The sequence below is a fragment of the Stegodyphus dumicola genome, chromosome 3 (assembly GCF_044657685.1).
Source record: "Stegodyphus dumicola isolate Sdum_Otavi_A_Nest chromosome 3, ASM4465768v1".
Lineage (NCBI taxonomy): Eukaryota > Metazoa > Arthropoda > Arachnida > Araneae > Eresidae > Stegodyphus > Stegodyphus dumicola.
The window spans coordinates 32,693,942-32,825,669 of record NC_140770.1 but is presented as its reverse complement, the minus strand read 5'-3'; the positions used below and the strand labels follow the sequence as shown (position 1 = coordinate 32,825,669).

The window sequence follows — 131,728 nt, the reverse complement described above, 5'->3', positions numbered from 1 at the left end:
CGTACTTCGGAATACAAAGACCCACTACTCGTGGTCTAAACGTAAGAATATAAAAATATAACTAAACTCTACTTTAACTTTAAAATAATAAACGTGGAAGATTGGCCTTATATTAACAGGAAGCCGTATGTAGTACAGAGAACTGTGAACACTACAATACGTTTAAAATTATCAAGAGGATTAAACCTCTGGCCTGGAAGGCAACCAGCACCTGAGTAAAACTTCTAAGGTAAGCGGCCTGCTTCGACGAACTGCTTCCTCTCTCTCGCTTGGCAAAAAGCCACAACTTAAGTACTTGGCGCTCGCCAGACAAACTTTGCATAAATACGTTAACGCTTATAATTCTGGCCGGAAGTAGAAAATAAGAAGTGATAGTAAAGATTTAAAATAAAATAAACGTTAGTAAAACTTAAGATCCTTACATGTTTACGTTTTAACACGTTTAATTTACGTTTTAAACATCACAAGTGTTCAATAAATAAACGTGCACATAAAATGTATGTCTAATTTATATCTTGAGTCGTCTATCTGGAAGTTAAAAAATATAAGTTAAATTTTCGTGCGATAGACGAAGAGAAGTAAGAAACTATTCCATTCCTATTCCTCTTTTTGTTTTCTCGCACTGTACACAATTTTTTTCTGACGTTTATAAATACAGTAGAATCCCGCAAACTCGACATTCCGTATAACTCGATAACTTTTTAGGAACGTTTTTAAGTTATCTCTAGGACAAACAGAGCAAATATTACATCAGTACATATAATTATTATTTATGCGTATATCTTTCCTGTTCTGTGCAAAGATTTGAGTATTCTTTTTCTGTACTTTTTGCCGTTTTTGCATTGTGCTATTAATTTTTGGAACTGCCTAAAAGATATTAATATATGTTGTAATATTTGGCAACGCTGTTTGCTTCTTCCGAGGATACGAAGAAAGTCAGGTGGTAGTTGGCTAGTTTTCCTTTCTAATTGTTGGCAAACGTTAGGTGCCTCGTCTGAAGTTTTGTGACTGCATCTTATTGCAAACTAAGCTCCCACCAGTTCATTACGGGTATCGTTCCTCAGTTCACATCCAGGCGTATAAGTGTTAACATATTTTTGGGAACTCTTGATACTCTGTGAAATGAAAATATCGTTTGAAAAGAAAACAAACTAACGTGACAGTGGAAATGAAACTAGATGCCTTAAAGAGACTGGACAAAGGGGAAAGTGTAAACAAAATTACCATGGATTTAGGTGTTGGACGAACTACTTTAATTAATTGGAAAAAGAATAGTTCCGAAATCGAGTCTTGATGTGTGAAAACAGCATCTACGGATAGTTTAAAGGGAAAAACGTATGTAATGTGGTGGAAAAAAAAAAGCATTTTACTTGTGGTTTAGGCAGGAAAGGGAATAGGGAATATCCATTTCAAGACCAATTTTACAAGAGAAAGTCCCTAACATTTTATGATGAATTTCAAGAAGGTATATCCTGGATTTACTTCTAGTGCTCACTGGATCGACAAATGGAAAAAGCGGTACATCCTTAGGCAGTTAAATGTTTGTGGGAGAAAGCTATTTGCTAACTTGGAATATGCTGCAATATTCAAGAATATTTTTCACAGACTAATTGAAAAGGAGGGTATATCTGGATATCAAATTTATGCAATTGTGATGAGACCGGTCTGAATTTCCGAATGCTACCTTGGAAACCGCTGGCATCCAGGGAAGAAAAATTGGCGCCTGGCTACAAAAGAAGCAAGAAGAGGATCAGAATCTTGCATGCAGCAATGCAACAGGCAGCCATAAGCACAAACTAGCGTTTATAGGAAAATAAAAAAATCCCCGTGCGTTTAAAAACGTAAAAACGTACACTAACGGGACCGAAATCAACTATGATCTTCCTATTTGGTACCGGAATCAGTCAAATGCATGAATGAATGGAGCAATATTTAATGACTGGTTTCATCAGCAGTTCGTTCCATCGGTAAAAAAGTTTTTAAAATCAAAAATCCTTCCAAGGAAGGCGATTCTCATTCCAGACAATGCCTCATCTCATCCTGGTGCAGAACAGTTACGGAGACGAAGATATAAGAATTTTGTTTATTCATCCTAACGTAACTTCAGTGAGTCATCCGAGGGATCAGGGCGTTTTAGAGGCACTGAAGAAAACATACAAACATAAACTTCATTCATCTCTTGTCCTAGCCATGGAGGAAGGTTGTGATATGATCGAGAAACTGAAGAAAATAGATATGTTGGATGTCGTTGAATGGATAGGTCATTCTTGGAGTGAAATCGAGCAGATAAACTTCGTTCGTTCCTGGAGAAAGTTGCTGGACCATTCAGGAAAAGAATTTCAGGAAAGCAGAGAAGAGACATAAAATTATGAAACAGTTGATTGAAGAAAATTCCAGGCTTAAGAAGTTACTGATAGTTGTAAGGGTTATGTTAATTTATCTAACAGTTCAATTTTGATTTAAAGTTACTTTCCTATCCTTTCTTAATTTCAAGCTTACAACTTCCGGCCAGAACGTATTTTTAGAATCACGTTTGAATGCAAATGAGGAGAAGTATTTAACTCTGAAGTTCTACTGACTTCGTTAGAGAGGACCAGTGATTCTGACTAGCGCGCATCCGCCATTTTAAGCTACGCTCTCTTAAGCTATTATTACGCTCGGCCATACTTTAGGCTTTTGATAGCCGTTGTTTAGCGTTAAGGGGCTAACTCTGTTAGAATCTTGATAGCTTCTGCTACATCTTTTTAGTTACGATTCGTTAAGTTTAATTTCTTAGTTCCTGAGTTAAAGCCCGAAATGGGGGCGTTATTGTAAAATTCCAAGAAGGAGTCCTGTGAATTTAATTTGGAATAATAAAGGGTATTTAACACTTCCCAAGTTCTATTTCCGGTCTCACGAACTCAAGCGATTATTCGCTTACCAGTTCTTATTCTTCAACTTTAACTGTAACTTAAAAGTACACAGGCTAGAATCTTACATAAGAATGGATGGGACAAGATGAAAATTGTGAAGTTTAAGGACATGCAGGAATAGTTGCACTGGTGAAAGGCAATTTGGATAAAAATGAAGTTGAAACAGAAAACGAAGAGACTGAAGACAACGGAAGAGCTAGAATGGCTACCTATGGGGAAGGACTGCGCCGTTACATGAAGGAGCAAGGTATATCTGGTATAAACATTTTGTTCCTCCGTCGCCTATGAGATGAAGCTACACTACGACAGAATAAGTGTGAGAGATAATCTACCATCAACACGATATTTTTCTACCCAGAACTAATAATAATTTTCTTTATTTTTGTATGTAAGTTTTTTTTTACTCAATTATATTAGGGTATTTATTTGCTCTTTTTACACGACTCTTGTTGTGCTAGAAGCTGATATAAAAAATCAACATTAATTTAATTGCATGCTGTACTTTTCCGAGTCCAATATTGTCCTACAAATGTCTAGAGTAATTTAAATATTAAGAGTTCTGAAAAACCAACCCCTTATTCCGTAAAACTCGACAGTCTCTCAGTCCACGTTATGTCGAGTTGGCGGGTCTTACTGTAATGAATTTGGTCAATGAGTGAAGCTTTCGCTTCCTGAATAATGCAAGCGTATTTTTAAAGAGAGTTTTAAAATGGTTCCAACCTTCACATTAAAACGATGAAACACCATGCAAAATTTTTTGCTGAACTATTTTATTTACGCAGAATTATTATGCATTATATTTTCAATATAAATAAATGTTCAATAACTGAGATGTGTACGGCTGAATACAAATTTTTCTATTCCAAAACGTATCACATTTAAAAACTGAGAAAATATATTATTATTATTATTATTAGCGTGTTTTCGATTGGTGAATTGATTGTTAACATATAGGAATACTGACGAGAACAATATTTAAAAGTAACGGAGTCCTGGTTGTCTCCGAATGCAGAGGAAAGACAGGGGAAAAGTGATATTCGATTAATATAAAAAATGTTTAAAAGATGTTGAAGAATATTTTAAAAGAAAGAGTTTAATGTTTAAAGAGTTTGAAGGAATAATGATATGATATATGTCACCTCATTATCATATTCTAATATAATAATAAATAATTGTGTCATTGCTATGGCTTCTTCCAAAATTCTATAAATTTTTTTGACGAAAATGATTTTTTAGCGTTGGAATTAGCTATGAGCAATTGCTTTAAAAACTAATGGTTTAGAATGAATTTCATGAAAAGGAGATAAGGTTAGTTAAATTAGTTAAACAATTTGCACAAAATGGAAAATGTGACCAAGTTTTAAAAGCAACCGAGTTATAAATTTTGGAAAATGGTAATATATAGTAAATTAGGGTTCCTATAATGTTCTACAAAAAAGCTTGCATATTCCGAATTTTTATATTAAAAAAATTTACTTTGTAAAGAATGAAAAATTTATGATAAAATTTATGAGAATAAAAAACATACCCATTTTACTCGTATATTTTATGTGACGTTTTCAATAAGGTTACTGTTATAAAACATAAATTAACTTAAATTCCATTGAAATAGTAATAAATCATGAAATGTACTTAATAAGATAAACGGCGCCTCTAAAACTGCCCAGTAATCAAATTTATATTCTAACTTCACCAGAATATTCATCCAATTCATGAATCTGCTCATAATCATAAATTTGCTTTTTTTGTACCCCGAAGTCAGCAAAAGAGACATTTTTTGAAATGTTTCCTTTTACAATTATTAAATTTTTACTATCTCAGTTTTAATTTTTGCTTTTTTCTTCTGTTTATAGCGTATTTATCAACGAAGAAAATGTGCAATATCTACGTTTCATACTGGTACCTCGACTAGGCACTACGTTCCCAACAGTTCACTGATTCTTTGATCCATCAGTTCACTCAACACTTTAGATTTGCTTTACAACATTTTTCTTTTGCACAGATACAGACTCACCAAAGAATAGTTACGTTTAAAAATACAACAAAATCCTTAAGCCCTTTTTTTTTCTCAGGCAGGACGCTTAAAAATTGTAACAAATGGAGTATGGATTTATGAACTGGGTAGAATGTTTCTGGAAATTATCTGGTTGATAGTACACGCCTAATCTTAATACTTGGAGGGCGTTCCTTTATAGAGAAACTTGTAAGGATCTTAAGTTTTACTAACGTTTATTTTATTTTAAATCTTTACTATCACTTCTTATTTTCTACTTCCGGCCAGAATTATAAGCGTGAAGGTTTTTATGCAAGGTTTGTCTGGCGAACGCCAAGTATTTAAGTGTGGCCTTTTTGCCAAGCGAGAGAGAGGAAGCAGTAAGTCAACGCAGGCCGCTTACCTTAGAAGTTACGCAGTTGCTGTTTGCCTTCCAGGCCAGAGGTTTTAATCCTCTTGATAAATTAAACGTATTGTAGTGTTCACAGTCTCTGTGCTACATACGCTTCCTGTTATTATAAGGCCAATCATCCACGTGTATTATTCTAAAGTTAAATTAGAGTTTGGTTTTATTGTTATACTTTTTTACGTTAGACCCCGAGTGGAGGGTCATTGTATTCCGAAGTACGGAAGTTATTGTATATAGAGAAAAACAAAGGGTTTTGTATACCCTTCGTCTGTATCCTGTCTACTTACTACAATTAGTGAACATAGCTTTAGTAAGCTCTCTGTTCCTAGTCAGGTCCTTGTATGTTCCCGAAGAAGGTTAGAAGGAACATTGAACCTGATAGTGGCGCCCAACGAAGAAGAATAACCATGGCCGAGTTTCAAGAAGAACCTGTGCTGCCTGCAGAAACGGCTCAGAATCCAGAAATGCCAGCTGCCACCCTCGAAGGATTCGGTTACATCGTCCAGACCATGCGCGCTTCGATGAAACCAGAAGCAACGTTTAATGGAAACTCACCGGTAACCAGTTTTTTGAAAAAATTGGATGACCACTTCATGCTCTACCCCGTGCACGAGTTTCAAAAAGTTACCTTAGCTACCAGCGCTTTGAGGGGCCAAGCGCTTAACTGGTTCAAATGTATCGGCAGAAGTCTCTTGGGTCAAGCAGGAAGTCCCACCTATACTTACGAAAATTTCAAGACTGCCCTACTAAAAGCCTTCCCTGTTGTAAGGGATCGTGCGAAATTAGAAACGGAACTTTTTAGTATATATCAACAAAGAATCGAAAACCTCTCGAGCTTTATTTTAAGAAAAATTCACGTTTTCAAGCTCTTGTATGGAAACCGTCCGGATACTGAAATAATTCAAGTGATTTTGCCGAGGTTACTACCCCAAGTGCAAGACTTTATTGAATTAAGAAATCCGACTACACTGGAAAAGTTATTTTAGCTAGCAATCCAGTTTGAAAGTAGAAGAACGGCGGACGTCGAAAGAAGACGCCAATATCAACAGCGAAACCAATTTGGTACGCCAAGACTACAGCAAACTCAAGCATACGGCTACGGAGAAAAAGCGAATCAGTGGGCAAGGAAACCCGAGCATTCAAAAACAGCCGGCGAACGTCGACAGTTCAATAGCAACCCAGGAAAAAAGTCTCAAGGCCAGGGGAAAAAGAAGGAAAGCACGGAAAGGAAAAATAATTTAAACTAAAACGGATTTCTGCTCACGAGAGGGTGCGGAAATCCGAAGGCCACGAAAACCCCTCTTCCTACAAGTTAAATACAGTAATGGTGTAAATTTGACTCTTCCGAAGATTGAAGTCTTGGTGAATAATATCCCGGCCACCGCACTCCTGGATACCGGCGCGCAGTGCTCCTGTGTGGCAGAAGTCTTTTTTAGAAAGTATTTTCGCAAATACCGCATATATAATGCGGATAATACGACAGTATTAGCGGCGCAAGGAGAACAATGTAAGTGCGTAGGTAAAGTACCTTTGTATATCCGTATCAAGGACGAACAAGTAAAGGTGATGTTTTTTATAGTAAAGAATCTGCAAGCACATTTGATCTTAGGAATAGACTTTCTTTCAGGCGCACAAGCTACACTGGATTTTAATGAAGCGTCCCTTAAGCTGACAATGAAACCAGTGCGTGTAGAAAAGGTTGAACCGCCAAGGTTAAATCTTGACCACCTGCCTAATGACGAGTAAGATAGAATCCGACAAGTGGTAAGTGAATTTGCTTCGTTATTTAGTGATATTCCAGGATTTACTCAGGTTACTAACCATAGTATTGACACCGGAGATGCATTGCCAGTTCGTCAAAAACCATACCGGTATGATAAGAATAAGGAAAAAATTATAGAATGGCATATTACCGATATGCTACGTAAAAAGATCATAACGCCCATCTCAAGTAGTTATGCTAGCCCGGTGGTTTTATGTAAGAAAAATAATGATTATCCTTTGGAGCATCCAAAAAGGTGGAGATTCGCTATTGATTACCGTAAATTAAATTCCATAACGAAATATCCGGTATATCCGTTGCCGATCATAGAAGAAATTTTAAGGAACATAAAATCAACCAAATTTATGACGACTTTAGACTTAACGACTGGTTATTTTCAAATAGGGGTGAGGCCTGAGGACGTGCCTAAGACTGCTTTTATAACCAAGTCTGGCACTTATGCATTTTTGCGTATGCCGTTTGGCCTTTCAGGGGCCCCAGCAACATTTCTGCGATGCATGGACATTGTGTTAAGACCTGTTCTTGGAAAGTCCACATTTATCTATTTAGACGATATCATTATTACTAGTGATAATCTAGACCAACATGTACAGGATTTAAGACAGGTGTTTTCTTTATTAAATGAGGCCGGTCTAAAAGTTAATGTCGAAAAGTGCAAATTTGCAGCCCCTGAATTAAAATATTTAGGTTACAAAATATCGCAAAAAGGGATCGAGACAGATGAATCAAAAATAATCGCTGTACAAAAGTATCCGACTCCAAACACGGCAAAGAAGCTCTCTTCTTTTCTAGGACTTTGTTCATATTATAGGTCCTTTATAAAAGATTTTGCGGCTATCGCTGAGCCATTGTTAAAATTAAAAAGGAAAAAGGCAAGATTCTCGTGGACGGCCGAAGCCAATAGTGCTTTCGAAAAATTAAAACAAGCATTAACGCAAACCCCTGTGTTAAAATTTCCTGAAAAGGATGAAAATTTAGAAATTTCAGCGGATGCTTCGGATTATGCGGTAGGAGCGGTACTTTCGCAAAATCAGCAGCCCGTGGCATTTTTTAGCCGAACTTTAAATCAAACACAAAGAAACTATTCCGCCACCGAGAGAGAGGCACTTGCAGTTCTGTTAGCAGTGCAAAAGTTCCGAGTCTATTTTGGAAAGGCGCCGATAACAGTATACTCTGATCATGCGGCGGTAACTAGATTGTACTCAGGGAAAAATTTATCCCCAAGGTTAATAAGATGGGCACTCAAGCTGCAAGAATACAATCTGGTAATCAAGCATACCCCCGGAAAGGAAAATATCGTAGCAGATGCCCTATCACGAATTAAATTAGACGAACAGGGTAATACCGTAAAAGTTGCAATGCTTACAGCGTGTACAATAAATTCCCGAGAAACTGTAATAACAGAACTGGGTAAGGATCCTGAGTTTGGAAGTATTTATGAGTATTTGAAGGATCCTGAAAATTTTAGCCACCAAGATATTGTGGCGATAAGAAATAGGGCGGCCCATTACGAACTAATAGATGGTCTATTATTCTACACAAAAACTACGAATTCCAACAACGAATTTCGACCTGTTATCCCAGCTAGTCTTAGATTAAATATCCTGCATGAGCTCCATGACAGCCCTTTAGCTTCTCATGCTGGTATTCGAAAAACTATCCAACGCGTACGCGAGGCAGTCTACTTTCCTGAACTGCAAAAGTTAACAAGGGCGTATGTCCAGTCCTGCCCAACATGTCAAGCAGTTAATTATATTAATTTCCGCCCGGCCGGGTTTCTAAATAGTATTAAATCCGAATTTCCAAATGAAATAATTGGCATCGATTTATTGGGCCCTTTCCCAAAAAGTCAGTTAAATAAAAGTCGCTATCTCCTTGTTATAGTTGATCATTTTAGTAAATGGACCGAAATTGTTCCCTTAAAACGAGCCTCCGCGAAATTAGTTACCGATTCTATTTTAAATAAATATATTTTAAAATACGGGGCGCCCCTAAAAGTTATATCGGATAATGGTCCTCAATTTGTAAGTAATATATTTGAAGACATGTGCCAAAAACTGGGCATACGTCATTTAAAAATGGTCCCGTATCGGCCGCAATCAAATATAGCGGAACGGGTCAACAGAAATATAGTGAAAATTATCCGTAGTTATGTTAAAAATTTTCATAAAAGCTGGGATAACTATGTCAATGAATTTGCTTTCGCCCTTAGGACCGCAAAACATGATACAACGGGCAAAACTCCTGCTGAGTTATTTCTAGGCAGAAAGATTATAACACCGTTAGATAAACTATTTTATGTGCAACAAAGAGCCCCAGAATTTAAAATGGGTGATATAGAAAAACTAATAAAAGAAGCAAAAAAAGAATACGGAAGTAGCACAAAGAAAACAGAAATTATATTATGATTTGAAACGACGGGGAGTAACTTATAAAGTAGGGGATGAAGTTTTAAAAATTAAGCATTCACTTTCTTCAGCACCAGAAGATAAAACTGCCAAATTTTTTCCACGATTTGAAGGACCATATGTTATAGAAAAAATAACTCACGCTGTTGTAGTGTTAAAAGCCAGAAATGGTGAAACCTCTTCCGCAAACATTGATCAAATCAAGCCCTACTTCGATCGTAATAAAATGCAAATCTTTTCAGATCTTTTGCAGGATCCGGCACGGCAGACACCGCAGGTACAAGTTCCAGAGGTGGGAAAACGACAAGTACAAGGGCAAGCCAATGAGAGACAGAAGCATGTGAAAAGAAAATTGCCCCGCGGAAAAATGGAAGGTAACAAGAAAAAGAAGCCGTTCCACCGTCCAGAAAACAGAGTTCACGAACACCCCCAGAATGAAGAAGGGAGAAGGACGACGTATGTGAAGAGGACCAGGAGAAATGACGGCAACTATAACCCGGCTTTAAAACGGAAGATCTACTCATCCGACAGAACTCTCCGCAGCAAAAGTCGCCGAACTGCGGAAGGGCCATCAGCGGCGGAGGAAAAAGTACAAGAAAAATTTGAACGGCCAACAACGAGGTCCAAGCAGGATCACGACAGAAGTTTCCCGGTTCCGCCAAGACCAGCTGCCATCAAACGGCAAAGACCACAAGCAGAGGAGAAAAGGAAAGTATTCAAGGGTGGCCGTACTGGTGAAAAAAGGAAGCTTCCAGAGGAAAGCACTGAAGGGCGAGCCCGTACAAGAAGGAGGATAAACCAAGCTACTATCTGCAGTACCTTTAAAGACTGGGCCCAGAAAAAGGATGTCCGAATATTACAAAGATAAGTAAAATTTTATGTTACTTTGCAAACTTAAGTTAATCTTTCATTCTTACTGCAAGTGGCAGATTTCAAGAAGTTTTACCTCATGCGAGGTCTACCTTTATCGCCAAAAGGGCGAGAAATGAGTTGTGACCAATTTTCTTATTATGTTTTTCAAATACTCGCGCGTAAAACTAAAGTTGATGTATAATAGCGTTGTGTAAAAACTTAAATATTGTAAAAAAAGTTATTGTATAAATTTTATTTAAAACATTCTAGCAAGAGAGAAGTTTTAGTCTGAAAGACTTTTTGAAATGTATTATTTCAATGTAGAAAGAATTGGCACTTGCTTTGAAAAGAATAGAAGTTAACAATGTACTACTAATGTATGTTTTCAAATCTGTAAAATTAACGGCATGTTGATATGTTCTGTTATTTTAAATGTTAAGAAATACCGTGATATGGTAAAAGTGAAAGTAATGTTAAAAATTTGTTATTCGTGTGACTGTAAAGATTAAATCATGGCGAATATGTGGTAAAGGTTGAATGATGTAGTTAGGCTCTCTGACGCTAGACTTTAGAGTTAGCCACTTTTAAATAGTACCTCAGGGTTTAGAGTTGAATTTAGGGTGTGTTAAGAGGTCTCGTTATGTTGAATTTTAACACGTTAGTGTTTTGATTGTAGGAGGAAGTGTGGCACACGTAGACAGAAACACATTCGTGTTTGGTGTTCTTTTACAACACATGTCAGAGAGCACGGGGAGAGATAATTAAAATAGTCATGAATGAAATAAGAATGTTAAGAGCAGTATAATTCTATATGATACTTGCCATGTCATTGTGTAACATTTCATTAAACTAGTTTTCCTTCCAGATCTCTGGAAGGAACCAGAATTGAATAAAAGCTCCTGGTTAGATGCAATACAGATGAAAAAAAGATTGTTGTATATCCTGGGAGCTGCTATTGTAACAAATTTCTTTCTTTTAAATTTTCTAGTTTCTAACGAAGTTATGGTTTTAAATGGTTGGCCTCGCGTTAGATTCTAGAGCTAAAAGTTTTCAACAAGGTCGTTTTAGACCTCAGTTTCAAACTGATTAACTCTGGCGGGAAGTATGTAAGGATCTTAAGTTTTACTAACGTTTATTTTATTTTAAATCTTTACTATCACTTCTTATTTTCTACTTCCGGCCAGAATTATAAGCGTGAAGGTTTTTATGCAAAGTTTGTCTGGCGAACGCCAAGTATTTAAGTGTGGCCTTTTTGCCAAGCGAGAGAGAGGAAGCAGTAAGTCAACGCAGGCCGCTTACCTTAGAAGTTACGCAGTTGCTGTTCGCCTTCCAGGCCAGAGGTTTTAATCCTCTTGATAAATTAAACGTATTGTAGTGTTCACAGTCTCTGTGCTACATACGCTTCCTGTTATTATAAGGCCAATCTTCCACGTGTATTATTCTAAAGTTAAATTAGAGTTTAGTTTTATTTTTATACTTTTTTACGTTAGACCCCGAGTGGAGGGTCACTGTATTCCGAAGTACGGAAGTTATTGTATATAGAGAAAAATAAAGGGTTTTGTATACCCTTCGTCTGTATCCTGTCTACTTACTACAATTAGTGAACATAGCTTTAGTAAGCTCTCTGTTCCTAGTCAGGTCCTTGTATGTTCCCGAAGAAGGTTAGAAGGAACATTGAACCTGATAAACTCACCTATTTCATCTGCACGTTCTTCAGAAAGTTTTTAACACGATGTTCGTGGATTTCTTTCAGAAAGTCCCTGGTAGATATTTTCTGCCAGGGTATCTTCTGTCAGATACATTCTGTCATCTTTTATCTGATGTAGAGAGACCTGTTTATTATAACTTCGAAATTAACACAGTTATTAAAATTCTGCGCCATACTAAACAAAAAGTTGCTTTTTTGCATAACTTTAAATGGTAGATTAAATTAAAAATCAAGCAGTTTGTTGACCTAATTCTTTAATTATTGACAATTTTCAGTCGTTTGGCAACTTTTTAATTTTATTTCGTTCTTATATGGAGAATTTTCTTCAGTCTGAAAAAATTCATTCTATAAAATTTTGATGACTTTGATAACTGAGTTGTTGATTACAATAAGCAATGCATTTTCTATGTGTTAGTATACAAATGGGTGGGACTTCGGCAATTCCATAGCAATATCCGAATTATAACATTAACCGCGATCACATTAAACGGCATCTACTGTGTAACTAACTATATATGGATCGAGAGAATGTCTAAAATGTTATATTTCGAAATCTAAATAAAACTAATTTTTTAAATTTAAAACACCATATTATGAGTATTTGTTGTATTTAAAATATTTTTGCAAGTAGACGTACAGGTCTACGACCAAAGGTTTCAAAAATAAAGGCCGCGTATTTTATAGCCAGATTGATTATTTTACTTTCAAATTATAATTTCTATTGCTTCTAGAATCTGTTGATGTCATAATGAAAATTCCTCCCGAGATTTTATTTTTAATTACATATGATAGATACATACATTACATTACATATTTTAAATTAAGTATTATGATAGCTAAAATTACATTTTGCGTTTTAATGCAAGTAGTTAAAACTGCGTAATTTTAAAAATTATGCAGTGAAAGCTTATTCATAGAGTAATCGATGATGCAAAAAAAGCAGAGTTATCGAGAAGTAACATAGATACATGAAATAAAATATGAAAATAATTATATTGATAGTAAAACTAAGAAAATAGCTAATCCCAATAAATAAATTAATAAGTAAAAGCCAGCATTCTATTTGCAAATAAAAATGAAATCGTTTCATGGAAATCGCATGAGCAGCTCTTATAGCCACCGAAAATTTTGAAAATATTATTAAGAAGGATGCATTATTTTTGAATGGTCCATGCTCTGTAATTTGGAAGAAAGAAATGAAAGATTTTATGCTATTTGGATTGGGAAAGTATATTTTACTAGTGCACATTATTTTTCCCAGACAGAAAAACAACACCATTTACGCCATTCTAAGTTACTATAATTTTCTTGCGACAAGTTTATACTTGAATAATTAATGACTTCTTGCTCAGCACGGAGACGAACAGCAGAAGGATGTAGCTTCCCTTTAGAAGTCATTGAACCTCTTTATTAAGGTATGGAGATATCCAAGATTTAAGACATGTATTTTCATTTACATAGCCATTTTATTTCATTTAGGTGAGAGCAGTGGTGGTGAGGGACGGAAATGCAAAATCTCTTACTTCAAGTTTAAATGTTGTATGAGAACTGTACGAAACTAATGCAGACTTTATTATTATAAAGGATATATTAGAAATAATAATAATAATAATAATAATAATAATAATAATAACTGAAAGCTTTTAGATTTTATATTACGACCAAATAGACGCTTTTTTAAAGTTTTGCGTGTTACCTTTATTTATTAAATATCATCTTTTTCACACTTAAACCATAAAATTCAATTTTGTGATAATCATCAGCAGTATCACAAAATATTTAAAAGAGCATATCTTTAGAATTTCCGATAGACAGTCTCTCGCGCTGGAGATAATTCCTCCCCTCCGAATAGTGTTGCCATTGCTCGCTTTAAAACTCTGAGCCTGTTAATCAAAAATTCGTTAAGGTTTTACAAAATGTGAAGTAGACAATAAAACAAATTTCAAATTTGGGTTTCCAGATGCCCATTTTGGAGGAGAAGACCACGTTATTCATAAATTAATGTCTCTAGTACCGTCGTTTTTTCACAAAGCGATAAACATACTGTTACGAATTTTGTATTTAGATAGCTAATTTTCGTAGAACTATAATTAAAATTGTTTTAATTCCCCGTGCATTGCAGCTCGTGATAAATTTTAAGAGAAAGCTACTCTGAAAAAGTAAAAATATAAGAGTACTTGCATTTAGCATTGAATAATTGAATATCTTTTTTATTTGTATTGAAATTGAATAAAGGTAATTATTACTGTGTTAGCTGTAAACGCAATTCCATCCTCTTGTTGGTTTTCAGAAATCTTGAGAAGCTAAGAAATTACTAGAACTCTCTCGCGACTGATTGAAAGCTTTAAAAAGCCGGAGAGAGACATCTCTGCTCAGTTGTTTAGTTAGCTGCTGTTGCTGTTGTTGATCGGATTAGCTTTCTCTGTGCTTTGGGTTCTATTTAACATTTTTAGTAGTTTAAAGTATAACTACTGATTATTACCGAGTGATATTATGAACACCTGAAGAAATATTTCTGAGAAAAATTCCAGCGTTCTGTTATACTTCTTTTGATAAGAATAAAATTTTATTAACCTTTTATCGGACTTATGCATTCAATCAGTTACGAACCCGTACGCATGCAACAATACATACATTCATGCAGATTCTTAATTATTTAATTTCTTTAAATATAACGCAGGGCTCTAATATTTGGTGGCAACACTGAAAAGTGAAACGTCGTTTATAGTGAACCAAAGCAAAATGGCAAAACGAAACTAATAGCCCTTCTGGGCAAATTGCCCCTTTGGGCTATTAAATTTTTAATGAGACAACGTTTATTTTATTCTTTAATTGTTAATGAGTTAAATACTCAGCATTGACTGACAATAATCTCTTTTTAATATACTGTGAGAATATGTTATAGCTAATCAATAGTTTGTGAAACAAATTACTATAAAAATGACATTCGATTTTAAATAAATTATTATAACAGAATTTTTAATTATCATATTTAAGCTAAAGAACATTATTCTCTTAATGTATAAGAATATAAATCGGAATAGCGTAGAATTTTTCCTTCTGCTTAAATGCAATTGAACTTTACGAAGCTATCTTACTTAGCTATCATTTTTGGTCAGTAAGTGTCAAAGAATGATGACTTCCGAGTTGTACGCGTGTTGTAAGGAAAGCCGGCCTTAAAGAGAGGGGAAGGCGTGTAATAAGATGTAGTGAACAAAAGCGTTTTTTCACAGCACGTGAAGAATTTCTTGGCCTTGGTCCAGGCGCGCTGTGGCGACGTTTAAATATAGCAGTCCCGCCGCGTGTAAAGATGCTAAAATCTCTTCCTACGCGACGGAGGATCAACAACCAAAAGCCCGCTTCCACACCTTCGCCCTTCTGTGGCCACTGACCGTCGGAGAGGTACGTGCAAAAAGATATTACTTCATAATTGCTAAATGCCAGACGATATTCTTTCCGTTTCATGCAGCTTCTATTGCCTCAGCTTAACCACATTAACTGTTCCAGATGTTTTCTACTTTTCTTTGTTACCTCTTGTTAAATGAAAACAGTTGCCCTAAATTACAAAGAAAGTGCAAAATTTCAGCAAAAATTATATTCAAGTTTTATAACATGCATGTGAGGTTTTATTTTGCTTTTCAATGAACTGCTCAAAGGTATAATTTTAAACCCTTGTTGGACGGCAATAAAATAAAGGAAATAAAACTTTTGGTTTCCAAGGATCTCTTGTAATAATTTCAATGCCACGAAAAAATTCATTGAAGTAATTTGTTTGTCTCCAAGGGACCTCTGTATAAAAATACCATAATTTATGTTATGCGTGATCTTTAAGTTTTAGTTCTGATGATCTAATAACATGTACAGTTATCTATGCTGTTTCTGTTTAATACAGATATATTTATTTTATGCGATGTATTAGCTTTTTTTTATTAGCAGGTGCAAATGGCTTTTTTTAATCTTATGGAAAAATATTGTGTTCTAGCAAAATAGATAACAGATCTTCAATTATATATATAGCATGAGAGCTTTCATTTTTCTTCGAAATCATGGAGTATGAACCATTTAAAAACAATGCATCTGTCCTAATAATATTTTTAAGATTTTCGGTAGCAAAAAGGTTTTTAATAAGGTGCTCATGCGATTTCCATAAGATGATTTCATTTTTATTTACGAGTATTAGGCGTATTTCTTTCTTTCTTTTTTTAAAAAAAAAAAAAAAAAAAGATTTTTTCTATTTTTAATTTTACTTTTATTGATATAATTAACTTCATATTTTATTTACTATATCTGTATTATTTATCGGTTACCCTGCTATTCGTTCATTATCCATTACTTTATAAATAAACTTAATAACTCTACTATTTATGCATTAAACGATTATTAGATAAATAAACTATAATAATAACGATAAAGTCGTGTATAAGAGTTGTCTTTTTTGGGGAGGAGGCGGTATAGACCAAATTTTTTGGCCATATAAGACTTCTTTCAAATTTTTATTTAAATGATAAAATCTTCATCATACATAACAATATTTTATAGCATTTTCATTCAAAAGAGAGTAGCGAAGTAGTATTTGCAGTTTTCTGTTTATTTGTATTTCAACTTGGAGCGTTTAGAATTTACAAATTTAACAGCTGGTCTTTCGTTTACATATATTTATTTATATTCGATAATATATATATTAAATTATATATATATATATATATATATATATATATATATATATATTAAATTATTAAATATTCATATATTAAATATTTTTCTAAACTGTAAGGTAAATGGGGGGTTGGTGCACTGAAAAAAGAAGTGAAAATAGGAGCCTGGATTGACTAGGGATAGGGGATTTATTTTAAACGTATTAATTCTCAAAATTTATTTTGCATTATTACCGCTATTTTTGTTGCTGCTATCAGCCAAAAATTGATTTTACTTTGCATTCCGGCTCTTCTAGCGGCAAGGCTACTACAAGGGCCGGAATGGATATTAAATAAAGCGTTCGATCATTAAAAAAAATTTAGCTGTCCTATCAGTGGTCGATTGGTTAAGACACTAAATATGGAGACTGAACCGGGTTCGATTCCAAGCGAACAATTTGGCTGCATGGTCTGTTTTAGTGGTCTTCCTCTCTGTATGTGAATGCGAGCCAGTTTCCCGTAGAAAGTCCTCCATTATCCATTAAGGTATACCTCCTCTTTGTCAGATAGCCTACTTGTGCTTTTACATATTCAAATAACCAACCGAGCATTCCTTATAAAATCGTTTGTTTTGTTTAAAGTAAATATGGTGTATCAACATTTTAATACCCATTTTTCCTCAGCTTATTGGAGTGCATTTTTCTATTCTCGTTGATACCCCCCGCCAAAAAAAACCCCGAAGTTTTTATTGTCTAAAGCCAGTGATTCTCAACCACTGCGCCACGGCATTTTTGTGTGCCGCCAAATTTTAGAAATGTATATAGTATATACTAGGTTTAATCCTAGTATAGAGTACACAGAATTGTCGAAATTCGGTTTTTATGACATAAGAAGCGCGCCAATTTTGGTATCCTAACCGATTTGGGTGCCGAATGCATCTGTATTTGAATTAACTTGAATTGACTGAATGAAATACATCTGTATTTGAACGAAGAGGAAGAACTAATTTTGCTTTCTAGTAATAGAGATTTAATTTAAAAATATTCGGAAGAATCAATTCATTCATTTTGGATTAACATTATATGCGATTATCCCATGATGGCCAAAAATGCTTTAAAATATTATTACAGTTTTCTACATTTGATTTGTGTGAATTCGCATTTTCAGTGTTAACCAACATAAAAACAAAAGAAAAAAAAAAAAAAAAAAAAAAGATCGAGACTGTTAAATGTAGAAGACAGTAGCATTATCATTTTCATGACCAAATATAAATGGAATTATCAAAAACATCAAGCTCAAATTTCTCATTAAAAGTATTCTTCTTATTAACTTGTAATTAATCCCTTAATAAACGTACTGCTGTTTTTGTATTTTATTTTATTTTATATTAAAATTATTATCATATACAATTTTACACGATGGGTTATGGGTTATTCAATTATGGCAAAGCGCACGAGGGCTATCTGCCTAAAAGGTGGGATGCCTTCGTGGAGGTCTTTCTAAGGGAAACTGGCTCGTATACACGTTACACATGGGGAAAACCACGAAAACGCCCATGCAGCCAGCCCGTTCGCGGGATTCGAATCTCGGACCGAACTACCAGTGTTCAACGTCTTTACCGCTCGGCCGCTGGTAGGCAATTTTACACGATGTATTATATATAAGTAAACAACTTTTAAATTTATCTTTTTCTTTGTGTGTGTGCCGCCAAGTTTTGAAATCGTTAAAAGTGTGCCTCGACAAAAAAAAAAGTTGAGAATCACTGGTCTAAAGTAAGTTTATCTGAAAAATTAAATTTTAAATAAAAATATATAAAAATTTACATGTACCGTGAATACGTAAATATTGAATACTTCTATACATCGAAATGAGAGATAAGGCTTTGGTTCTGTAAATTTAAAACTTTATGCAATAAAGACTTTTTAATGTTGTACAATTCATAATGTTTCTCAATCAGTATCGCTTTCATATAATAAAACTATGACCAGCGCGTTTATAAGCGAATGTCACCTCTTAGCGATTACACAAAGGTCTTTGTCATTTACAACCTTTTCTTCAGTTATATTTGTAATTGTTGAATATCTGATTGCTACTTCTTGAGCTGATTTATGTTTCGTTGTTTGTAGAGGAACTTTCTGAATGTCCACTATATCATTCTGAGAATTATGATCAACTTGCTAACATGAACTAGGTCATTAATCGTTTTTCTGTGAAAGGAGTATTCTTTTCTCGTTGCAGTATTATTAGGTTCGCATTTTTGTTTAAGCATTATTGTTTCAACAGTATAATTTGAAATTACTAAATGTTACAAAAAATATTCTGTCATAAAGTTACAGTGTATACTAATAAGCAATATTTTGCTTAAAAAAAAAAAAAAAAAAAAAAATTCTTATTTTGGGACATAAATTTATTCCTAGCTGTGTAATTAGTAGTGTAATTAATTTTTGAGAATAAAAAATGGGGGAAAAGTATTTTAGTGAAAATATGGAAAAAGTTTAAAGATGAAATATTCGAAGACTGCTTTTCTTGGGAAGGACTACGTCTGTGAAAATATTTCTGAAACAAATATTTTATATTTGTACTGAACGGAGAAAAAATCTTGAAAACAAATATATCCATTTTTACTTCCTTGTACGAAATAAAAAGGAAGTATTGTAATCGCGAAAACTTTCAGGCAGCATATTTGAACGAAAATATCCATTTTGACAGCTATCGAATGCACTTTAACGATGTTTTTGCGTGATATCTGTACGTAAGGACAGAATAAAAGACTCGTTTCCTCCAAAAAAATTATAAAACTGCTTTAAAATTAATTCGGAAGAGAATTTTTCGTGTCGTCTGTACGAACGTATGTACGTACGTATTTCGCATAACTCAAAAACGAGTCGCCTCAGAACATTGAAATTTTGTATATAGGACTGCTATAACATGTAGATGTGCCCCTCGTATTTTGGTTGCAATCGGCCGCACCAAATGTATATAAATATATTTATATATATGTGCACTCTGTTACCCGGCTCAGTGATCTCAGTTTCTTTACTCTTATATGTTTGTAAATTGTACATTTTTTGCTTTAAAAATGATTAAATTATGTTGTTTTTATCTTCCGGTTAAGGTTTTTATGCCTTTAGTAAATCTGTATGCAGTATTTTTAGAATTATCAACAATTTTAAAGTTGTTTAAGTGCCGCTAAGCCTGTTTTTAATGGCGGCCATTGATGTTTACATTTGAAACAGCAGACTAGTGGATTCGTTGCCAATCTAGAGAAACTTAGCTTCGCAACAACAAACATAACGCCTTCATTTATTATTGCCAATTAAGTCATGCTTAATCCTTTCTGGAATTTTTTCGAGGAAATAAGTGTTTAAGATTTACTTCGTAAATTTTAATATAGGTATTTTGAGTTTTTATGTATTTTTGCCTTCTCGCGAAGTGAGAAATGAATTAATTGAATGAGAAATACTCAATCGTCTGTGAAAAACTGTTCCTTTTCTGTTTTATCTGCTTAATTTCTTTTATACATCATTCTAGCTGTATTATAGTATTTGAATAGAACATGTGGCAACGATTAGATAATTCTATTCTTTAAATGATATAAATTTTGTGCATTATGAGTTATAATATGAACGAAATATAATACTGTTAAGATAATCTAGTGCCAAAGTGTCAAACAAATACTAGAGTGAATTTTAAAGAATGCATTTATTCTATTCTGGTTTATGCGCTGTCGGCGAAGTAGATTTAATTCAATCCAATAAGTTTAAATGAAATGCAAGAAAAAATGCGTATAATTTAATATTACGTACAAGGAAGTCATGTGGTGTACACATCAGATTTTTTTCCCTTGGAAATGTATTAAAGCTTTGAAAATTGAATGACATTTCACGTAAAGCTGCTGTGAACCATACTTAAAATTACTCTCAGCATTGCTAGAATGAACTGTCTATATTATGTAACTGTAATAAAAATGAGGGAAATAAGTTGTAGAGACATTAGGTTATTTCGAAGCAGGAGATGTGAAAAAGGAGCAATGCCCTCGCTGGGACTCAAACCAGTGACCTCTCGAATACGCGTCGAGCGTGCTGACCACTATGCACCGAAGGCATGCTAAGAAGGTGGGAGAAATACCCTATAAAGAGAAAAACATTCAAAACTCATGCTGTTGTCAGTTGCCGATGAATAAGATATTTAATTTTTCTGTGATATTATATCAGTGTATTGCTCAGTTTGGGATTAAGGTTAATTAAAAAATCCTTTTATAGGAAAAATTTAATAACAAGTTGAAAAAAATATCTCTGACACTATATGGTAAATCGATTAGAAGATTTCTAATTCTGTTACATGTGTATAGTGCAATTTGCATTAAAATGAAATCTAATATATGCTAAAATTTAGTAGCGATCTATAGATTACAAGCCCTGTTATTTCTTTAATAATGTATATCTAATCAAGAGATGATTAACAAAATTAAAATATTTCCACAGAGGCAAACTTATTTATAGGAGTGGAAAAAATAAATTGTAAAGTTAAAACTGTAATAAAAGCAAACAAATACAACAAAGTTCATACTATATTAAATAATAACTTCCTTTCTTTCCATCGACGGTGGGGCAGCCCATCCAGTGGGCAGTTAACATATTGGCCAGGTGGCTTCGTTGAGGGAATTAACTTTGCATTAGAAGTTCCTGGATTGCAGTCTTCCTAGGCCTATGTTTTTTCCCTAGGCAAGTTTGTTATGTTTCTGTCCTTTTCAAAAGTACACAAAACACTTTGGTGTGTGTTTTGTGCAAAATGAGTGCTGAGGGGTGCAGAAAAGAGTGCTAGACAAGTGTATGGTTGAGGAATGGAAGAAAGGTGCAACGTGGGTTAGGACAACACTTTCACTTTCCATATGTAGTGAGCTAGAAATGGATAGGTATAGCTTAAATACTATTAATGGGCTTCCTCAATTGTCAAAAATTAATGAGGTTTGTAGATGATTCAATACAGGTAAAGGTACGACTGAGTTACATGGATATACTTGATTCATTCAGCTACATACTACATTGAGTGTGACGGTAAACATTTAACAGAGTTACTAATAGAAAAAGATAAAATACTACATTAAGTGAGGCAATATACACAATTATTCACGATTAACATTAAAGTACATGATATCAATTAAAAGACAATTAATATAGTTAAGTATATACATACAAATACATCACATTAAATAATTTAAAACATTTTAAAAAGATAGAAGGGGGGAACCCAGAAAACATTAACATATAAGGGCTGTGCTAGCTACAAGGATGGCAGCAGAAAGTTATTCCAGCCTGTTTGAGATATTAATGTCCGATACTGACGCAATCGCATGCGTTTCAAAGCATGGCGGTTTTTTAGAGTAACTTCAGCCCATGCTCAAGGTTATCTTCTGCAGTCCCTTTGCAAATGAATACATAGTGATCCGGATCTCCTACCATTCCGCATCACCACTGGTCATTTTCACGTCTTCTAAAGCGATATAGATAATTCATGAAGGGCACATGCCCTGTTTGCTTCAAAAATTCTCCTTTGAGATCGGCTTTTAAGAACGAGCCAGGAAGAGGCACATCAAATGTGCGTACCTGACATTTAGTCGCGGCTCTCTTGGCTATTGCATCTGCAGTTTCGTCAGCCAGTATTCCTGTGTGGGTATTTAGAAAGTCCTCCACGGAGGCATCCCTCCCTTTAGGCAGATAGCCCTCGTGTGCTTCGCCATAGTTAAAATAATCCAATCTAATCCAATCCTTTGTGTGGGTAGATACTCCCCGGAGTTGGGCCTACGGTTGTCTGGTGTATTTACTAGGAGTTCCTGTATGGTCCTGACAAGTGAATTTTTACAGCATGTGCCTTGGGTTGGCTGAAGACTAGAGGCAAAGTCTGTATAAATATTGGAAATGCTATTAGCCGGTGTATAGGCAAGTGCAACTTTTAAAGCAACCAACTGAGCCTGAAAAATTGAGTTATGTTTCTAAAGCTTTCTTTCCCAGGTCATTATGATCTAGCTTCCATGCAGTATACAATATCCATTTGGAAACAAGAAACTTGGAAGAATGGAATGAAATAACCTAAGAAGTTGTCGTTGACCTTCTTTAGGTGTCGGATTCAAGTGAGTGCGTCAATTATAACCCTAAGGTATCTCATATTTCTAAATATTTATTTATTTATTTATTTATTTATTTTTTGCCATGAAGGCTGATGCACGGTGTTAGTCGATGGTGCTTACCTGGGCACATAAGCATACCTTGGGTTTTCGAAATGGCAATAATTAGTTTATGATTGACACATTTGGTCATTTTGACCGCTGCTCCTTGCGCTTTGGTCTCATATATTGTACATAACAGCCGAGCCCTTTGGTAAACTAGCAAAATATAAACGGCTTAAGCCAATATTTCAGTTTGAGGATATGCATTGAAGAGATTGAGTGCTGTGTCAGCTACTAGATTCCATAGCAGCTGACTCAGACAAGATCCTTGAGGAGAACCTGTATTGATAGGATATGAGTGATACCTGCATGCGTCGCGGCTTGTATGCGAGGATCATTAAGGTAACTATAAGTTAGGTCAAAAGGGATCTTTGGGTACCCCATGTCCTGTAATTTCTTCAGTACGTTGTGCCACCACAAGAAATCAAAGGCGCTCTGTATGTTCATTGACATAATGAGATTGTGCTGATTATATTTACTGTTATTTATTATCGTTTTTAATGAGTGTTGCAGCGCGTGATACACCGATCTGCCAGGAAGGAAACCGTATTGCTTTTCACTTATATTTTGCTCAGACAGGATGTACTGTTTCAGTCTTTGTAAGCCATTTGTAGGCCAATTCATTCTAGTACTTTTCTCAAGGCTAGCAGGAGGCAAACGAGCCGATAAGATGCCGCAACATTAGAGTCTTTTTTCGTTTTTAGGAAGAGCGCCCCTCCCGCCAGTTTCGTGCCGGCCGGGGAATGCTTGTTGCGCCGACACGCTGTTAAGTAGACAAACAATACCACCGGATATGTGCTGTTTATAGTTTGCAGAATGCCAATGTCTACTCCATCAGGCCCTGAAGATTTATCGGGGTTTAATACTTTTACTGTATCGCCCACTTCTTTGGCAGCTATTTTATTGGTTTTGTAATATTAGCGGTATATTTGTAATATTTAGCGGTTCTAAAGCTATTTTATTGGTTTTGTAATATTGCTCAACATTAGCTCTGTTATTTCTTCTGTATAAATATTAGTCGATAGTGCTTACCCGGGCAGATAAGCATACCTTGGATTTTCGAATTGGCAATAATTAGTTTATGATTGACACATTTGGCCATTTTATCCGCTGTTCCTTGCGCTTTGGTCTCATTGGGCACGATTATCTTTGTTTATGTTATCAGGTCTAAAGAATATTGTCCAGAATATGCGTGACTACTTCTGCGTTAGTTGCTACTCCATGGTTTATTGTGTCCGGAAGCCTAGAACGTGTGAACATCTTATCCTGTGCGATACGGAAGCAGTTCCAAATTTGTTTGCAATGATCGTGCAATACTCTTTTCAGGAAGAAAGCTTGGCTTTTCCAATCTGTCTTTTGTAAGAAGGTCTGTGCTTTAGAAATATTAGCGAGAGTGTCGGTTTTTCTGTGGATTCCTTGCAAAGTTGCCTTAGGGCACGGACCTTGCTGCGTTCTGCCGTTGTTTAGTTCCATCATGAGGGCAGCATAATTTTTCCTATTCAAAATTGTTTCACGCATTGTAAGTAGTGTTTGCATAAAATCTTCGTGCATCGAGTCGATATCTTCTCAACTATTACAACTGTTACATAGTACGACGATATCTTCAACATGGGAGATAGTGTGTCTTTAAATTTTCAAATGTATTTGGTTTCCCAGCTGTTATTTGTTACCGCATCATTATTATTGATGTTCTGAACCCATAGTGGACTTGATATAGCGATTGTCACAGAACGATGGATTTTCGCTAACTTTCCATTTACGAATTTTGTTAACTATACCGGTGATGGCTAATGTGATATTAGGTCACCCCTGCGCTTTACTTGTCCAGTATGTAGGACGTCGATGGAGATATGTCTATGGAGTTGACAACTGTGAGGCTGCGAAGAGTGATGAGCATATTAGGCTGTCACTCTGTAAGGCCGTAGAGTCAAGAAAAGCACCTCTATGTTCCTCGGGGACACTCCCACAGAGCGTTAAAACCAGCGTAAAAGTCTCCCGCGAATATTTTATTACTAGTCGGAACGGTGTGCTGCAACGATAGTACTATCTTTTTTTCGTGACATCTGTACATATGGATAGAATAGAGAAATATTTATTCCAAAACAGAATGTAAAAGCAATTCAAAATAGTTTTTTCCCTTGATGTCTGTACGTATGTATCTCGCATAACTCAAAAACTATTAGCCATAGAATTTTGAAATTTTGTATATGGAACTGCTAAAACATGTAGATGTGCACCTCCCTTTTTTATTGCAATAGACAGTACGTATATATATATATATATACACCCACTTCCCTTCTACGGCTTAAAAGTCCTTTTATTTTTTCAAGCGTTGGTTCTAGACATGTACTTTTAATTACAGAAGTGTTTTAAATGACGAATGTATTCGTGTTTGGCAATTTCAAATTTAAAAAAAAAATAATTTTGAACAAGTAACCGTATTTAACTTTTAATGCGGTCTCCCAGTTCCGATACTTACATTTGGGAAGGCTTTGTAATCGTTCTGAAAAAAATAAAAATACAAGAAGTTTGACTCCCATGGGGCAAAAATCGATAGGAATATTTATTTTCAAAATTTGAAATTTTTTATCTAATTTTACAACTTGCCTTAAATTAGAAAAATTGGAAAAAATAAGTTTAACTGAAGTACAGCAGAAAATGTGTATAATTTAATAGGCGTACATGGAAGTAATGTGGTGTCCACATTTTTTTTTTCTTTTAGTGTGTTTACTCTTATTATCAACTCTAATAGTCAATCATCATCTTTTATCAGAAAGTCTTCATCACTGTATCTTTATCGGTCGCAACCTCAATTCAGTCGTTTCCCAACCCGAAAGACACTGCGTGAATTGTGAGGGGGAAAAAACAGCGTTTTTGTTAGTCTTCGCAATTAAGGAATAAGGATTAGAGTGAATCGTAGACCACTTGCCGAGAGAATACGTATTATCAAGAATGACGCAAGTCAGAGAGAAGGGGAACAAAAAGGCTCATTGTATGACACTTTTCGGTTGTCAGAGCAGTTTCCTCAATGCAATCAATAATTGCATTTTACATAACCCTGAAACATGTTCGCTTCAAAAATTTCAAAATTTTGCCATTGCAGTTAATAGAAAGAGCTTTAGGAAGAACAGGGTTTTTTAGAAGCTAATTTATTAAATCTTTCTGTCGGGTTTAGAGAAATTCTTGCATTTCCGACGGATATTATTGAAATTTTTAATTTTTTCAAACCAGTAGTCTCAAGTTTCTTCCTTAAAAACGACGCTTAAAATCTATAAGAAACATCGATAACAAGCACGAGTAGTGTAAGATAAGAAAAGTCAGACTTCTTTGGAATTCATTAGAGCCTCTTAAGGGGACTCATACACCTTAAACCTCTCATGATCTTCGAATATGTGACTGCTGCAAGAATTGGGATATTTTATTTATTTTAAAAGAAATTACTTTCAACTTTTTACAGCTGACTACATAATATAGCTGCTTTGGAAACTAGTAACCAGAAAGTTTGTGTTGCCACAAATATTTTTGTAATTTAATCCTCTTTGTGACAAAATATTTCGCCATGTTTCCACCTTGCGCGCATGATATTTTAAAAATGGCTAATGGTACATACTTGAAATTCGATGGAATTCTTTATGTGGGCACTATTTTCTAACTGAATTAACAATCTGATGAATATTTTAATATTGAAACATTTTATGGACAAAAACATTACAAATTTTTTTAATAAAATACATTCTATAAACTCAACTCAAAATAAAATTAAAATTTAACATGGAATTTTTAGAATTTTAGGTTTACAGTTGTTTCCAAATGTTACAAAAGCTATATATTAAATATGGAATTAAATTATGAAACAGAATGTTTTAAAATGTGCGCGCAAGTTGGAAACAGGACGAAAAATGTTGTCGCAAAGCGGATTAAATTATAAAAATATTTGTGGCAACACAAACTTTCTGATTACTATTTCAGGAAGCAGCTATATTATGTAGTCAACTGCAAAACGTTAGCAGTAATTGCTTTTAAAATAAATAAGTTATCCCAATTCTTGCAACAGTCACCTATTCGAACATCGTATCGTTTGCCGTTGACGTGAGTGATATTCTTACCAGTTGGTAAGTTTCCTCTTTGTTTTGGATTTTTAGCAGGTAGTGCGTGAAATTAGTCAAGTCCGTGCTAGATGTTACTTGTGAAACTTGCGAAATGTAAATAATTGGATTCCGTGTCGTCTGTTTTACTTGCGAAAAGCGGAAGTTAACTGTGTTCGTTAATTTAATTCTGTACTTCGAAATGAAAGCACAGTAAATTTTTAGTTAGTATTTCTTTCTTCTGTATTGTTCTGAAATTGTTAATTAAAGCCGGGACGAAGATTCGTTTGGCAAATTAGAAAGTTCAACTAGTATTCAATTAGTAGAGTTAAGCCAACGTAAGTTTAATCTTATAACAAGACTGGCCACTTTCTCTAAAATGGGCCCATTTCTCCAAAAAATTTTTTTAAAAATGTATTATTTGACCAGTTGAACATTTGTGAAAATTTAAGAATGAATTAATTTTTTCTTTGATTTTGCAAATGAATATACAGTTATGAGGGGAAGAAAAGTTGTTTTCGTTAAATGTACATTTTATAACGAATCTTATGAAGGCAAGATATAAGGAAGTTCACTGAGTTAAGGATAATTAAAAGTTTATTATTGATAATAGTTATAATATATATTCATTATCCAGGCTTATTTACAAAATTTTTTAAAGAGAACATTGGCATACCGTTTTCCCATTGTTTTCTCTCTTTTATAACAATGTCACATATTAATAAATATCGAGTTTTGAATCATTTTATTTTGCAACATTATATACTTTAATCTGAAGTATGCTCATATCCATACACAGAGTAATTTATAAGCAAATACAGCATTTGATATTAGTACCAATATTCTTCAGTTCGAGTGGATAAAAAATAACCCAAAAGTATGCAATATTTCAAATGAACTCTACAACCCGTAGTTTTTGAGAAAATCATTAATAAAAAACCATTATGTATCACAGTCACTGAAATAAAATAAACTACATACAATAATATACTGATCAGTTTACGGTAATGATGTAGTTTGCGATGTACTTATTCTTTTAAATGGCACCACTAAAATTCGTTTTCTGTCATTTTATCGAACGCGAAAATTATCGTATTTTTTTATTTTATGGAATTATTGTTATTGAATTATGAAGGTACTGATATTTGGAAAAATAATTTTGCGTTATAACATCAACTATGATGAGGATGTAATAAAAGTGTTTACTATATTTTCGACATACTGCATGACATTCGTAATGTATATGGCTGCACGGCTCGTAAAAGCGATCATTTTAAAGGCCATTCCTGATGTGTTTTATAAAACTGAAAGAAATTTAAATTTATTAGAATAAAAAATTAGGTAGGTTATTATATTAATTCATGTAATGATATTCATTTATGTGTTCTTAGTTATTTGCATTTATTTTGATATTAAAAAATAACGTTTTAATGGGACCATCTAAAAAATAGATAACTTACTAAAAGCGGTAGATCGCATATTGCACTCGTGTACAAAATTAAAAGAATTTATACATTATGTCGAATTTAGTAAAAGCTAACGGATAATTTAACGAAATTGGGTATGAATATACATTTATAACAGAGAAAGAGATGTACCTTTTAAAATCCATTTTATGTACGCATGATTATCAGTAAAGTTCATTGAGCAGGTTCGAAATCTATGTTGTGATATAAAGAATTTATTCTTAAACTATAGCATTCAATACTTTTGTTCATTTAGCACTATACGAAGAAATGTTTTGAAGTATTGGAGAATAATATAATAGAAAGAAAACGTAAACGCATATTGTTGAAAAATGCAGTGTTTGATTTTAGTATGCATTTGGAATGATAAGCCTTTAAAAAATTTCGAGATTTAACATCTAAGAATTTCTGCTTTTATTGAATTTTTTTCCCCCCTGATGCATTCTTGCTTCTCTTTCGGGCTTCGAATTCTGTAGTCTGGTGGCGACGCTTCTTCGAATAAAAATTCAGCGTCATGGGCTCGTCAAAACTCTCGCAGGAGATACTACGAGCACTAGCACTTCTAAGGCCTTCGCGCGATGACTGGGCACGTTTTTTGTTTTTACTGTGTGTGAGTTACGACGAGATTCCTGTACTCTATCGGCAAATATCACACCATTGGCATTTTACGCGCGACTGAGGAGACGGTAAGTTGTAGTCTGATTCTTTTTTTATGCTTCGTGTTAGTTTTATCCATCTTAATAACAGTTGTGTGCTCTTGTCACTGATAAGAGATGATCCACAAGAATTTTACATTTAACTTTATGGGTAACATAATAAAATGGAAATCTTCTAAATGAAACGCCTTATATATTCGAATTTCGATGCCATAAAATAAAAATTCTTCAGTCTTATTACGTAGGAAATTATTACTATTTCCTTTTCCTCTTTAGTTTTGTAACTCTTCAGATTATTTTTACAGTAATAATAAAAGACAATATTATTCAATCATCAAACTTATTAAAATCATCAAATGTAAGACGTCATATATAATAAAGAGTGTAACGAAATCTTTCATTAATTGACAAAACGTTAGAGTTTATTTTGTTGCCAAAAACTTTTATTTAATTTCATGAAACAAATGCATGCACTTCATTTTATAGAATTAAAATAATAATAATAATAATGCGACTAGATGAAACACACTTCATTTAAAAACCAATTCTGCTATGTCAACTGCGTTTTTAATTATTTGATTTATTTATTTGTTAAAATTGTAAAAATAAAAAAATATTTGTTTATAAAAATGCGCCACTCTCATACGAAAAAGGATCCTTTCTCGTTCTTCATTTGACATTTGAAGCTCTATTTCGTTCATATAAATAGAAAAAAATTGCTTTGCCCGAAGTGTGATATACTAATTCATCAAATATTGCCTAAATATCCTAAATTTAACAAATGTGAAAGAATTCTCTTTTTTTTTTTTTTTTTTTTTTTTAATGTCTAGATGAGTCTGAAAATAAACTTACATCCGAAATTCGTAATTATTTTCTAAATATAAAAAAATTAATGCTTTGAACTTGGTGTATTATTTGGAGTCCAACTACGCTATTTGTTTATATCCCTACAACAATTAATATCTTCAGGAAAGTGCTTTTATCAGGTAGTTTTAGCTAATTAACTGAAATATAATTGATTAATAGCCATGAAGAATAGAAGTAAATGTGTACTGTAGATATGTCTAGACCGTATGTGAAAAATTTTATTCCTGTTAAAATTATTAATGTAAAGAAATATAACTGTAGTTTTTTATAAGGTTATTACAATTTGATACGACATAACCAGAAACTGTTTGAGTTCCTTTTTATTAAAGTAAAAAACAATTTTTTTTTTACAAAAATGTAATTTTAATCAGTAACATGGTGGCAATTTGTTTAACAACTATTTACCGCCTTCCTTCGTAAGTTTCATAATATTACTTTCAAAAATTTTTTTATCTTCCGCAAAATAATTTTTAAGTGAAACTTGATACTTATCTGAAATGAAGATTTTACTTGACGATAAGATCTTGAGAACACGAAACAAATGGTGTATGATTTTGCAATGCCGGGGCTGTATATGGTGGATGTGGTAACACATTCGGACCAAACTGCATTAGATATTGACGAACGATTAAAAATGTACGTGTTCTAATATTTTCATGTTGAAAAATGATATCATTAGGATTCCTTAATTCTTGATGTTTGTCTCGCAAAACATCTTTAAGTTTTGTTAGTTTCTGAAATTAAGTATTGGAGTTCAGCACTGCATTTCTTGGTAAAAGCACAAAATAAAGAATTCTCTTGCAGTTTCCCAAAACTGATAACATTCTTCTTTGATGTATATCAGCTCTGTATATTTTTTGAGTTGATTCACCAGACTTGGAATATGATTTTGGAGCAACTGAGTGTTACAATAAGCAATCCATTTTTCACCACCAGTTATCACCAATTACCAATTATTTCAAAAATGGAACATTTAGAAACGACTGATAACTGGTGAGGAAATATAGATTGTTTATCGCTACATTAAACGCTACGTTTCGAAAGCAATTCACAAATGCTGATAGGTTTTGTACGCGGAATTTAAGTTCACGAGATATCCTTTGATAAAGTATTTCTTCACGAACAAGCTTATAATAACTCTTACCAGTTACGTTACATCAGAGTTTCAGTACCAGGATTTATATACATGAAAGAAGAAAGCCAACATCTGCACATCCGATTGTTGAATCTAGGCTTGTCGAAGCATAAAACATGAAAATTTTCAATGCCCTTGCCGGGATTCGAATTCCAAAACTCCTGCTTTCTAGCTGGACGTTCTACCAATTACCACGAAGGCAAGCAGAAAGGAGAGAGAAAATAACTTACAAGGTATTAAATCACAAACAAAAAGCCGTTATTATAAAGGGTTCTCTCCATATTTTATGAACAAATTTAATACAGCAAAAATATAAATTAAAATATAATTATTTCTTTTAAAAACTCAGTTTTCTCTGAACTACCAATCCGCATCTTCAGAACATTGTTATGATAGTAAGCCTGTTATTATATTTCTTTCGATGGTTTTTAATTTTAATTTTCTTTTGTTTGAAAAACCAGTTATTATCATAAAACTTTTACTGAAACTTCCTTCAGTTTCTTGCAACCAGGTTTTTAAATCCATCAATAAAATCTTTTATAATAGCATATTATTTGATAGTAAATTTTATAATAGTAAGCAATTAAAAGGTTACCATATTATATTTACTATAAATTTTCATTTCTCCAATGATTTTCATCAAGAATTTTACATCAGGTCTTAGGTTATACTAATGTCTCGGAAAATCGCTTTTTAATGTCTTTTTAAATTTAAATATTTGATTAATAATTTTGGCTGTTGTACCTTTATGTATTCTGATTGTAAGATTCTTACATCAGCTTTATATTGGATAATAAGACAAGTTTTTCTTGTGAAAAATGGAGATGCAAAAACGTAATTTTCCATTTAAGATATATTTACATGAACCATTTTAAGATTATAAAAATTTTGACGACAGTAGACAGTAATTTATTTCTCAAAATAAAAGTGTTGCCAATTGATTTTTGCATGCTTTGTCAATTTCAATCACTCGCTTAATGAAAATTGTTCAAATTCTGCAAACAGTCTCATTGCATCCATTTTCAAAAGAACAATATCACATGTGCACTCGAATAAAAATTTACCATTAGTCGGGAAAAATAGTACCATTAATGGATTGCAATTTTGAACAATTAAGCAATTACTTAAAAAGGGTCAAAAGGAGCGGGGATGAAAAATGTATAAATACTCGTATTTTTAATAACGCAAAGAGATAAAAAGAACTGCGTGTTTATTCAAGCATATGGGGGGATTCTCGGAAAACTATTTCTTTGTATTCTATACCTGTTATAAAAAACTGTCAGAACTAAAACAGCTTTTCCTTAAAATTTGTAAAATGGCTTTAATTAAAACAAAATGCAAAAATAAGAAATCGCTTAAAGTAAAAACATTCCTTTCTCCCACTATTTAGTAATAATTCCTATGTTTAACATAATTTCAGCACCATTAAGTGATAACAAACAGAAAACACCTAGTTTTAAAGAATTAATATAAATATTATTATCTAAAATATTAAATTTGTACGACATTAGAAGAAAATAAAGCAAAATTTACTTCAAATGCAGCTGCTAAAAGTAGATAACAACTTCCGTTTAGACCGAGTTCTGTTGGAGTATGATAAATGTAATTAAATTCATTAAAGATCTAAATTTATACTTTGCATTTTCTGCGGACTTGACCGATTTGTGCTTTAAAGAATCAATTTTTTTTTCAGATTTTTCTGTAATTTACAAATAAATCATTTTCTGGCTAATAATGTGATAAAAAAAGTCTGACCACATGACTTCCCTGTGCAGCCTATGAAATTATAAAAATTTTTTGCTGCAATTCATTTAAACTTCCGCTGAGGACTTTTGGCTCGTATTCGCATATGAGAAAAACCGCGAAAACCAAACAAGCAGCAAGCCCGTTCGCTTGCAATCGAACTTCAGTACTCAGCAGCCTTAACTACTCGACCACTGGTGAGATGGTTATTAATAAGTATGTGCATCTTTGAAATAGTTTTCTACGTTATACTGTTGATATTCAATGTATTATCATAATTTCGAAAATAAATAAATGATCTTAGGCTGCCAAAACTGACAATTCGCTGAGATGCCATATGTATTCGGGAAATGTAAAAGCTTATATATTCCATTAACTCCCACTCCTATCAAAATAACATTGTGTACCTTTTTTATGCTTCTTTTAAAGCACTTTAAAGCTATTCACTTTCTTTTTAATTCTTAAATTTAGTTTTCGGCTAAATGTATGTGTATTCGATTTATGTTTACAAGGTTTTCTCCGTTTTTAATCAATCGTGAAAATATTACCATTGATGGATTGCCAATAAATTTAATCCGATAAAAGAAGTCGTGGATGAAAAATGTTTGTGAAATTATGTCGCAAACGATAGCTTGCTCGAAAAAGTACCAGTCAGCCATCCACATTTTCGATCAAAAATTCAAATGCAAGTTATTCTCAGGCATTATACGCTGATTAACTGATGAGTATAAAAGGATATTGTTTATTGAAGTAGAATAATGCAAGATAATTCCTTAGCAGCTCCATAAACTGAATTTTAATGTACCAGAGGCAATAGCGGAGATTAATTAGTTAAACATTTACAAAAGACAATTAGATATGCACTGGAAGATTAACCCATATTGTCGATCATAGACACAGTAAGTTAGGCTTAAAGAGTGCTACTTCCAAATGAAACAGAAGTATTTTGTTAAACTAATAAAAAATTAATTATTTATAATCTAAAACAGTGATACCTGATGGGAGACCCTGAGTTAAATGCGCCTAGCAAAGTTCTTTTCTGCAGCCGCGACTAGATTAAAAATAATTATTGGTAACATTATTGAACGCAGATTTCGAAATACTTGTATATCTTCATACCTTCAGTCACCTTATGATATTTATCATGTTTACTAAAAATACCAATACTATTATGATCAAAAGGCAAATAATTTTGTGCGGTAATTGTAATAGTATATGTTAATTGTATAATTTTGATAGTAAAATGAAAAACTACAATGTAAAATTACCGCAACTAAACATAAAATTTTGCTGATTGCAATTTCGTTGGAATTCAGTCCAACTTATTTGTACTGAACATCTTGGAATACAGTCCAAGTGTTATTGGTACTAGCATGTAAAGCTGAAGCTACGCCATTCATGGTGTTGTTAATCGGTTCCAAATAGGAAGTGTGGAAATATTATTCTTAGTTCTGTCTCTATTTTTCTAACCAACTGCAACTTTTGCGCTTAGCATTACATTTTGTACTACACGTGTTAATAACAAGAGTAGCATATTTGTAAAGGTAGAGCGAATTCTAAAAGCTATTGTAATCAGCCAAAGTTTATATTTACTAAGCAAGTTTTTGGATGAGTTTCTTTGACTATCAACAACATCAAAGAAAATTGGTTCTACTAAATTAGAAGTAGCTAAAACTGTATTGGTAGTTCACCCTCTGTTGTATTCCTAGTGGTTGAATAAGTTGACTGGATGTTTCCTGGTTATCCACATGTTGCATGGTTAACTGCAGACTATTAAAAAATCCTTCATGTTATCTTTAATTCGTATAAAAGCTCTTTCTAAAAGGCTTTCTTGTCCTTACGCAAACAAGTATAATGTCTTTGGTCCAGTTAAAATTATTCGATTCTATGTCTAAAATTGATTTTGGTGCACTTTCTCTTCCTATGAATACACGCAGCTTCTAGTTGATTTATTATAAATTATTTACATTATTATTGATTAGTATTATTGTAAACTTTAAATGCATAATTAGTTTACTGAAATACGTATCGAAAATAGCATTTTGATTGCATTTCATGAGAAATTACATCGAGACTCCATATTGTTCGCTCTGCAAATTTTTACAAACGATTTTTGAAATAAATGTTATTAGATTCAAATAACATACTGCATTTATTATTCCAAATTATATTCCTAAATGTTATCTAAAATAGCGTAAAATATGACATATTGTGCGTTTTGTAGCACAAACAAGCACTTATAGTTAATTGTCCTATGTAAAAAATATTGTCTATAACTAATTTAAGGAAGAAATAAAATCTATCTAAAATTTATAATAATTAAAAGGGTAAAAGATTGAATGTTACTGTTTAATTAAAAATGCAAATCTTCGAGAATTAATGTTACTGTTCAATCACTTGACAAGAGCATAATTTTTTTGTAAAATTCATGGTTATTTTTTAAATTAGAGACGAAAAGTAATAAAATAATTCAAAATGAGGAAAAAATGTAAAGAATTTCATACTGATAGTTTTGACAAGACTGATTGTAGTATAGTTGGCCTTGGTTTGGATACATCTGTGCGTCATTTAATGTCAATGTTAGAAGGTCGATACGAAATAGAAGTAAGAGATCAATCAAATTGTCAGTTTCAAATTGAAGATGAACTCTTAACTTAATTTTATCTGTTTCGTCAAACCTAAAAACTGTCTAAATCGTTTAAGGAATAAAGGAATCGGTTAAGCATCTTAGTACACCACATGTCCAAGAAGAAGAATTAACTTCCTGTTTCCGCTTTGAACATTGAGATGGATAATAAACCATTGTATTATTAATGGGCTAAAAATGCTCTGACAGGAAATGCTTCGCATTGTGTACATGGTAAATGTAAATAAAGAAACAATAAATAAAAGATTGTCAAATAGCAATCGCATTAGTAAGCAATTAAAAAAAATGCTCGGATATATATTTAACTTTTGAACACGAATTTAAATTAATAAGCGTAAGTATATTTCATTGCATTAATCCCAAACTTAAATTTACAGGTGTATGCAGTTTCGTAAGAAAGATTTTCGTAGGTAAATAAATAAGATTTCTATTTGTTTATTTTTAGCCCAAAGTGAGGTATCCCAGAAGGGCTATTAATTTCGTTTTGGCATTTGCGCTGATTCACTATAAACGGCGAATCACTTTTAAATTGTTACCATTAAATATTAGAACTCTGTATTATATTTAAAGAAATTAAATACTGAAAAATCTGCATAAATGTATGTATATTTCTCTCATTGTGATAAAACAACGGTACCTTGAGCCATCAAATTTTGAATAATGTATATCTGCACCCAAATATGGGCATCTGGAAGCCCAAATTTGGAATTTGTTTTATTATCTATTTCATATTTTGTAAAGTATTTATGAGATTTTGGTTAAGAAACTCAACGATTTCAAAGCGAGCAATGGCAACACCAACACCATACGGGAAAAAAGACATTTTTATCTCCAGCGCGGGAGACAATGTATCGGGAATTCTAAAGCTATGCTCTAGTAAATATTTTGCGATATTGTTGTTGAATTTAATTTTATGGTTTAACTGCGAAGAAAATGGTATTTAATAAATAAAGGTAACACACAAAACGTTAAAAAACCGTCGTCTTGGGCGTAATATAAAATCTGAAAGCTTTCAGATTTATTTATTTATTTTTTTAGCTTGTTTGGTCCCATTCGGTAGTTTTTCGTATGTGTTAGTTTGTATGCTAAATTCACACACCTTGTACAAAAGATACTGCAGAATAATTATACAGTTTTATCTGTCAATATACGTGATGTATTTATATAGCTGTAAATGTATTTATAGAGGAATGTATGTGTATTCAATTAAAATTCTGTTTAAATATTTATGGAATTAGTGCATTTGTGAAATCCCGAGAATTTCCTGTGAAATTAGCCTTAAATTTAACATATATGTTTCCCTATCACATATCCTCGACTCGTGTCTCCCTGTAACATCTTCTTTTTGTATATTTCTAGTTTACTGTGTGTTCCTTTAATTTCTAATTTATTTCATGCCTTCGTGGAAGATTTCTTATAAGAAATGGCTTGAAAAGACTGGTTCATATTTACGTGACATATGAGGGAAATCACGAAACTCCCATGCTCCCAGTCTGTTCAATCGTGACTTATTCCTCATTTTATTATAGAATAACAACTACAATAAAACTGATATACGCATAAAATTTTTGTAATATAATAAAAACTACATCGCCTTAAAATGGAAACATTTGATTACATTTTTTAAACTAATGGAAGAAAGATTTGGATTAAAGATGAAACTCAAAGAAGATCGGTATGCATAATTTTATTCAAGGTTTTTCAGTGAACATATCAGGTTCAGTGTTCCTCCTTACTTGCTTGGGGAACATTAAATGACCTGACTCGGAACAGGGAGCTTACTAAAACTATGTTCAATAAATGTGGGAAGTAGACAAGATACACGGGAAGGGTATACGAAACCCTTTATTTTTTTCTCTTTACAATGATTTCCGGACTTCGGAATACAGAGACCAACCACTTGTGGTCTGAACGCAAGAATATAAAAATATTAACTAAATTCTAACTAAACTAACTTTGGATCAATAAACAAGTGTCTACTTGAAGATTGGCCGTATATTAACAGAAAGGCCGTATGTAGTACAGAGAACTACGATACGTTTAAAATTATCAAGAGGATTAAACCTCTGGCCTTGAAGGCAACCAGCAACGGAGTAAAACTGCTATGGCAAGCGGCCTGCTCCTAATCACTCCTTCCTCTCTCTTGCTTGGCAAAAAGCCACAACTTAAGTACTTGGCGTTCGCCAGACAAATTTGCATAAATAAGTTAGAGCTTTTAATTCTGGCCAGAAGTAGAAAATAAGAAGTGATAGTAAAGATTTAAAATAAAATAAACGTTAGTAAAACTTAAGATCCTTACAAACAAACTTCAAAATCTCCGATAATTCATGAATACGTTTGAAAAAAATAACTCACTCTTAACAGACTCGTCAAACTTTTAACAGACTTTCTCACTCATACAGTAAACTATGGATAATCTGCGCAGCCTTCTAATATTGGTACTGGAAAAGAAGACAGTTCTTGTGAGTTTTCAGGGAAAACTTACTACTTTCGATACAGTATTCTTTTCTAATGCTTGGAATGAAGTTAAAAAATTAATCGTAGCCTGATTGTTATATCTAGGAAGAATAAGACGTGCCGAAGAAGAAATAACATGATAGCGTTTAATGAATTATGTTCTGGTGCTCAGGATTTTGGAAATGTATAAGACATAGAAAAGTGGCTGCAGAAAGAGAAGAGCAATGAAATGATGATATAAGATTAACACATTTTTGATTATGATGTTTCAGGAAGAGCCAGGCAAGAGCGGTGACAGAAAAAGAGAGGTTTAAGTAAAAGAATACTGATGAGCCCGTGTAATATGCAGAGAAGTTATTATAATGCTGTGCATCATTATAAATAATGGACGAAAGCATTTCGTTTTTTAAATTTTTAAATTGAAAATCATGTAATGCTAAGGCACACTCTCGAGAACCATAAACAAAACTGCAAATTAACGATAAATTAATGAATAATAAAACTAATTGGTAAAAAATACAACCAGATCAAATTCTTTTTCAAATGCCGATATTTGGCTTAGTTTAGTATGTCTTGGATATTTCGTGCAAACATAGACTCCAAGCGAATATCTGAAGTTAAATCTTTGGTGATAAGAGAAAATCCGTAGTCAATTACAAAGTCTTTAACTACATCTGTAGCAACAATAAATAAAATAATAAACCAGATTTACGACTTTAAAAATCATGTTCACCGGCTTTTACCGAGGCATGTGACTCAACGCAAAACGATTTGTATTATAGTAGTGAACAATATTAGTATGTGTGATGTTAAAAAAAAAATCTTCATATTGCTATCTTGGCTTACTGTGCGATTGCACACAATACAGGACTTATTTACAGGAGAAATTACACTTTTTGTTATCCTAATGTCTTTCGAAAAGTGAAACTTCATCAAGACTATATCATCTTATTTAGAACGACTATCATCAAAACTATATCGTCTTATCTTATTTAAACTTCATCGTCTTATTTAGACTGCTTGCTTCAAGTCAAAACAAATCATTCATCAAAACGTGTCACCGCATTCCTTGAAAAAACGAAGCTTGATACTGGTGTTGCATGCATACTTCTTTTTCAAAATATTCTTACGAAGTCCCATGGACTAATTTCCATTCGGTCTCTTGGAAAGAGCTTCTTCTAAGCGCAAAACCCAGTACGGTTGATGGACTCTGGAAAATAGTGGAAGAGGATCCAATATCCCGTGAAATTTCACGAAAAGCGTTCTATCTTGTAAATCACGATGTAGACTTATAGTCCAGAAAAAAAAGGCATCAGATCGAACATTTAAAAAAAATACTCTTTGCATTTTAAAACTCCAAAATCGTTTTAAAAATGTGTAAACACCACTCTGTAGATAAATAAAAAAACTTTACAAAGCAAGGTATTATTTTCATATAAAAGTGCTTTAAATTCAGTAACTAAGAATGATATAAAGGGAAAAAACTTTAAAAAATTCAAAAAAAAAAAAAAAAATAACATTACAATCGAATAAACCATTTTGATTTTTGATAATACTTTTCAGGTAGTTTTTTTTTATAAGTGCATAAACAAAGGTGGCAAATATTAAATAAATATTATTCTTAATTTTCCAGCTTCTTCGAAATCATGGCTCATGTGTTGCTTCCTTGCGACTTACCGACATGGTCTGATGTCCAGCGCCACTTAGCACAGCTGAAAACATGCAAGAACGGTGAACAGGTCACTCAAATCATGCTCAAGATTTATGAAACATGCTGGTAACATATAGAAAGATTTCTCATTTTATAAAGTGTATACTCGGTAAAATCCTAGCATACGGTACGGTCTTGTCGCAATTTTAAAAACAGTCTTCAACACCAAAATGACGCGGTTATTGCTTATCATAAATGTCGCGGTTACTGCTGATCATAATGTCGCCAAAATTCGCCAAATCCGTTGTGTACCGTATACTATGATTACTCTATACTCTTCTCTGTATAGGTTAGGTTATCAGGTTCAATGTTCCTTCTAACCTTCTTCGGGAACATGCAAGGACCTGACTCGGAACAGAGAGCTTACTAAAGCTATGTTCAAAACCGTGGGAAGTAAACAGGATACACAAGAAGGGTATACAAAACCCTTTATTTTTCTCTATTTACAATGACTTCCGTACTTCGGAATACACCGACCCGCTACTTGGGGTCAAAACGTAAAAGTATAAAAATAAAACTAAACTCTAATTTAACTTTAGAATAATAAACGTGGAAGATTGGCCTTATATTAACAGGAGGCGTATGTAGTACAGAGAACTGTGAACACTACAATACGTTTAAATTTATCAAGAAGATTAAAACCTCTGGCCTGGAAGGCAAACAGCAACTGCGTAACTTCTAAGGTAAGCGGTCTGCTTCGACTCACTGCTTCCTCTCTCTCTCTTGGCAAAAAGCCACAACTTAAATACTTGGCGTTCGCCAGACAAACTTTGCATAAAAACCTTAACGCTTATAATTCTGGCCGGAAGTAGAAAATAAGAAGTGATAGTAAAGATTTAAAATAAAATAAACGTTAGTAAAACTTAAGATCCTTACAAGGTTAGGTATAATTGCAGGGGCTACCTATTATTTACCCTGAGTAAATAGGTATAGGGCTCTTTGCTCTAACTATCCTTCTAGTAGCAATGCCTTACTGGGGCCCACGGTACCATTCTGGTGCCGAGGTGCTGCTGTCGTCTGGTGCAACAGACATCGCAAGCTCTGCCATCGCTGGTGGTGTCACCGGTTATCTATTCATAAGCCTAGATTTATTTTGGCTGGTGGAGTATTTAACTGCATGTTCATCATACCTAGCCATTCATCGCTTATAGGTACAATTCATGTACTTAGTCCTTTTACATACTTTGGTTATTATTCAGCACTTTCGTTTTTTATACCATTTGTGATTTATTCATATTCATTTGTTGACTAGCTGGTGTGTTTAGGTGCTTCATACCATTTATATGGAGATTAGGCGTGATTTTAAATGCTTTCATAATTTGCTGTGACCGCGTTCAGCTAGAAATTCAAACAATCATTGGGAGATTTTCTTTGCATTGCATAATGATTTGGGTGGGATCACTCTGTGTTGAAGAATTCTGAACGTCTTGATGTCAGAATATGACAGTGACTGAAAGTCAGTACATTATTTGACATAAGATCCTGAATCGTTTAATTTTTTTTTAACCACAGAAGTGGTGATAATCTCATAATTTTCTTCTGCTTATTTTCAGACGGTAAAATTAGTAAAAGGAAAGGGTAGGGAAGAATTAAATAAGTAAATACTGTTATAAAAGAAAAATTTTGCTCTCCTTATTCACACTCTTCCTTTAATTTTTAGCATATCATTGGATCCGGATGACAATCAGCCAAAGAGCGAACACAGCGGATTTCAAGAATTGCGATTTTTCATAGACGATATAATGACTGAACAAGAAAGGTCAAAATTTCTCACTGAAACTCTGCCTACGATGGTATCTCAGGCTCTGAATCTTCGCATTGTCAAACCTCCTAGTGGATTTTTATACAGCTTGAAAAAAGAAGGTATCTGTACTATTTTCATTTAGCTGCTGTAAGATTTTGCAATCGATAAAGCAGATCCTATAAAGTAAAATTTTAATAATTTTTAATTTTGTTATTTTCATACTTAATGAAAACAAAAAGATATATTTTCTTTATTCTTAATCATCATAATTATTGCACGATATATTTTGTTAATTACAGTTTTCTGAATTTTCACGAGTAGAAAGGACAGTTTTAAAGTCTGAAAACTTATTATAATTTAATTTAGGTTTAAATTATTCTTTTTCATTGTCGTTTATTATTTATTTACTTATAATTTTCATTTACTTTCAGACAGTACGTTTGCATTGGAGCGTCCTTTCGTCGCCTCATTGCTCGCTAATGCATTTTTTTCGACTTTCCCAAAGCGCAATTCAAAAACTCATCCAACTTTACAAGACTTCAGTTTTGCAGATTTTTTCACATACCTCACGAAGTAAGTGGGAAAATATTAATACGAGCAATTTTGAACCTATTTAAATGTTTCGGAAAAAAGGAAATGTTTTAGTATTAGTTCTTTTTTTTAGAAATGATTTAAAATCGGTATTTAAAGCGTATAAATCAAAGGTTGTATCTCCATATAGTAGTTTATATTTTTGTTTTGAAACTCTCCAGAATATATATTCATATACCAGCAGATATTAATGAAGGAAAGGTAGAAGATTTAAGTCTATTTATCAACAGAAATACGTATAGTAAAATCTTTCATAAACGACACTCCATTAACCAGCAATACAACGAGACTTTCGAAGGTCTAAATTTATATCCGAAATTTAGACCTGAGAGAAACAGTTTCTACAGATGTCATTCCATAGCATGCACAAGTAAAGTCTAGAAATAAATGTTCAGTTATCCGGAAAAATATCTTATCCGGAATCGGCAAGGTCCCGTTGCTGCCAGTTGAAAGAAATTCTACAACTTTAGATAAAGTGTTATTTTTTTAAAAGAATAAGGCAAAAACTAATCAGAAAAATTATATTTTCGTAAACCCTTATAGTTTATCTAGCTAATTTAATACTATAACATTCTGTAAAAGTAATCCGTTATATTCTACTTGTAGCTGGGTATATATACCGCGGATAATTCATAGCAATAAAAGCCCTATAAACGGTAATAAACATCATCTGTATTTAAATGATGGCCATTCATTTAGCATTCATACAAGTAACCTTATGTAACAATGTTAGAAAACGCCGTATAGGGCGAAGTCATCTCGTGTACCGTCATGGTGCCCTGAATGCAAACTAGAGGTGACCTGGAATCGTACGAAATCGCTCTCCATACCACAGTTCCACAGTCGTTGCTGCCGGATTGGACCTGTCTCCCGTATATGGCGAAGTCATCTCGTGTACCGTCATGGAGCCCTGAATGCGAACTAGAGGTGACCTGGAATCGTACGAAATTGCTCTCCATACCACAGTTCCACAGTCGCTGCTGCCGGGTCGTTCCACAGTTGCTGCCGGATTGGACCTGTCTCCACATCGAAGCAACACTTGTACGCGGCGACTATTATTAAAGAAAACGAAGCGTGACTCATCTGAGAACATAAACCTGTGCCGTTTCGTCGTCCGCATCGCTCGAGCCCAGTACCATTGCAGATGTTGGCGTCTATAAACAAATGATGTGTCTATAAACAAATGAATATAAAAATGATGTGGGGTCGATGGCAGTCTTCTTAACAGACGCTAAGAGTGCAGGCCACTAGCCACCAATCGACAGCAAATGGTTCTGGTCGATATAGGAACATCCAGGGTGTTCTTGAACATGTTGCAGAATGGAGGCAGAAATGGATTGCGGGTGAGCCACCGTTTGTCGGCGGATGCGTCGATCAACGTGTGGCGTTACTCTAGCTGCATCGGCACCCCTCGAACTTGCCACATTTCCTTGTTCCAACCATCGTTGCCACAGACGACAGACGGTGCACTGTGGACGCATGCACTGCTTCAACTTGCGCTGGAGAGCTGCACATTTCACATCATTCGCACAACTCGGTAACGTGCGTCTGAGCCACTCCTTCTTGGTGGTGCATTTTCAATGTCGAGTAATGTATTTGTAGTATTAGTTCCAGGCAGACGAGAAGTAAGCCGAGTATGAGTTGAAGACTGAATTGCAGATATGATTATGTGCTATTTAAATTAAATAGTCTATGTTAATTCAAACACTACAAATAAAAATAATTATTTTTAAAATTTTGATTTTTAATTTGTAAGGTTCACGGGTAAGGCAATAAATATCCAGTTCTAACTTTTTTCTTTGCTTGGTATCTGAAATTCCACTACAGATATTGGTTTGTGACGGCAATAATTAATTAAAAACAAGATAAAGTATATTTGTGCTCTATACATTTAAGCTGGCTTTTGCTATTTAGGTTTCTTCTAAGAACGCTTAAATTGGTTTGTGCTAATGTCCGTACAAGCTAAGTTAGGCGAACTTTATAAGACTTGCAAATATAAATTTAAAACATTTTGCTCGGATTAAATTAGTGATAGTTTAGAATTAAATATTTCTTGACAATATTACAAGAATAAAAAAACAGTTGGTCGCCTTTGGTATTGCCTACTGACCAGCCACATCTTTTGATGCCAATACTCAGCTACAACGTACTGGCAACAGTCTGTTTTACTTTCGCATACTCTTAGCGGTATGTGAAATCATAGTTTGTAAAGAACCTGCTTTATCTGAAAACAAATTTATGTGTTTAGTACTCTTAGTTTTTCTTGCTGTATAACATGACTCTGTGAAGTTTGTTTTCTAAAAAAGAATGATGGTAGTTTATAACATATGGCGTCCGCGACAGGGCATTATTTGTAAACATGAAAAAGATAATCAAATCGAGAAAAGTGGCAAGGCGGATTCATAAACGTGGATGAGTTATATGAAGACACCAAAAAAGAGGAACCCGATGATATTATCGAATCAGAATCCAAATGCCATAATTTAGAGAAGAAATTTGAAGAATTACAAAACTTGGATAGTCCAGTAATGGATGGGGCTAACAAAACAGAAAAGTCCCTCAAAAACGAAAGTAAGTCCGAAACGAAAGTAGTTCGTGTTGCTGTTGTTATTACTAATCTCATTTGTCTGAATCAGAACAAGTACAGGATTTACTTCTGTGACAAGGATTATTAGATAGCGTCGTCGTTGGCCTGAGCTTTGAGTATCTTGCAAGTGACAGTCTAGTTTTGCTCAGTTCAGCCCCAATTTTAACCCCTTAACTGCCGCGGGCGTATATATACGCCTTGCTCAGCCGATGCGTTAACTGCCCCGGGCTATATACGTCCTTCCAAACTGCTATCATTTGCTTTGCGCTGCTATACCTAAAATTATTCGCAAAGCTTTGGAATGCAACACCACAATGACCTTGACAAAATATGCGAAGGAAAATACTATTTCAGAGAAGTGTGGGGAGAAATTGGAGAGAGAGGTGTGTCTAAAGCGGTGAAAGTAATGACTGCGCGGTATTGGCTAGTGTTGTTTGAGTAAAACTCTTTTTTTTTTTTTTTTTTTTTTTTGTCCTGTGTCCTCCATTTTTGTTTACTTTTTGTAGTAGGTTCCAGGAATAAAGAAAGATATAACGGATGTTTCAAACCCATTTATCTTTTTTGAATTATTTTTTTAACTGCTCGTGCTTCATATTGTTACTGAAACTAACCGTTTTGTAGACGAGTATATGAACTAACACCTTGCAAACAAAAAATCAAGAACAAAATCGTGGCATTCAACCAGTTCAGAAGAAATATGTTTTTTTAGGCATACTTGATTTCCCAAGGTATAACACTGAAACCTGATATTAGACTTTACTGGTCTAAAAATGAATTGATCGAAACTCCATTTAGGGACTTTTTTTATTATAAAACCCTCATTTTTATTATACTTACATCTTTTTATTATACTTTTACTCAAATTTTGTGCATTCATTTTTTTCTTTTATTCTTTATTTTGTGAAAGTAAACAGTTTTTAGAAAGTAAAACTTGCACTTATTTTCCCCCTAATACAACGCATAACTGCTCGCGCCTGTGTGAAAAACCGTGGCACTGGGAAATGAATCTTGTACGTTTTCCGCGGCAGTTAAGGGGTTAAAGGAGAGCACTCCGTAACGTGACTGAGGAAGCTTCCGAACTTAAGGCGAAAACCAAACGGAATAATGAATGCTTGGTGGAAAATGTATTAGCCAAGGGGCCTGCGCCTCCACCGCCAAGGGGTTAGAGCAACACCTCCTAGAACTTAACATTTTGTATCTAGGGGGTGCTGAGCAGAGTTCGACAGAGGAATGTACTTAATCAGTGGTCATTTGTTTCGCAGTCAGAGAGAGAAATTGAAACATATTGATACAATGCATTGACTAAAATGAATTAGTCGATGCATTGTAGACTAAAATTTTTAATCGATGCATTGTAGACTAAAATGAATTAATCGACGTATTGTAGACTAAAATGAATTAGCCTATGCACTGTATGCAAGATATCTTAGTTTCTCTCTTTAACTGCGCAACAAATGACCACATTCATATGTCGATTCTGTCCCACTTGGTGGTGAAGGCTGTTGGTTAGTAGATTTAGGAACAAGTACAGCACCCCTAAGGATAGGTTCGACGGTCTCCCACTACTCTTCCCCTACCGCAACCTCTCGAAAGAACTTTCTCAGATGCTATACATTTACAAACATCAATGCCTTTTCTGTGGGCCCGGGTTCGAATCAAAGAATCTCAGTCAGCGTCCCTAACCACTTTACCGTCTGTGCGGCAGTATTTAAGTAATTGTTTTACGTTAACGTATATTAGATAAAAAATAAAGAAACTTATTATGATAGTGCAGCAAATTCTTCTAATAGTGTAAATATTTCGCAAAGATGGAAATTTTCTTTTGATGCCAATACTTAGCTGCAGCAGATTAGCAACAGCGTGTTCTACTTTCGCAAGATAGAGAGGTATGTGAAACCGTAACTTGTAACGAATTTGCATTTTATGAAAATAAGTTTCTTTTTCTTTTCTTTTTTTTTTTCAGTCTTATAGAAGACATTTTTCCTTGTCACATAACATGACTCGGTAGAGTTTGTTTACTAAAAGTGAATGATCGTAATTTCCAATATTGGGGACACAATCCCTTATATAATTCTTTCATTTCGACAAATATCAAACTGTGCGTTAAGTATTTATTAGCTTTAAACATGACTGAGGTGAAATACTTCAGTTTCTTTGTGTGACTTAAGCCTTTATCATTTCAGCTAAAGTAAAAGCCTTTATCATTTCAGCTGCAAATGGTTTTCAAATTCACTTTCTTGAAAGAAGTTTCCAATTCTGTAATGCTCCTGTTTTCATTTCTCTTCGCTATCTTAGTAATATTTAGTTTCGAAACAGTTGGAACAATTTCCAAAGAAATCTTGAATGCAATATTTAGATACGTTAATATTCTTAACCCAAGAAATGAATTTCTAGAGATTTTTAGATCAATATATTAAAAATATCTTTTATAGTTTAATTTATTGAAACGACAATATTTTAAACGTTTTTTGACTGTTTCTAGGCGTAGTCATCAGAAGAAATTAAAGGTTCTGTTACGGTACTTTGAAAAATTAGAGATGCAGCCTAAAGGAATGGTGACATTCGCTAGAAAGGTAAGATTTATTTCTTGCCGCATTGTTATGGAAAAATAATAAACAAGACTCATTTTGTACTAAGCATCTATAGCCTCTAAATTTCGAAACTGCAGATTTTAACATACTCTCATAAAATACATTTGTTCATTATTAAGAGCGACTTTCATTTTACCTGAATTGAAGTTTCTGAATAAATGTAGTATTCTGCTTTTCTTCTTTTCTTTGCTTGTTTTTTCTTATTAGCCCAAATTAACGTTAGCCCAGAAGGGCTATAAGTCTCAGAACTGCATGTTGCGTTGAATCACTAAAAGCGAAGTATCACTTTCCAAAATTGTTGCCTCCAAATATTATCGTCCTGTATTATATGTAAAGAAATTAAATAATGAAGAATCTGTATGCACGTACGTATGTTTCTCGTACGGTTAAAAAACAACGGTACCTAGGGCCATCGAATTTTGCATAATGTAATCTTTCACCCGAATATGAGCATCTGGAAGTCCGAATTTGGAATTTGTTTTATTGTCTATTTCATATTTTGTAAAACTTTAACGAATTTTTGATTAACAAACTCAAAGATTTAAAAACGAGCAATGGCAACACTGCACGGGGAAAAAAAAGAAATGTTTTTTTTTTTTTTTAAATCTCCAGCGCGAGAGACTGTCTATCGGAAATTCTAAAGATATGCTGTTTTTAAATATTTTAGCCCAAAGGGACATGAGCCCAAATCCTTTCGAAACATGTGTATGTGTGAAAATGAAAAAAATCCCTTCCTTTTGGGAGTAATATCAAATCTGAGAGTTCGCAGATTTTTTTCCCCTTTTCGCTATATATATATATATATATTAAGACAGCGACAGGTAAAAGCGGTTGTTAAAGCCATTTGGTATACTGTGATTAAAAAGCTCGAGTCATATTTATAAAACACACCTAGCTTGGGTTTGGAAAGACTCGATCTTTTGAGAACGCGAAAATCCCAGAAGTTTCTAAGCAATCATTTTCTTTTGCAGTAGATCACTAGGAAAGGTTCATTAATTTATTTAATATCAGATTTATATCATGAAAGAGATGGTGCGGGTAGCATATTTTACAAGTGCACATCAGCGTAGCCACTAAGGGAGGAGTTTCGAAAATGGACCAATGAGCTTCTGCTGCTCTTGTGACGCTAAATCTTCATGCATGTGAGCGTATGTCGTTTACGTTTTAATTGGCATTTGTTTCGCGGTAAAAAATGTATGGCGTAGTAGAAGAAAATCTGGTAGTGCTTTCGTTTCATGAGTTTAATTAATCGCTGACAAGTTTAATTAATTTCTGATATTTCACGTTCGCGATTTTTATCACGCATTAATATTTGGATTGATGTTCACGGCATACTATCGCTCTTTACACTGAGAAAATGACTCAAGCTATAAGTAGCCTCGAATATTATGCATTTATTTAACATCTGTGGATTAAGAAAATTCAAGTGCATAGTTTTTTTTTTAAATATTTTTTCATATAGACTGCAATAAAAAGTGCTGACTTCTATATACATATATAATTGGTGTAAATATTTTTCTCATATACATAGTTTTATGTAAAGATAATATTTGGGCTCAAAAATGCTTATCACATATTTCTTTCTTGATCTTATTTACCACTTATTAAGTAATATTTCCCATGAATATTTTTGAAGTATCCAAAATGTGTTTGTATTTATTTTAAATTCTTTCAATCAGGTAGTGAAATCTTCACATTTGCTTATATTTGATATAACTTCGCAATGAAAATTTTCAGAAGAAATCGACGATGCTTTAATTATTTTGTACAGAAAATTGCGTGGCAAAATATTTTCAAGCATTTTGCTTAAATCTTAAAGCACGCGACGAAAGTTCATGTGACATGACAGAACTATTACTGGATGCCCATTGGTCCATTCTAGAAGCCACACCCTCGGTTGCTACACAGATGTGCACTTGTGAAATATGCGTCCGGGTAGAATAGCAAAACATTTTGCAGCATACCATATGAATATACATTTAGACTAACATGGGAACGTTGTACATCTTCTCTATATTTGAAAAGTGAGAAAATATATAATGTTTTTAATTAGCTATATGAAGAATTAAAAGCAGTTTTATTTAACTACACCAGATTCAAAAGTAAAGAAAATAATACTATTAAAATCGACTTCTATTGCTTTTAAATATCTTAATTTGTTAATCAATCGCAGGCGGATCAAACCTGAAAGGGAACTATCTTACATTTTACCGAATAGCTACAGACTCGAATGAAAAGTGAGCAACGCAAAATTGCGTTTCGAAGAAAAACAAAAAATAAAAGCTTATAAAGAATAAAATAAAAAAATACACTAAGAAAAAGAAAATCTGAAAGGTTTTAGATTTTAAATTGCGTCCAAAGGGGCTTTTTTTTTTTTTTTTTTTTTTTTTAACATTTTGTGTGTTACCTTTATTTATTAAATATCATGTTCTTCGCACTTAAACCATAAAATTCAGTTCAACAGCAATATCGCAAAAAAATTTTAAAATGAGCATATCCTTAGAAATTCCGATACACAGTCTCACGCGCTGGAGATAATTCCCCCCTTCCGAATAGTGTTACCATTGCTCACTTTAAAGCCCTGAGCCTGTTAATCAAAAATTCGTTAAGGTTTTACAAAATATGAATAGACAATAAAACAAATTTCAAATTTGTACGTAAATATTTTTTTTTTTTTTTTTTTTTTGTACAACGTTGCCATTTCTCGCTTTGAAATCCTTGAATTTGTTAATCGAAAATTCGTAAAAGTTTTACAAAATATGAAATCGATAATAAAAAAATTCCAAATTTCAAATCTGGGCTTCCCAGTTGCCCATATTCGCAGTAGGATTACGTCATTCAAAATTTGATGGCTCTAGGTACCATTGTTTTATCACAATACGCGAAACATCCATCCATTTATGCAGATTCTTCATTATTTGATTTCTTCAAATATAATACAGGGCGAAAATATTTGGTGGCAACAGTTTGAAAAGTGAAATGGGTGTTCAGAGTGATTTGACGCAAAATCGCAAAGCGAAACAATAGTCCTCCATAGCCCCTTTGGATTAATAAACTGAAAGGTGTCAGATTTTAACGATTTACCAAAACGATTTGTTAAGATCTACGTTGTTTCTGAACTTGCAGTCTACCAGTTTTAAGTTGCATTCACTCCTGCTAACCCATTTTTGTCATTTTAGCACCATTTTCTTCACGTTTGTGCCATATACAGATCAGCAGCAAAATACCAAAATTTTAAAAGACCATGGCTGCATATGCTTAGAAATTCCGAAGTGTTAAGTATTAGTATATCTTTTTCTATTTTTTTTTCGGTTCATCATATTAATATCCATTTCTCTAAGTAAGACGGCTTGCAAAACTTTTTTTGTCTTTTTATTATTAACATTTTGTGTGTTAACTATATTAATTAAATATCATGTTCTTCGCATTTGCGTTGCATAAAATTCAGTTGAATGGCAAAATCACAAAATATTTAAAAACAGTATATCTTTAGAATTTCGGATAGATAGTCTGAAACGCTGGAGATAAATTTTAATCCGTACAGTGTTGCCACTTCTCGCTTTGAAATCATTGAAATTTGTAAAACTTTATGTAAAACTTTAATGAATCAAAAATTCATTAAAGTTTTACAAAATATGAAATAAATAATAAAAAAATCCGAAATTCAAAATTCTGGCTTGCAGGTGCCTATGTTCAGGACTACATAGGTCAATATTTCCTGTCCTAAAGTACAGTAGTTTTCTCACAGTGCGAGGAACATATATACATGCAGATTCTTCATAATTTAATTTCTTAAAATGGCAGTAACTTTTGGTTGCAAAAATATGAAACGCAATTCGCCGTTTAGCGTGAACCTACCTAAAAATCCCCTTTCGAGACTAATTACCCCTTTTGGGTTAGAAAAAGTAATTTTAATTAAAAATAACTATTTAGTAGGATTCGGATTAAAACGTGTTATTAAATAATATATTCCTTAGAAATTCTGTTACGTCACTTCCAAAAATTGAATGTAATAGCTAGTTCTATGTAAATGAAATGTATGCAAACTAGTTAAATATAACTGAAATGCATTTTGTTTTGTAATTTTATTTGTAATCTTTATGCATCAAAACATTTATGTACTAGGTGATATTAAAGCAAAAGTTGCTGCATCGGGGAATGTTCGTTTGATGTAGGTTTAAGATTTTAATAAAATGTAATGCAGTTTGAATAGATTTTAAGTTTTTTTTAATTGGTACTTACGAATAATATAAATCATTGCTTTAATTGCAATCATTGCAAAAATTAGATCTGGGGGGAAAAAAGGATATTTTGGACTTTCTGTAGTTGTCTTCAGTTTTTATTCCGGTGTCAAGTAATGTATGTTTTCGTAGAGATTCTCATTAAAAATAGTTTGATTAAGTTAATTTACATTTATATTAAAATTCAAATATCTGCAAAATTTTCATTTCCATATTCGTTTGTACAAGCTTTTTACATTTATTAATTCTTGGCCTAACTTACCTGAAATTTTATTTAATTCTTTTCAAAAATAAAGTTAACAGCCAAATACACTGAATAAATTAAACAGCAAACATCACCTTTTTCATTTCTGTTTCAGTGCAATTCATCAATTGAACGATTCGACAGATATAAATTTAGATCACATTTGTTATATACACTGAAGACTGTGCAGAAATTTCGATTCATCGAGTCTGAAGGTCGAGTAATTGATAAAATATATTTTTAGTTTGAGTTTGAGCGTTGCTAATTGTAGAAAAACCTAAAATTCCATTGCAGGAATTTATGAATGGAAATTATATGCTACTTGAGCAAAATTAATATATTTATGCGTAAGTATTTGCCCCCACAATATGCAACTAAGACGAAAGCGATCCGATCATAAAATGAAACATCCTCCGATATCGAACCTTTGTATTTCTCGAATGTAAAGCTGTTAAGCTTTAAGGGTTAAAGTGCTATTGAATGCATCTGAAATATATCACTTTAATAGCTAGAATCAGCAAGTGATAGAGTTGGGTCAAAAGCAACTGAAAGCCGCTGAGGAACTTTATGCTGACAAAGTGTAACTTGATGAATCTACACTGTGTTTTCAAGTGCAGGAACAGTAAGTCGTTTTGGTGGTCAAAGTCATCTCAGGATATCTGCAAAAATTGATTAGAAGACTATGAAAGACTATTATTTGTCATTATTGACACAAAGAAATTACCAACTGCTAGGTATTTCCTTTCAATAGTCATTGATACTTGAATAAGCAAATGAATAATGGTCCCGAGCATTGTTTTCCAGGTTCTTTTTGAAGAGATCCAACTTAAATTTTCATTGCATATCTATGTAAAAATTGGTTTTTAGATTAGCGTTTTACTTGTTTAGGCATAAATCACTGGAAACAGGCACATTGAATTCGTATCTATGATAGAGGTTTTGAAAGACCTTGATCAAGTATCTAACAAGATGCTAAAAAAGATGGGTCTGCATATGTTGCTCAAACTTACCAAAATCCTAAACTACATGCTAAAGCTCGGACACTTCCCATCAAGCTGGAAGGTTGCAGTCATCTCACCTCTTTTGAAGAAAGGTAAGCCTCCAGACGACCCGGTATCATACAGGCCGATCAGCCTCTTGCCATCGCTCAGTCGCTGAGCATATTATACTAGAAAGATTACTCAAGCATGTGGAAGAGAATAATATCCTGATCAATGAGCAGCACGGTTTCCGAAGGAAACATTCCACTGTTCACCAATTGTACCGTGTAACGGAGTTAATTTCCAAGAGCATGCAAGAAAAATCTATCACCGCTGCTCTGTTTCTCGATGTGGCCAAGGCGTTTGATCGTGTCTGGCTTGGGGGTTTACTCCACAAACTCATTAACCTGGGAATACCAGGCTACATCCCCAACATCTTACGTTCTTACCTTACAGGTCGACAATTTGTCGTTCGTGTCAACAACACAATATCCACCCCCAGACCTACCCAGGTTGGGCCCCCAGGGATCCCTTCTCGAGCCCCTTTTATTCAATCTTTACACGAACGACATCTCACAGACCCCATACACCACACTCGCACTCTATGCAGATGACACTGCGATTCTTTCACAAAGTGCATCTTTTAGTTCAGTCATTACGACACTACAAAACCACATTCATGCACTGGAATCCTGGCTGATGGCCCGGAAAATACGAATTAATGTACAGAAATCGGATGCCATCCTGTTCACCAGAAGAAAAAAGGGCATCAACATGAATGTTCAGCTCCAAATGTTTGGAGAATTAATCCCCTGGACTAAGCATACCCACTACCTTGACGTTATTTTAGATGACCAACTCACATAGACCCCACACATTACACATTTTATCTCTTTGTTTCGAGTAGGTAAAATTACACTTTCCCCCTTAACTGCTCGGAACTCGGCGTTATCTCTAAAATGCAAGTTGCTGATCTATAAGACCATTTTGCGGCCCGTGCTTACTTATGCCTGCCCTGTTTGGGGATATGCCTGCCCTACGGCTATTAAAAAGATTCAAGTGTTACAAAATATTGCTCTCCGTGAAGTGGCTAGTTCATATAAAACATTAAAAAAAATTTTAATAAATTTTTTTTTTTTAAAAAAAACCCTAAAATATGCCCAAAAAATTTAAAAAAAAAATTCTTTACTTTTATTTTTTGTATCGTGCAGTATTCTGTGTACCTATATTTAGCAGTACTTTTGTGTCTAGTATATATTACCTGTTGTACTCATATGTCTATGTTTATAATACATGTTAATTATGGGGCCCACCAGCGGCCGAGCGGTAAAGTCGCTGAACACTGGTAGTTCGGTCCGAGGTTCGAACCCCGCGAACGGGCTGGCTGCATGGGTGCTGTCGTGGTTTTCTCCATGTGTAACGTGTATACGAGCCAGTTTCCCTTAGAAAGTCCTCCACGAAAGGCATCCCTCCTCTTAGACAGATAGCCCTAGTGTGCTTTGCCATAATTATATACACCATACACCACCATGTTAATTATGAGGCACTGATTTTGGTGATAAAAGGCATTTCTTTTGCGCACTTACCTTGCACATCTCTTCACTTCCAAGCGTCTGGACCGGCTTAGCTATTGGATTCGTTCGGCTACAAAGACTGTTTCAGATTTTGTTTCACATCTTTACTGAACTCTTGTGTGACTTTTATTGTCGCTCATTTCCAAGTACTTTTGTGGACCGTGTTTAAAAAAATTTCGAACTTTCATGTGTTAGAAAATCGGCTACAATGTTATTCACGGAGTAGTGCTCTGCGCGGGAACCTGCATTGCAAGACGACGCCTTGCCTGAGCCGAGGTTTTGTAATTACAAAACGTACGTAAAGGAGAGATTCTGCCACCCCAAATAGAATCGTTTATGAATTATTCGAGTACTCTTGACTGATAAGAGGCCCCAAAACAGGCTTCGTAACGGTTCTACAGAATGCTTTATTTAAACTGCAGCGGCTATGATCAGCAAGCTCCCATGTTTCTAAAGACGTTTCAGATTTTAAGATAACACTTTCGGAAATGTTCGGTTCTTTGAAGGCGTTCACTAGTGTTTGCCTTTTTTTCAAATCTACCAAACACTCACTAGTCCTGATTTTTATTTTTAATGATATCCTTCAGATATGCTTAAAGATTCTAACCACTTTCAGACTTACAGTTTCACGTTTGACTAAGACTGGTGCGTGACGTTAAACATTTTATTTTTATGATTTACTGGAATTAACTTTATTTGCAAATTTTGGGGGCAACTGGGTTTCGTGTTATAATTACCTTAAAAAGTGAATTGTACTAAATAAAATTTTAAATCTGTCTCTATATCATTAGCATCACATTTGCAGGTATCCTTTAATTTTAAACAAAGTCTTTTTGAGTTCAAGTGATTTCTCTAATTACTCCCATCAAAGAATCAGACATGATTTGCTTTCCCAATCTTGACCGATATGGAAAATATTGGATGAAGAAACATAGCCCTAATAATTCTGCTTACGAGTTTAAGTCTGGCAGTTCTGTGAATGACGTTACATTCTCTTTTAGAAAATATCACCTGACATCCGACTGTAGTACGAATCAGAAAAATGCTACAAATACCTCCAACCAACATCCGCATACAGTAAATATGACACCGCTTTTGCATCTAATGGTTCTGTGAGACTAAAGGTGCATCCAAGAGATAATAAGAGGTTTTGTTAACAATAACAACATTTATTTACAAGAAAATATACGAAAATTTCAATCAATTAGAGATATATTATTAGGCATCTCTGCCTTCCACGTCTTACACCTTTAGTATCCTGCCTGCCACTGACTATTAGGACGAACGCAGCGCCCTCTAGTCAGAATGACGCTGGAAATACGTAATACTCCCCACCTGAACTCACTTGAGTTCACTTACCATTGAATTTCAACTAAATTTACATTCAGGAACCATTTAAAATTACAAGAATAAAAATAAATAGCATATTATATCAAATACAAAGCTTCAAAATTATTCAGTGACTTAACATACAAAAACCAATTACACTTTTAACTTCCAAAGAAAATTGTTCAAATATCAAGCATTAAAATATAAGCACAATTAAACTATAATTAATACACAGATAGAACATCAACAGGTTGCAACTCAATTAAACTAACATAATTAAGGATTAATTTCCAAATTATACACAAGTTGCACTGAGCGTCTTATTTGTCCTTTAGGAGTCTGAATAAGAAGAGAACGAACTTTTCCATCTCTTCCTGGATATAGCTCTAAAATTTTTCCCATCATCCACATATTTCTGGGATAACGCTCATCATTAATCAAAACAATATCATTCACTTTAAATGAAACTATATTACCTGGTTGTGGAGAAATATAAGCTGATCTTAGATTAAGTAAATATTCCTTTCTCCACCTGTTCCAGAAGTGATTCAAAAGTGTTTGCTGATATTTATATTTCTTTACCAAAGAATTCTTATTAACATTTAAATTTTCATTTTTATGTTTTATTACAGGTAAAGACACCAATCTTTTACCAATAAGAAAATGAGATGGGGTGAGTGGAGAGGGTTCTGAGGGTTCGTTGTACAGATACGTGATAGGCCTGGAATTAACCAGAGCTTCAATTTCCGAAAAAACAGTTTCCAATTCCTTCAAAGATAGAGAGGATCGTCCAACAATTTTCTTTAAGCAGGTTTTAACCGTCCGTATCTGTCTCTCCCAGAAACCTCCCCACCATGGACTTTTTTCAACTATAAAATTCCAAACTATACCTTTAGAAGCAAACAAATTTTTAACTTGATCATTATCTATCTGATTCCATCATTTTTTCAATTCGCTATTTGCTTTTTTAAAAGCTTTGGCATTATCAGAATATATAGTGGAACATAATCCTCGACGAGAAACAAATCGTCGGAATCCTAACAAAAAGGAATCAGCACTTATGTTAAGAACTACTTCTAAGTGGATAGCTCTTGTCACTGCACAGCTGAATATAAGTAAATAACACTTTGAATTAAAATCACGAACAAAAAATGGTCCGGCAAAATCCACACCGCATACATCAAATGGTGGATGCTCTTGAATTCTATCAGGCGGTAAAGGGGCAACCACCTCCATTACAGATTTCACTTTGAATCGTCTACAAATCAGACAGTTATTTAACACTTTTTTCACAAATTGACGACCTTTAACAATCCAGAATTGTTCTCGTAAATGTGTTAAAGTTGCATCAACACCTAAATGGCACATTTTAGTATGAGATTCACAGATAAGTAGTTCCACAAATTTATCATTAGATGGAAGAAGCCAAGGATGTTTAGCTCGCATATCGTTACATGAAAACTGTAGACGTCCCTTTAAACAAAGTAAGTTATTATCATCAAGTTCAGGATTCAAATTAAATATGCGTGAACTCTTATCGATAGTTCCTTTAGAAAGAAGTTGGGTAACTTCTGTACTATAATGTTTGAATTGAGTAGCTTTGATCCAAAAACGCAAAGCTTGCTCGAGTTCTGGAGCACATATAGGTCCATTTAATTTTGTAGAATTAGGTTTAGAATTGTGCACAAACCTTTTAATCCAAGCAGTAACACGTAGTAATCTACTTAATTCGCTGAAGTCATTAACGTCCAGTAACGACGACATAGGTAAGTTTCCATTAGCTGAATTGGTTACCATGGAAATAACCAGTGCAGTCCGTCGCTCTTTCACTATAACGCGTTCATCACAGATGTCATTAAAATGTTGTAGCGATTCTTGAAGAGGCCACGAGTAAAGTTGTCTAGACAACCAAACAGAGCCAGACCACCACAGAGAACTTGTAAGAATCCTCCTAGCCGATTCTCCTCTAGTAGTAAGGTCTGCGGGATTGTCGGAGCCACTGCAATGGTTCCAACACTCTGGTAGAGTCAGCGACTGCACTTGAGCTACTCTGTTGGCGACAAATGGTTTCCATTGATTAGAAGATCCTTTCAGCCAATGAAGGACGATTTGAGAGTCGCTCCAAAAGAAAATTTGTTTCGCGAAATTAGGAAATAGACCTTGTAAATAATTTCCTAAACGTGCAGCGAGGAGAGCTGCCATTAACTCTAATCTTGCAAGAGTCAAAGTTTTTAAAGGAGCAACTTTACTTTTTGACATTATAAAGCTCACTTTGATTTGGCCATTGTAATTCACGTACCTTAGGAACGTAACAGCCCCATATGCCTTGGGACTGGCGTCACAAAACACATGAAGAGAAACTTCACTTATTTCTACACTTTCAAAAAACCTTCTTTCAATAGATACTGATTCAAGTTCACAAAGTTCAGAACACCAGGTTCTCCATTTATTTTGTAGGTCACTTGGCAAATCTTCATCCCATTGTAGAACACGTTCCCACATCTCTTGCAGAAGAATTTTCACAGTGATTACAAAGGGACTAATCAGTCCACACAGATCAAATATCTTTGAAATAACTTTCAAAACGTGACGCTTGGTGATTCTAGCATCAATGGAATCCCTAACATCTCTTAAATCTAATTTAATTTTATCCTCAATCGGATCCCACTTCAATCCCAAGAAACCTGTTCCTTGCCCGAAGTCAGTATTTTCCTCATATCCGTTTTCATTCCAAAGTTTATACAATTCCGGACAATTAGTTTTTAATTTCCTCAAATGAAGTCCCGCTGCTTTTAATATCTCTATTGCCGTAGACGTCAAATAATAAGCATCTTGAACAGTATTGGCTCCATAGCAGAGATCATCAACATAAAGAAAAGAATTTAACATGTCATAACATTTTGGATGAAGTTCCTTAAATTTCTTTATGTGAAATTTCAAAACGCAAGCCAAGAAAAATGGCGAAGTAGTTAAACCGAATGGGAGACGATTTAAATGGAGAGTTTCGGTTGAATGACCTACCTCTTCGGAAAACCACAAAAATTTAAGGTATTTTCTATCTTCCTCCGCAATCTCTATCATAAGAAAAGCTTTCTCTAAATCTCCGCAAAATGCAACTTGATATTCTCGAAATTTAAGAATTATGTCCAATAAATTTGCATAAAGATTTACTCCTGATTCTAGAGACTCATTAAGAGATTTATTATTTTCATTAGCCTTACTGCTACAGTCATAAACATGGGGCATATAATATCCTGAATTTTTATCTTCATTAACACATTTTCCCACAATCTGACATTCTAACTGATCCGATATAATTTGTTTATACTGGTCATAAATTTCTTGATTTTTATTTAGTTTGTGCTTTAACGAATCAAAACGCTTTTTCGCAACCTCATAATTAGAATTCAACCCAACTGCAGGTCCCAAGTTTTCTTTCCACATCAATCTACAAACGTACCTTTCCCCATTAAATTCCAGAGAATTTTCAAATTTTTCAATCAACTGATTGTCCCATTCAGAAAAGTTTTGTTTGTCTGACTGAAATTCTTCTACTTCCCAAAATTTTTTTTAAATCGCACAAAATGGAAGAAGAGTCCATGACTAAACATACATTTTCATAATTATTAGTCAATTTATTACTTCCTTCCACTCCCGCTAGTAACCAACCGAAACAAGAATTTATCGCCGTAATGTTTTCATTTAACTTTACTCTCTGGTCATAAACAACATCCCAAAATGAATCACATCCGATAAGTATTTCCGTCTGACAGTCGCCAGAAAATGAATCAGCCAAAGGTAAACCTCTTTCCTTCAACACATTGCGAATAGATACATCAGGAATTTTCAAGGACAAATTACATATATAATCCGTTATGACAGCTTCTAACTCGTACGATTTCGAACTTTGATCCCTATTGCGCAACGTCAATGAAACGATACCGTATTCCTTCTCACGTGCTATTTTGTCTCCGAAAGCGAAAATAGCTATTCTTTCGTAGCGTATTGGCTTTAATTTTAATTCCTTAACTAATCGAGATGAAATAAAACTTCGATGACTACCATTGTCTAAAATAACATTAGTTAAGACTGAATTTTTATCCGAACAGGCTAAAACTGTACATGTTTGTAAAAAGGGCTTATTTTTGGTACATATATTACTATGAGACACAGAAATATTCTCGGCGCTTTTATTAGATTTAGATTGTGAGTCATTCAGAACAGTTTCGCTTTCCACTTGCTTCTCACAACCTTTCAAAGTAACATTAACGGGTTTATTTTTTCTACACACTGACTCATGATGAAAATTGCTTAAACAATTTTTACACGATATTTTTGCCCTGCATACGCGAGACCTGTGATATTTCTGGAAACAACACCAGCATCTAGCTTCAGTCCTAAGCTTATTTATTTTTTGTTCTACATCCAATTTTTTACAACTTACGGAATCGTGATGACCGTCACAGAATAAACAAACATTTTTTATTTGTGCATTTAACGCTGAAGCGGTTGATATATTTTTAGGCTTTGAATAGTTTTTCCGATAAGTTTGACCACTTTGATAATTTTGGGAAAAGGATCGTTTTGTTTCGTAACTTTTTAGGGGGCTCATCACAGTTTCGGCAATTTCCCTAGATTCGACTTCATTCCTCAAAAACGTAATAATTTCCGAAACCTCACAATTCACTTCCTTGTTTCGTTTTCGGTGAAAATCTAACACCAAATCTTGTGGTAGCAACTTCAATAATATTGGATTCAATAAATGCCCATATGAACCCTCCGTTACATTTAATGAACGCAAATTTCTAATATTAACTTCTATTTCATCGTATAATTTACGCAAACCCTTAACATTAGACGAACTTTTCACGGGTTCTAAGCTTAATAATTTAGTCATATAAGAATTTATAATAGAATCAGTTCTACCATATCTTTGTTTTAAAAGCTCAAGACATGAGTCATAGTTTTTCTCATTTAATTCAAAACCCGCAACAACGTTATATGCAGGACCAGAAAGAAGAGATTTTAAATATTGGAATTTTTCAATTTTCGTAAGTGAATTGTTTGAACCGATTGCGCTATCAAAAGTGTTTAAGAATTCCATAAATTTGCCAGAATCACCAGAGAATCGCGAAATTTCTAACTTTGGTAATTTTAAAGCCGTAACAGTGTTTTCCGAAACACTAGATGTGTTAAGAACTGAAGAAGTCCGCTGAACATTTTCTGCTGCTAATTCTTTAATTTTGCTTTTTAGTTTAATCTTAGCTAACAATATTTTGTCCTCGTATTCTTCCGAAGCTTTTAATTCGCTTTTAAATTTTTCCGGATCGTCTATGAGTGCTTCCACCTCTAAATCATGGCTTTTCAAGATCTGCTCTTTCGTTTCTAATAGTTCCAGTAGTTCTGATAATGAACTTACATCTTCGACGGCTTCATCAAGCTTCTGCACTCTTTTAACTAGTTTAGTAACACTAGCGCGAACGTTACTTCTTTTTTCAATTATTTTCGAAAGCTTATCCATATTAACTCCGAATTTGTGAGTTCAAAAGGTCTTACCTCCACAGTCCAGTATGCAATGTTACGTATCCAAAAGCGTACGTAAAGTATCCAAACTTCTCAGAAATATAATCCAGTAATGATGACTAATTACTTCCGATATTCCACATTCGCGGACAAGATGCACCAATTTTGCATCTAATGGTTCTGTGAGACTAAAGGTGCATCCAAGAGATAATAAGAGGTTTTGTTAACAATAACAACATTTATTTACAAGAAAATATACGAAATTTCAATCAATTAGAGATATATTATTAGGCATCTCTGCCTTCCACGTCTTACACCTTTAGTATCCTGCCTGCCACTGACTATTAGGACGAACGCAGCGCCCTCTAGTCAGAATGACGCTGGAAATACGTAATAACCGCTTATTATCAAAGGTCCGTTGTAGCAGACCTTCATCAACATACCAAGCTGTTTTGTTGAAGTTGCTTTCTAAGTCTTCTAAGTAGAGAAACTAATTTTTGTTAACCCAGAATGTCAACTAGTATATAAACAGTTTAGTTAACTCAAGCATCTCCATAGGAAAAAATCAGAAGATTTCATTTTGCTTATTCAGAACACGTTATATATAGTTCAGTTTTGTTGAAGATGTCTTTTTGTCAATTCAGAGTCTACTGTCTATTTCAAAAATTATCCCTTAATGTTTACAAATGCCTCCAGATTCATTACACACCTGAAATTTGCGATGCTCGACTTCGTAAAACACAAGCTCTTAACCATTAGATTCATATCTCTAATTAGGTAAGTAGATGTCCTGATGGGTCATTACCTAACTCTAAATGTCCTTGCATTTCACAGGACTCAAGATATGTGTGTTTTATATCATTCATGTTTTTTAAAGAGATAAATATGAATGTTTTAAAATTAGGTAAAATTAAACGTTACATTCACATTGGATTTGCATGGAAACGAATTTTGAGAATATGAATGTCCCCCAAACTTATACAATTTGCGAAAGCTCTTGAGTTTCTGGTAATACACGTTAGAAGGAAGACTACGTATTTCATAATGTATGAGTCACCGTAATATGAGCATATAGTCTTCGCAGTTTTTTCCTGAAATTTACGCTTTGGCTTAGTGCCCATTTTCTGAATTAAATGAATAAGCTGGTTGTTTCAAAGTCTTACAGTGGATTAGAATCTATGAACACGAACTCGCTTACTTAGATTACTCAACGTACTGTTTTGTCACTGCAATCGCGGCCAGGAGCATAAATATATATTAGCGATACGAGTTAATTGGCCATTGGCCAGTAGTAACATAAATTAATATGCGTTCAGCGAAAACATTTTTTAAAGAAATTTTCCTATTTATTTCATTTAGGTTTCAAGAGATATATAATGAAGGAAGTATTGAAAGGATTTAAATGTTAGTAAAGGAAAAAATATTCTTGGACACAAGCACAATTTTTTATCTGACTACACTATTGGATGGATTAAGTGCGTTGACCAAATGAGGAGGAAGTTTAAGTTGACATTTCATAGTTTTATGTTTTATTTACAAATTTAAAAGTTAAAAGAAATTCTAAATTCTATTACTAGTGCATAACAATAGAATTAAAAATACACTCATGTCCATAAATTAAGGATAATTCGGAGTCACGCGAAATCGAACTCTAAACTAAATATATCGCCTGTAAAATCACTACACACATCTTCAAGAATCATATGCAAATTTCAGGAAGTAACCGGATGACACCGATGGTACGTCACAATAACGAGAGTGTAAGAGAGTGATATATAAGGAATACAGGCAAAGAAGTAAAATTGTTCGCAGGCGCTTTATAAGCATTTCAGTGCAATAACCGAGTAGTTATGACACAAAGGACGCATTTGGATGATTTTTTACGTGGTAGAATTATCGGCCGTCTGGAATGTGGGCGTACCCAACTGGAAGTATCAGACGAACTTGGAATTGCCCAGAGTGTCATCTCCAGGCTCTGGCAACGATTCCAAGATGATGGTAATGTGAGTAGACGTTGCAGCACAGGTCGCCTCAGAGTTACAACGCCGAATGAGGACCGGTATTTGGCAGTTACTGCCAAAAGAAACAGGCGGAGCACAGCCTCAGACCTGTCTCGTCAGCTCTCTTCAGCCACTGGTACGACAATTTCAAGGCAGACCGTGTACAGACGCTTAGGGCAGATTGGTCTATATGCTCGTAGACCTGCCAGATGCGTTCCACTTACTGCAACTCACTGTCGCCTGCGGTTATCCTGGAATAGAGAGTATGCATTGTGGACACCGCAACAGTGGGCTTGTGTGATGTTTTCCGACGAGTCAAGGTTTAGCTTGTAGTCTGATTCTCGCCGGACTTTCATATGGAGAGCTCCAGGTACCCGTTACCACCAAAAAAACATCATTGAACGACACCGTTACAGTGGTGCAGGAGTGTTCGTTTGGGGTGGAATTATTCTGGGTTCCAGAACTGACCTGCATGTTCAAATTGGAACCATGCCAAGCCAAATCTATCGGGACGTCATTCTGGAACAACATGTACGTTTGTTTCGGGGCGCCATGGGCGCACAATTTGTGTTTATGGATGACAACGCCCGTCCTCACCGTGCAAACTTCGTAAGCGAATGCCTTCAATCAGAGGATATCACCCGTATGGACTGGCCAGCATTCTCACCGGACTTGAATCCAGTAGAGCACGTGTAGCACGTTGGCCGGCGAGTTGCAGCCCGTCAACCTCCTCTTACATGTCTACCGGAACTTCGGAGAGCATTGCTTTTTGAGTGGTGTAATATCCTCCAAGATCAGATCGATAATTTGATACTCAGCATGGCTAGGCGTTGTACGGAATGTATTGCATCGTCTGGGAGACATACAATGTATTAACAATCATAGCAACCATGTAATATTGGTTTTTTCTGAATAGTTGTTTTTTGTAATTTGCTCCAGGGAGAAAAAATCGCTAATTTATTTAATAATATCAAACATATAGCATCTTTTTTTGCTCTTTACCTTTTACCTTTTGTTTAATAAAACCTTTTTTACCTTTTGTTTAATAAATAAGCTTTACAAATAGGTCAAATTTGTTTTGCTTCTAACTCTTTCTTTGCCTGATTTTGCATTATCCTTAATTTATGGACATGAGTGTATTTGCTGTATTTAATAACGCTGTATAATATTTGAACTAAATGCAAATACGGCCATTTTTCTATAACAGTTCCAGGCTTGTTCAATAAGTTAGGGTTTATATAATTGTCAAAGAATATAAACTATTGGAATGCGAGCTCTTTCTTTAGCTTGTAAATATGTTTTGTTCGCCGGAAAGGTAAATAAGGCACTGTATGTGTCTTTGAATACGCGAAAATATCCTTCTTATAAAGAGTGTTTAAAAATTATTACATGATTATGTATCCTTGAACATGTGGTCCTATAATACGTGGTTTCATATTAAGAAATATATCAAGCAGACCTTAAGGCTACCATAATTTTGGCCTCGCAACGCATTTTAATAATTTTGCTCGAATGATGATGGACTGTTTTAGTTTTAATTGCTTCGGCTGTGAAAAACCTTTCGCTCGTTAACATTCCTTCCCTAGAAGCCTATTTAACATTTTAAGTTCCACAGATTTTTACTAAATTGTATCCATGATCAAAATTGTCAAACTGCCTATTTTAACTGATAAATAAAACAAAAAAAAACCAAGCCTATTTTAACTGATGCATTCCCGAAATTGCAACCATAGGAGGAAAGCTAAACGTTCAAGAAATATTAGGCAAGAAATTTATTTCAGGAAAAGTTAAAAAAAAAAAAAAAACTTTCCGAAATAACCTGAAAAAGTAAATTGAAATTTATAAAATACTACAGATTTGCTGAAAAGATCATATTAAGTTTTGAATGAATGAGTTTATGTTGCACAGTAAAAGATTTGAAAACATACACAATCAAAAAGCAGATGACGGCTGTAGTCCGAAATTTTATATTTGGTTAATTTTCTGTTTCAACATACAGCATCATTAGCCGAGCCGCTAATATAAATGTGTCTATTTGCTATATGTTTTTTACGTATTTGTTTCATCACAGGTGGTGCACGGGCCTTCTTTACCAGGATGGCTGTGCAGCGATCGTCCGTTGGTGCCTTTAATTGTTCGTCCTGAAGGAACCCTTCACGAAGCAGAACCTCATGTATTTAGAGTGAGTAGAGATTTCAGTGCTTTTATGTCCTTTATTAATACTTGCAACCATGTTTTGAGTATTGTTAAATTCTGACATAAAGATTGATAAAATAAATATGTATTAAAAGTAGTGTTTAAAACAATTGCCATGCTTATTTTTTAAGTTTTAGGGAGGAAAATAGGTTTATCCTGTAGCTAACAAAACTATGACGATTATTCAGCTTGAGAGAAATGAAATAGTTCAAAACCTGTGTTAGTAAACTAATTCTTTCTCATGATTAGTTTCTAGGTTAGCTAATTCAGGCAAAGCACTTGGTTAGACATGCTTTCTTGAAATAGTTAAAGCTTTCTATGCGCAGAATTTCGCATTTAATCTGCAGATGGAATAACTTCAAAAACTTTGTTCAGTTTAAGTTTGTTCAGTTTTAACCGTTTAGTTACACTGAACATACCACTGAAGACAAAGTTCTCGCGTTTTGTCATTCTCGCCGCTTTTTCCCTAATAAGCTGGGTACAGGTATACAAACTCATATTTGTATACAAAGATTAAAGGAACGCGTTACCAATGCCGGTGATATTATTATATATGTATAAAATGCTGAAGCGTACTAACTCCTAGCCTTATTTTGCTATGCAAATATTGTTTTACAGCATTATTAGCCTTCCAAGCTGTTACTTGTTTATGTCTTCATTTTTTATAAATTTCTTTCCTTTTTGTATGTGTTGATGCTGTATCATTTTTTTAATGATAAGGTTTATCACAAATGTTTTTGTCCTCTTTATTATAAAATTTAATTTCTCATTTTTATGATGTCATTGCATTTCCTCTTCCCCTTCCAAAGACAAAGTTTGTCTTATTACTTCTTGTTTAACTGGCTTTTTGTCTTATTTTGGTGCCCAGCAGACTGAATTTTAGTGGGACAGGCCTTAACGTGTTTCTCGTTAGTTTCTTGGCTGTTGTGTTTGACAATTACATTACCCTTAAAGATTATCGACATATCATAAGCCCATGTAATTGTTCCACATTTTTATCTCATAAGACATGCACTTTCTCACGATGCTCATGCACTAAATGTCACAAAAAAGATGTTACACAGCCTTTGAAAATCATGATGTGAAACAGCAAAGTTTCCCCAAAAATCGCTGTAACTACCATTAATAAGACTTGTACTGGACATTTCGAAGGAGAGTCGTTTCAGAATTGGTCTTTATATGAGGGCTTACGCAAAACTAATAGAATTACGCTACTCACAGTTGTTTCAGTTTTAATGTCGAACCCTTGTGTCTATTGTGTTATCAGACTACGCCTCGTAGTAGAGTCTTCTGTTGCAATTTAAGTTTATAAATCCAAGAATTGAGATAAATATTACATGTCGACTGACAGAGTTGAGTTTTGCATTTACTATCACTTTCGTCGACTCTCGCCAGGATACAAATTATATATTATACGCGTAGAGTTCTTGAGCTCGAGAGTGAGTCTTTAGGTAGTGACTGCCGACCGGCTACTAAAATAGATTTTAAATCTTCATCTGAATTTATGAATTATTTTTCTAGGTACGATGGCGCGATAAGTCATCTATCTGTCTTTACGATTCTAGGAGTTAGCATTTAAATTAGTATAGAACCGTACACGTTTTTATAGAATTCAGAATTACGGGTATTGAAATCAGATTCGAAATGTTTAAACTTTAGACCTGCGTTATAGGATTTATCGTACTAGTGGGCAAACATTAGGACAGACGACGCTGGAAAAAATAAATAAGAGAACCATTGGTGAAAAGATGGAAGGAACAAAAAAAACTGCTTTTTTTTTTTAATGGACATGGTCAGATTAAAGTACGGTAGATATTAACTAAAGTTTATTTAAATGATAAAAAATAACTGCTTAGCAGATTGGCTATTTTGAATATAAATTGGCTATTTTGAGGAAAGATGTCACGCCTAGAAAAGTTAACAAGCAGCTTCTTTACAATACAGTTTCTGTTTTCACTGTTTCGCTCTAAGAAGGATTCACCAATGGCCAATGAAACCGTTGCTATAGAGTACGTTTGGCGAAATTATCAATATCTCAACATAAGTGAATATTAAAACATCACATAATTAAGGGAAATCACAGTCAGGCCTAAATTGAAAACAGAGAAGAAATGGTGTTTATGTCGATACAATGCAGTTATGGATACAATTTCATACAATGGAATTCATTGCAAGTGCTTAGTTTGATGAAGTAAAATTTACAGAAATCTTTTTAACTAAGTAAACAAATCGAAAATAACATAATTATTTAAAAAAGAAGAGAGAAGTCTAGATATTACTGAAGAAAATTCAGAAAATAATATTTTGCTTCCCCAAAGAAACGCTATCTGTTATTACTGATTAAAAGTGATGACGAAGAAAAATTACTTAATATTAATATGCAACATATTTAATGATTATAGCACGAGTATTTTGGAGTCTAACTGTTTTTTGCATGAGTTCTTTAGTCCGAATAACATGACATTTCTTAAGAATTTAACAACCGTGTTAAACGGAGTTATTTGTACTTAAAATTGAGTACGTAAGAAATATTCGTAGTGTTTGTTATATTTAATGATATATTATGGAAGCTCATCATATGTACTATAGGTAAGATAAAGCTTTTTTTATTTGCAATAACAACTAAAGTAAAAGGAATACTTGAATTTATTGAGTAGCAAATGCATCTAACATCGGTATTTGGAATGCTTGCTGTGATTGGGGGGGGGGGATGCGTGTGTGTTTATGCTAAGTGTTATGCTTGGGAAAGTTTATTTGAGAAACAGCATCTTCAGATCCTAAGATTTTATTTCATATACGTATATCAATCTTCATTGTAATTATAAATGTAAATAAAATTAAAGCAACTATTTATGATCTATCCATTAAATAGTTTCATTATTTTCCTAATCGAAATGAAGATGACAAATTGAATCAAGGCACAAAAGTTAGTATCTCAAGGAAAGTTATCATGAAGTGAAAGACTGGATGAAAATAATATTACTGAGTACAGAATTAAAACATCTGGGATGAAAATGTTATTACCGTGTACAGAATTAAAAGAAGGAAACGATTAACGATTAATTAAGGATTAGAAACGATTAATTAAAAGAATTAAACGGTGATAACACATTTTGGATCTTCATGTTATGCCTTCAGAAGTCACTTACAGAATCAATAAAACAGAAAAAGTTCTTTAAATAGAATGTAATTTAGGAATCTTGTGAAATATTTTTAAAAAGGGATTTTGTTCTGCTTTACCTTCTAATCGATTAAAACTTCATATATATATATATATATATACAAAGGGTCATTACAAAAAAATTTCGGCGATATATGAAGCTCTAAGAGTCTATCCTCTCAGCAAAACGAAATGGAATTTCAAATATTGTTACCTAAATGTATGCGCTTGAGGATTTAAAATAATAAATAGATCTCTCACGGTTACGCTTAAAATGAAGAAAAAATCGAAATTTTCGAATGGTAACACCCATTTTTTCCTGCGCAAACTGATCAGCGCATTGAAACCGTAAATGGCCCTGAAACGATACACATGTGACGAAAATTACCGGCGTAAAACATTAGCAAAGAACAGCATTGTAAAGGACCAGTGACAACACAAGAGGGAAGAGAGACAAAAACTTTTATTGGAATTATAAGTTTTCAACCTGTCCACCTTCGCAGACGATTACGCATTGCATGCGGGAGATTGTTGACAATAGTAACGAAGATAACATTGCAGGGCGAATCTATATAACTTTCTTTGCGCAGGCTATAATTTCCTGGATCTGCGCTGGAAAAAATGAGTGTTGCCATTCGGAAATTTCGAATTGTTTTCACCGTAATCGTAAACGTGAGAGCTCTATTGTTTTAAATCACCACATTCTCGAGCGCTTACTTTTAAATAACAATATTTGAAATTCTATTTCGATTTGTTAAGCGAATAGGCCGCTAGGGGATGATATACAGGGAAGGATTTTTTTTAATAACCACTCTGTATATCTTTTTTATAACCACTCCACTTTTTATAACCTTTTACGGGTATGACTATTAGTGTTTATAAAAGAAAAAAGAAGGTAGTATGCCTCGTTTAACTTTATGCAATTGTTCTTATGCTGAATACTATATTTTTCTAGAATATAGTCAATTTATTATACGGACTTGCTAAGAATTTATTCGAAAGAACTGCAACTGACTCAGATTTTAAATATATTTTTCTTATTACTGTTTACAGGCATTTCCCTGCACTTCATTAATAGGAGGCGATGTACTCAAGACATCCACATCTCAGGTATAGTACACAAAGCATCAGCTGCTTCATATTCTAAACTTAAAGCTTATTTTGAATTTAAAGCGCGATTTCAGTTTTATGTAAAGCTTTCCAACTGATCGACTGACTGATTTTTTTTATTCATTATATAGGAATTAAGTACAATAAGAACAGTTAAATCTTATATGAGAACACTAAGAGAATGCACATTTCCACTTAAGGCTTAGAATATTAATTATAATAAAATATAATAATTGTATATTATAATTAGTATTCGAATAGTAAATTATAATATAATATTAAGACTTTTAAGTTACTGAAGCGCATTTTGTGTTTGGTACTGATAACTCAAATTTAAAAAATCTGATGTGTACGCCACATGACTTCCTTGTACGGATTATGAAATTTTACGCATTTTTTCCTGCATTTCATTTAAACTTGTTTCCTCGAATTCCTGTAACCAGGATTAGCTGATAAAATATTCCAATGTGTTTTAATTATAATAGTCGAGCCGAAAATTCTAGCCCCTTCCCAAAGCAAAAGGAAAAAAAACAGTAAATTCCTGTAGGATTTTTGAAATTTATTACTCATGAATTTCAATTTCTGGTCTTTGTGTAAAATTGGTTCTAAATTTCTTACTTTATGTCTTTACTAATGATTTTTTAGCAGCTTAATAAGCGAATATATATTTAATTTTGAAAAAACTCCGATCTAGAATTTTTGTACATTGTATATATACTGTATTTTCATCCACACTGTATTCGTATCATCCATTAGTAACGGGTATAAAGTGATGGCCAAACCAAGTGTCAAAAACAGGAGCGGGAGAGGAAAATAAATAATTGCGTTAATTTTGAGTTCGCGTAAGTCGGGTATTTCTGTATATTCATTTGTGATCTGTTATTTGTGTTGAGTATGCTAATAAAGTCCGTATCGATTTCGTATAATTTAAAGTAAAAGCTTAAAATTATCCTAATAATAGATTTTCTTACATTATAAACGCATGTTATAGAGTTATGGCTTAGAATTTCTTGCAGCTTAAACCTATATGTTATAGAGTAATGAATGACTTAGATTATTCTAAACCATTGCTCCATAACATACGGTTATGCTGCAAGAAAATCCGTTATTCTATAAAATACGTTTCTGCTGTAGGAAAATCTGCCAAGCCCCCCTTTTTTTTACTTCATTTCTAAGTGATATTTTCTCGTTTTCTGCAGCCAGCGAATCACAAACTCACATCACTATATCACATTTACCCATTTGTTTTCAGACCGTTTACAAGGAGTACTTTTATCACAAACTTTAGTGAGTCAGACACTTTTAAAAACGATTTAACTTTTATACATCCTTTGTCAGAAAAGTTCCATGACAAAGGTCGTAAAAAATAGAAAATTGCATTTACCAAGTAATGATCCTAGCCGCTATCAAAGTAGTCCCCTTGGCTATCTACACAACTTTCTGGAAGTTTTGAAAGCAAACGGAGAAATCTTCAACTGCGATACTTGCGAGCTGATTTGTCACAGCCTGTTGGATGCCTGCAAAAATCTTGATGAAGCTTTCCTTTCAGTCACCTTTTCACTCAAACAAAAAAAAAATACCAATAATTGACACAAATCTGGGATCACGTCTGGCATAACTGCCTTACACCCACTTTTGCATCGGTGCTATAGACGGGTGACCAGCTCTGAGATCGTCTTGCACTGAATCTCTGCCTTCATAAAACCTTTTGTGCCACTCGAAAACACGACTTCTTGAAAATGCCTCGCCTGCATATGCTTGCTTAATCATGTTCCACGTTTCACTGGGGATGATCTTGAGCTTAACGCAGAACTTAATGTTCACTCTTTACTCACAATCAGCGTCCATTGTATCACCTTAACGAATGCAACAACAATCCGAACAGTGTGTTGCTAAGCACAGCCCTACCACCTCGTAAGTTTGCGTGGAAACATGGCGAAGGTCATGTTCTAGAGACATTAGGATTTTTTTTGAAGCAGACAAGATGAAAAATTAGCAACCGCCTTCACAGGCAATCGAACCATACTCTGGAATACTGGCTCAGCGTGCAGAACCACTACACTACGAAGGCACGCTTGGAAAGTGGGAGAAATACCTTATATACTCCCCTTTTTAAAGGGCGACTGAGGTTTTCAGGGAACCCAACAGCTAAATATCTGGGTGTGGAGATTCCATCACCCTTTTAATTCAGGCGCCACTGTAGAGACATTAGGATTTTTTTTTAAGCAGACAAGATGAAAAATTAGCAACCGCCTTCGCCGGGAATCGAACCACGGACCTCTGGAATACCGGCCTAGCGTGCAGAACCATTACACCACGAAGGCACGCTAGGAAAGTGGGAGAAATACCTTATAATGTGAAGTAAGAATACATAACAGGTAACATAAAAACAACATTTGTTCCTTTTTTACTTCCTTGTACACGAAGTACTTAACGAATGCAACAACAATCCGAACAGTGTGTTGTTAATGACAGCCCTACCACCTAGTAAGTTTGCGGGGAAACATGGCGAAGGTCATGTTAAGTAAGAATACATACCAGGTAACATAAAAACATCTGTTCCTTTTTACTTCCTTGTACACGAAGTAAAGAGGAAGTATTGTAATCGCGAAATGTTTCAGGCATATTTCCACGCAAATATCCATTTTCCTCGCTATCGAATGTACGTAAGGACAGAATAAAGGACTCTTCCCCCCCAAAAAAAAAATTGTAAAACTAATTTAAAATGAACTCTGAAGAGAAATTTTCGTAGCGTCTGTGCGTACATATGTATCTCGCATAACTCAAAAACGAGTAGCCTCAGAACGTTAAAATTTTGTATATAGGACTGCTATAACATGTAGATGTGCACCTCGTATTTTGGTTGCAATCGGCAGCACCAAAGGTATATAAATATATATATATCCACTCTGTTACTCGGCTCAGTGATCTCAGTTTCTTTCTTCTTATATGTTTGTAAATTGTGCATTTTTCGCTTTAAAAATGATTGAATTATGTTGTTCTTATCTTCCGGTTAAGGTTGTTATGGTTTTAGTAAATCCATATGCAATATTTCTAGAATTATCAACAATTTAAAAGTTGTTTAAATGCCGCTAAGCCTAATAATTTTTGCCATGGCTGCCATTGCTTGTTTACATTTGAAACAGCAGAATAGTAGATTTGTTGCCAATCTAGAGAAAGTAAGCTTCGCAATAACAAAGATAACGCCTTCTTTTATTATTGCGAATTAAATCATGCTTAATCCTTTCTGGAATTTTTTCGAGGAAGTAAGTGTTTAAGATTTACTTCGTAATTTTTAATACAGATATTTTGAGTTTTTATGTATTTTTGCTTGCCTTGTCGGGAAGTGAGAACTGAATTAATTGAATGAGAAATACTGAATCGTCTGTGAAAAACTGTTTCTTTTTCTTTTTCTTTTTCTTTTTTTTTTTCTTTCTTGTTCTTCTTCTTTGCTTAATTTCTTTTATACATCGTTTTAGATTTATTATAGTATTTGAATAGAACATGTGGCAACGATTAGATAATTCTTAAGATGATATAAATTTTGTGCATCCTGAGTTAAAAAATTAATGAAAAGTAACGCTTATGCGCTATCGAAGAAGTAGATTTAATTCAATCCAATAAGTTTAAATGAAATGCAAGAAAAAATCCGTGTAATTTAATATTCCGTATAAGGAAGTCACGTGGTGCACACATCAGATTTTTTAGTACTGCAACTCAAGTTTAAAAAAATTGTCCTGGAAATTTTTCTGACAACGAATGTTTACCACTTCATTTTATAATGCAAATTTTGAAAATGGTAGCAAATAGTGAAGATTGATCATAATAACGATACTTTAGCTCTGCATTTAATATAAAAAAGCTATATTTCTCTAATTTTAACCTTTGTTCTAATGATAATTTTAAGCTTGGTCACATTAAAGGGAACTATTTGTAAAGCGGAAAAATAGCAAATGAGTTCTCTTTTATGGTTTTAGATATATATGCAATTTTAAAACCTTCCTTTTTTTTTATCTCGAATTTTTCAATTATGTTTAATGATGGAGATATGTTACGTATTCATAATTCTTAAAAATAGCATCAACTTGCTTTAAAAGCTCTCAAATTCATACTTTAGTTTCCACGCTATAAATTTAGAGCATGCGTGCATTGTGGTAAGGCATCACTGCATTCAAAATGCAGTGATGCTTTACCACAATAACACCATTAAAGTGTAGAGCAGCATTAATGATTGATTAAATCAAACTCTCAGTGCAGTCTCTTGTTTATTATGAAGTATAACACAAACTTCTTCTTTCAGAGTACCATTTTCACACCTCTCATCGTAACAGAATTACTTAGGAATGCACAATGAATTGAATATTTCATTCAGCGGCTTGCATAAACTCACCAAGAGGATAACGCAATTGCTGTGGCGTATGTGGCAATAATTGGCGATTCTCATGCAAAATTCCGTATTTATTTCAAAATTGAAATTCTGAGAATGATTGATTTTAATTCTTGTAATATTATTTAAAGTCCTGTATATTTTTAGAGGGCATGATTAATGGAGAAATACGTTTCTTAGTTTGTGGTTCATGAATGAAATATTATACGAAAAATAATCTCACAATTCAACACTGGAAGTCATTTTATCTGAGAGAAATAAACAGCAAACTATTTCGATTGAGCTATTCAAAACGCCATTAAAATTATTATTACTCAACTTTCGGAATGATTCTGGAATATACTCACCTGCCCTAGTTTTAGAATAAATTCCCTAGTATTTATTTCTAAAATGAATCCAATTTGTTAAGAAAATATTTTTTTTGTATGTAATTTTTCAGGTTATGTAGAAATGGGATACTGACCTAAAAATTACTCGACTCGTTTAGGAAGCCAAATTATTCTTTACTTTTCCGGAGTTGTTGGTGAGCCTGAGTTTCGTAGAAAGTCTTGGTGATGAAGAATCTTTGCTCACGGAAGGAATCTATCCAGCCACATCTGCAAGGAAATCATTCAGGCAGGTAAAACATTAAGTTCTTCAGAATGACTGAGCAAGAATATATACATATTATGATTCTATCAACAAGGAATAAATCATTACTTGCTATAATAAATAGTCTATGTCTAAAGTTATTAATATAGTTTTTTATTGCCTTGTTAAGTGAATGAAATTTTATGATGTACTGATAGTTTATCCAAGTTGGGTGAAATAGTCATACATAGGATAATTCCACATCTTTCCAAGTATACCGGGCATTGACACCAGAAGAAACTCTTTAATGGCCGTCAGCCATTTTTAACATAAATGACATTGAGTTAAAGATCCTGAAGAATTTATTGAAAGAGGAATAGAAAATTAGCTAAAACTGTACTCCACAACGTTTTAAAATAATAATTCTTGCCCCATAGATTTAACGTTTCGATAACAAGTATATAATTTACATTGAATAATAGGTATTAAATATGAGGATATAGGAAAATCCTGGAAATCGAAGTTGAGCAGTGAGGATTCCTGTAGCTATATTCGGATGGTAGTAGCCCGATGGAGCATGTATTTCCCCTCTGAAATAAACTCTTTCCTTTCAAGTAAGGGACGTGAGAATTTCTAAGTGATTAACTAGCTTATTCTAGTATATTAATAGTCGGTATAGGTACAAAAATATATTACCGTCGTATAAGCAAAAAAAGCTATGACTGCCTAGAACAAAATGTATTCAGATTGATGAAATGATGCCATCATATTGGCAAAGTCCTACATTTTTATCCAATCATAAGCCTATTGAAGCAAGAAATAAAATTCATCTGATTACGCAACTCAACTTACTCTATAAAAGTCTATTTTCGATATCCTCGACTCACTGCAACACTTTATTTAAAGTGTTATCTTTCGATGAAGTCAAGTTCATAGTGACACATGAATTCACAGAAAATTGCAGAAAATTAATTAGTGGGTTCTGAGCACGATTCCTGACAAGAAAACATACGTTAAATTAATTTTTATTTGAGAACTTAGGGGGTCTCGGGTAACGAGCATGAATAACGAGGTAGTAAGTTACATATAAATGAAAATATGTTCAAAAATGAAACCTCAGAATGCTAGTCGATTATTGTTTGGACGTTAAATGTGTTGTATCAGAGTTAAACGTATTAAGGGAAATCAGGCAAGTTTTATTATTGTATTTTTATCATTAATATAATGGCTAAGGAAGGTAGAACAAAAGTACTTTTCTCTTAAAAAACAAATTAAACTTCTTCATAGATCTAGCCGATAAGAAAGTTGGCAATTGAACTTGAAATTTAGGAACAAAGAGTTCTAAAATTTAGGATTTAAAGACACTATAACAGCTTTTATCTTTTGTTAGAAACTAATATATAGTTGGTAGAAAACACGCATAGAAATTACCTTTAGCGTAATATAAAAACTGAAAAGTAATGAAAATTACAGAAAAAGAAATGTGCATGAATGCATTGACCAGTTATTTTACAGTTTTTCGAAGTTAATGTTCATGTTAAAAACACAATTGGACAAGAAACCTGACAAACAGAAAGTTATATTATCTATTCTTTAACGTTAGTCATAGCGGGATCATACTTAAAGAATGGACACGGTGGATATATTTTTCGATAATCATTTGTTGGTATCAATTAATCTCTATTTTGGGAATGTATAACAACATGCAATAGTAATTGCAAGCAAGAATGTTTCAACTATTTACAGTTTATAATGATTACCTAAATTAGATTTATTTCTAATTAGAACGAGTTTTTACAAATTGCTGTTTTTATTTCTCAATGATAACTCATTATTCTTTTTTAGGGCTTTCAGGCAGAGGGTCCATTCTGCTTTTTAGATTCACTGGATTTTTCAGGTCAACCCAATCGGCAATTTGAGGACCGCTGTTTGTTGCGTGAGCTGAACAAAGCACTTGCTGCCTTTTCCCACGAACCCCGGGATCTTCCTCCTAGCATACATCAAAGAAGGCAAACACCTGTTGGAGAAAGCTCAAGTTCAGGTCCATCCAGGAGGGGTTCATCTAATGTTGATTCAGAGACGCGATCCTCCAAAAGACTAGTGGCTGAAGATATCAGGAAAAGAACAAGAGAAAAGAAAGATAAATGCCAAGTAAGGTCTCTTTAAAGCTAAGCAAAATATGTTTATGTAACAATAATAAGCGAGAAATCAACAAGTAGAAATTTTGGGATTGCCTGATCTAAATATAAAACTAAAACGTTCATTTAAAAATTAGAATGCTATTAACTCACATTTAAGAACTCCAGTTAAATGTGTATTTAATGAAAGGATAAATAGATTTGGTTTATTAGGAATTCAAAATGTACTTTTAATTTTTGCAATGCCATCAGTAGTAAAAATATTTTTCGTCTTCAATAATGAATTTCAAAGAAGTTTTATGTCGTTAAATTCTGTAAAAATTAACTCCAAAATGAAACATAAGTCAGTTTTGTGAAGTAAATACCGAATTTCCCGATTTACGTTACCTCTATTTACGCGAAATTAAAGTTACGCGATTTCTTATTTTTGCGTTGTTTTTGAAAAGCGAGACGAAAACAATGCCAGGAAGAAGCTGATAAAATCATTCACACAATCGAAGAAAGTGACAGGTTTGATATGCAATTATATTTTGAAGCTAGTATAGTGTTAATCGGAAATCTAGTACAGTAATCACTAGTATAGTAATTTTAGTATAGTGCAGAAGTTAGCGAACTTCTGCAATATCAACTTACAAAGACTATGAAAGAGCTGACTGCTGACTATGACTTACACAGTAAAGAGCTGACTACTGATAACCCATGAGTTTAGACAGATGCGTGAGAAAATTGCTATTAAAGATGCCCACACTTGAAACGCAGATGCATCAGAAAAGTATATGATAACTGCAAGCTTAACTGAAGAGTTCGATTTATATAAAAATCTGATGTGTACACCACATAGCGATATTAAATTATACGCATTTTTTCTTGCATTTCATTTGTACCGAATGTTAAATTATACGCATTTTTTCTTGCATTTCATTTAAACTTATTAGATTGAATTAAACCTACTTCGCCGACACCGCATAAACCACAATAGAATAAATGCATTCTTTAAAATTCACTTTGTTTACCATAGCGACACTCTGGCGCTAGGTTCACTTAACAGTATTATATTTCGTTCATATTATAACTCAGAATGCACAAAATTTATATTATTTAAAGAATTATCTAATCGTTGCCACATGTTCTATTCAAATACTATAATAAAGCTAGAACGATGTATAAAAGAAATTAAGCAAACAAAACAAAAAAGCAACAGTTTTCACAGACGATTGAGTATTTCTCATTCAATTAATTCAGTTTTCACTTCGCGACAAGGAAAAAATACATAAAAACTCAAAATATCTGTATTAAAAATTACGAAGTAAATCTTAAACGCTTATTTCCTCGAAAAAATTCCAGAAAGGATTAAGCATGATTTAAATAATAAATGAAGGCGTTATCTTTGTTGTTGCGAAGCTAAGTTTCTCTCTAGATTAGCAACAAATCCGCTATCCTGCTGTTTCAAATGTAAACAAGAGTAATGGCCGCCATCAAAAACATTATTAGGCTTAGCGGCACTTAAACAATTTTAAAATTGTTGCTAATTCTAAAAATATTGCATACAGATTTACTAAAGGCATAAAAACCTTAACCCAAAGATAAGAACAACATAATCCAATCATTTTTAAAGCAAAAAATGTACAATTTACAGACATATAAGAGTAAAGAAACTGAGATCATTGAGCCGGGTAACAGAGTGGATATATATATAAATATATTTATATACGTTTGGTGCGGCCGATTGCAACCAAAATGTTATAGCAGTCCTATATACAAAATTTCAATGTTCTGAGGCTTATAGTTTTTAAGTTATGCAAGATACGTACGTACATACGTTCGTACAGACGCCACGGAAAATTCTCTTCAGAATTCATTTTAAAGCAGTTTTATAATTTTTTTTCAGGAAAAGAGTGTTTTATTCTGTCCTTACGTACAGATATCACGGAAATACATCGTTAAATTGCATTTGAAAGAGGTGAAAATGGGATATTTTCGTTGAAATATGCTGCCTGAAACTTTTCGCGATTACAATACTTCCTTTTTACTTCGTACAAGGAAGTAAAAAAGGATGCCAAGTTTGGGAGAACATAGAATTCTAACGAAGAAGGTATTCTACCTGCAAGACAAGGAATAATATAATTATTAGCCGGCTCTGAAGAAATTTTACATAATTGAAAAATTCATTGAGTTGTTAGACAATTTAATTTATGTAGCCATCTGCATTGAAATTCCGTTTTACATAGCATATTTATTTTAATACTCTTTAATATTGGTGTGTATAAAGATTATAATCATTATTAGCCCAATGGGCGTTAGCCCAGAAGGGATATTAATTTCAAAACGGCATTTTGCGTCGATTCGCTTTTCAAACTGTTGCCACCAAATATTATCGCCATGTATCATATATAAAGAAACTAAATAAGAAAGAATATGCATGAATGTTTCTCGCATTGTGAAGAAACAAAGATACCAAAGCCATCAAATTTTGAATAACGTAGTCCACCAACCGAAAATGGGCACTCGGAAGCCCGTATTTTGAATTTGTTTTATTATCTATTCACATTTTGTAAAACTTTAACGAATTTTTGATTAACAACTCAACAGTTTCAAAGCGAGCAATGACAACATTGTACGGAAAAAAAAAAAAAAAAACATTTTTTATCTCCAACCCGCGAGACTGTGTATCGTAAATTCTAAAGATATGCTGTTTTGCTGTTTTTAAATATTTTGTGATATCGCTGTTGAATTGAGTTTTATGTGTTTTAAAGTCCGAAGAACATGATATTTAATCAATAAAGGTAACACACAAAATTAAAAAACACCTTTTGGGCGTAATATAAAATCTGAAAGCTTTTAGATTTTTTTAATGTATTTTTCTTCTAAATAATTTTTTAATCCTTGATTTCGTTTAATTAAAATTCATATTTATTTATATGCAAAGTTAGATCCCCGTCTTATGCGAATCCTGTTAACGAATCCTGAATCCTTTGTCCTACTTATCAAACTTCTTTATATTATGGCAATAGTTCTTTCTTCTACGCTTTACTTATATGTATGATAAGACTTATAATTATCCTTTACTTAAATGATGTATTACTTCCTTTACAAACTTTCAGCTTTGACTAAGCGTTTCGAGAAATAGAAATAATATCAAACATACGAAAATCAGGTTGAATGCATCGGTAATTTCTTAAGTAGATGGTATTAAATGATGATATTGCTGTCATCTTTCTCAATATTACTGGAAGTTTCTCAATATTACTGGTAATTTTTGTTCATCAGCCGCTCATACATATGTCTGACAAGCGGAAAGATGTTTGTTTCTCTTGCTTCTAGTCAAGGATATATGTGAGGGTGATTGCAAGGACGTTTTAAAATGCAATGAAGTAAGTAATGCAAGGAAGTTTTAAAATAGGTATTTTCGAGTATAATATTTCTTTGTTTTCCCTTCCATTGACAAGATTTAATGCATCGGTTAACCTTGGCTAAACTTAAATCAACTTTTTTCGACTATATTTTAACGAGTTTCAGATCAGCTTATGACTTGATATATGAGAATTTTTTTAAGTTTTCAAAAAGTTTATAATTGGAAATTAATATTTCTAACGAAAGAAATTTATCTTGCACAAGCGTAAAGTATCTATCACTAGGTGCTTACGAATGATTTTTGTTTAAATTGCGTTGAGCATAAAAGTGAAATAAGAGCACCTTCATAAAATGAAATTTAACATATTCAGACTAATTACACGTTATTAACGAATTCTGTTAATTCAAAAGGGTTGCCCTTTTTAATTGCATTAAATTGATGGAACTCCCTCGAACTCCACATTTCTTTACTCACTCTCAGTAGAATTTTAACTGTTCTGAATAATTTCTGCTCGTTCATTAACTTGTCCATTACGGTCGAGCGGTAAATTGCTGAACACTTTTAGTTTGATCTGGTTTCAAATCCGGCAAACAAACTAGTTTCATGACAGTTTCCGTGACCTTTCTTCGTGTGTAATATAAATTCGAGCAAGTTTTTCTTAAAACATCTTCCATGAAGCCACTCTTCCTTTTAGCCATATGGCCCTCATGTACGCTGTTGTAATCTAAATATTTCGAGCCTTTTATTAATTTTATTCACTTAGTAAATTAGTGTTAGGTTTGAAGTTTTTCTTCGTGGTTAATAATTGTTTGAACAGAATTTTTTGCTGCATTTAATAGTCTGACACCACAAATACATCTCAGGGTATAAGTTGAGGAATAACATAATTTGGGCATTTGTTGTACCATCGGTGTAACGCATACTGAAATATTTTATATATAATCAACACTTCGCCGGAATGAAATGAAAACATTTTCTCGAGTACAGTAAGACCCCGCTTAACGCGGGGGATACGTTCCATCGAAGTAGAGCGTAATGCGAAACAGCGCTAAGCGAGGCTATCTTAACATGTAAATAATGGGGTTAGGGGAAGACGGATAAAAAATGGTTAGGCATTAAATTTAATAATGTTTTTTTTTAATAAAAATAAAATCAAACATTTATTTCTTACAAAAATAAAAACAATATAAACGCATATACTTTTAAAAACAAATAAAATTCTCAGTCAGATCATTCAGTCTATTCTGGGTTTCCAATTTTCTGCCTTTTTGTCAAAAAGGCATTATGATAGATTGGCTTAATGGCATACTGCGTTCAATTTCGTCGTCAATCCATATAGACAGTCGTTTTCCCATTTCCTCTATAATGTTATTTCTAGAACGGGTAATTCTAGTTGCAGAGCTTGACGTAGTTGCAGTTGCCGATGACAGTATTTTTTCTTTATTCTTAAGAATTGTCCTTATTGTTGAAGTTGCCAAAATCAATGCAGCGCTAATTTGAGGTTGACGTTCACCAGAATCTAATCTTCTAATCACTTGCATTTGAGTTTCCAGTGAAATGCTTTTTCTAGTTGCTTTCTTTTCTTGTTTTTTATTATCACCCATGATAAAAACTAAAGATCATAATATTTGTCACTGTATTAATCGTTATAGTATTATACAAATTTAAACTTACAATAATGTCAACAAATGTTTCAAATGATAAAAATGCGTCCACCAATCAAGAAACACAACTACACTGTTTCGGATATGTTATTTGGAAACCTAGCGCTGCGCACAATTTCGGAGAATCCCCGGGTTGAAATAAAAGAGCGCTAAACCGAAACAGCGTTAAGCGGGGTCTTACTGTACTTGTTACATGGTATATTCTCTCCCATTATAATTTCAATACGCTTGTTTCATGTAAAGTAATTTACGCAGTTATGAATTGTTGCATGTTCTTTGCATGCAACACGTTTACCTAACTTTCACATGAAATAAAATCAATCCCATTTCTAAAATAACGGATTAGGAATGGGAAAAGACAAGTTTTAAGGTATGAAAATGCATTTTACTTTAGCTTGTAAAATATTTCTACAACTCAAACACAAGTATTAAAAATCTTCGTAAGCAACTGACAGTTTTTATCAAGCACTTTAATTCCATGTTAATCTAAATTTATCATAACTGTTTAATTAACAATAGAATCAGATTTTAGTCGAAGAGTAAATTTCTCATGATCGATTAAACTGAGTCTTGATTAATTTTTCCAATGAGAATTTTTTAAAGTAAAATATTATACACATGTATAGAATGATATATGTAAACCTAATGCAATATTTTTGAGATCGTGTTACGTGTGACTTTATTTTGTTATGTGCTTGCAAATATTCGCCGAATTACAAATAATGTAATGAGAACTGACAACTTTAGGCAGCTTTTTAAATTTAAAAACGTACCTAGTACTCAGTACTTAAAATTTATCTGTGGTATTTTGAGCAATACCGCTATGATAACAGGAAGGGACTGGTCCTTTGATGTAGGTTTTCCTAACATATGTTTTTAATAAAGTTTAAACATTTGCAAAAATATTCCTATCCTATAACCGGATATTTTTTCGGTTTTCAGGTTTTTTTGGGTTAACCTTAAAATGCAAGTGGTTTAATTCTCCGTTGTCAAATTTATCATCGCATTTTGTTTACATTTTGATCAAGCGCAAACTTTCACTGATAGGTATTTCATATTTTGGACAAGATTTGTATTTCATATTTTGGACAAGATTTGTGTAAAAACAAAATCTTCAAAATAAAAATAAATCACAACATACACAGAACAAAAATTAAGACCATTGAAACTTTATATAAATAAACCAGACTACCACTGTGAAAGCAGGTAAATATACACAAACTTTTATTCTCATTGAAAATACTGTTAGAAATTTTGCATAATGTAACATGAACTTAAGAAAGCAAAGCTGTAGTTTCATTCTTACTGTCCAGAAAAATGGAACTCAATAAAGCGCATTTACCCCAATCTTATTTGAATATACGTTTATTTATTAACTAAAAACTTATTTATAACTAAAAATGGATTCTTAATCATTAATTAGGTTTGTTAAAGGAGGAAAGAGGAAAAATACGCAATACCTTCACTTTTATTCAATTTCCGGACCTTCCGACAGCTAATCGAACGTGCTCCAAAATGCCTGATGAAGGCATGCGTTTAGAAAGGGAAAATATCTAATAGGTTAAATATATTTTCCCCTTCCTTACCGCATGCCTTCCTGATTTGTTTCGGTAACTCGTTAATCTAAGCTTCAATTGAGTTTCGACAGAGAATATCTTAGAAAAAATAAAGCATGTATCTCTTTTCTCTCTTCCCAACCACTAAACTCTCAAAAGATTTTAATCTGGACATATATAAAGTGCCTTTATCCTGCAAAGACACTCAATTACAAAGATTGGCGCCTTACCCGGAGTCCGAATCAGAAGTGAATGGCATAGGAGTTAGTTTCCGATAATCGTTTTAGCGGATTTATGGAAATTGATGTCGTTCAGACTCTGCTAATCAATCGAAATGATTAGCGGAACAGCTTGGCATGGAAGAAGATTCAGCCTTGATTAGCCTCACTTCTTAGACTGTTAACTAAGTAAGAACTGCTTCAGAAACAAAGCCATCGTTTGTAAAATGCAGGGAGAGAATGTCGTATAGTCTGATATTTATGAGAAGTTATTTAAAAGATTAAGAAGCAGCGAAATAATAAATTGCATACAGGAAGCCCAAATAAATTTTTCAGCAATGAAAGGCAAAATCTTAATTTACATACCTCGATAGAAAGGTACAGCAGTTTTTTTTTAATTCAAAATGTGTGCAGCAGATATACTTGCAAAGTATTACTGGCGATTTGCGCTTCATAAAATATCCGAAGATGAGGCTGTTTACGATAAACATGTCTATTGGTTTCGATATGTCTTAAGATTTACTTGAAGAATCAGAAAGCTTTAGTTAAGTTTATACAAACGGAAAGGAAGACAGAGAGGGAAAAAATAATTGTATTGGTTGTTTCCATATCATGAATGTCTTCATTTGAGCCATTCTAAAATGTTCATCTTTCCTTTCACAGGATGAGCTACGGTCAGCAGATGAAACCGCCCATGAAGACAAGAAGTCATCGTATTTCCCCGTGATTGCGACAAAAGCAGCAGAGGAAGTTACCAATTCTCAAACTCGTCGCAGTTCCACATCCTCGGGCCTAGAGAGCAAGGTGAGTGAGTGGCCCAGTCTTCCCATCCAACAGCCGCCATCCAGGGTGTCAATGGCGGCCGTCAAGGCCAGCAGTCAAAGTTCCAGCAAGTATGAGGCTACAAAACTCTTTCATCTTTTTCATTCACTTGTTGTGTATCTTGTATGATGTTTTTCAGCAAATACTGAAGAATGGGGTTGTAGCGACATTAGGTATTTTTTGGAAGAAGGCAAGATGAACAATTAGCAACGCCTTCGCCGGGAATAAAACCGCGGACCTCTGGAATACGCGCCCAGCGTGCAGAACACCACATCACGAAGGCATGCCAAGAAGGTGGGGGAAATACTTATAAGGTTATCAGGACTACTGTTTCTTCTAATTTGTTTGGCGAACACGTGGGTGTCCTGAGTAGAACAGTGAGTTTATTTTAAACTATGTCCTTTAAAATTGTAGAAGAGATGACAAAGAAGGGAAGGGTTTAATTACCCTTTATTCTTCATAGTTTACAGCCGCTCCTGCACTTCGGGATACAGAGACCGGTACTTGTGATCTGAACGTAAAAATAAGAACTACAAACTAATTAAATTTAAGTAAGAGCTAAACTCAAATACTTTACAAAGACTGGTAACACTAAGATTGGCCTTTTAGATCGTTACGGTATGTAGTACGCAGAATGCGAGAAAACTACAACACGTCTTCAATATCAAGGGGACTAAATTTCTGGCCAGCGGACAGCAACTGACTGAAAAGCGCGCGTGAAATAAGGTGGCGAGATTTTCTCTCTCTTTGGCTAAAAGCCACAACTTAAATACTTACAGTTTGCAGGCTCAATTTGCATACACCACGTTTATTCTGGCCGGAAGTGGAAAACATAAGGAGACAAGTTTTAAAATAAAATAGACGTTAGTAAAACTTGAAATTGTTATAAGGTTAGCCTTACAGATTCTCATACAAATAAAGGGCAAATGAGCTTGTGTGTGTGTTTGCATGTATACGTTCTAACTCCAAAACATAATTTTGAAAAAAGATTAGTCTTGTATTCACAGTTCAACACCTGAAAGAAAGCTGACCATTAAAAATTTCAAAAAAATGTTAAAATGATCAAAACATTTGATGTGTACACTACAAGACTTCCCTGTATGGAATATTAAATTATACGCACATTTTCTTGCATTTCATTTAGACTTATGTTCTCGAATTTCATTAGCGATATAGTATTTCTTATTTAATTAATTCATTTCTCACTTCGCGACAAGTCAAACTACATAAAAACTCAAAATTTCTACATTAAAAATTGAAAGATATAGAAAAACATAAAACACCAAATACAGTTAAAACAATTAAAAATAACTTTTACAATTAATATTACAGTTACTGCGCAAAAACAAGCAATTAGGCCAGTGTGCAAGAAGGCAAATTTTTCGGTGCGCAAAACTGAAAGTTTACATTTGGTCTCATTCGGCAAAAACATACTGAAGGCGTAGAAACTGACTTTATTTGTTGTGGACGCTATGCTCAGTGAATATATGGGGTAGTTTAGTAACTTAAATGATAATTCCAGAATGGATTAAGCATGATTTAATTCTCAATAATAAAAAGAAGGCGTTACTTTGCTGTTGCGAAGCTTAGTTTCTCTAGATTGGCAACAAATCCATTATTCTGCTAAGTTTCAAATGTAAACAAATATGGCTTCTATTGTAAAAAAAATAGGCTTTGCTGCACTTAAACAACTTTTAAATTCAGAAGTCAAACAACAAAAATCAGCGTAATATTTTCAAATTTTCACAGGACTAGTTTCGATGGTTTTACCGAATCACCATCCTCAGCTGCAAAAGCGCAAATGAACGAGATAGGATATAACGATTACATAAGATAAGAAAGCCTGGACAGAAAATAAGCTAGTAGCGCCTTCTGTTGAGGAAACCAGAACTAAAACATAATTTCTTTAAAGACCGAAGGCAAAGATGGATTGGAATTAGGATAGTTAATTAGAACAGAAAGATTTTTTTGAATGTGAAATGTCTCTAGAAAATCCAGTTATCCAATGGAAGATGTTTTAAAAAATATAACGCTGATTTTTGTTGTTTGACTTCTGAATTAGTATTTGCTCGGCGTGTTATTGTGTCTTAACTTTTAAATTGTTGAAAATTCTATAACTGTAACATGCAGGTTAACTAAAGGATTAAAAACCTTAACCGGGAGATAAGAACAACATAATTCAATCAGTTTAAAAACAAAAAGTTCAAAATATACCAACATATAAGAGAAAAAAAAAAAACACATAAGCTCACTGAATCGAGTAACAGAGTGGGTATATAGATATATATATATATTTATATACTCTTGTTGCAGCCGATTGCAATCAAAAAGGAGGGTGCACAACTACATGTTATAGTAGGCTATATACAAAATTTCAACGTTCTGAAGCTACTCGTTTTTAGAGTTATATGAGATATATACATACCTACACACATACGTAAAGACGCTACGAAAAAATATCTTTTGAATCCATTTTAAATCAGTTTTAAAATTCCTAATATATATTGAGAAAACGAGTCCTTTATTCTGTTCTTACGTACAGATTTCACTCAAAAACATCGCTAAATTGCATTCGATAGCGGTCAAAATAGATATTTTCGTTGAAATATGGTACCCGGAATTTTTCGTGATTACGATAGTTCCTTTATTTCGTAGAAGGAAGTAAAAAGCAAATAATTCTGCTGTAGTTACGTAACATATGACTTTATAAACATCTTTTATTAATTATGGGAAAGTTGGAAATATTCATAAAAACCTACTCCTTGAATACATTGTGGATTAAATGCTTTTTAATTTATATCATTTAGATATATTATTAAATAAATAAAATAAAGATTTAAATTATTAAGAACTACTTTTATTGCTTTTAAACTGCTCAGTCTATAAATAAATCAATAACGGATTAACTAAAGATAAATTAAATATCTTTGGCTTTGGTGAGTACTTGTTATATGTGAGAACCTATGACAGATAAATTAAATTATGTTTTGCGTAGTGGCAACACACTGCTTTTAAATTGCTTAGTTTATTTATCAGTTACAGACTAGTTAAACTAAAAATATAAATTAAAGATCTCATACTTTGTTGAAAGGCAACATTCTTAGAATCCACTGTGCACGAGTATGTTTGGAAAATAAATAATTACAGATCTTATACTCCGTACAGTGGCAATACTTGCTAAGGACTGCTTCTGTATCCTTCCAGTTTCTCTCATCCGTCATATTTGCCAGGACAAGATTATATATGATAAAAGAGCACAACAGATGCCCTCCGAAGTATAAAATTAAAGAAGGAGGGGAAAAAAAAAAAGAATTTCATGTCTTTCAGATATCTGAGGCTTATTTTATATTTTTAATATACTTATTAATCAGATGAATAAAACGGCATCATACATTAGATAACTTCTAAATTACATTATGACATCATTTTTGTTACAGTCTTACGTGTAAAATTTTACAGCTGTTAATAACAGTTATTATTAGTATGGAACCTGTATGTATGAACATAAGATTTGGTACATTTTTTCAGTATTATACCAACTCGTTAGAGTTGAATTTATGTGATTACTAATTCTAACTTGTGAAACTTACTAGCTTGCTAACTTTGTATAAATCTCTGTATTAGTTCCGAATTTATATTGCTAAACCTAATACCAATATAGTAACTTCGATCTTCATGTAAATTCGTACGCTTAATACTAAGGATTTTCATGTATTATAATCTATTATGTCTATTTATGGTGAATTTGTATGCATTGAACTCTAAATTTTTAAGAACTAACTCCATTGCTGAATTAAGATATTTCTTGCTGAGTAATATTTGCATATTAATTTCAGTTTTAGAAGACATGATCGCTCAGAAGAGTTAGAAAATAGTAATTGTTCGAAGTGAATTATAAATGAATGGTTTAAAAGGTACCAAAAAATGAGTATTGCTTGTGCAGAAGTTGTAAATAAGAATTTTATAACATATCTGTAAAATATTTGACAAATACCAATATATGAAATTGAAAAAGAAATAAAAGAACGAAACACAATTTTCTGTAGAGTTCTTTGTAAATATACAGTTATTGAGAAATGATAATAATTAGAATAATTAGTTACGAATTTTCTTACTGCTTAAAGGAGAATAACATTTTAGCTCTAATATTCAGCATACCCCAGAGGCCACACGAAACAGCCTCTTATTCATGACAACGGTTCCGAAAGTCACTCACATAGAACAGTGGTCTCTAGAACAGTGGAAACTTAAATTACATGCGGGCTGAATCCCGATTTGAAAACAGCTGATGGGCCAGAACTTTTATCCTTTTTTAACAAAATTAAAAATTTTTATTAGCAAAATAAGAAATATTTTAAATAAATTTAAAATTTCTTTTACTAAGTATTTATAAAAAAATACACGCACAATAATAATAATATCCAAAGAAAAAATTGAAATTTATATTTATTTTCTGTTTGTCTACATGTCTGTCTAATGTGTTAGACATTTTTGTTCATTACACTTCATAATTCAAATATAATGATAGCCAAATAACAGAAAATGGAGTTATGCGAAATATTATATTTATTTCAAATAATTATAACATGTTTTGATAAATATAAAAATAAATATATTCCCAAACAACGCAATTATTCTTAGTTCAAACATTCATAATCTATCTAACCTATCTATTTTTTTACCAGTATGAATAAAAGTCAATCAAATTTTTATCTTCAAATCTTTGACTAAAATTTATATCGCACTTTAAACTAAGATTTTCTGGTGTGCTATCTATGTTCCTTTGTTATCGTAATGAAAATAACGCAGACTTCAAATAGCGAAATCTAGAAATCTCTGCAACACCGTATTTGCTTCTAATATATTTTAAAAATATTCGTAAATAACTTCGGCAATAATAATAAACATAAAATATAACTTCGGGGCCGCCATTTTGAGACCATTAGGCTAGAACAACAATGCATTCTCATCCTCATACTGCCCAGATCTTGTCGCTTACGATTTTCTTTTCTCTTAAACTGTGTGAAACAACAAGATCATGGCAGTTTTCGGTCGAGGTAGATCGCCGCAGTGAGGGTAGTTGTATCGATTTCCGTTTCTGAATTCCATGAATCTTTCTAACAGTTGTATTAGAGTTGGAAGCATTGCATTCTGGCCTGTAGTTATTATAGTCATTTATCAAGAATGGATATGTATAACAGGAACATGGTTTCAGATATGTGTGAGAAAACCAGTTTGAGAACTTACCGATTTTAGATATATTATAGGGTTTGCTTGTACGGAGGGTTAATTTGTATATTATATTTTTAACATTTATTATTATTAGTATTATATATATATATACTATGTATAATTCCAATTTCAATGTTATTTACCTTAAAGATTAAGATTACAATAAGATTCACTATTTTTATACAAGTGAGGGTGTGGTAAAGATGCTTTTATGTTTGCGAGTTCTATTTAGAACACAGTAGCTTGTTTTCAGAAGTTACCGTAGTGAAAGCACTCAAATTCTTCAATAATTTTGTGCATCTTCATTTCCATACTGTATAGTTTTTCTTTATGGTCAATATAACTTTTAGTTTCGCCAACAGGTTATCAATGAAAACTGCCAGCCAATCATCTATCGAGCTTCCGCCCATACAACCACCTCTGCGTGAAGAAGAATACTATACAGCTGATGAAGACAATGGTGAAGGTATTTATCTATTATATCAATTTACTTTAAACTGATATCTTAAATTTATTCTTTTGAAAAATTTAATACATACTTTGCGCAAAATACGGCTGGCTCCATTTTATTGAATAATAATAACTGAAGCGCCAAAACATGAGATAGCTTTATATAAAGTATAGATCATCTCTACTCCCGAATAACTGCGACTACACGCTGTGCATCAAGGCAAGAAGTATTAGAGCATTCATTGTAAGGCTATCTCAAGACAGCAGTGTTCTATCGTTGCCTATATCGTCAGAAGTTGCAGAAGGGCATTTAGTGAAGTCTGCATACTGTGTCATAATTGTTTAGCATGATTTTAATTCACCTGTTATGGAGGAATCATATCTAGAATTCTCATTAGCCAGCTGTGTACCGTCCGTATGTGATTAGGTTTACATTATCCCAAAGGTGCCATCCATCACAAGGGGAAAACATGGTGCCTCATCAAGGCTGCAAATAAACGGCAATGAAATCTATGTATTTCGCTTTTGTCAACTGCTACGATTACCATTACCATTTGCAGTAGTGATCTTTACCATACTCTAACATAATACTATACCCCACACCACAGAAGAGCCACACAGAATCACACAACATTTTGCTGACAAGATGTACAGCATAATAAAAATAAGCATAATAATATTCCGAAAAAGCAGCATCGAAACAGTCAGCAACCATGATTCAGATGATTAGATTACGTAGCACTAAGCATCGATGGCTCAGTTACCATGTTATGTAGCCCAGCTGAAAGCCCATTTATACTAGCGAAACTTCAGAGTCCAATAAACTTGCACGAACTCGACAGCTTTTTAATAAAATTAGTTTCATGTACTGGGACATTTCTATTTTTGAAATTTTGAATAAAATTATCGCTTAGGCTGCTTATTTATTTTATGCAGTAAATACTTAAGTACTTAATTTTATTTTTGAGTGACTTTTCGCCCTTTGCTAGAGTCATAAATTCGCGATGCTTTCTTACGCTGACAGTTCCGGTAGTGTAAATGGGCCTTAAGACATATTTTCCCATGCCGTTGTGATATCTGTGGGCCTATGCCAACAGTGATAACTGCGTAAACCAATGACTACTAAATTTGTATAGAATGCAATGTTTCGTTAACACATTAACAGCGCTAATATTGAACTTGAACGGCTTTGGCATGAACAGCGCTAATATTGAACTTGAACGGCTTTGGCGTGAACAGCGCTAATATTAAACTGAGTTAGGGTTTAACGTAGTGTATCTTTTCTTAGCATAATCAATAATCAGCAACCTTATACATGGCCGTTAGCCTAATTTTTGCACTTGTAGACGCATACTACTACCTGTATAGTTATGTGGAACCTGTTTTCACGTAACTATAATATACCGGGTGGCCATAATTAAACTGACAGTGCTCACAGTGTTCTGTAGCGCGATCTATTTGCGAAAATGACGCCACATTTTGTAGGAAGATTAAACAAGACGGAGGACTAAGGATTCCGCGAAAAAACAAATTAGTTCCAAAAGTCACCGCTAGGGGAATATTTGGCGCTGTGTAATAGAAAATAGAGTGTTAACAAATGCAAATTAATACAGAATAAAATTACCTTTTATTATGCACATTTTCTGATTTAGTTCAAGTGCAATATGGCAACACTTTTAAAAAAGCGTTAAATCTACATAAACATCGAAGTCTCGTTATCTGCAATATCACGTACGCTGAGCGAAAGAAGAAGTTCTTTATTCAAATTTCACGTTACATCCATTCGCACAGTGCCAGCTGCTTGTGTTTTAAAAGGCAATGTGTTACGTTTCGAACCAATCGGACTGAAAGTTTATGTGCAATGTCTCCTTCTTTAGTCGAGCGTGCATTACTGGTCCAATTCTTTTACCTCAACCAGTGCAACGCGTCAGCCGCTCTTCGTGCTTTTAGAACGCACAAAAAAAATTGCGTAAAGATAACGGTCCTGTGTCAGTTAACTCTTTCGCATCGAAGTCGCCCCAAACGGAACGAGAGACGCCCGAAACGCCTGAATAATTTCCTACCCAGTGCTTTCCCCCATCACGTTACTGCATTACTCATTGCTTTCAGGTGTTGTTAAATCACATGTCAATCATTATTTTGAAGGTACTAAAAGTTCCAACTGCATGGCCACCTCGGTCGCCTGATCTTACCCCATGCGACTTCTGGCTATGGGGTTACCTTAAGTCCAAGGTCTATCAAGGAGTGGTCCAGGACCTAACATATCACGGACTGTATGGGAGATTCCTGCAGACATGTTACTTTCTGTTGTTGTGCATACTGTGCACATAATGCAATATGTGGTCCACAACAACGGCAGCTACATTGAACCTCATTTGAATGCAAAATAAAGGGTAATTTCCGTATTGATTTGCATTTGTTAACACTCTATTTTCTATTACACAGCGCCAAATATTCCCCTAGTGGTGACTTTTGGAACTAATTTGCTTTTTCGCGGAATCCTTCGTCCCCCGTCTTGTTTAATCTTCCTACAAAATGTGGTGTCATTCTTGCAAATAGATCGCGCTACAGAACACTGTGAGCACTGTCAGTTTAATTATGGCCAATATTAAAATTGATATATTCTCAGTATGTTGCGGCTATTGTTAATAATAACGAATAAGTAAAGCTGTACTTAAAATTTTTACGTACTGGCAACTCTTAAAACCGTAAAAATAAAGAGATGACTTACTCGTCCCGTTACACCTTTTAAATTCAGTAAACACAAGTTCGGATGATAAAATAAACCTGTTTATTAGCATGTCAGACGAACACTTATACAAGCTATGCGACAAGAGAACTTAACAGTTGTTACTTGTAGAAAACTTAAAACAAAGGATTAAGATTTCTTTTATGCTAGAGACGTGAAAAATGTGCATTGCCCTGGTCAGGATTCGAACTTCGGATTACGCGCCGAGCGTGCTTCCCGTTACACTGAAAATGAATGCGGAAAGGGGAGAGTAAATACCCCATATACTCCCTCTTTTAAAGGCCGATTGGGGAGTAGGGGATCCAATCTCCAAATCCTGGTGGTAAAGAAACGCGTGTATCCAAGGCAACAGACATGCAAATATTATGAAACGAAACACAGAGTTTTCCTACTTCCTTCAGCAAATGATCTCAATAAACTGAAGAAAAGAAAGCTGTTTTACGTAAATTTAACGACAGAGAATTTTTGAAAATTCATTTTACTCCACAAAATATTTTTAGAAAAGCTAACTGATATTAAAGTATGTATTTGTTTCAAATATAGTCTCGCTCCATTCTTTTATTAATTCTTTAGAAGACGTTGAGTACATTTTCATTAAGAATTATTTTTTTCAGTCCATGACAGAAAAAATACTCCTCGAATGTAATTTTATGCATTCCATATTCATATCCAACATAAGATATATTAGTTGCTTTATTACCCATTAGATCATACTCCGAATTTGTGCCTCATTTCAAGTGATACATAAGTAATATGTAAATTAAGGGTTTGTGGAATTCCCTTCCAGTTCTTAATAGTACCTTTATCACAGTTTTATGCGATAGACTGCTTTCGGCTGTATCTTATTGTAAAAATACAACGTTTTAAAATCAGTTACTGATAATATTTGACGTCACTTCATTCCTTTACTGCCTGTGAAACTTAATCGCAAAAAACTTGAACTTAATTTCATAAACCGCTATGATTTCTTATTCAGATCTTTCAATATTTGAATAATAATTTTTTAATCTATGCTTAACCTATTTTTTTAATGTTATTTCCACATCATCATGTTGTAGCTCACTTGCACATTTTGAAAGTAAAAAACAACTCTGCTAGCCGTATGGCTGAAGCGAAGGTAATTCTGTATTGCATGTGTACACAGATTTAATGCAATTTAAAGACGATTACTAAAGTTGCCCACAAATTTACAAAAAATTATCTAAAAAATTCAGAATTTTGAGTATTAAGAAATTTCTAACAATTTGATAGTATGAAATATTCGTTAAACAGAAATGTTTGGTTTAACTTTCACGTAAAGTGGAAAATTGCCATTAAAAATCGTGAACTGAACCTGTGTGCATTAAATCAAGATTTAACTGTACAGGATGTCTCAGAATCAACAAACTTTCAGAGGGAGGTAATAGATATTGATATGAATCATATTTACATAGGAAATCATTATTTGACATACCACCTGCAGAAAATTGAAGAGACAAAAAGACGTAGCAAAAATATTATGCAGAGAGTAATGTAGTGTATTTAATTAGACAAAACTTACCAGCACAGCAACTAGTAGACCGAAAATACGGTTTCATAAGAAGTGCTCCAAGTTTCGACCATTTGCAAGTGACGTATGCCTGACACCGAACTTGCAACCATTGTCTAGTATTTTCAAAGATACCTAGAATTTTAGTAGCAAAGGTGGCGGTTCTTCCCACGAAATCCATGTCATAAGCAATGGGCGTTGTGTACGCTGTGACCTTGGAGGTTCTTCATAGAAGGAAATCGATCCTAGATTTTCGGTCATTTTTTTACATGAAAATAGTTCAAAGCGATGCCTTTCGAACTCCCTTCAAATTTTGTAGCTAGGGGTTTGAGACTGTCTGCATATATTCAAAAAACTAAATCTTAGGCAATACAGTGTGTGAAAAATTTCGTTCTAATATTTAAAAAATTGAAATTAAATGCCTTTCATTCTCGTTTTATTTCTTAGAAGCCTCTGTGTGTGGTCTGTCTAAGAGTTGTCTCCGCGGAATAGTGCTGCATCGGGAGAAAAGATGTTCGGTGGCAATGACTGATCTGCTGAAGGAGGAACAATTAAATTCATGCCGCAAGTCATTCAGCAGCCGTGATGCGTCCAGTGATGTGAGCCGATCCTTCCGTTCAGAATCGGTAGGTTTCGTGCTAGGTGGTGATAGTGAGGAAGAGAACGAATTCTATCGTCCCAACCAGCACGAAAGGCTAGAGGATTTCAGAAAACGAATCCGGAAAAGGACGCGTAGACGGCTGTCCAGGCGGAGCAGCAGGAGCTCTTATTCGGGTTCGAGTGGTAGCAGTGACATGGAGGACATCTCAGAGGATCCGGAGTTACCGGTTCCTCAAACTCGCATCATACGACCTGCCAGTTCTGAACCATCCATTATCACAGCTTTGGATGAAGGTAAGTTACCAAGGGATTTCGGTGATATTCAACAATATCTCAAGTAGTAAAAATATGTATTTGTGCATTATGCAGATGTGTAATTTAGACTTTAGACGCAATGCAGCATGAGTATTCATGTTCAAAGATCGTGCAAATGTTTCCTTCACTGCTAAGCTGTCTACTGTTATTCATTGCATTATCAGCTTCCCATAGCTGTTACAATTTTGCTATTTTATCTATGATGTGATATGTTTTAGTCTTTCCTCAGGATCATCTGTAGTAAAGTCATAACTAAAAAATGGGCATATAACTCCATTTATTGAATAAAATTCAATATCATAAATATTTTGTATTAAATTTTAAAATTACTAAAGAAAATTTCACTTATTTATTTATTGTTTAAGGAACTAAATCTGTATTCTTAATTTTTAAGTAATTAGATTTTGAAGTCCAGCTATATTTTCATTAATCGAATGATTTTACCATATTTATTTTAAAGATCTTTCTGGAGAAGAAAATTATGGTAGAAATTAACGAAAATTTAACACTTCTTTACAATTTTATGTATAAGTTACTTTTAACATTCGATGAAGCTGCTAACTGTTGTTCTAAAATTGCTTTTTTATTTCATTTTCCATCACTTTAGATAGATAGTTTTGTTAGTTGAGATTCTTTCGGTACACCGGAGTAAATTTTTTTTTTTTTTTACTTGTCAATGTTTTTTGAAACTAATCTTCAGCCAATGACATTTCGCACTTCTCCTATAGCTGCAACTACCCCTTTAGACTTTCCGCCCTTGTCCCCGGCGGCAGAGACGGCCCTTATAACTTTGGGTGGCAAAAAGATGATGGTGACATCCAGCAATGGCCATTTAAAGGCCTATTCATATGACGGTGTAAATCCGAACCTGCCAGTGCCTTTCAAGGCGAAGTTCAGGAGACGAAGGCATCATTCTGAAGAAGGAGACAAGTCTTTTGACAAAGATTTGCTGTGGTCGGCATCCATGATGGAAAGATGCAGTAGCACAGAAGATCTTTCTTCATGTTCTGGTATCAAAAATGAGGGAAGTTCGGTAAGATTTCACAATAAAAAATATCTATATACTAAAATTTTGTCATGGCACAAATTGGTAGGTAGGGGAAAAAAGAACTATTCATAGCCAGAAATGTTCTTATTGCCTCTTACTGATGCCAGAAATGCCTCTTATTGATAACCAGAAATATTCTAGTTCTGTTTCTGTTCCAAAAATGACTATTTCTGTTTCCTTGTCTAAAGCAGAGTTTATATATCTGCTCGCAAAAAAATTGATACGGTTAAAAAAACTCATTTTTTTTCTGCTTTTAACTCTAGCTTTTCTAGCGCATTTTTATTTATTTATTTATTTATTTATTTATTTATTTTTTTTTTTTTTTTGTCTTGATTTCAATCAGCCGAGAGTTATATCATAACATTTATAAGATACAATTTTATTTGTTCGCATAAAAATTATTTAGAAAAAAATAGAAGCCTCTTATTAGTAACGGAATCCAATGAATCATTATTTTCAATTCAGGGTGTCCTTGTTTTTGTGCCGCGAATTCTTCTCAATAATGGCTCGTTACTTTACTGAATCACTCACGAGAGAACTCTGTTTCGCCCTTGGATCACTCCGCTTTCATTTTATTAAATTTAAAGGCTTTCATTTCCGCTAATATTGCATATTTTACAAAATAATGCGCAGTAGCTTGAATAATAGAATGTAGATTCGTTCAGTGGTACGTAATCCAATTATGATTATGTATAGTTAAAAAATATCTGCCTAATATCTTACTATTATAAGGCGTTTGTTTTTATATTTTTACCCTAACGAAGTTAACCACGTTTTCTCAGTAAGAGCCTGTAATTAAGCAATGACTATTACCTGAACGCCATTCGAATTATATATATATATATATATTTAAACAAATTTAAATTCTAAACAAATACGTATAAAAGTAAAAAAGTAGAAAAGCAAATTTAAATTCTAAAAAAGGAAAAAAGCCAAAGTAATTTAAAAATATGCAAACATGTAAAAGATTTAATTCTCGAACTAATCTACAATATCATTTAAATTCAAAAGCATAAGCAAATCAAGTGTAAAATCTATCCATAAAAATAAATCTACTAATTTAATAAATTTAAATTAAATTAATTTTTTTTTTTTTTTTTTTAAATGCATATTTGAATGATCGTAGAGTAGGCAGGAGACAGACTTATCAACGGGAGGTTGCCTCCAAACCTAACTCTCCAATCATTCAATTCGTGTTTCGTCATTCATGCAGGCAAGGGTAAAAGTCAAAACCAAAAGTAATTCCAATAAAGTGGTACCCTTATCAGGTTCAATGTTCCGTCTTACTTTCTTTGGGAACATGCAAGGACCTGACTCAGAACAGAGAGCTTACTAAAGCTATGTTCAATAACTGTGGGAAGTAGACAGGATACACAAGAAGGGTATACAAAACCCTTTATTTTCTCTCTTTACAATTAAAAGACCACAAGTAGTGGATCTTTGTACTTCGGAATACAAAGATCCACTACTTGTGGTCTAAACGTAAGATTATAAAAATATAACTAAACTCTAATTTAACTTTGAAATAATAAACGTGGAAGATTGGCCTTATATTAACAGGAAGCCGTATGTAGTACAGAGAACTGTTAACACTACAATACGTTTAAAATTATCAAGAGGATTAAACCTCTGGCCTGGAAGGCAACCAGCAACTGAGTAAAACTTCTAAGGTAAGCGGCCTGTTTCGACTAACTCCTTCCTCTCTCTCGCTTGGCAAAAAGCCACCACTTAAGTACTTGGCGTTCGCCAGACAAACTTTGCATAAATACGTTAACGCTTTTAATTCTGGCCGGAAGTAGAAAATAAGAAGTGATAGTAAAGATTTAAAATAAAATAAACGTTAGTAAAACTTAAGATCCTTACATACTTCCCGCCAGAGTTAATTAGTTTGAAACTGAGGTCTAAAACGACCTTGTTGAAAATTTTTAGCTCTAGAATCTAACGCGAGGCCAATCTTTTACAAACATTTCTGACTAGAAACTAGAAATTTAAAAAAAGAAATTTGTTTTTACAATAGCAGCTCCAAGGACACGCAATTTTTTCATCTGTACTGCATCTAAACAGGAGCTTTTATTCAAATCTGGTTCCTTCCAGAGATCTGGAAGGAAAACTAGTTTAATGAAATGTTACACAATGAAATGGCAAGTAACATGCATATTTATATTTCTCTTAACATTCTTATTTCATTCATGACTATTTTAATTATCTCTCCCCGTGCTCTCTGACATGTGTTGTAAAAGAACACCAAACACGAATGTGTTTATGTATACGTGTTCAACACTTCCTCCTACAATCAAAACACTAACATGTTAAAATTCAACATACCAAGACCTTGTAACACACCCTAACTTCAAATCTAAACCCTGAGGTACTATTCTGAAAGTGGCTAACTCTGAAGTGTAGCGTCAGAGAGCCTAACTACATTCATTCAACCTTTAACACATATTCACCATGATTTGGTCTTTTTACAGTCACACGAATAAAAAAAAATTTTTAACATTACTTTCACTTTTACCATATCACGGTATTTCTTAACATTTAAAATAACAGTTCACATTGTATATAAGAACATATTAACATGCCGTTAATTTTACGCATTTGAAAACATACATTAGTAGTACATTGTTAACTTCTATTCTTTTCAAAGCAAGTGCCAATTCTTTCTACATTGAAGTACTACATTTCAAAAAGTCTTTCAGACTAAAACTTCTTTCTTGCCAGAATGTTTTGAATAAAATTTATACAATAACTTTTACAATATTTAAGTATTTACACATCGCTATTATACATCAACTTTAGTTTTACGCGCGAGTAATTGAAAAACATAATACCAAAATCGGTAACAACTCATTTCTCGCCTTTTTGGCGATAAAGGTAGACCTCGCATGAGGTAAAACTTCTTGAAATCTGCCACTTGCAGTAAGAATGAAAGATTAACTTAAGTTTGCAAAGTAACATAAAATGTTACTTATCTTTGTGACATTCGGACATTCTTTTCTGAGCCCAGTCCTGGAAGGTAGCACATATTCTCGTTTGATTTATCCTCCTTCTTGTGCGGGCTCGCCCTTCAGTGCCTTCCTCTAGAAGCTTTCTTTTTTCTCCAGTTCGGTCACCCTTGAATACCTTCTTTTTCGCCTCTGCCTGTGGTCTTGGCCGTTTGATGGCAGCTGGTCTTGGCGGAACCGGGAAACTTCTTTCGCGTTCCTGCTTGGACCTCGTTGCTGGCCGTTCAAATTTTCCTTGTAACTTTTCCGCCGCCGCTGGTGGCCCTTCCGCAGTTCGGCGACATTTGCTGCGGAGAGTTCTGTCGGATGAGTAGATCTTCCGTTTTAGAGCCGGGTTATAGTTGCCGTCATTTCTCCTGGCTCTCTTTGCATACGTCGTCCTTCTCCCTTCTTCATTCTGGGGGTGTTCGTGAGCTCTCTTTTCTGGACGGTGTTACGGCTTCTTTTTCTTGCTACCTTCAATTTTTCCGCGGGGAAATTTTCTTTTCACTTGCTCCTGCCTCTTACTGGCTTGCCCTTGTACTTGTCGTTTTTCCACCTCTGGAACTTGTACCTGCGGTGTCTGCCGTGCCGGATCCTGCAAAAGATCTGAAAATATTTGAATTTTATTACGATCATAGTAGGGTTTGATTTGATCAATGTTTGCGGAGCAGGTTTCCCCATTCCTGGCTTTTAACACTACTACAGCGTGAGTTATTTTTTCTATGACATATGGTCCATAAGGATATAAAAGAGTAGAGACCTTCCTTCCAGTTAAGGTTTAAGGTAATGTTATATATATATATATATATATATATGCTGGCGTAAACTTCAATTTTATAAATGTCGGTTTCGATCAAAATTTATATTGTGTTAAAGCGACTTTCTTCTTTCGAATCCTGGTAAAAATTTGCTTTTATCTCATTTACAACGAGTCACGACTGTTTTACTTACTTGTCAGCTTCGTTTTGAAATTAGAATTTCTTCTACAAATTCAATAAAATATGTATTTATTTGTTTACTTCTTTAATTTTTATTCTGATATTGGATTCTGTTACTAAATAAATTTCTATGAATAAATATTAACTCTGATTTCCCGAACCAAATTTTCGAACTCCTACAAGCAATTTTTTCTGGGAGATTTCAGGAATGCTTAACTTCTTTCTTCAGAAAATCCATTAATATGAGAGTGAATTGGAGCTTAACATTAGTCAGGTTATAAGATATTTCTCCCGCCTCATTAGCGAGCCTTCGTGGTGTAGTGGTGGTCTGCACGCTCAGCGCGTAGTTGAGAGGTCCGCGGTTCGATTCCCGGCGAAGGCGTTGCGAATTTTTCATCTTGCCTGCTTCCAAAAATACCTAATGTCTCTACACTGGCGCCCGAACTAAAAGAATGATGGATGATGATTCTCCTCACCCAGGATTTGGTAATTGGGTCCCATAAAAACCCCAGTCGCCCTTTAAAAGGGGAAGTATATAAGATATTTTCCCCGCCTTCTTAGCGAGCCTTCGTGGTGTAGTGGTCTGCACGCTCACCGCGTTATTGAGAGGTCCGTGGTTCGGTTTCTCGGCGAAGGCGTTGCTAATTTTTCATCTTGCTTGCTTCCAAAAATACCTAATGTCTCTACAATGTATTTAGCTGTTTATTTTAGAATTGTTAGTCGTCTGACTGCTTTTGATTTTGCTATTGATTATTGCTATAGACTACTACTCTACAAGCAATTTTTTTATCCTAGGTCTTGCTTGTGTATAAAGAAAACACTTTGCCTTATTTTTTTTTTCTTCTCGGCTATTTATAGCCATTTATCTTATCTGTAAGAGTTACTATTAACCAAAATAAAGTTTTAATCTCTTACAACAAAATTACGGGACGTAACAATATGCTATTTTTATATATAAATTTACAAGAATAATTCGCGTGTTAAATGTTTTCCGAAAAACATATTCTCACACTTTCTTAGTTATGATGCTATTCTTCAGTATCTCTCAAAAAAAGTGCAGAATTAATTGCTAGCTAGCTGCAGGCGATGCAAAAGTTTTTTCAGTGAAAAAAAGTTTTAAGTAGCTTTTGACATTACAAAAGTCGTTCGGCTTTATTTTATAATATTCTGGTTAATTAATTATTTATATTTATTATCGTATTAAAGGAATGATTAAATGATATTTGTTATCTTAATAGAATGAATGATAAAATTATATTTGTTATCTTAATAGAACGAATGATAAAATGATATTTGTTATTTTAAATAGAACGAATTATAAAATGATATTTATTGTCTTATTAGAATGAAAGTGGTTGAACGTCTTCTGTAGGATTCTGATTCCTTATTTTTGTTCATTTAGATACTAGATGGCAATAAAGACGATCCTAAGAAGACATCTCCTTCGAGATGGCCGGCAGCTGCCGCACCTTGGACATGCTGCGGAGATGAAGGAGACAGTCAGCTAAAGTCGATCATCTTGTGGTTGGCTGCAAGCATGGCCGAACTACCAGCCCTTATCCTCTACACTCTGCAAGAACCAGCATTAGATGACGTAATGTTCTTTTTAAAAGTAAAACAAATTCTGTGCCGTTTTCAGAAACAACACTTTTCTATTGGATTGTGTCACATAAGTATTTGAAATAGGATCAGCAGTTATTAGATATGTAAACCAAATTTGCATTTTGGAGACACGCAAAATTTTTAATCACCAGTGCACTCATGCACATACGTGAATGATATGATATTCATCTGCAACGTTTCAAGCTGATTTACGCTATCCAACAGCGATTTTACGAAATATGCAATTTATGCTAATTTTTATGTACTTTTGTTGGCTAATGACAAAAGTGAAATCATATTTTTTTTATGATCCGCAGTTATTTTTATAATATGAAATTATTTTCCTTGTTATTGCTTTATTGGCATTAAGGATTCAGTTACGCTGTTTCAACAGGCAAAGTAAGGATAAATAGACAGATTAAAATTACGAATGATAGTACATTGGGGATGAATTTGATGGTTCTAATTGTTGAATTTTTTTTAAAACATGAATATCTTTGGATGGGAGAAGACAATTCTTTTTATAAGTATATTTATACTTCTGCAAACACTGCCATACTTCAAGTTTGTGAACCCCAAAACTTAAATGCGTGACACCTGTGTGTCAACTAGTTACTGTTCATGATATGAGTTAGTAGAATGATCTGACAAATTTCCATTTTTATTAATGCCTTTTAAATTAGAATGAATTTTGAAAATTGTAATTTTTGTCAAAATTCTTTAAAAATGCCTTCAAATTTACATTTCACAATAAAAAGAAGCAATCAAACTTGAAAATTAATTGCCCTTAAAAATCGTATATATTTGTTTTTTATTCAGTTTCTAAAAGAAATGCGATTTTAAATTATAAATTTTTCCTCTATAGTTATGTAAGCAACTTTTTAGTTTCATAAAATGTATTAATTTTGAATTTTTTAGTCCTAATTCACATCTTTTTTTTTGGGGGGGGGGACAAAATGCTTGAATCTTTAGAAAGTAAGTGTTCTTACGTATCAAAATAAACTATTACGCAACCACCTTATTATGGACTCTAGAGACTAATAAACCGTTTTTAAGTAATTTCTAATCCAGTTCGCATTCCTGATAAGTATAGAGAGAATGCTGCTAATTATAGGTCATCCGTATTCTGTATTTTATGAAATAAATCAGCTGTGTTTTATTTCACCAACTATAGTAAATATCCTATCGTATTTTACATATAAAACTTTAAAGCTTATGTATTTTTTAATCTAGTGTCTTTATATTATTGAATTCAAGTATGGTATATTTTTACTTTCTAAAGAACTGTTAAATTTATTCCATAAGTTAAGCTGATTTTTGTTGTTTGACTTCTGTATTAGTAAGTTGAACTAACTCAGATTTAACATCTAATGCAACAAAAAGAACAAGATCACGTGTAATTAATCGAAATTGCAGTTAATCTTAATTGCTAATACGCCATAATTTTCCTGTAAAAACATACCTGAAAGACTGTTATAACTAAAAATACCCAACTTTCATAAAACGTAGCTTTCTCTCCCGTAGAAAAACAACAGAATTTCACAACTATAGTGCTTTCAGAGTCATTCATAGATAACCGTAATTAACACAATTCTACGTGTTATATTTACTTACTTCTAAAATCTTGCAAATATTAAATCACACCTAGATTTCTTTTCTGGATATGCGCAGTATGCATTAGTTTGCTTAACATTTCTAACTCTATCTACAATCTGCTATTACACATACTGGAAGAGGTTTCGGTTAAAAGATATTAATAGCAGTTTTATGCTGACTTTTTCTAATTTCCATTGACTTGCTTTGCTTCATCTGCGTTATTCACAGCCCTCTCCTTTTTACTCTAGCAAACCGAAAAATATAAGTGTGCGTGCTGAGAGGGGGAGTAAGAACTATCGAATTTGTTCTGAAAAAGAGAAAAATCGCTAGTTTAGCTGGAATGGAAAATCTTCAAAAACCTGCGCGTATTTCTCATATCAATTAGTTAATTAAATCCTTTTTGTCATCATTATCAAGTAACTTAGTTATCAGTGAAATCTACAGGGTGTTTCAGCAATTCGGTTGCAAACTTTCAAGAAAGATGGAGTACATATAGGCGATGGAAAATCAGATAACAATTGCGTGGTCGGAAACGCTTTCCCGGGGCAGTAGTAATGACACAAAACACAAGAAAGGATGAACAGATACAGGGGATGTTTATTATGCTCGGTGCAGCTAAAAATGTTGGAAATTGTTATTTTTGCATACATTAACAGCCTTGATGTGGGTCTTCACCTGAATGCAACATATCCTTAGCACTGAATGAGCAGGGGTGATTCGATGCATTGACCAGCAAGATTGATACACCTCACTTGCACTGGCTACTTTTTCTGGGATTTTTTCAAGACACTGGTGTCCCCCCCCCCCCGTTAACAGAGCTCATGAACTTGTTGCACGCATCTTGGCAGCTGCTGGGGAAGTTCGGGTCACGCCAGGTTTTTTCCAGAGCATCAGATTTTCCATGCGCCGGAAATGTGAGGCCTGCATCGCGGTCCGGGGTTGTAATTTCGATGTTGTAAAATTTCTTTCTTTGTTGACAATTGTTGTCGTTTTTTATTTCATGGTTTCTGCTATACTAAGCATAATAAACATGCTTTTCATGTGTCTCTGTCCTTCGTTTCGTGTGTTTTGTGTTGTTACTATAGCGCCAGGAAAGCGTTTCAACCATGCATTGCTATGTGCTTTTCCGTCGTCCAGATGTACTTAATCTCTTCTCAAAGTTTGTAACCGAATTGCTTAAACACCCTGTATTTTGATTTGAGCACTGAAGTTTTCATATTATATCCGATTTTAATTGAGTTTTTCTCTTTCACAGATCATTTCTGTATATAGCAAAGTGTTGAATCGAAAATGGACAGTGGGGGATTTATCTTGCGAAGTTTTACGCTTCTGTCGCAATAGGATCTCACCTAAGCGGAAGATTGGTTTGCCGCCCCAGCTTTTCAGACAACTCATCGGTAGTGAAGCAGTCGCAGCATCTTCGCTCTCTTACAATTTGAGTCAGCAATCTTTGGACTAATGAGGATTGCTCATTCGTGTTTGTACATATCAAACCATCTGATGTGTGATATGTAGTTTAGATTTAAGTTTTATTTCCCTAGCTACATTTACCTCACTGGCTGAACATTTTGTATAGAATTTTTAAGCCGGGCAACTTGAAGATTCATCTGCTTTTAAACAGTGTTCAATTTCCAGCCAAAGTTTTGTGCTCACATGATAAAAAAATTAGCAATACTGTACCTTTGAAAGCTATTTTTGTAATAAATCCGACACACTAACTACATACTGAATTCTTATGTTCTCATATGTTCTTGTTCTATTGTGCTTCTACTTCACTTTCAGAAAATTTCAGATAAATTCTGTATTCGTTTAGATACGTAGCGGGAAAAAACATTCGTTTTGCATATTATGTATAAAATTCAAACAAAATATTACAAAACAGGTACGAAAGGAATCTCGATTCCTCGAAATTTTATGAGAATGATTTGCTAATAGAATTTACGAAAATAAATAATATTTGTTCTTATTAACTATCACCTCGCTTAATTGTTTGGCTTTAGAAGTAACTAAAATACTTCTTTTTTCATTTTTAAGGAAAATTACTAATTTAATATCACTTGAAGATATAAAGATAAAAATATTAAATGCTAACATTTACATGTTAAACAATCTTTTGTCAATAAGTAATAAAGCTGGCTGTCGTTTTGCGCTGATGTGAAATCAAGCGAGTGAGGAAAAATGAAAAAAAAAAAAAAAAACGTTTTAGCATTATTTATAATATACTTTATATTATAGAAAATCTTTATTACTAAATCATTGATTTTGAATAAAAAAGGGGTAAGTAGAACAATCTTTGCAATTGGATGCACTTTGTAAACTTGAATTTGCTGTATTGGAATCGACTTGAATGATAAAATTTGCTTGTTGAACTAAGATTGTACATGGGATTTCATTCGTAGTTTTTGCCCTTTCATTGTCAAAAAGGCAAGATCCAAGTAGTATTCCCTATACTTCAATATCTGTACCATGGAGGTAAGAAACTTCCTACCTCCATGATCTGTACACTGTGGGGGGGGGGAACAGTACTGTATTTTCCATTCTACTGGGCGAATTGACGAAGTTCAACTTGCGTTTTTCATGTCTCGAAAGCGTGACTTAGGATATATATTAGATTTATACATAGCGTTGTTCTCATATGGGCATTTTGACCCAAAGTCCGATTTTTTTGTAAAATGACATGTCCATTTTTTCCATATTTCGATTCTAAGACTCAAATTATGCCAAACTACTAAGTTTTGTAAACAATCGCAGGAGTAGTTTTTAAAAAATTAGCTTTCAAAATTTTAGCTCCTCAATGTTAATTGAATTTGATATATATTTATAAATATCTCTTTTATTATTAAACTCAAAAGTAATAAATCAAAACATCCTAATGAGATTTCAAAATCAAAGTTTAAAACTAATAGACGATCTGCGCAAATTGCTGCAGTCTCGAAAAAAAAAAATGTGATTTTTTAAAAGGAAGATCAAATGGTCTTAGTTAAAATGCAAGTTTGAAATCCATACTGCATGCGGGTCCTAACCAGTTTTTACTTCGATTGAAAGTTGTACTCAAAAGTAGTATATGAAAAATTAAAAATTAAAAAAATGGAAAGCTTTGCAATTACATAAGAGTAAAAAATAAAAATAAATACTGATCTCCTGAATTCAACCCTTCAAACAGAACTTGTCAAAGGAAAAGTGTTTTGAACCCCCAGAACCAACTTGATCAAGACTAAAATTATGCCAAATTATTCATGATTTTTTTATAAAACTTGCATGATTCCTTCTTCTAGAATTTGAAATTTAGGCTTAATCCAAATATAATTCTCACATTTTTTTATGATTTATTTTTTAAATTTGTATTTTAAAATATTTTTTATAAATTTTTCGAAAACATTTTTGTGTTATAACCCATAAAATTTTTAACATCGTCTTAAAGTAGGTGTATTTGTAGACATACTTGTAAATATTTAGAGTTTTTTATTCAAAATTTTCTAAGATATACACGAATTTACATATTGGAGCGTTTTGAAATTTCGCATCTTTTTTGTGAGCGATAATAACGCCAAATGTGATATACGCACTTTGTTAAAATTATTTGAAAGTATGAACGATGACTTTTTTTTCCGTTCGTCTACAGTGAAAAAAAAGAAAAGGAAAATAGGTTGGTATATATTGAGAAGTTCGCTATGTAAATTATTCTTGGCGAAAACTGGAAAAAAAAAAAAAAAAAAAAACGCCAAGATAACTTTTTGAATTTCTCCGTAAATTTCGCACCAAATTTTACAAAATTCAATATTTAGGCATAATTTGAGTCGTAGAATCGAAATATGGAAAAAAATTGGCATGCCATTTCAGAATATATCTGATTTTGTGTCAAAATACCTATGTTAGAATGAAGCCATATATAAATCTAATACATATTCTAAGTCGCGCTTTCGAGACATGTAAAACGCAATTTGAATTTCGTCAAGGCCCAGTAGAACCGTCCTTTTTTCTTTTTCTTTTCTTTCCCCCCTTTTTCCGTCCTTTTTTCTATGTTTGATAGTATACATATCAAACTGAACACGATTTTCAGTAAGCTATAGCAAAGATGAAAACTTTGATGTCTAAGGAGCCGTAAAATGAAATTTTAATTAAAAAAATTCCATATGTTCTTTAAAGAAACGATAATTTAATTTTGTTACCGAGTTAACAGTGCTTCAGTACGTTATTACTGATGCCTGTTTATAAAGTATACAGTATGTTTTTTAAATTCTCTTTATTACACATGCACTGTTTCATAGCTTTAAATATAACGACATTATAATACTCAGCAGCATTTAAATGCCGGAAAAATACCAGCTGCTGCCATTTGATTTATATTGTATAAAAGTTTTAATTTACGCGGGCTCCAGTTACTCTTGCTAGTCATCTCCGATGTAAATTGAGTTTATTTGTATTTCAACCTAATATGGATGACATTCTTATGACAGCTCTTTGGGATGTCATTTCAGAACTATGAAGGATATCGAGAACATATGGAAGATGATCTGCGAGATAAAAACAACCTTATTGACTTTCGAGGCAGGCTTTCCGACACATGTAAGATAAATTCAGTTAAAAATTGTAATTAAAAAAAAGTGCTGCCAACAGATATTGTTATTATTGACATTGATATTATTTGAAGCAAAACTGAAATTTTAAAGAATTTAGAACTTTTAAAGAAATATTTCAAATGATTATTATTATGAAAGCAATTTTCTTAATAATAAAACTGTAATCACTGTGATTAATTCAGTTAGTTAAATTAAGCACCCATTTCATTTCCTATTTGTATAGTTTATTTTCATCAAAAATTGTTAAGTAACACCTTTCATAAGTTACATTTAAATATTTAAATAGAAGCGTAAGCTTAGTTACAAACATGTAGTTCAATGGAAGAAAACTTTAAAGAAGAAAGAATTTCTTTTACTTGGGATTTAAGGGACTTAAAAAAGTGACCTGTTTAATTTTTCCAATTCTGCTTCTTTACTGCTTTTTACTTCTTTCAAATTATTAAATGAGCTTTTTGCTTCAACGAGAGCATTCTCAAATATTTTCCTGTAATAAAAGTGTACTGTATAAATTAAAGTGTTGATTTCTAGAAACATATATATTTACGCTTCTAACTATAACATAAATATAACTGCATATTTTGATTAAAAGCATTGCTAGAATTATCGAATCTTGTAGAAAAGGATGCTTAGCACTAAATACTGTGGTTGTTTTTTTTTATCATAAATTCTAGAGACATTAGGTTAATTGGAAAAGCCGGAGAGATGAAAAATGAGCAAACGCCTTCGCCGGGAATCAAACCACGGACTTCTGGAATACCGGCCCAGCGTGCAGAACCACTACACCACGAAGGCACGCTAGGAATGCGGGAGAAATGCCTTATAAAATAATATAAAGATAAAGTTATATTAAATGGTTTACATTAGGGAATTAAATTGGTTTGATTTATCTGATTATAACAAAGCACGCTAGGGTTATCTGCCTAGAATAAGGGATGCTTTCGTTGAGGACTTTCTAAGTGAAACTGGCTCGTACCACCTTACAACATGGTGAAAACTATGGAAACGTCCATGCAGTCAGCCCATTTGCGTAGAGTAGACCTCAGATCAAACTGCGAATGTTCAGCGACCTGTTGATCTCCAATAGTAGCATTTGTAGTTAATGTAGAGAAAACAAATAAACACCATCTTTGAAAATAGTTTTAACTTCTTACTGAATTGCTTTCTTTGCAAAGTTTACTAAAATGAAAGATAAAACTACTTTAATAAAAGGCTGGTCTATTCTTTTACCATTATTCTCATATCCAAAGTAGTCGTCAACTATAGTGATAGGCGAAAGTAATGGTATATAATTGATTTTTAAATATATTGAGTTATTTTATATAGGAAATCAGTCCAATGAATCTCTCGCAAATTAATTAGAAGTTCTTAACATTAGTAGTAACTCTGAATAAAAAATTATCTTCACTTTTTTGTTAATTTTCTAAATATCAGCATACACATGATTTGAATGAACGAAATGTATTGGAACAATTACGATATTTACGAAAATAAATATCATTTACATTCCATTTCTTGCCCGCAATTAACTCGAAGTCTCGTCTATATTTACCAAGCTGTAAATTAGTGATTATTTCAGTCTACTTTTCCTTACGATTGGAAATAGAAGACAATTTCCTACCTCTTATGTAACCCTAAAAAATTACGTTCAGTAATTGGAAGAATACATTCAAAATGTCAGTTCCTAGTAACAAATACTAATATGCATTTCAAAGAGACTTGCAGCTTTGAAAATAAACCCTTAAGCAACCGCAGGTAGAAGTTAAAGAATAGCGAAAGGTGAAGGTATTAAATCAAGATAAAGCCAAATATTCCTTCAGTTGAACTGTAATAGTTGGAGTAAAAGAAAGTTCAAATAACGTGTTTCATCGAGACATTGTCTGCAAAACTTTCAGAATGCTAGTTGCAGAGCAAAAATTCCTAGAAGGTGGTGGTGTATTGGTGTATTGAGAATACGGCAAAGCACACTAGGGCTATCTGCCTAAGGGGAGGGATGCCTTTCGTAGAGGACTTTCTAAGGGAAACTGGCTCGTATACACATTACACATGGGGAAAACCACGAAAACGCCCATGCAGCCAGCCCGTTCGCGGGATTCGAACCTCGGACCGAACTACCAGTGTTCAGCGATTTTACCGCTCGGCCGCTGGTGGGCCAATTCCTAGGATATAAATAAAAGTGATCGAAAGAAGATGTTTTATTTCGTAATAAATCATTAATATTATGTTAATAACTTTTAGCTAATTCATATTTTCAGAAAAACAAAATTCACTCTAATTCTCTTCAGTGGAAAGAATTTAGCTATCAAAAATTGAAAGACAGAGTGCAGAAGAAGAAGACTTAAAATGACACGAAATTATAAAGGTTCTCAGTGAATCGCTCTAAATGACAAGTACGAAGGTGTAAGAAACCTGCACTCATACATAAGTAAATACATAAAATAATGTGTTTGAAATTCTCAGAAACACTTAACTACAAATAAAATTAATTAAGAGTTGTGAATTTTATTATTTCCAGCAGGTCAGTAGCTCTACTATGCAAAATGTCTCTTATTATACCTTTATTCAATGTTTATTGAACATTTATGAAAATAATTTTATGTCAGACTGAGAAAACGGGAATATATATGAATGGGAAAGTGCAAAAGATTTCGTTCGCGAAATGGGAAAATTTCCAGTAAAACATCACAAAATATAGTCACAAAGATGCTAGAACTGTTATTGAGAGTTATGTACTCACTGAAGAATATTAAGCTAAATACTTTTAAACTATTTTGAATTTCTTTTCTTCATTTCATTCGTGCTTGTTGCCTTTTGTTGTGATGAATCTGAGACAGTTTTCTAAGAATACATTTGCACAGAATTTTAGTTTAAATTTTTTATTTCCTTTATATTTCCTTAACAGTATATTATTATTTTTTGTTTCCAGAAAAACTTTGTTATTTTGATATTTTTACTGATTATTTTCAAGTAAAATGAATGCGCCAAAATACCATTACAGTTCTGTAAATCGCAGTCAGGAGAAACAAAAGCTCACTTTAGGTGCCTAAGATAGCAAGCCATTTACTTTGCTGAAAGTTATAATTAATTAAAATACTTTTTTAATTAATTTCTTATGTGAGAGCAAAATATCATGTTAAAATGTACATATCTTAACACTGCTTACGAAACTATTCCTCGGGTCCTAAGTTAAAAGTGTTGATTAAACAGAAACAGAAAGTGAAAGATTTAAAACAGAAAGTGAAAGAAAGTAAAGATTTAGTTTCTATTCATTTACAGTAAAGCAATTGTGGGATGTGTGCCTAAAGGGAGGGATGACTTTATGGAGGACTTTCTAAGGGAAATTTGGTTGTATACACATTATACATGGAGAAACCACGAAAGCGCTCATGCAGCCAGTCCGTTCGCCGGGATACCAACCGCGGACCGAACTACCAGTGTTCAGCGACTTTACCGCTCAGCGGCTGATGGGCCGAGAAAGTAAAGAATAAAACCAATTAAAACTAATTATTTCTCATTTTCAGCACACGCGATAAAGCTAATTTTTTTTTCAAAAAACGCTATTTAAACAAAACAAAATAATCGTTCTTTTTTAATTTTGCGTCTTGTGTTGATTGCAGGCATTACCTATGCATCCTAAAGATGTTTACTGAAAAATTTTTAAACAGCAGTTACACATAGTGAAACGTTATTAATAAGTAAAATGGCCATATTAGCTTTTATTTGTAATTCTATGAATAATAATAATAATAATAATAATAAAGACTACCTATTATGCATAAATTCATGTACTATCTTTAGAACATAAATTATACACTATGTTTAAAAAATATGATTATCTTTAAAATCTATTTATGTACTTACAGAATTACTTTCCTTTGACTCAGAGGTATTTCGATTTCCTTTTGGCTGCGTGGTGTTTGGTACATGATGATGTCATCTAATTCGTTCTTGGCTTTATTCAGAGCGGTAATTGTTTCCTCGTCTATAAAAATGAAAAAAAGAAATTTATGAAAGAAAGCTTAAATGAACCTCATAATTTGATTAGAAGATAAAAGAAGAACTTGATTACAGAATGGGATGTAAATTTTCAGTTCTAGGAGCGATGGAATGTTTTTGCTTACTTTTCAGGTAAAAATTCAAAACTTCTACCATTTATCTAAGTAAATCTTAGACAACAAATGTCATCTTTTATGAACATTTCGTATTCCTAAGATCTTCCTAGAAATCTTAGATGTGAATAAATATGAAAATTCTTATTACCATATTGATTTGAGTTTATATTTAATTGCAAGATTTTTGTACAAGAGAAACCAAGCGATGATAAAACTCATCGTTTTTATTTTCAGAGTAATTTATTTATTAGTTTAGTAGTTATTTGGAAATTATACGCTATTTCATTATATTTTCCTTTTGAAAATACTCCCATTATTTTTTTGACGACTTCAGCTTCTATTTGTATTGAAAAGTGAATTTTTTGTTTTTGTTAAACGTAGCAATAGATAACGGCTTAAAAATTTTTAGGAATCAGAATCATATATTAATTTTAATAATTCACTATCATCTATTTTGATCTTACACACGCTTTCAACTAATCCTCCAATTTACTTTAGAACTGTAGATTAAGAAGTTAACGAATTACCGGTTTTACTAAAAATTCCATAATCTTCTTTCTGTTTTTGATATTAGGATCAAAAACCTTAGAAACATTGAAATACGTGGCTCAGCTTCCTTTTATACTATCGATCAAATCATTCATTAGCTCATTGTTCAATGACGTGTTTAAATTGTTAGTTCTTCGAGCATGAATTTCAATATAATGTCAGCCATATATTATCCCCCTCCTCCCTGTGCGCTCTATTTGCTTATAGGCGTTGTCACTACTAAGGCCGGAAGCAGTTTTCCCTTTATTATGGAGGCATCTAATAAGTGAACCACAATTGCTTCTTCTGAAGCGACGGACAAATTACACCCATGCCTTCTCCGGGATTCGAACCCCAGACCTTCGGTACTGTAGTTAGAGTCACTAACCACTTTCCTGTCTGAGAGGCACATCATAAATTAACATTTTCACAATAAATGTTTCAACAATTTATCAGTTGTAAAGGTAGCCAGCAATCTAAGTTCATTGTCTTCAAAACTATGAATATAAGGTCTTAAATCTATTAGATTCTGTCTTATAGTATTTATGAAAAATATATCAACATAGCTATCAGACTGTTCCTACGTGTCTGAGCGCGTAATATCATCAATTTCTTTGTTTTTGAAGTGTATCACTGTTTTTGTCGATGATTAACGGAATATTTTAACTGTTTTTTGTCTTTTTAAATCAGAGAACTCATTCGTATATTCTGTAAAGATTTTAATTGAGCATCAAATAATTCTGTCTTGTACAATTTCAAAAACATCACGATCATTTTTCAAATCTTTATCATTTTCATGGATCGGAGCGGAAATAAATCGATGCATTTATATCATATTTGATATACGTTATTTAGCAAACTACCGACAAAGTTTTTGGCTATTTGTTTTCATTATATCCTTAACTAAGACCTAATACTTCATTTTTCTTAAATGAAAAGGAGAATATTTTTAGTCTCTTTCTTCAAAGGCAGTTCCTTTTAGCCTCCTGATTATTCTTATCTGTTTGTTTTTTACGACTTCTCAGTTACAGAAATTGGAATAAATCATAGAGTATGCTGTATAACTAAAGCAGGGGGTCCCCCAACCTTTTTGTCCTTAAGAACACATTCTAGAATATCTGTTGGACGGTGGGCACCATTTACTTTTTCAAAGTGAATTTATAGTTGGATAGAGTTAATAATACATGCACATAAAAAAAAAAAAAGAAATCGGTCGCATTTCGCGTGTATTTCATTAAAAAAGAGAAAACTTTCATATAAAATTTTATTGAAAACTAAAACATTTTTATTATGATGGTGCAGCGACGGGCTTAAAACCATGTGTTCGATACTATAATTTAACATCCTATGACTTCACTTGCTCAGAGAATTCTGAGAAGAGAAGTTCATTTGCAACTTAAGTTGTATGGCTAGATCGGCGAAACGCTGAGCTTATTTAGATTTCTCTTTTCTGCTGCTGAAAGAGTCGGAAGCAAGAAATTTTTGTAATGTAACTCTTGTATGTAATATAAATACAAAATGTTTCTCATTTAAAAAACTAACAAAAAAAGGTTTTAGTTCAAGTTGGGTCATTATTTATAGAATGATTTTTTATCAAAGTACTTAAAGTTAAACGTACGGAAATGAACGCTAAAATAAAACTTACATTCTTTTCTTGTTTCTTCTATCAAGTTATAAATATTTTCATTTACTCCACCGACTCCCTTAAAAATATGAAAAAATGTAAATATCTATTTATAAAATAAGGTATCAATAAAATAGTTTATTTAAGATTAAAAAAAGGAAGACATTATTTTGAATACATTGCTAAACAACCTCCTGGGGGAAAAAAGTAGAAGATTTATGCTAAATTGTCAAGCATCGCTTCGATTTAAAATGTATAAAAAGATTAATGCTCTGAGATGCGGATTACTATTTTTCTTGCGTTTGTTTTCACATTGTTATCGGATCGGATTCGGGAGATATTTTCCCGGCAAATTTTGCTTGAGAGCTAGAATTATATTGGCAGAGCATCGATATCAGAAGGCGCTGGAAACTTCTCCCTTTGTTTTCGAAACTAAATTTCTTCGTTAAAATTTTCTTCCACACTGTCAGACTTTTTCTAGCAATCTGTCTATTGTCCTTAGTGACGCTTACATATTTGAAAATATTTAGACGTGAGATCTAGCGTGGTCATATATTTTTAGATTTAATTTTCTTAATTATCTCTTTAATTATTGGTAAGGTATAAACGGGATATTTTGTTAGACGATTTAATTTTCTATAGTACATAGCTAATTGCCAGGCCTTAAAATAGATGAGAGGAAGATTATTCCTTTTCCAGCTAAATAGTATAGGGCTAGTGCAGAGACTAATCACGATGATTATTTTGCTTTTCTATATATCAGAAAAGTGGTTTTCTATGATTTCTTCTTCAACTTTATTGTAGCCCTGGGATTTTGCTCTAAATGGGGGATTTATTTCCTGTTTCGATCAAGTGACGCATCATAAGCGTTAACCCTGGGATACTATCAAATGAATTTGAAAAATTTCTTATCAACTTCTGCTCCAATTTTCTTTTTTTTCTAGAGGCAAATTTTTCAGAACCAAATATCACGGGTTTATTTTTTTCCTCCAACTTGTTCATATCAAATCGTACCTGTTACGAATTTTGTATTTAGTTTGATATTTTTAGTAGAATTATAATTAAAATTGTTTTATTTCTCCGGGCAATGCAGCACGAAACATATTTTAAGAGAAAGCTACCGGAAAAGTAAAAATACAGGAGCACGTGTATTTAACATTTAATAAATATAACCTCGTAATTTATATTTAATCTGAATAAATGTGATTGACTTATTTGTTAACTGTAAACGTAATTCTACTCTTTTGCTTACCAGAAATCTCAAAAAGCAAAAATTACAAGAATTTCTCGAGAGTGATTTAAAGCTATAGATTTCCAAACAGAGAACATCTCATCTCAGTTGTTTAGTTAGCTGCTGTTGTTATTGTTGACCGGATTAGCTTTCTCTGCGCTGTGGATTGCGTTCTATTTAACGTTTAACTGATTATATTGCGTGATATTACACCAGTATCTTTGAGGAAAAATCTAGCGTTCTGTTATATTTCTTTTGATTAGAATACATTTTATTAACCTCTTATTGGACTTGTGCATTCAAACTATTACGAATCCGTACTCAGACAACATACCGAATCTGACTAGAATCAATTTTGGTGCCAAATGTTTGTAAGAAACCAGACCCCTGAAAAATTTCTAACCACAAACACACACAAAAAAACAATAAAGACAACGACAACAACAAAACAAACAAACAAAACACTGACTTGCACAAAGTCACTTGTCCTACGCATTCTCAATGTATTCGTTGCTCTGTTATGACCATAGTTCCTGTAACATCAAAAAAGCGATATTTGTTAATATTTTATATTTTTCTTAAAACATGTTTTCGACTAAAAACAGTTCTGAGCATTTGTGGTCAGTAAAGCATCTGACGAGATTCCATTCAAGACGATTTGTAAATTAGGAAGTGAGACATTTTTAATTAATCTGGTACTTCATTGAATCTGAGACGATTCTTTATTTTGGTATAGTTCACTTCTTTCACCCATAACACCCCTACCTAGTTTAAAGGTATTTGCTTATCAACACCCGCTTTCCTTTAATCAAAACTCTTTTCATATTTATCTTGCGATCGCAATTAACAGACGAACAATTTTGTTGGATACCAAAACGTTTTTTCCTATATAGTATATCCCCTGTTTCACATAAAATGTTTTTAAAGTATCCGCTCAAACTGTAGAGTAATTAGGTTAATTGGAAGCAGAAAAGATGAAAAATATGCAACCGCCTTCGCCGGGAATCGAACCACGGACTTCTGGAATACCGGCCCAGCGAGCTACCGTTACACCACGAAGGCAGGCTAGGGAAGTGGAAGAAATACCTTACAAAACTTTCACCAAATTGCTGTCTAATCATATTCTCCAAAACACGGTGACTTTGAGTTTTCAAAGTTAACTCAGTTAAGTTGTTCTAATATACCAGGATTTCTCCTTAACCCTATAAAATGTTGGGGATCGTGCGATAACCTGGGCAGTATTAAATTCAATAACATCCTAATCGGGTGTTTTCCCATACAACAGTTCTAGCACATGGCGTTTTTTATAACTTCACGCATTCTGATGATAACTACGGAAAGTTATAGATCATAATAATTGGATGATTAATATAAAATCCTTACAAGCGTAAGATTCATAATATATTTTTGTGTAATTTTATTTTCATTTTTAAGCCTTATTTCTACATATGTATATCTCTCTTTCCAGGTGATATAGCACACTTATGTATGTTTTCTGTTCATTGATCATAAATAAATATTTACTACTTCATGTGCCTAAAATCAGTGAGCCAGCATTTTATTTTTACCAGTTTCAGTTATTAAGGCAAATAATTAATTGTACAAAGCATACTCACCTTGATCGAAAATGATGAAAGGAAATTTTCTGAAAGACTTTGCGCTTCTTTTTCAAAGTTCTCTCTGAAGGAATTCAAACATGAATGCCATTTTTGATGATAATCATCATCTCAAAGATAAGAGAATTGACAGAAAATTTTTAAAAAATAGAATTAAATTTTTGCAACATAGTATAAATTATATCCCAGAGACAATGAATACGTCATCAGAGACTTAATTATTGTAGTGAAATATTTCACGATATACTTTTCTGAAACAACAAAATCTAAAGTTATCAAAAACAAACATAATTATTTATGGGAAAGAGACGCAATATAAATATGAAACTAGGGGGAAACTTAGATTGATATAGTTTTATATAAAACTGAAACCATCGGAATCAGTGTGTCATCAGGTAAGACTGGCAGATTTAGGAACTACGATAAGCAGATTTTTAGATAATTTTAGATGTAACTAAGGTAGGCAGATTTTCTTTTTACTATGGAAAGTTTCAAGAAATTTTAATACACTAACTGAAGAAGTTTTCTAGATAATTTAAGCAAAATTAAAATTATAATTTTGATTAAGAAACCAACTACTGAAGACTTTTTATTTATCTTTTTTAAAGTAGGATTCATTTTCTTTAAGACAAAGTTTTAATGCTTTTTTTTAGTCTCTGCGTGTATTAAAACACAAAGGTAAACAATCTTACAAATTCCTGACGAGTTAAAATCTGAACTAGAATCGTTAAGATCCCAAAAGTGAATTTATTAGTAGATGAGAAAATGACTTAAAAGCTTAGTTTGTGGAAAATCCAAGCAATTTCGAAAAATCTAAAGCACTATAAATTTCTCGGCTGATGAGAAAAAACTATTTACGATCGGAGAGAGCATCAGTTCTCAGTTGATTTCAGATTTTAAGCCAGATTATTGAGAGATCAATGTGAGAATTTACTCATTTGACGCTTTTTATATTGTCTTCTATTTAATATTCTTAGTAGTACTGATTATGCCCTATCATACTGAGAAAACATTTGCGAGTCCTTTTGTGAAACGTTTCAGAACTGTAAAGTTTTTCCTTTAGGAAAATAAATTTTATCAAGCTATCACCTGTTCTGTGTGCATTCAATCATTACGAACCTGTAGCCACATAACAAATAATATGAATCTCAGATATAACAGAGATACAAAATGCAATTATTCAAAGCAGGAAATTCATGAAGAACACGAATATTTTTATAATCTAAAAATTATAAACGTACGTATCCTTAAAACACTCTTCATTATATCCTTTGATTTTGAGGTGGGTGGCTGAGACATTTTCACGTAGAACTCGGTCCTTCTCTTCGAGGCTTCAGTATGAAAATAGTGACAAAAGAAACAAATTAACATGTTAATAGACGAACAACTAAATAAACAATAATTGCATATCAGAAATTACACCAGGAAGAACAAGGGAAAAGACTATTTGATTTCTTTATAAAATATTAATATAATAAAAAGGCCAGAAGAAAAAAGGAGGCAGATGTGGAAGAGGCACCAGATACGCCTCCGATTGGCCATCAGATAATGCCTCTATCCAACTAACTACCTTCAGCACACACCGACTGCTGTGAGCATCCGCAGTGAATACTAGAGCAGGAGCCTTGGTACAATATTATTTACCATGCTACAATATGTACTAGGTAAACTGATCAAGATACTTCGTTCTTAGTTATATAAAATATAATCCTAAAACAATATAATCTTAAATAGAAACCTAATTACAGTCTCAAGTACTGATTTTTGAATAAATGCTATGTTCGTAATATAATTAACAGTAAACAAAATGAAATACAGTAATATACTAATATACAGTAAATACAGTAACGTAATACAGTCTCAAAGCATATTTCATTTAAGAACTATTGTAGCAGGTCAACTATGCTATTAGAAATAGCAGTTTAATGTTCTTTTATATTACTTGACATATATTTTTGCATTCACTTGCTAGTTGGCTCATCATATTGTTGATTACGGCTGGAGTTTTCAAGATAAGTCTTTTAAATAAGCAGTTAGCATTTTTAGGATGTTTCAGATGAAAGTCCTGAACCATTGGACACTGGAAGACATAGTGGTCTGAGTCTCCCCTTTCCCCATATATGCAAATGTTACAGGAAGAAATATGTGGAGAAGGAGCCACAACCTGTTACATACTAGGTAAAAAAAAAATTTGAAAACTTATTAGCTTCTCTGAATGTTTTGGAAGAAGTCGTGTTTTCTCATCCTTTCTGCCGCATGAGGGGAAGAGTGATTAACTTAGTTGATCAGCTATGCTGTTTACCGAGAAATGGATTATCGTGTATACGTCTGCCGCATCACATTGTAACGATTATCGTGCCACATCGTGACATTTGCAATGCCGCCCATGATAAAGATAGCACATGAAACATGTATGTCCATAAAAACATGGAAAATGAAATGTTACGAATTTTATATGCATGTGAATAATTCTACTGAAATTATACGTGAAATTGTAATAATTTTTGTATAATGTAACATGAAAAATCTGAAATGGAAGGTCCTAGACATTTCTGGGCGGCCGCGCGTAAACTATATAGTCCCGAAGAGAGCATCATTTCTCAGTTATTAGTTCAGAGTTGACTTTGGAGTACAGAGATCTCCGTAAGAACTTCGGCTTTTAGATGCGCTTTGCATTGCGTTTTGTGTAACATTCTTAGTAGTTTGAAGTGTAACTACAGACCGAGAAGAACTGTACCAGTGCTTTTGTGGAAAGCTCCAGAACTGCAAAGTGTTTCTTTTGAGAGAATAAAGTTTATTGAGCTATTGTTCGTTTAGAATACATTCAATCCATTGCGAATCCATACAAGCAACATTATTATATATGAATTTCTAAAATGGATTCATTACAGCAGTTTCAGATATTGAATAGTACAATTATTTTTCCTACTATTCATTCTGAATTACCTGGCATAAGATAGTTTTACAGTGATTTTCTAAATTTAAACACACGATTACAAACTCAACATAGATAGAAAAGTTATGCTTTGATTCACATAAGTTTGTGCATGAATGTACGCAAGTTGGCAACACATTCATAATTAAAACATTGCAGCAAACAAAATATAGTTAGTTTCATTTAAAATAATTTTATATGTATGCCACATTCTGTACACTATTTTTTTTTTAAACTCTATAAACAAATGAAATTGAAACTTAGTAAAAAATGTGACCACCTCTGACCTTTATACAAGCTCTGCGTGACGTGCCATACCTTCAACTATGTAATCAAGGGCATCGTAGGGAAAAAATGCTATTCATGTAATAAGAGAGTTTCGAACTCTTTAATGTAGTAGCTTCAAGAGATAAAGGGCAGAAACAACATGTCGAAGAAAATCCCAAAGATATTCTACAGGTTTCAGGACAACCGAATATGGGGGCCAATTCTTGTGAGAATGCCTCATCTTCGAGGGATGAATCTGAATAATAATCCATGGACAAACTGCTGAAGCTTATAATCTCAAAATGAAGTTAAGGATTTCACTGCAATAGCTTGTAAGTCAAACTCCTGTAAAGGTCCGGCGGTCGATGCGATTACTCAAATAAAATCAAGGAATACCTTGCAGTGCCAGCATTGAATGTGTTGGTTCAGTAATATTATTGAACTTGTTCCGCATTCGTAATAGACTTTTGCATGTTGATAACTTTACTTCAAATCAGTATCTCAGGTTTCGATGTCTAAAGGTACATAAATCCGTCATGTACCATCTTTCCACATGTAGTATTTGCTACATGGTCCATCAGTTGCTATTAAAGTAAGGAAATCAAAATCACGTAGTAAAAAAAAAAAAAAAAAAAAAAAAAAAAAAGAAGTATCTACGCCAAAGAAAATAACGGCATCCTTATCAGACTGTCTTACGATGCAGTTATCTTCTATTAGCCATAATTTTTATTATCTGGGTAGCGTTCTAGCTAATTTAAAGTTACTTGAAGGCTAGAACCTACTAGAACTGCAAGCGACTATTTGTTAAGTTCTACTGGTTAAGTAATAACTACAGAAGAAGAGGTAAAAGTATCCTTTTATTTCAACTCAAATAGATTCACAGATGGCCCCTGTTGGACGTACAAATATTTATAGCTTTAACTTAAAAGTAAAAAACGTAAAACTAAACTAATTCTAAGTTGGATAATCAACCGAAGCTGCACAGAGATATTTAACGCATAGTTGACTCTTTAGCTAATACCATCGACGTAGATTAAGAGGCAATTAATATGCACGGCTTTAACCTGTAGCAAAGGCAGAACACGCTCCGTCTAAAGTAGCTCAGATCTCAGCTTAAATAGTGGTTTCTACCACATTTTGCATAAAGCGTAAAGCTGAGAAACTCATTCTGGCAGGAAAATGTGGGTAGGAAAATGAGGGAGTAAAAGAAAAGGCTGTTTTTAAACTAAAAATTAACTGTTAAGAAAATAAAATAAAATCCCACAATCGTATCAAAAAGTAATCAAAGTTGTCTATCAGAAATTAAAGTCATCACTGCAAAAATTTTAGAAAAATATGTCTTATACCCTACATACACATACACCACTAGTTTGCATATATGTGATTTTACATATCGTAATTAACTTTTGGAAAAGGACTTAAGGAAGGTGAAAGCAACAATCAATACCTATAAATTTATAAATAAGAGAGGTGAAAGCAACAATCCGTACCCATCTTTTCAGTTACAGGATCAGTGGCGTAGCAAGGGGAAGGGGGGCAAGGGGGTGTATGATGCCGGGGCGCCGCTCGCAGAAGGGCGCCAAATGGTCTACAAACAAGATTTTCATCATATCACTGTGTTTTTTTCGGGGAGGGGGGCACCAAAAATGTATTTTGCCCCGGGCGCCAGTTATGCTTGTTACTCCATTGTGGAGGGCTTAATTTCTAAAATTAGAAGTGCCGGAGTCCTATGAAAGACCGCCAGCAAAGAGGAACAAAAGTAAATAAACAAATCAAATGACTATTAAAATAATTAATAATTTAAAAATTTAATAGTTAATTATTACGAAATTATTCATTATTTAATTAATATTTTTAATTATTATTTAATTAATGATTATTATTTAAATACATAAATTGAATTAATTATTATTATTAAAATTGTTAAACAATCAAAGATTAAAGTAATTAAATAATTAAATTGAATATAAAGAGATAAATTAAAATTTAATAAACGATTTGTAATATAATTTTATTGCAAAAAATAAAATTTTCGAGATCAAATTCCTACTGAAATTGTTGTTCAGTTACATAAAGGAAGCGCTGGAGCCTTCTGATTTAGGGCTTCTGTGCGCTCCGACTAGAATTATGATTTATCCCAAAAACTAAGAAGTACCCGATCCGGGCTCTGGTGTGCTCCGGCCCAATTTAAGCGCAATCTAAGCCGTAACAAATTAAATGGATTGATAAAATAGATCTCATATTTTTCTTCTTTCGTTTCTTAAGAACAAGTTAACCAGCTGTTAGTTTTAAAAAGCAAATTATTTCGATATACGCAGAAAATTATATTTATTGGGTTTTTTTTTCACTACTTGTTCACGTTACTTTTGTATTCAGCAAGAGAAGTAGGAGGTACTTACTTTTCGACTTTTTTCAGCAGCTTCTGTTCTTGAAATTCACAAACTTTACAGGATGCTAATACATATATAATATAAAAATTCATTTATTATACATTTTAAATCTTCATATGAAAATGCGCGAACATCTGCAATGTCGTATTACACAGTTCTGAGTACTATATAGAACACAGAAATATAACATTCATCTACTCATCTGGAGGGTATAAAAACAAACGTGTCCCTTTAAATTTCGACAAATAAAAGGCTGTTTGAATACCGAGTGATATGGATGATGATGATGTGTTGAAACTGGGTCGAAATGAGATCAAGTATTTAACTAATTCTAATGCGCTTGCGTTCTAGTTTTCTTTTACAACCACAGTTCTTATATTGTGCTATTTATGAAAGTAATTAATTGCGATTATTCGTACCGTGCATTAAAAACACAGCACAAGAAACCTTGAGAGCTAAAATAAAGCATCATATTCAGCCACCTTTGAAAAAAAAAAAAGATTGATAAAGAAAACTACAGATTCCTATCTTATGTTATTAGATTTCACAAACACTGCGCTTTCTGTAAAATCTAAGTTCATTGAGAATCCTGCGCGTGAAACGAATAAGTGTATCAGTATGCATTTTTTCGATTCCTGTTTCTGTATATAATTTTCGAAATATATCTCAACTTTTCCGTTATTATACTGAAATTATATTTTATAATAGTCGTAGTATAATCCAAGTATTTAATTGAATTGTAATAACATAAGTACTCAGTCTACAATTGTACGATGCTAACAGGGTTTGCAATAATGTGATACCTGGATACCATTTTTGACTGTTACGGTTTCATTTGTTATGTGCACTTTTCCAAATGCGAGTCAAGCGTTTAAGGAGAATTTTACTCGAAATTTATGGCCTAAAACAACGCTTGTGTAAGCAAAGTTTAATATTCATACTAGGTATCATAACCTGAATTAAAGCTTAAATACGGTAGGAAAAAAATATTATTTCTTTATATTTATTATAATTTTAATTTATTAAAAAAATTCCATACAGGGGGAAGTATGATTTGATGAATCAGGATGAACTATTTAATCCGGGTAGAATTTGGATATAAAAAACACGAACTGTTATCTTTTATTAAAATTTGATTTTGACTTCATATTTTTATCTTTTCATTTAATGCAAGGATAGGCAACCCATTGTTCTCGTGCGAACTTTTGCTGTGGCTCCAAGATTGCAAGTTTTGCAATTGCAAGTTTTTTCCCTTCTCAATCATGTGAAATCAAAAGCCAAGAAGAAAGAAAAAATCGAATTCAATTTAGGCACTCGTAAGCGCAGCCGACTCGCGATTTTACACCAGACGTTAAGCGGCAAAATTGCTCTCAATATTCCGCGAGTCATCGTTGACGTCGCGGTGGGTAGCTTCAGATTGAAAAGTTTTTCATTTGTCGGATCTGTATGTATGAGTACCTTTGTCGCCCAACATCTTGTTATTTTACAGTGCCACCATCAGTCGCTTGTCGTAGCCCACATGAAATAAACGCCAGCAACCACAGATCGAATTTTGTTGGGCGTTAAGTACCTTATTTGGCGGTTTTATACAGGTTGAAAAATATCGCTTCTTCTATGCATGTTGATATCTATGCTTCTATGACCATTTGTTTGAATTTTTTTGTAGTTATCCTAATCATGTCATCATATAAGTCTAAAAAAACATAGAAAACATGTATCTACAATTATAATTTTAACGATTAATAGGAAGAGAAATATTTTTTCACTAGTTTTAAGAATAAATGTAGTTGTTTGATTTGTAGTTCAAAGTTTCAGTTTGGGGGGGGAAGCAGTTGGACTATTATTAAATACGACGGCATTTAACAGCAGTCCATAAAAAATTTGATACTGAATACTATCATTCTAACAGCAATCTAAGAAAGAGAATATGAAGTAAAAGAATTGAAAAGCACATTCATTGCCCAACAATGAATGATTATCATGGCTGCAAGTAAAATGAAGATTGCTAAGATTGCATCATTTGCACATATACTTGCAGTTCACAAAATAAGTTTTGAAGATGGTAACAAAGTAACTTTTGAAGATGGTAACAAAGTAACTTTTGAAGATGGTAACAAAATAACTTTTGAAGATGGTAACAAAATAACTTTTGAAGATGGTAACAAAATAACTTTTGAAGATGGTAACAAAATAACTTTTGAAGATGGTAACAAAATAACTTTTGAAGATGGTAACAAAATTAAAGCACTGCTTGCTGCATCAAAGATTTTATTTCAGGATTCTAAAAATGAGAATGAAATTGTGTTAGCTATCCAAGAGGTTCAATAATACGGAAATTCTGTAATTCGGGCGTTATAGGAACTATGTCTGAAAATGACAGAAGAACAAGTTAAAGACGATTTACAAAAATGCGTTTCCTTAAGTTTACAGTGTGATCAATCAATGGATAAACACATGTAGCTCAAGAAACTTTTCATAAGGATGGTCTTTAAAGATTGCTCTGAAAGAAGATACACTGTCAGTTTTGCAATTAAAAGGCAATACATGTGGAGTGGATATGTACGAAGTTATTAAAAGCCGTATAACAGAAATTAATCTTCCACATTAAAAACTTTTGTTTGTAACAACTGCCATGATTGGTTCTGTTGATGATTTCATACCCTTTTGTAAGAATGATGTTGACTTTAAAACTTTTTTTAAATAAAACTGCATCATGTATCAATAGGCAATATGAACAAATGTTTACGCTATGAACACGTGATGAAAACTCTAAAATTTGTAAATTGTATTCGCGTAGATCAGAGTAGATTGTTCAAAGTGTTGACTGATGAATTTGATGCTGAGTACGAACTTTAATGTTACATTCTGAAAATAGATGCCTTAGTAAGAAAAACGTCCTAGAACGAATTTTATAGTTTCTGTCAGAGATAAAACAGCTTTTAGAATTCAGAAACGGAACTTACGAAGAAGATTATAGCTGGTTATCTGATTTAGACTTTCTTACAGACATAATAACCATTATGAATAAACCGAATCTTGAACACCAGGGGAAATAAAAGACTGCTGTTGAGTTAATAGGAAGTATAAGTTCATTTAAATCAACTTTAAATTTATGGATATCCGGAATAAAGGAATATTACTTTTGTCACTTTAAAAATTTGGAGAATGGTACAAAGAAATATAAGAAGGTTGAAACAATTTAATATTCTGAAAATTTCGTGCAGCTTAGAAATAACTTCGAAATTAGATTTTTCTGATTTTCGTAAAATTCTGTATATTACTTCATTCATTTCAAATCTATTTGTTAATACTAATATTCCCAAAATATCGTACGAGATTCTAAACATGTTTAATAAAAATTCTACTGATCTAATAATGGAAATAATTGACTTTCAGTCTGATCTACAACTAAAAATAAAAGTATCATTAACAGATTTTTGGTTACTCGTAGATGAGAAAAAATATGCGTTATTAAAAGAAACTTTTCTAAGGTTAAGCTTTTGCTTTAGATCAATTTACCTTTGCGATAATGGCTTTTCAACAATGAACTTGTTGTTCTTAAATGTTTTAAAATGTATGAATGCTAAAATCAAAATTTTTAAATGCTAAAATCAAAATTCAGATCCGGGATAACAAACGAACATCTGAAAGACTGCATGAATTTAATGTACAACACTGTACGTACTAGAGAACAATAAACTCGCAGAAGATATGCAGTGTCAGGTTTCACTTAAAAATACGCTTTCCCTGTATTTAGTTTGCAACTTATCGAAATTTTAATAAATAGTACTAAACAGAGTACATAATTACAAGTTTTTAACTTATTACACAACATATTTTTATAGTTTTTGCATAATATGCACTTATAATAGCATTCGGCACCCCATGAAGGAAGGTTATTGTTACAGGAGAGAGCACATCTTCCACTTATCATTGAAACGTCATACTGCCACTAATACGAACTCGTGTTGACCTGATATCGTAAGCAATGGCTCCCAAATTATGACGGCACGATTGTCGTGAAGTGTGGCGTTCCATAGTTGCGGCCGAATGAAAACTGTCACGACGTCGCCGCCAGACTCATACATAGAAACATCAAGAGTGCCCTGGACCTACCGCAAAATGTCGACGGAAGTGGCCTGCGGATTCAGCACCGCATTCCTGAGAATGCATCGGTCTACGCATGTTGAAGTCAAGCTTGCAGTACTGCCACCCGTACAACATGCCGCATTCCCTTCTTTCACCCATCTTCGCCCCAGCCGCTGCATCGTAGATGCCTGTCCGCTGCGATTCGGCGTTAGGACCAACCTGCTGTTCTCAGTCCGAGTTAATTTGGAGAGGGATGTCCCACCAGATTTAGTGTAATTGTTTAGCTAAGTCAGACACGTTTTGCGATGGTCCTAGCCGGCGGCCGAAAATGTCTTAATTGTGTTCATGGGTAAGAGGTCCGGCAATCCAGACGGCCAAGGGAGGTACTCCATGTTGCAAAGAATATTGTTGCGACATTTTTTATCTACTTATAAAGATAACCGTTAAACAGGAAAATGCGAGACACTACGTAATTTAAAAAATTTTCTATGAAAATTGGGTTGATAAAAGGGATTCAAAAATTAATTTCAAGAACTGAACCAAACAAGCAAACAGAGAAACCGCACTAAATAAGACACTTAAAATACATACTTTTATAGCGGTATTATATTTTGTCAGATCAGGTAAACATAAAGATTGGTTTGCTGCATTTTTGGGAGAGGGGATTGATGATCTTTTCAGTCATCGTTGTGTTATCTTTGCGTGAATCGAAAAGTATCGGGTCGAGGGTTTGTAGATGCAAGATGATTAATAATTAGATGTTGTAATTGATAGCGGTACGTGTTCGCGATGATGCTGGTAATCGTAGTGAAATCAGTTCTTAAACGATTACACCCAGTAAATTGCACCAAAGGCAGAACATATTTTAGACAGATGGATTCTTATTTCGGTAATGCCTAAATAGGTCCTTCATCTTCACCGAAGTTAACATTTATTTTGCGTTGATAAAGAGGCCTCCATTCTTTAGTGTTTGTGACATCAGATTCTAACCAATTATCGGTAGAGAAATAAGACAATAGACAAGCTGTAAGATATTTTCTCCTTTAACGAGTGCCTTTGAAGTGTAATTGGAAGTACTTCCTGTTAAAACAGTACCAAATCTAAAAGCTACTATCAACAGCGCGTCGAAAAAAACTTTACCCAGAGTTTTTGTTTTCCGGGTATCTGATTGGCTGCCGTATGCAAAAACAGTTCTTTGGAGAAATTATAATATGGGGCAAGATTCAAAAGAAATATGTTCAATTCACTTTCAAAATGCCCCTCATAGTTAGCCGTATGAATATATTCAGAGAAATTTGTTTTGGCTAAGAGCCTTCCAATGGTAAGAGGAGACTCCTCAGTTCTGAAAAGTTTTTTCTAGGCTCAATTCCTTCTAGCTACGAAAAGATCCTTCTATCTTCGTTAGATGGATAACCCCATGACAATCAGGTAATCTTTCGTGGTGTAGTTGGAAGTATGTTCGGCTAGCATTCGGGAGATCTAAATTTAGAACTCCGGCTTACATAATGACCATATAAAATTAGATATTTCTTCATGCTACTTATCAGTGAACAGACCACCCCTTTTTGAAGCTTGTTTCCCAAGCCAGCAAGCCAGGTGTATGTTAATGGAGAACTACGGCGCTATTGTGTATCTCTAAGGCATTTGCAAAATCATACAGAATTTATACAGGTATTTGCTGCAATCTACAATTGAATATCATCCTGGATATGATCGATTTTTAATCTTAATAAGCTGTAAGCTTATCACGTACGTACGAGAGCCAATAATTTTAACTGCATTTCGCCCTGAAACCTTTCCAAATGCGTCTTTAGCCCAGTTCGACTTCGCAGTGGTGAAACTAGACTTAAAAACGTACATTAAATCTGAAATGAAAAGCAGCTTATCCCGAAAGCATTTTAGTGTTACCTTAGTCTATCCGTTTATGTTTCCTATGAGAGAAATCTGGAACATTTTTTTCTGCAAGGTCGGTAATGGCCAGAAATTTCCCAAAAAACGAGCATTGAAAAATTATTATCTTCCCTGTAAGAAATATATTAACCATTTGCATTTAATTTTTTATATGGAAAAACTTACAACTCAGTCTTCCTCACATTTTTTAATAAATTAATTTAATAATTAATTGTACAACTTAACAATCACCGGTTACATAACACTAACAAATAAAACAATAATACTGAATAACAAATCATATAAAAAAATAAAATTTCCAGATGAATCTTAATGTGCAACCTAATGAAAACAATATAGAAATTTCTCTAATTTGATATAATAATTTCTCACGGAGCTCGTTTCCAGTGAAAGACATTTTTTAAAGAAATGTGGAACTCTCAAAACTTTATTTTTTAAACGATTCTTTTGTGCTCGATTTCATTAATGTTGTAGGGTTTCCCTTAGTTCAATTAACTAATTATTCAAATTTTTGTTAATTTTTCTAAACTCCTCAACTTCCCTTGCATTTCCCTACCAAGATGCACTTGGAGTTTATTCAAAGCGTGTTTTCTCTAACCAGCGCACGTTACGAATCTGTCCTTGCTGTTACGCGGAGTTGCTAATTCGCCTTTTTGGCCATTTAAATAATTATCAACTCGCCTAGGTTGTCGAAGTCAACCTAGTTAGCCTTAACTTAAAAGCGCTAGTTCAGCACTGCTCTTTAGCTTTGAACTGATTGTGTAACGATTCTTAAGTTCCACCGCAAGTTGTAGGTGTTACTGTAAAGCACGAAGTACATGCCTTTCTGTTCATAGTTGATAATAATAAAAGGTTATTTTTACCCTTTTTCTGTGTTCTTAGCATTTACGCCTGTGCGAGAAGTGGCCAGGTTCCTTAGTAGGATCTTTTACAGTTTATGTGGTTAATGAGTGCGATCCTTAATGTAAGTATAACAAGAAATGCATTTGCATAATAGCGTAAACAGAACAGATAATTAACCGCATCTTTAAAAACTTAATCTTTAGCAACTTATATATATTTCTACTTTCATTCAAAAGCGAAGCAATTAGACTTTATTTAATGGCGGGCACTAGCCATTTTTATGCTTGAGCCACTACTAAGCCCAGAAGTGGTGGCCATTTTTTTCTGGAGGCACCTAATAGGCACCTCCTATGACGTGACAGACACTTAACATCCACGCCTTCTCCAGGAATCGAGACTGAGCAATTCTGTATCTTATAACTGAGTATAGTTTCGGCTTTAGAAATATCTATATTTTTTTCATACAGTGTCACTTATTAAAAATTAAGATAATTTCACTTTATTATTTAAAAAATATGTATATAACATACCTTCAATTTTGTGTTCCTTAATTCTCAATTTTTGGATTTCTTTATCAGCTACAAAATTACAAATCTGTCATTAAATTCTTATCAGTTTTTTTTTTCTTTTACAAATAAATATTTACTTATGCATATTTTGATAATACGTGACTTATTTTTATGCTGTGAGAATTCTTACACTCGTATTCGGCGCATACTGCTGGTCATTAAAATTGCTACACTATGAATGTGGCAGGAAACGAACGTCAAATTCGCATGGAAACAACTACTATAATACTATATCCTACGATACGCAAACGATTAGCATTCCAGGGCATGACGGGAAACCAGGTATGAGTAATGCAATCTACATTGTGCGTACATGAGAAGACTGCACAACGGATTTCTTATTTGGAAATCGCATTTGAATGTTAAATGTTTGCGTAAAGTAGTGTTATGCGTCATGGGAAAAAAAAAAAAACACGCTTTTGAATTCAAACGTGGCAGAGTCGTGGCCTATCGGAAGTACGGTTTATAGTTCTGCAACACTGCTGCTCGTCTTGGTTGGGATATCATGATTGTCAGGAAAAAGTGTAATTGATGGGTTCAGGAGGAGCGTAATGAACGTCAAGCAGGATCCCGGTATCCCCGGGTCAGTAACGTCCGAGAAGATACATATGGTATTCTCTCTACTTTGCGGGATCGTACAGCTACGCCACGTAACCTGAGTCAGGAACTTGGCTGGTGTACACTACGAGAAGGATCCACATGGACAGTAAGACTACGTCTACAGCACCACGCCGTCTTTTCAGATGAATCCCGGTTTTGCGTACAGCATCATAATGAATGTGTGTGAAGGCATTGAGGAGAACAAACATTATCACCTTGCATTCATCATCGTTATACGGGCCCTGCACCATGCATGCAATTCAGTGCATTTCCTGGTTATCTCTTCTTTACGTAGCTGGTCACGTGGACAGCTACCTTTACATATCTGACGTTTTAATGCCCGTTGCTATGCCCTAAGTTTGAGGCCTGCGTGAAGCCATCTCTCAACTAGGTAATGCGTGATCGCATGTTACCTGTGCAATCCTGACTTTCTTCGATGCAGAGGGTGTGCTGCTGTTGCCTGACCAACGCGCTCTTCAGATCTGCCACCCACTGAAAACATTCTTAAGGTTTCTCATTTTCAGCTTTAATTTAAAGGCAGGAATCTTACAACGTCAGGCCAAACGCTGACAATGAAATGGGGGAAGCGCTAGTAAAAGAAGGTACAAAACAGACTTGACATCATCGAGCTGCAGAGGGTTAACAAAAAAAAAAAAAAAAAAAAAGAGCAGTGACCCTAATGTAAAAATGTACCGTTGAAAAGTGGATGAACAGTTGGGACATTTCAGAAAAAAAAAAAAAAAAAAAAAAAAAACTAAAGATACGTGAAATATTTAAAACCGAAAAAGGGATTAGTGCATTATGATTTTGACTGCAATCTGATTTTAACGAGTCACAGCAGACTTCCTTCTTATTTGAAAAAATACAAGTTCAAAAACTCTGACCTCTAGAGCAACTGTAAAGTAATTGGAAACAGACAGTACTACGTTTAGACTTGGGCATTGTTTAATGATATAAGGGAAGATTTTAAGCAAAATGGAATTTTTAATTCTTATCGAATATCGAGGAAGTTTTGCGAGAAACTGACGGAAACGATAAACTCAAACAGTTTGTGGGAATATCTGTCTAACTTTTTGTGTGTGATAGTATGAACATGCTTATGTAATTCCCCCCCCCCTTTTT

General features: G+C 33.6%; 1 protein-coding gene across 3 annotated transcripts; it reads left to right on the top strand.

The window, feature by feature from the left end:
* The first annotated feature begins 15,311 nt into the window (after window positions 1–15,311).
* LOC118202980 (uncharacterized) lies at window positions 15,312–105,037 on the top strand. Of its 3 annotated transcripts, none has more exons than XM_035375213.2 (15): window positions 15,312–15,467; window positions 39,615–39,758; window positions 41,353–41,555; window positions 41,868–42,009; window positions 47,097–47,187; window positions 65,168–65,278; window positions 69,506–69,562; window positions 74,437–74,568; window positions 76,365–76,670; window positions 84,111–84,340; window positions 89,864–89,967; window positions 94,676–95,122; window positions 95,872–96,176; window positions 101,519–101,710; window positions 104,570–105,037. In XM_035375213.2, the coding sequence occupies exons 2-15, from the start codon at window positions 39,628–39,630 to the stop codon at window positions 104,771–104,773; spliced, it is 2,655 nt and encodes an 884-aa protein (XP_035231104.1). In that variant the 5' UTR covers window positions 15,312–15,467; window positions 39,615–39,627; the 3' UTR covers window positions 104,774–105,037. The 3 variants fall into 3 exon arrangements, with proteins under 3 accessions (XP_035231104.1, XP_035231106.1, XP_035231105.1); XM_035375215.2 differs by lacking the exon at window positions 15,312–15,467 and adding an exon at window positions 26,917–27,037; XM_035375214.2 differs by lacking the exon at window positions 15,312–15,467 and adding an exon at window positions 29,038–29,162.
* The last annotated feature ends 26,691 nt before the right edge of the window (window positions 105,038–131,728 follow it).

Excerpts from the sequence above, each read along its gene's own strand:
- LOC118202980 (XM_035375213.2), top strand. The coding sequence starts at position 39,628 with ATGGCTCATGTGTTGCTTCCTTGCGACTTACCGACATGGTCTGATGTC. Across the intron at positions 47,188-65,167 it reads TGGTGACATTCGCTAGAAAG|GTGGTGCACGGGCCTTCTTT; the intron begins GTAAGATTTATT and ends GTTTCATCACAG. Across the intron at positions 101,711-104,569 it reads AAGAACCAGCATTAGATGAC|ATCATTTCTGTATATAGCAA; the intron begins GTAATGTTCTTT and ends TCTCTTTCACAG.